A 144,179-nucleotide genomic window follows, 5' to 3' on the forward strand; every position below is an offset into this window, starting at 1 on the left:
TGCACTCATTTACGGAATTTAGCAACCCATCATGCGGCAAGGAATAATACAGGTCTTCGATATCCATACTTAAAGCTGTACAATCACCAGGATTTTCCTCTCTCAAATACTGAACTAGTGCCTGAGAATTACGTAGGCAAAAGGGGTCTCAAAAAAGAAGTCGGTTTCGACAGGGACGGACGTGATTACACAAAGCAGTAATAGCAAAAAAAGAGTAGTGGCTATTCCGTATATTCATTCAGTGTCGCACAGGCTTAAAAAAGTTGCTAGCATATATGATGTTAATATTGCTTTCACTGCTCCCAATAAGCTAGGTAAGATATGCGCTGCCGTACAGAATAGAAAGGAGCGGGTAAAAGGCAAAATACGAACAGATATTTGTCCAGTGAAGCACAATAAGAACAAAAGTTTTACTGACTTTCGTATGGGTGTGGTTTATAAAATTCCTCTTAGTTGTGGCCAGTTCTACGTAGGGCAAACGGGACGGTGTATCAATCAGAGGCTAATGGAACATAAAAGGTCGTTAACCGGTGGATCACCTTCTAATCTTTCGCTACATTGCCGAGATTGTAACTGCACGCCAGAGTTAGATGAATGCGCGATATTGTACAGGCATAAGAATGAAGATACGCATCTTATGGTAGAGGCATGGCATATCTATAATGGTGGAAGTGCGTGCGTGAGTCAGCCTTCGATTATTTTACATAAGGAATTGATTAAGTGTCTTAACAGTTATCTCTCACGTAGACCAGCACGTGTACCCGACTGACACATGGTGTTACCATTCGTGAGCATGCGCAGATGAGTTTTGTGTCTTCTTTCTTTTTTCGCCTCAGTGCTCCCTTCAATTGATAGTCGGCGTTCGTGTTGTCCACTTCTCTACTCTTGTGTCCTGTCTGCACGCCTCACTTCTATTTTGCATAATGAATCCTTACCAACTAGCTCAGCTTTCTGTCGTTCTAAGCTCAATAGAGTGTGCGCCATAGCACAAAAGACAAAACACAAGAGGCTAATAAATAATTTGATTGATTGATTGATTGATTGATTGATTGATTGATTGATTGATTGATTGATTGATTGATTGATTGATTGATTGATTGATTGATTGATTCTTTATTGGTTTATCACATATACATGTGATGGGAGGCGAAGGGAAAAGCCATTCAAGGATGGCTTGAGGGAGTCCTTCGCCCCCACGCTGGCAAAGACAACAGCAGAGGCACACACGTCCTGTTCACATGGTCGTACACTTTTGCAAAACCATCATATTAAGCACAACATTGCCATAAACCTTGACAAAACCATAAAATTAAACACATTAGTTACTGTCCTACGTAGGGCAACATGCGTTAACATACTTTACTTCACCTCAGCATCGAATGACAGCACATTTCATAACAATGTACGGTTAGTAATAGTGACATTGAAACAATATAATTAAATAGCAATCGTAAACAGCTCTAGTGGTCAATGTTAGGCTAGAAAGAATGTGTACAAGTCAGATAATGTTGCTTCGCGAATATCGATTTTTTTTTAATAAACTCATTTACTAGACGTGGAAGTTTGTTTTGCAGCATTTGCCGACCATAGCCAGTGTGACAATATGGAACATTCCATATTTCTGTTGTTCTAGTGGCATATGATGCTTCCTTCAAATGGAGATTCACCAAACCCATGAAGATAGAATTATGACAATCATAGTTAAGGCGATATTCACGCAACAATTTATGCTCATATGTGTCTTGTACTCTAATTATTTTGAATTTTTTAAAGAGCTCCACAGTAGAATGCCGGAGTGACACATTCTCAATTATTCTCAAAATTCTTTTTTGCATGACTGATAGCCGCGAGAAATTCAATTGTGTTGTAGTCCCCCAGACCAAATGACAATAGTTTAGATAGGAAGCGAAGAGGGCGTTATAGATTAAGAATTTTATTGACTTCGGAATTGAGTAGCGGTTTCTGTTCAGAATTCCCGTTATTGCACCTAACTTTTGTAATATCGCATTGGTATGCTCATCCCACTGCAGTGATTCTGAAAAATGTACACCAAGTACTTTAATAGACCTAACTAGCTCTATCTCTGAGCAGCGATAAATTAGGTTACGTACTACTGAAACCTTCCTGCCTACAGAATGAAACATCACAGCCTTTGTTTTCTTTGCATTTATCTTTAATTCGTTATTATCTGCCCACGTGCTTAGTTCCTCTAAAATGGCATTACCTTTATGAAAAAGTTCGGCATCTGATGAAGACGAAACAAATATGCTAGTGTCGTCAGCATAAATTATAAATTTACCTTCTGAAGATATATGGACTATATCGTTTATATATAAATTAAATATCAAAGGCCCGAGAATGCTACCCTGCGGTACTCCTGAGATTATTTGCTTTCTTTCAGATACCATTTCATTCATTGACACAAACTGACGTCTTTCCGAAAGATAACTTTTCAGAAGCATCAGGGGAAGCCCACGAATGCCATAGTGACTTAATTTGTCAAATAAAATTTTTTTTATTTCGAAACACTCCTCGAGAAGTACCTTTTTGTTCATCATCGCATCGTACAGTAAAGTTCGATACATCTTCTGTAGCTTTGTCCGGCACAGTGTTCTAGGCTGGCAAAATAAAACACGCCCGAACGCGCGTGCGCGCGCGGCAGACAGATCCGCGCTTTTGCAAGGTGGGGAAATAGCATTGTTTCTTTTTGTAGGCCCCGTCCTGCAGTCCTCTCAACACCTTTCTTTTTAATTTTTTTTCTTTCGGTAAACACCGCGAGTCAAAAGTGGCTCTCAGCTTCCCTCTCGTTTAGTTCATGGTCAAGCGGTGCCAACACGAGCCGTTCGCCTGATAAGAGAGCAGGTCGCGGAACGCTTCGATAACTCATTCGGGGCACGCCGGTGAGTGTCGCGCCAAAGACCCGCGTTGACATTCGCCCCCTCTCATTGGCGGCTGCTCAGCGCGACACGCGCTCAGGGGCGTCCTCACCTTTTTTTTTTTTTTTTGCGATGAAGGCTTGCCTTTAAGGCATAATTCGTGGAGTGTATATCTGTATTATATGTGTGCTGTGAGGCCTGTGTTGTGTATGAATTGAAGCAGTGTTTTGTGGAATCTGTTGTCATGTATCCAGCGGTCATAGCTGGTTGTCACACTGTAGCGGAGGCCGGCTTGCAGTAGGAGACGCGAGCGTTCCGATTGTAAACCCGTGCATGTCCATATTACGTGGTATGCATCTGATTCCACCACAGGAACGGAGCAGTATGGACACGTAGCACCCAGTGGTAAATGCGACCAGTTCCACCTTGAGACAACAGCCGGTGTAAGGGCCACCCCGGCCCGAAGCCTCCTAAGCACAACTTCCTCCGCCCTAGTAAGGTGAAGGGGGAGGGAGCAGACACACTGCACCGCACCTACGCCGCAGGCGACAGCGCTGGAGAAATTAATCGCGTAAATATTGTTAACGGATTAAACGGACAGTCGCCGAACGCACTTTTCGACAGTGAAATTAGGCCGTGTGCATATTCTTCTCCTACTAATTCTCAAACGAATGGCCAGACAGACGCGTACGTGGACCACTAGCTACCAACTTCGCGTTTGAATGGAAGAGCCCCTTCCCGCCTGCTGGAACTGAGGCCTGTTTTCATCGCTTATGTATAACATACGGGAACCAACTTCATTCAGTTACAGGATACCTGTACTGACTGCAATTACATTACGAGTGGCAAGGAAAAGAGAAATGCATGCCGATAAGAGGCGCGCTCGGATCTCTAATATACGCACGAAACAGATGGGCGTTGCCACGGGAAGGCCAAGTGCGCCTGTCATTGCGTTATTTTGTGCACAATTATTGTGTTAGAGATCGGGAATGGACGGCACCACGCTCTGCCCTTCGACGTCTGCCCTTCTGAGGGCCTGCCGCCAACAGCGTAAAGAATGACCAGCTTTCTTGCGATGGCCTACGACGCCTGCTGCCAAGCAGACCTGAGGCTCCCAAAGAACTTGTGCGCCAAGACAGATTGTCCGTGTCAGAAAACCAGGCTACTGTGCACTCGAGCTAGTGACACACAAAGCAAGTCGCGTATCGAGGGAATTCTTGCTCGGATGCGAAAAAAACACCTCAAGGACTCGCGCCCACGAGGGAACGCAAGATAAGTCTTGCGTAGCTCCGCAGCGTAACACCGCACCGCAACGTTCACCGTCCGTTGTTCGGATCACGATGCCCCGCAATCTATGTTCGCACAAGGCAGAAAGATACGATGGCCAATCCATGTTGGTACAAGCTAGCCGATATGCCCCGATGCATACAAACACAGAAAATGGTGCAAATTCTATCTGCCGTTAAGGAAGCTTAATCGAACCGACACCCTTGATAATAAGCTAGAACGCTCTCCTGTCAGCTCTCCTCACTTTATTTAAGCTGTAGCTGCGGTTTCAAAAAACAGCGAGACGATGACGGTGAACGGTGTCGCAGAGCACATTCAGCACCAACCATCCCACTCGGAATCGTATGTGCTGCCATTCGTGCATGTGATGAACTCGCGAGTGAAATTACATTAGCAGCGTACACGATCCCGCTTACCAAACGCAAATCATTTTTGCAGGCGCTTCAATACAAGTGCACAGTGTTGATTACAAATAGCCTTGCAATAACGTGCAATGAAAGCGTTCCCAACGTAACAAGCTTGTTCAAGTTGTCGGGAGCAAGAGCAAGCGAAGACCAGCCGCGGTGTAGTGCACGAATCGAGCTATTGCGAAGAGGCGCGGTTCTCGCGCTGCTTGAATGGGCGCAGGTTGGTGCGAGAACCCGTGCCCGCTTTGCGCACACGCGAAACGGCAACAGCGACGTCGCGACCTGGATTGGCCTGGACCAGCTCGGCGGAGCGCCGACCCAGGACTATACTTGGGGTAAGTAGTCGTAGGTAGGCTGGCTTAATTGCGCGACTTTTGGATTCCGGGCAGTACACTTCACTTCTGGCGAAAGTAGGAGTATACATAAATTAATAGCAAGAACAACAAAAAGGTGGTGTTATCATGTGCAACGACAAAAACTGCACTACAGCCTGTCAAGCAGCTAGAGCACGGCGCCGTACTGGTGGCATGTGGTAATGCTGACCTTCCGAGGTGGTCGTAGTTATCTATAACGCCAGCACGCGGGTAGAGCGGTGTTGAGAGATATCGAGATGCTCATGGTCATAATGAGGTTATGTATGCATGCACACCCGGCATCAGGGGGCAAACGTGGACAGTTAAGCATCCGTGTAAATACAATTTCGCGTTGTCCATCTCTCCGTCCGCTGTCTGTCTCTGTCTATTCGCACTTTAATTATTCGTAGGTGTCATTAATATGTGAACACTATATAACGTCAACAGTGACACAGAAGGAGCAAAGAAGGCAGGGAATCTGGAGAGGGAATGGAGTGCGCGCTCAAGAAAATGCCTGCGTTCGAAAGCTCCAACACAAGCCAGTAGTGAACACTGCAGTGTCTAGGATGCCTTGTGGCCAGCGGCGAAATCAGAACTCCCGTAATATCTTTTCACACAGCGGATGCTTTTATGAACAAACATCATTGCAAGTTGAATCGTGACCTCCCCCTATGAAAATGGTCATTGCCTTTATGTTTCCTTTATGTTTCCTTCTTGTACCCTATGTGACCTTTATGATTCCTTGTCCTTTGTGTGACCTCCGGGACGCCAACTTTGTGTGTACCACATGTTTACTCATCCTAACGTATACCTCGAGGAAGTGACCTTTATTATGCCTCTAGAATGTGTCCTTTATGCTTACGGCAGGATGTTAACTGGGTGTGTACTATGTGTTACCTGCGTGTACACTTGAGTGCACATGTAGGTGACATAGAGTGCACATAACAACTGTCTGTACATATAATACAGGCAGATATATCTGTACTTTGTGACAGCCTTTGATACACTCTGCAGAGTCATTGTAAGTACTAAATCTTGACTTATCCTTTCCTTTGCCCCAAGAAAACAACCCTTATTATAATTATTGTAGTATGTGCCCTTTGTGTTTACGGCGGGATGTTACCTAGGTGTGCACTTCAGTGCACACGTAGGTAACATAGAGCATTAATGTATATATGGTGCATGCACTCTTTATATGTTACCTACATGTGCACTTGAGTGCACACGTAGGTAACATAGAGCATTAATCTATATATGGTGCATGCACTCTTTATATGTTACCTACATGTGCACTTGAGTGCACATGTAGGTAACAGAATGTGCGCAGTAAGCATCTTTTGCGAATAGTACAGTTAGAGCTATCTGTACTGTATGTTAGTCACTGGCAGATTCAAGGAAAAGGCACTGCTTGCACCCCTCGCACTAGACATGCCGACCGGCACTAATTGTGGCTATATTGTGCGGAAAATCGAGCATGCCATGAAATAGGATGGTGTATATAATGATTTAGCCATGCATTCTCTTAATAGATAAAGTATTTCTTACTTTTTCAACCTGCTATTCTCCAGTAGCAAGCCATATGTAGAAATCTGCAGTATTTAACCTAATATGCAAGAATTTCATGAAAGTTGTGCGCCAGCTAGGCTATAAAATATAGTTGATTGAGTGTTTAAGACGGTTCTCATAGCAGGCGTCTTTCAGATGCTCCGCTTCGCCTCCAGTTTGGGAAATAATCTACTTAATTTATATATATATATGAGCACTATGTTACCTGTGTGGGCACTCTATGTTACCTGGCTGTGTACTCCCTCGAGTGCACATCCAGGTAAGATAGAGTGCGCTTATATATAGTGATTATCTTTTTACACATGCTACAGATAGATCGTCTACCTGAACGATGAATTAACTAACTACTGGCGTATCAAAGTAAAAAAAAAAAAATGGGGGGTGCACCTGCCTCCCCCTCCCTAGCTATCTTGGCCGTATTGATCACCACGCGCCATCAACACTACATGCGTACATCAAAGCCTCATGCAGCGAATAATCCCTCACGACAAATAACAATTGCGCGGCGGCTGGAGACGCGGTGGCACGACGCGCAGTGTTCGATGGCTTGCGCTACATGAACCGCAATAGAGGCGGACGCCTCCGCGGCCAATCTGCCGCTTTGCTAGTGAGCGTATATGATTATACAACCATTTAAGTAGCTGTTCTCGTCGCTTTCGCGCTGACCACAAGTACGAGTAGCTGCTGTGTCGATATGAGCACGCGTAGAAGAAGGGCAGCGCGGATCCCGTAAATGCTTGCTTGGGCGTACAACTGAATAATTTATAATTGTGAGTTGGCTGAGTATGAAGTTGCGTGCGGGGTATGGCCGTATTTGATTACGCGAGCATGCAAGCAGTACGCCTGCTTCACGTTGGCCGAAGTTCCGCTGCCGCTGCAAGCCAGCCATCGCCACATTTTGTTGCCTTTATTCCTTACGCTACGGGAAATATGGTTCCACCTATTCAAGATAAGGCCTGACATTCTCAAAAACACGCCACTGGGCGCCATAAGAAGCGTGTATATGTGTGGCGATTCCGAATTTCTGATCGGTGGGTGTCACAGCTATCGCGGCTGCCCGCACACCTTGCGCCATGGCAAGCAGACGGAGCTGCACATGGTGCGCGCTGATTGGCTCGTGTCCGCCGGCAAAAGTTTGTGCATAGTTCGTCTAAAATCTCTGTATATACTTTAAAAAACAAGGCAGCGCACCAAGACACTTTAAACTCAATAATTTGTGTTTAAATACCAGCCTTCCTTCCAGCTACGATTTTTTCAAATCTCGAAGGCCGTGCTTTTTCAACATGTACGCTCTAAAAGGAAATGCAGATCTCGGAGGCTAAATTTACTTGTTAACCGCAGCGCGGCGCTGCCGCAGTTTAACGGGTGACGGTTAGCTGGGCCACGTTGAGTGTGCTCGTTGCAGTTACACGGTAATTTAATCATATTTTCGAAGTGCCTAAACAAACTGTGATCCGTACCGTGTGCACTAACCATCAAGAAACCTCTGGACTCGTGTAACGCCATTAGTTCGCCTTATGTTTCCTGTGATACGCCAGTGTCTTATGTGTACTTCAGCGCCCGTCCGAGCTGCCTTTGTTCTCGCCTGTCCGCGTTCGCTCGTGGAATACCTGGTACTGTGGCTTCGAATTATGGTGCGTGGAAGAATTTGTTGAAAGCTGTGCTTTCGTGCGCGGGTGTTCATCGGCAATTCCACAGTGTTCGCGCCGGAAAGAGCGTCGTCGCGTGGTGCCTGCGAGACGAAGGAGCCGTTTGCCGACCCCATTGAAGGTAAGCAGGTCTGATGCTTGCGCGCATTCTCGCAGCTTCTGGTTCATGTAGTAAGCTTTGTGGAACGACAACAGAACACGTTCTGAGCGTATGTTGACCATGTTGCTCTGCACATTTAGCAAAGCGTTTCACGAGGGGAGTTTCCGTGAAATGTATTATTTCTTACCGCTTACTTGCTTTATGGAGTGATGTGCTACCACCGCTGATCGTTGGGACTTAATGGGCAAATATTTACGTAAACGCTGAAAGTTACTGTTTTCTCGGTAGTTACCCGGCAAGAAATCCTTCCGTAGATATGAATTTCCGCAAGTTACGTGTGTAATACATGTCGATGTGTCACGGGCATCGCGAGTTGGCACACGACTGCGATGTTTGACACTTGAACAGATATTAGCTTCTGTGAAGATTACTTTATTGATAGTGTTCAGTTTGAAGTCCAGCTTCGCGAGAACTTGTCTGCATTTTTTGTGTTCGACGTGCTCGCGTATTTGTCTTTTATATTGCAGGGCAAATATAGACCGACATAACAACAGCGAAATTTCTTTTTAATCGAGGCATGTCAATCAGACGCTCGTTTTCATTAATATTTTCATCCGAAGAACAGGATGTCAGTGCCTGCGATTGTTAAAGACAGTGGCTTGTAGCACTGCCTAATAAGGGATGCGATTTTCTTGCGATGCTTTCCGCTCGATGTTTGCCACTCTTATAACCCACCTTCCATGGCTGGCTGTTCTAGTTAATAACGATAGCCGAATGTCGGTCAGATCAATGAGCAAAAGGAGTAGCATCGGAAAAGGGATCGCTACAAAATCGCGTCCTAGGTTTTAGACCCTTCGTAATCGATTGTTCGTTTGATTTACTAGATATTTGAGTTTTGGTGATAATTTCCCAGGTAGTCTGATGTTTGCTGCTGGTTTTATTCCCGCCTGAATTTTACCATATAACAGTGTAACCACTTGAGATATAACTACGAGACATCTGTACAAGCAGGCACACAAAGATTTGTTGGCCAGTTGCCTACTCCTAAATGTCCTGTACTACTTAGCAGCTGCTGCAGAAATGTTTAAAAGAATTTGTGAGCAGTTTAATACCTGAGTGGACTGGCAGCTCAGTCTGTTTCAAACAACAATTAGTTAAAAGCTTCTGTGTTGCCCTGATGTTTTTATGAGCTGTTTTTGACTGCTCCACGTTTCTTAGCTGTGTGCATACAGGCCAGGCTGTTCTTGCTTATATGAATATTTTTGAATGAGTGAAAAAGATTGGCTTTTGTTTTGTTTTTCAGGTCCCAAGCACCACATTCCAGAGGTCTGCTGTGAGCAGACGTGGCAAATTACAGTAACATCCAGATAGTCGAATAAACTGTTCGTAGTTTCAGACAAACCTTTGCAAAGTATAGTCAAAACTTTCTTTTAAAAGTGCGAGCACTGATCCAACCTGATCTTTCTATCCAAACATTACATTTTATATTAGTAACAAAGACATAACTAGAACAGCAGCACTGCAGTGAGGAACATACACATGGCACTCCAAGTGTTATACTGAAATAATCTATGAAGTCTAATTACTTTGTAATTTTAGAACAAATTGGCATGAATTTCTGTGCCATAGCAGAGTTTCAATCCGTGCGCTGCATCATGTAGGGAACAGTAACCTTACAATGAAAACCAATGCAAAACTTTCTAACTCAGGAAATGTTTATAAAAATAAAATGTGCACACGGAACTCATCTATGCATGTCTACGTAAAATACAGGATTTCATCACTGCGGCCACATAAAGGATGCATAAAGGTAGGACACACGAAGGAAACATAAAAGCTTCGATGGGGGCGAAATGCGAAAACACCCGTGTACTTAGATTTAGGTGCACGTTAAAGAACCCCAGGTGGTCAAAATTTCCGGAGTCCTCCACTACGGCATGCCTCATAATCAGAAAGTGGTTTTGGCACGTAAAACCCCATAATTCATTAGGAAACATAAAAGCAGTGGCCAAATTTCAACATGGAGGAAACATAAAGTACGGTAACATAAGGGATACATAAAGGGAGGACACATGAAGGAAACGTAAAAGCAGTGGCCAAATTTCAACATGGAGGAAACATAAAGTACGGTAACATAAGGGATACATAAAGGGAGGACACACGAAGGAAACATAAAAGCAGTGGCCAAATTTCAACATGGAGGAAACATAAAGGACATTTCCTCATGTGAACTGCGGGAAACATACAGTAAACATAAAGGGCATAACCATTTTCACAAGGGTCTACGCAGTAAATTAAGTGAAGCTGCACAAAATATAATCAATAACTGCAAACCTCCCATGCGGCACTGTCTGGAACACCAAAGAGGGCGTAATTCTTCTATGATGATATACTTCCCACCGTGGCCTAGAACTCTTTCAGTTTGGCATAGGCTACAATAGACGGCGGCCTAAAGTGGACGCAGGAGTACAGTCCGGTACTCGTCAAATTTGGCGCATTCCCATCAGCAAACTACGGCGCTGTCTCGCATGTATATCCTGAAATCTGAAAACACGCACAATGGTTGAATATAGACGCATTGATCGAGAAGGTTATTCGCGACAAGCAGACACCACAGCAAGCCCACACTCCACGAGTTGGACCATTATGAAGTACTACACCTAGCGGGAACGTCTCTGATCTTCGACAGCCAAACTGCAGCTGTGTCAACACAGTCGGCTCTTCTTTCAGCAAGCCTCGTGGAGCCATCCGGCCCGGCTGGGACCACTGAGAAAGGGGGTCGCACACTTTGGTTCACTATTACGAATACGCGACTCCAGTATAAGCAGCTTGGACAGAACCAACGCACTCTAAAACTTTAAGAGGCAGGCTTTTATCGCGTTTGATTATCTTGCACTCACACCGATTCCAAAATTGTCATAACCTGTTCACTCGAGTCGACAAGCGTCGCAGCGAAATGGAGACATTAGATGGCAGTCATCTCCATCGGCGGCTCCTTGTGGACGATGTACACCCACTTTAGAGCCATTAAAGTCGAAACGCCCTGTCTGAAGACTTTGGTATGTGCAGCTCCTCTTCGCCTCTTTTAGTAAGAATCGCCGCTTTCCGCTCCTTGGTATGACTCTGCGACCACGGCGTACTGATCACGGTCTCGGATTTGATCTTTAACAGGGAGAGGCGGGCTAGTTGGTGGTCGATATCGGAATGCATTATGTAACCGCGCAAACGACAACGGGCTCCGCACTTGTCCTGTGTGTTTACTTTTTCGTCTGTTGTCGTTTGCGCGGTTACATAATGCATTCCAGCTCAGATTTGATCCCCGGTCGCGGCGGCCGCATTCCCGTCCCAATGGAAAAACGTTCGTGTCCCGAGTATGCATGTGGCGAGCGCCACCCGAACGTGATTGCTCTCCGCCTGCACGACCCCTGCATAGACCGGGACAACGCGTTGATCGTCGCAAAGGGGAAGAAATCGCGACAACCTGGCTTTTGCCGTCACCACGTCGAATTCAGGGGACAATTGCAGAGAGTATTCCATAGGATTAAACTCGCGCTCACTACCATGTGTTTTGGAGTATAAATAGCAATGTCGCCGTTTTCTCATGCGGGAGCGTCAACCTTTTATTTTGGCACGATCAGCAACTGCAAGTTGTACTACCCAGAAGCTATAAAGCCAAGGAAGACATGGTCGGTGCGTCGAGATCCAAAGGTTGTAGTTGAGCAAGGGTTCGCTCTGGCTCAAAAACCTGGAGCTTCCACCACACCGGGGAACCCCTCTACCTACTGAACTGACCAGAAGCATTGCGGACAATGGAAAAACGCTTGGCTTCGGGGTGCTGAAAGGGAAGGCGAAGGCTCAGCGGCATGAACGACAGTTGAAATCTTACAATGACGTATTCACCAAACACACGTAAACTGAAGCCTCGGTGTATAAATGAAATACACCGCGCCAACGTCGTTATCTTGCAAACAAGTCGTTCAGGCTGCCCCGCTTCTGATTCCAGGACCGGGTGAATGTTTCCAGCTCTCCGCGGAGTTCCTTTATCAAGGAACCAAGCTCTAGCTCTGAAAAAGAAAAATAAGTTATGAACGCCTTCCATCTTGCGGATTTCCGTGGGGAATGGTCTGCGTCCTAAATTTCATACAAGAAATGTTTTGTCGACAAGACGATTTTGAGAAGCGGCATGATCCGCAGCCGCGCAAAGCGCGTGCAGTCGCCGTGTGTCCGCTACATAGCGCGCATGTGTGAGTGTGCCGGCAGACGCGCTCCACTTTCTTATCCGCGTTGACGCGCAGGCCACTCCGATAGCGAGGTCAACAGAGCGCCCCTTCTCGAGCGCTGTCACCCTGCTTTCATTGGCAGCGCTGTCGCGCAGAAGCAGCCTGCTTTGGCTCGTGTCACCTGTTACAATGCAAAATGCGCAACTGCTGCGAAGACGCTGTGCAATCCCACAACGTGCGGACTGCTCATCATCGCTGTCATGCTTGCCAGCACACGAAATAGAGACGTAGACATGGCTAACGGTGCAACAAAAAAAATCAAACAAAGAAAAGAAGAGAACAGCAAAAAGAAGAAAGCACGCGTTTGATAAATTGAAAGCACAACTACACGAAGCCACAACAATAAGAACGCTGAAATCACTAATATTCTGCCAGGTAATCTCGAATCCGTTTAGACTAGGCTTAACACCCGCCGTGGTTTCTCAGTGGCTATGGTGTTAGGCTGCTGAGCACGAGGTCGCGGGATCGGATCCCGGCCGCGGCGGCCGCATTTCGATGGGGGCGAAAACACCCGCGTACTTAGATTTAGGTGCACGTTAAAAAACCCCAGGTGGTCAAAATTTCCGGAGCCCTCCACTACGGCGTGCCTCATACTCAGAGAATGGTTTTGTCACGTAAAACCCAATAATTTTATTTTTTCACTAGGCTTTACATTTGGCCCGTGCTATATAGCTGTTGAGAATCGCCAGCTGAATGTTCTTAGTGTTCGAATCCACTACATTAACTATTAGTGGCACGCAGCGCTTCTATGTCCATATAGGTTAGTGTAGCCCGACTGAGTGGTGACGTGTCGGTGGAGAGGTTCTCCCCGCGTACCACAAGACGCGTACGGCTGTCGTTAGAAAGACGTCGGAGTCGACGATGCACAGCGACGGGACAGGGAAGACAAGCGCTGACCACTGGGATCCCGCTCATGCACCGACGTCACCGGTTCGCCTCCTCTAGGATGATGATAATAATGATGGCCTTAGAAACTATGAAACATACCGAAATCCGATCAACACGTCCTGCTGATTATATATATATATATATATATATATATATATATATATATATATATATATATATATATATATATATATTCTTTTAATGCGACTGAGCAAAACGAGAACGAGGTGAAAGCAGGAGCCAACATTTCGACAAGTGGACTTGTCTTCTTCAACGCTTTCACCTTGTTCTAGTTTTGCGCATCGTCTTGAATTTCCATCTCCCGCGTTCCCTGTGTTTCCCTTTTAATGCGACTAGCATTCTTCGGGTATATTCACGCACTTTCCTGGGCCTAGCTGTCTGTCTTTCGATGTCTGTAAGCGTTTTCCCGCTAACTTTGGTCACTGCAAGTGGATGGTTTATGCTAGTGACTATTGCCTCAAGATACAGCGCTGGTGGTAGAGGATTCGAAACAAACCGTCGGGCAAACTTGCTTCCCTGGATTGTGGCACTGGGTGTGTGCCGCTGTTTATGATGAACCTCTTTGATGCCAGCTTGGCAACAGCTGGCGAAAGTGCGCGACCGGGTGTGCAGCGAGTCCAGTGAGCCTTTCCGACGCCAACTTAAGTCACTGGGCATGTGCCGTTCTCAAACCTTTAAAATTTATTCAGTGTTGGGCGGTACCGAACCTGCATCATATACGTTCAGACAATCTTCTCTGAATATCCAGTCACACACGCACACTTCGTGGCGGTGCCGCCAGATGGCACAACTTGTCCAGAGCCAGGCTGCATACACGCCTCTTACACGACGCGTTTCTCAGCTGTTGTCACGTTGTGTCACTACACTGATTCAATCCCATTCGCAATAACGTTGACTTCCATCGTGAAATGGTTCTTTCCGGGTCCTTTTTTATTTTTTAGTGATGGTGGCACACGCTGGTTTTAAGCTTCTTCTGTCCTACAGTGCTGACAAAGCTGCTCTTTTTCCTTCAGCTGTTGAACGCGTAAGCATTTCCATGCCTACCCAACGAGAAATTTGTCCGTCCGTCAGGTAAGACGAATGCGATGGCTCATACCGCCCTGAACAACGTCTCATACCCCCTTAAGCAAGCAAAAAATGCAATGGCTTACACCAACTTAAGGCAAAGATTACAAGCGCTCAGCAAAGTGAAGCGAACAGTGCATACATTCATTGAAAGCGCCCATACAACACACAGAACCGCATAGGTTTCAATGAAGAACTAGCTAAAAACATGCATCCGAACCATCAATAAAAGCATTGCATAACCTCCTCAACATATGTAGCGCTGGTTTTGCAACAGCTTCGCTGTACATGCATGCTGATAAGGGCCAATAAGGGTCGAATCAAGTATCAGGTTTATAACGACCGATGAGTGTTGATACGGGTTTATATTGGTCGAATCAATAATAATAATAATATTTGGGGTTTTACGTGCCAAAACCACTTTCTGATTATGAGGCACGCCGTAGTGGAGGACTCCGGAAATTTTGACCACCTGGGGTTCTTTAACGTGCACCTAAATCTAAGCACACGGGTGTTTTCGCATTTCGCCCCCATCGAAATGCGGCCGCCGTGGCCGGGATTCGATCCCGCGACCTCGTGCACAGCAGCCCAACACCATAGCCACTGAGCAACCACGGCGGGTTGGTCGAAACAAGTTTCATAACATTGATAATGACACCGGGCCACGTGGAGATGAGCAAGTGGCATAATGCTTACGCATACTTAGGCAACTCCCGGAAGAGCTTATGCGTGTTTTTTATTGCTGTTATGCCTTAATGACCTGGCGCAAGCGACTCTGGGGGATCGGCCATGAATCGGTCGATGCATGTGTTACATGAAGATAACAATACTAATTTTGAGGAATATGATTTTAATAATCACTGGTCATTTGAACCTTTGGGAATTAAAGTTTATGTGATATAGATACAGGGTGTTTCAGCGAACTTTCAAATTATTTAATGATTGCTTGTAGCAGAGAGCACAATTATAGTCCATGAGCTGATCTACTAGAAGAGGCGGGCATTACTTAAAAAATGAAATTCATAATCGGCTAATTATTATACATCCACTAATTAAGTTTTCAACTAATTACCGTGCGGCACATATTGCAATTTACGAATTCTAGAGGGTGAGACTGCAAGGCATTGAAAAGAATTGTGTGGACGACAGGGAGATATGCGTCGTCAAACATGCGGAAAAAATGGGCTGTCTTTCACTTATTTTCTTATCCAACGTCGCCTTATACATTGAAGCACAAAATTAACTGCAACGGCAATGTAGTTCTCCGCAAAGTTTGGGAATCAATATCTCGAAATAGCTGTCATCCTGAGAATTCGTTCCAAGTGGATCCGCCTTGCGAACTCCCCGGCTAGAATTTGTAAATGGCAATATGTGCCATAAGGTAATTACTAAAAAACGTAGTTAGTGAATTTTCGTTAATTAGTCGATTATGCATCCCACTTTTTTGTGCAAGTAATGTCCGCCTCATCGAGAATACCAGTTCGTGGACTGTAACTATGCTACCTGCCGCAGGCAATCTTCTTTCTTTTATTTTAGAAGTGTTCGCTGAAGTACCTCGTGTAAACTCTATTGTATCTTATTAAAACTTGTTGTCTATTGCATCTACACATTATTCAATACAAAACTACAGTTACAAAAGAAAAATGAAACAGAAAATGTCAGCATTGAATTCTTTTCGTCTCGGCAAATTGCAGAGGGCATCACAAAGGTTGTTGTGGCTAAAACCCAGTTCGGTAACACCAAAGGAAATGAACACCGGCAGAGCCAACGTCAAATGAAGTTTACGCAATGATTCTTCCAACAATCTTTTTGTTAGAACCTTAAAATGGCCCCCGACATGCTTAAAATGTCGTGTCGTAATGAAAGTGAACATGAAGTGTCGTAAGCGACACTCCAGCCTTTCTAGTGGAGAACCATATACTGTCCCAAGAAAATTTCAGACGCGAATATTCAGAAATGGGCAATGAAAATCTGCGGAAGTCATTCTTGGTACTGAATTTCCTAAAATCGCACCGCTGTTACAAGCGATGACAATAGTAAAATAGGGATTACCGGACCACTAAGTAATGCTATTGTGAGTTCATTAGCAGATTCATTTAGGATTATTCCTTTGTGTACCGGCAACGACACCGAACGAATGAGGCGCAAATGTCTTGGGACGAAAGAATTGAACGCTTCGAATGCGTTTGGTAAATTATAAGTGGTTAGGGAAGAAAAAGCGAAGAAGTGGTCTGTTAAAATTACGGCTGCTGACAAAGATAAAGGAAATTTACGTAAATCTAAAACAATTCCCAATAATTCAGCCTGAGAAATAGACGTGCAGTAAAGTAGTCGGATTGAAAAAGAAAAATTAAGAGATGGTGATACCATGCCCATACCTGCCTTCTCTTCATAGATGGAAGCGTCAGTTGCAATCACAGTTCTTACTTTTAGTTGTACAAGGCGATCTTCTAAAATACCCTTTAGGAATTGATAAGGCAGATGCTTAACATTATTCGGAAAATGTAATCGAACTATATCTTACCTATCGGAGCAGAGCTGCTTAATAAGTCTATTTCACGAAGATGAACGTATAATGGGTCTCATAGAGTTTGCACAAAAACAGCTCCGCTTTGAACCCAGTGCATCCTACTCTTCTTCTGTAGTGTTCATTACAATGCCGCCGTGTAAGTGCATTGGGTATATAAACCAAAGCTATTATTATTATTATTATTATTATTATTATTATTATTATTATTATTATTATTATTCGATATATGCGACCTTACAATGTGCTAGTAAGAACATTGGCTTTCTAGTTAAGCCTCCCAAAAGCGTACCTTTAACAGTTCGGGACGATCTTAACTGAAACGTCGAAGCATTTTTAAGCAGGCATTGGCAACGGATATCTCGAAAGTGGTGCTACTCTCAGTTTCTGCTAAGCAGGCATGACGTCACTACGCCTCAGCTTCAATTTCTCAATTACAATATATGCGCCCTAAACTGAGTAATTAGGAAATTCAACTGGAACGGCTTAGATGATTAGAGAAATGATCGTCGAAATTTTTCTTGTTGCTAAAGTCCGCCTAGCCACACCTAGGCCCACCAGTTCTTGCCCATAAGCCACATCTAGGCCCACCAGTTCTTGCCTATGCCTATGGGCAAGAACTGGTGGGCCTAGATGTGACAGCTTCTTTTAAAACGAAGTGCTCCGCATAATAAGAAACGCCGAGTATATGACATTCACATGGCTTCTCTGAGCGTCTTGTGTGCCGGTGTCTCAGAACCGAACCGCAGCATATGGCGAAACTCTTGCACAACCACGGCATGACAGGCTCCAAGGTCTCGCCCCGACGCCCAAAGCCGCGTTTACAGTCACAGATGCGAAGTTTATAACTGTAGCTGTGGCCTAAAATGTTAGTTAAATCATGAAGGACGGGGGGGGGGGGGAGGGAGAGTGAACTGGTGGAACAAGTTCGAGCCGTCAGTCGAGGGAAGAGAAGTCGTCTCTGCACCTGCTGCCATAGGCCGAGCCGTATGTACCGAGTCACAACGAATGCCTAGGAATTGTTTGCAGCTTCTTGAAATATCGTCATCGATCAGTAGGGCAACACTGGGCAAGACCTCGTTCTTTTGTACCAGAGCGACGAGCGCATCGACGGCGCTGCGATCGCACCTGTGTGTGATGCGATGTGGTGTGTGTGACCACTTCTGTGATGCGGTGGTCCGCGCACGTAACATGTATATCAACCTAGGCCGTGGCATGGGTTTCTTACGTGGCCGGAGCGTTGCTCGTGCCCAGAGCAGGACATCGGGTTGCGCACGAGCAATGGCGGTGTTAGCACTTAAACCCTGCGGACGACTCCAACAGCTGCGGCTAGCAACAATGCCCGCAGCGCGCCGTCGCCGGACGAAGGAGAGCCGCGGTTCTCGGTTGGCCGGTGCAGCCGGCAGAGCGGGCAGCCGAGCTGGATCAGCCATGCAGTGAAACAGTGAGGCGGCTATCTAATCTCATTTGGCAGTGCCAACAGGCACCTTGAAACGCGCCTCGGAAACATGCAGACCACTCAAACGACACCGTGCTTTCTCTCGGCGATAAATGCAGAGAGAGCGACGAGGAGGTGAGTGACACGGGGCTCTCGCTTTCCTGCGCTGCCCTCCCCCTCCTCCGCAGTCCGGTTCGGCGCGGCGAGAGGAGCGACCAGAAACGGGCTTCGCCGGCGCTCCTCCGCAGCCGCGTTACCGGCCACAGTGCCAAGCGTCGCCCGCCGGAGCGGTACCCCACCCGATTGACGGGAGACCACCCTTTTGACGTAAGCACTCTGGCCGCTCTGCATCTCGCCAGGACGACGCGCGCGCCTCGGGAACCCCGCGCACAACTGGCGCGCCAGTCGGCGGCGAGACCGGAGGCTGCACTGCGCCCGCTCGCAGCACCGCGCCGTTGAAGTCGGTCGCCCTCCAAGCTTCCCGGAACGCAGGTCAGTCTCGCTTTGCGCGCTCGGGTCGACGCGCACCGCTGGTGTGATTACCGCGCACGGTTAGCGAATCGCCAGGAGGCGCCTCGTGTTCCTTATTCCTCCGAAGGAAAACAGAAGGCCTTTCATTTTCCTGCGAAGGAAAGACGAAAGGTTTCAGCCGCTCCCATTTGGTTTAGCTGAATGGAAATTTATCAAACAGCGCAGTTCCCTCTTCGTTCTCGTTGCGTCGACACTAGCGCTTACGCTCGTGAATGGATGTGGCCAGATTTTCCCGACTCGTCGGCGCGGCGGCAACGACCAGCAGATTTACAAACCGCTCCCTAGCACCGGTGGCACAGAACCAAAAAGAAATCATGGATAATAACACAATATTCAAATGATAACTACTATCAAGCTAATATAAGAAAACTGCTTGCAAGCACGTCGACTCACTTGCTCATTAGCGAATTTTAAGGCGATTTCTACTAGCAAATTGCGTTTCTGTAAAATCAAAACGGCCGCTATTACACTGAAGGAAAGCTTGCTAATTAAGCTAGAAAAGGAGACAAAAGACAAGTTCCCGTACCATCTAATCGTGGCATCATGTATTGTGTCAGCGTCGACTGTTGTATTGCTTATTGTTGAAGGACTACAGTGCACTGCAAAGGATCCAAGTGCCCAACTACAGCAAGTTTCCAAATCTTTACTTGTGCCACCAAAATGAGAAAATAGTTGGAAATCCGTGAGGTCACACTAGCGTACTAGAGGTGAGTTTTCGATGTGAAATTGAAAGAAGGGAAGTTTCTCCCATAAATAATGAACCTTTCTTCCACAAAATAAATAAAGGTAGAAACTTGAAAGGCTATCAGTGCAAACTAAATGGTGTTGCTCAATCAAAACCAGGCTGCAAAAATTTCCATTTGCAACGCAGCTAGCACGCGAACCCTTTAACGTGACTTTTAATGCACGGTAATCTGCTGAATAATATGCGTGGTTGCAAGGGACACCTTCTCTTGGGTTCCGTTCCCTTTGGTAGTGAGTGTGGTACCCGTGTACTTCCGGAATTCTCACGACACCGCAGCAACAACGGCGTATGCGAACGTGGAATGCTATTCGTCAAGAGGCGCAAAGCCGAGCATCGTCGACTATCGTGCTTCCACTGGCGCCCAGCGTCCGATATGTGTACAGATGCTAATGGTGTTGCGGTCTTTGTGTCACAACGAACAGGAAGCCAGCATGACGAAGATAACGCGGGAAAGAAAATGCGCTACGTAGAAAGACTCGACGCTTGTCTTCCTCAGTTGCAACAGGCCGCAAAGAGTGCCGGATAGGGGAAACGGGAACAGGAGAGAACGTGTGGCAGACCGTGCGCGTTTGTGTCAGAGCACAACGCGGCCATTTATGTGTGCGCAAAGCAAAAAAAAAAAAAGAAAAATACGCCCCAAACAGCAGGCGTTTCTCTTTTTTTTTTTTTTTTTTTTGAGCGGGCTAAGGCTATGAAGAAAAGAGAGAGTGAGCGTACGGTTGTGAAAGGAGGAGGAACGGTCCGAAACACTGCGCGATGCTCGGTTGTGAGCGCAGCTGGGCGAATTCAGAAAAAAGAATAGCCTAACATCATCTCGCACCAAAAGTTATAAACAGTTCATTTTTTTTTATATTGGATCGTTTTATTCATCACTAAATGTACTGAAAGTACTCCTGTGCACAGAGTTGTCATACCAAATTGACGGTGGGCCAGGGTTCACTGCATGGTAGCAAATACATGCATGCGACAGCGGGCGTAGCTAAATAAGTAAAGCTAACAAAGCCTACTTACATAAGACACTCGTCAATACAGGTTGCCAGCATGTTCGTCCACAGCCCTTTAACAGCACAGCGCAATTATTTTACTGATTTGCAATGAACGCAAAGGTGCATCAGTGAGGAGACAACTTTACTTCGATGTTTTCATGGGTAATTATAAAATTCATTTTTATTACTTAAAAATTGCCATAAACTGAAAAAAACAATACAGTGATGTAGGCATAACAGTGACAATAGCTGGTCTTGATTCATTTTAAGATCTTACGTGCCTTTAAGGCATTTCCGGTATATTAAGTGCTACTGCAAAGGACTCCAGTTTGCAATCGTTGGCAGAGGGCGATCCCTTCTATTTTCTGGATTTATTTTATTGTCATGTCAAGAAAAAGTGGATTTCCGGACTTCCGATTGTGTGCGTTTAATGTTACTGTGGTGTTCAGAAGCAGCCGGTTAAGCAAAGCGATATTTAAGGTAAGCCAAAGAAAAATAAGGTGATTGAAATGACATATGCGCTCTTACATATATAAAATATTCCTTGTAAGAGTGAACTCGATAGTGCCTATATGGAAGACAGCGTTCTTTTAACAATACAAAAAAATCCTTATGTTAGTTTTTATTTTCTAGCCCTGACAAGGGTTCAGTAGTTTAACTGCGACAGAAATGATGCGCTGTGTAGAACAGCCTCCGTGCGAGGAATCACTCGGCTACGCACTCGGGCCCCTGCTGCGATCTGATGTGCATGGCAGCCAGTGTATGTCGAAAATGTTGTTTCTCGACAACCTTTATGTCCTCATTTAAACAAAACAAAATCCTATTAGGTCCAGAATTAGGCGGTTTTATTGTTTTGTTTGTTTCTTTGTGTGTGTGTGTGTGTGTGTGTGTGTGTGTGTGTGTGTGTGTGTGTGTGTGTGTGTGTGTGTGTGTGTGTGTGTGTGTGTGTGTGTGTGTGTGTGTGTGTGTGTGTGTGTGTGTGTGTGTGTGTGTGTGTGTGTGTGTGTGTGTGTGTGTGTGTGTGTTTGTGTGTGTGTGTGTGTGTGTGCATGTGCGTGTGCGCGCGCGCGCGTTCGTTCTTGTACAAAGAAATATTCTTGTTTTCAAGTGGCAAACTTTAATAATGTGCACTTCAGTCCGTGCTGAGAGCCCCAAGAAAGTTTCATTGCGCTTCTGAGCCAGTATATCTGCTTCGACGTCCTCAACTACGCGACGTGCAGTCATCTGCGTACATTGCAGCACACTGAGCACTGGCGTCGATACCTCTATACCCTCGCATTTCTTTTTTTTTTTTTAGGACAGATCTCTTTTTGTTTTTTTCGATAGCGCGTGATAGATGGCTCGATCAGTTCATCTGGATTACTTGAAGAAGTGGACGCTACTTGTGCGACAAATCGCAATGTCCAGGTGGCCAATTAAATTAATTAACAGTTTAATTCTTCAATTTAGAGCCCGTGTTGCCATCGCGAAATTGGATCCGAGTTGTACCGCAGTAATCCTAAAGCTAGCGCCATTCTCGAGACGTCCGTCCCCAAAATGTGCCAAAACGTTCCCAGACCGTTTCACTTAAAAGCACTCCGAACTGCTTGACTCACGCTTTTGGTAAACTGTCCACTGGAACGCCAATGTACTTCGCAGCACAGTTTGGGAGAACGCTTTAGCGCTCCCATCTAAATACATCGGAAGGGGGAACTCGTTTTTCTCGGCAACCACTGTACCTAATTTGATGAGGTTCGTTGCATTTTAGAGAAGTTGAAATATAGGGACTGTTGGAAGCGTATTTGAATAAATATTGTTAAATATCGCAGATTTTCAGAAAACGAAACTATAAAGTTTACGACTCTGTAACTCAGCAATGAAAAGTGGTATCACAATTCTGTCAATTGTATCAATAGTACATCCAAAGCGGACAAAACTGTTGCATTATATATGGCTCTCAAGTAAACCATTAATATGGGAGTAGGACTTTTGCAAAACCGTTGCAAACAATGTAACAGATTGAGCTAAGATGTAAATTGATAAATAAAATTTGTCCGCTTTGAATTCTCTAACGGGTGCAGTTTACAGAACTGCGATATCTGTTCTTGGTGCAGAGATACGAATTCATAAACTTTGCGCGTCTATTCTTTTTCAAACTTACCAATTTTTGAAAGTTCTTTTCAAAAACTTCCCGACCTAAATGAAAATTACGCTTCCAAAAGGCCCTAGAATTTAATATTCTCTCTCAAATGGAACAAGTTTGATGAAAATCGGCCCAGTGGTTATCTCAGAAAAATGTTTCTGCGTTTTACGTGTATAGGCGTCATCGGAGCTGCGCCCTAGCCTCCTGTTAAGACCGCCTATAAGTCTTACGATTTCGGCTGAGCAGACATGACTTCACTACTGCGTGACTATAATTTCCAAACTGGAACGTGGGCCTTAAAGGGAATAATTAGTAAGTTAAACAGCGAATATTTTTAATTGGCTACCTGCGCATTGCGGTTTGTAGCGCATTTCCGCCTCAACAGTTATTTCGCATGAACAGAACAAATTGCGTGTTTCTTTTTCTTAAATTGCTGGAACTATACAGCATTTGCTTGCTTGCTTGCTTGCTTGCTTGCTTGCTTGCTTGCTTGTTTGTTCATGCTGCAGCCCAAAGGGCTATAGCAGAAGTTATAATCACAAATGGTGACGGGAAAACACCGTGCAGTATCACGCGTGTGCACTAACACAGTAATCTCGGACAGGGCATAATGCGAGAAGAAGTGTAAATATTCGCAAGCGTAAGGAGAAAAGAAAGAAACACTTCATAAGCATTGCCTATGGCGCCTAAAACTGAAGCGGCTTAATTCGCGAATTTCACCAGGCAACGAATTCCAGTGTTCAATCGTTAGGAGAAAAAAAAATCTATTCGAAAGCATTAGTGGAAAGGGTGTGATATTCGAGGCATGGTGTCCTCTAGTTGATGTCAGCTGTTAGAGGGGCGGCATCGCAGAAATGACGGACGGAATTCATGAAATAATCTTCAGGGACCGCCCTTCTGGAAGTACTTAAATGCTCGCGCAGGAGACATCGCCGCTCGAAGCGACACCGACTGAGACGGACAGCTTTTCTTTTATGAATCATCCATTATTCAAAGTGAAGCGAGCGTGCTCCTCTGAGGTACAGCTCACCTGAAGGGCACAATTTATGAGCTCAGGTTATTTATGCGGACGTACGGACTTTTAGCAGACAGGCAGAATTTCATTCATTCTGAATATTTCCCACAATTTATGCGCAAGAACTTAGAGGCAAGAATCTGATGGCCAGCGCTGCCTAAAGCATTGAAATATCAATAAATATCCCTAGTGTAAACCCATGTCTTTAAACTTCCGTAAAGCGAAATTTTTCAGCGTGCGCAAAGCCTACTCCATTGACATACATTTTATTAAAAATTATTAACTTCGTGTTTTACGCCAAAACCACGAACTGATCATGAGGCGCACTCCCGACTAATGTTGGGCGTCCGGGTTTCTCCAACGTGCGTCCAATGCACAGTTCTTGTATTCAGCTCCCATCAAAATGCGGCGGCCGCGATTTAGGTTTTACGAAGCCAAAGTGCGAAACAATAATTATGTTCTTGGCGAAAAAATTGGCGGACGCTTAAGTGGAACGCGATAGAGATCTGTGACTGCTTGTCACGCTTATCGCCAACCGCAGCTTATGTAATCGTAATATCTATATGGAAACGCTTTGCGTTCGCCGCCAAGGCGAGCTCTCTGGTAGAAACGCGGCCTCTTGCGTGGGTCGATCCCAGAGGCAGTGCGCCAAAAATATTTCGTCATTTTCAGGTTTCTGTTATTCGTTCGCACTTTTAACGTTAAGCCTGAGAATATCTAACTTAAAAGGCATGCGCTGTCGGTGTTTGGCTTCATGACATTTGTTTGTGGGCTGTCATTCGCAAAATTCCGAGGAATATGTCAGGAATGTAAGCCAAGGTACGAGCTACCTTAGTGATACATGGAATATTGTGGCAATATAACCCGCATAACCGCATGTCGTATAGCGATGCATGGCATATACTTATCCCTAAATGTATGCGGAAATTTTCGCTCACGGACATCTCCGCTTACGCTGACGACGACACCGACATCGGATTTTTTGCGACACAGAGCCGTTGAAATATCACAAAAGAAAAGTTTTTTGATAACATTACAAAAACATAGAGAAGAGATATCGGAGGAGAATTTGATGCGCCTTACTTCGCCGCCTTTGCAGACAACAGACACCTTAGTAGTTTTCATTGAGTTACCAAAAAATACACCCTCACACAATAGATTAACGGTGTAAAAAAGTATAGAAGCTGCAAATGGAGGTACGTGCATTAGGAGCTTCATCATCATCAGCCTGGTTACGCCCACTGCAGGGCAAATGCCTCTCCCATACTTCTGCCTACCCCGGTCATGTACTAATTGTGGCCAAGTCGTCCCTGCAAACTTCTTAATCTCATCCGCCCACCTCACTTTCTGCCGCCCCCTGCTACGCGTCCCTTCCCTTGGAATCCAGTCCGTAACCCTTAATGACCATCGGTTATCTTCCCTCCTCATTACATGTCCTGCCCATGCCCCCATTTCTTTTTCTTGATTTCAACTAAGATGTCATTAACTCACGTTTGTTCCCTTACCCAATCTGCTCTTTTCTTATCCCTTAACGTTACACCTATCATTCGTTTTCCATAGCTCGCTGCGTCGTCCTCAATTTAAGTAGAACCCTTTTCGTAAGCCTCCAGATTTCTGGCCCGTACGTGAGTACTGGTAAGACACAGCTGTTATACACTTTTCTCTTGAGGGATAATGGCAACCTGCTGTTCATGATCTGAAAATGCCTGCCAAACGCACCCCCAGCCCATTCTTATTCTTCTGATTTATTGAGTCTCATGATCCGGATCCGCGATAACTACCTGCCCTAAGTAGATGTATTGCCTTACCACTTCCAGTGCCTCGCTACCTATTGTAAACTGCTGTTCTCTACCGATACTGTAGACTGTATTAACCTGCAGAAGACTCTACCGAGTTTTCTGCAGGTTAATTTTTAGACCCACCCTTCTGCTTTGCCTCTCCAGATCAGTGAGCATGCATTGCAATTGGTCCCCTGAATTATTAAGCAAGGCAATATCATCAGCGAATCGCAAGTTACTATGGTATTCTCCATTACCTCTTACCCCCAATTCTTCCCAATGCAGGTCTCTGAATACCTCGTGTAAACACGCTGTGAACAGCATTGGAGAGATCGTATCTCCCCGCCTGACTCCTTTCTTTATTGGGAGTTTGTTGCTTTCTTTATGGAGGACTACGGTGGCTGTGGAGCCGCTATATATATCTTTCAGTATTTTTACATACGGCTCGTCTACACCCTGATTCCGTAATGCCTCCATGACTGCTGATGTTTCGACTGAATCAAACGCTTTCTCGTAATCAATGAAAGCTATATATAACGGTTGTTTATATTCCGGAAATTTCTCCGTTACCTGATTGATAGTGTGAATATGGTCTATTGTTGAGTGGCCTTTACGGAATCCTGCTTGGTCCTTTGGTTGACAGAAGTCTAAGGTATTCCTGATTGTATTTGCGATTACCTTAATAAATACTTTGTAGGCAACGGGCAGTAAGCTGATCGGTCTATAATTTTTCAAGTCTTTGGCGTCCCCTTTCTTATGGATTCGGATTATGTTGGCGTTCTTCCAAGACTCCGGTACGCTCTAGGTCATTAGGCATTGCGTATGGTACGCTCGAGGTCATGAGGCATTGAGAGCTTACGGTAAGGAAATTATCGTTGTCCAGAGCCCTTCTTTCACGTGAGCCCAAAAACACATCAAAAACCTCACAAGTTTCCACAATGCAGACTAACCATTCACACTGCCGTTCTTCTACTACTTTCTCTCGCTCTCTCTCCCTCGCACTGACATTGCAACTTTCGGCCTCAATGTCAACCCCCCCCCCCCTCCTATTTTTTTGAAGCGCGCACTTTCGGCTGCACGCTGGTAAAGTCCAGCAAACCTACAATTGAAGCTAAATTGACCTTCTTAATAGAGTAACCATATAGGTAAGGCTTTACTGCGCACGCCCTGCTTGCACAGCAAGGATTGTCTTTTGTGCCTTCTCGGGACGCCCTGTAGCAGGCGACGCGCAGGATTCGCCGTATACGCTCGCGTTGTGGATAACGTCTGGCGCTGTGCAGTTCCCGCTCTAACGAACTGCCAGCTTGAGCAACTTGCATTATGCCTAGTTTGCTGGGACCGCTATATCCGTATTCGACAACACAATCAGCTTGCTACCATTGACCTGCGGGCGAGGGGACGTCCAGATAAAGTATTATAATCAGCGGCGCCCAACGACTGGTGAGCCGTACGGCACGAAATCGGCCGATTATGAAATGCTGGAACTATTTAATCTATGCGCAGACATATCCTACATAGTTTTGCAGTCCCAATATCTTATCACGATCAAAAATCTAATCAAACCTCTTACAGGTATAACTGTGGAATTTCATTGTGTAATCACGACTTATCGAAGATATGCTCGTGACAATGAGCTTGGTTGAACGTGCGAGCCATTTCAATACCCATAAAACTCGAAGTTTGTCTAATTTTTTTTCTAAAGGTATGTGTCACTTCTGACATTGGCGATTTCATATTCACGCTGTTTCTAAATAAGAGATAAACTGGTACTTGTTTGCTGGCAGGAGCAAAAACAACAGATATATCGTATTTTGAAAAAATCACGGGCACTTTTTGGTGTCGTGTGCCGGAAACTTGCGCTGTGTAGATTGTTTATGTGCTGTGAAAACAGTTACTGAATAGTCGCTTTCTCCCACCTTTTATGCGTTATAGACGGCATTTAGTTGTTTTCCCCAGGTATTCTCGGTAAAATATGCGATGCACGGTGTTTATATTTATTCCAAGTACGAAGCAATGTTCTGAGTGACGAACGATATATGTTTATTCCGTGTAAGTTCATTGCAGCCTTTGTAGAACGTTACCCATTGAAGCGTTCAAGAGTGTCATACTGCCGTTAATCGAAATGTTTCCCAGACTCCTAGAACAGCACGAAAGACGGTTGAAGTTCCGTGAAAATAGCGACAATTTTAAACACGATGCGTTGCGGAACTCATTATCCTGCTTTAAAGCAAGTGCTGCAGTTAATTACTAAATCCCCGTTTTTCGAAGTGTTTCCGTGCATCATATGAGATTCATAGTTTCTTTCTCCGTTGTCCTCAGTGAGCTAAACAATGCATCTGTTTCTGTCTGGGGGTAATTCGGGCATTGTATGGCCAATGTGTAGGTAGTGTTCCAAATGGATGAGTTAAATGCGCATTTTCCAGTAGAATACGCATGCAAGTGGTCCACAGCGTTATTATTCTCTTTTATAAGCACTATAAAACTGAGACGGCTGCGTTGGCACAATTACAACTGAGGTGAAATTTTTGTGAACATAATGGGAAGAATACGTCAAGTTTAGGTGCGATTATAAATGTGTGCTGATCAAATAAAGCCTTTAAAAAAATTGTAAGCAAGTGTTCGAAAGTGTCACGCTGCTACTATTAGCTAGGTTTCCCAATGTCCCAAGAGAACTCTGCGTTTCAGATATTTTATACTCTGAAGGAATGGGCAGCATTTTAAGCTCAATGTGTAGCGCAGTTTTAACGTTTTTGACTTATTTAGAGGCGTTACGAATAATTACTGAATCCTCATATTTTTATTTTTATTTTTTCCACACGTGATATTTTAGGTTCGTCTGGTCTCCTCACTGAACTAAAGGGGGCAACTTCGTTATGTTTGCTGACTGTAAGGGCAAAATAATGGGTGATCTGGAGGTAAACCTTGAAATAGATGGGGAATTGGGGCTCTCGCAATAAATTACTCATGCAAGCACTCTAGAGTGTTATGAGCGTGTCTAACGAGAGAGGCAGAATTCAGACCGCTGCCCTGGGAGAACATTAAAATCCACCAGGACTAAATATAGGGAAAATTGGTCGTGCACTATGAAAACGTTGTGTGCGACGTTAAATACGGCTGCATCAAACGCAACCTTTTAAGAAACTTCTTATTAAAGTGTTAGAGCGTGTGATATGGCCGCTATCAGTTATGCTTCCCAGTTTCCCGACATAGCTGTAGATTACAACATGTTTATATTTCGTGGAAAGGGGAGGGAGGTCATTTTAATTGTGCAATGTTCGACAAATTTTTTTGTTCCTGGACCAATTAGAAGCGTTGCAAATAATTACCGAGCCGTAGATTTTCTTTTCCCATTTTCAGGCTTCATAACAAGTTCCGATTTGGTTTCAGCGATGTCCTCGGCGATCTAAACAAAACATTTTGTTTCTATTTGGCGAATATAAAGGACGCGTTATGGGTACTATGTAGATAAGCTTCATAGACAGGGGACTAATTGTGACATTTGCAGTAAATTACGCATCCAAGCGATCCGGAATTTTAGGAATGTGTTTTGCGAACAAAGAATTTATTCCGTTGCCCTGAGATAATTGTGAACTCAACCGATATCAAATATAGCGAAAATCGAGTGGAGCGGGGCGGTGGGGGGGGGGGGGGGGCGAGTCAGCAGAGAGCGAGGACACCATGGTAAATGCAATGGCGAAGTAACATGTATGTTGGTGAATAACTGCCTTTTTAAAAATTCGCCACAAGAAGTGTTCGAAAGCATTACATGCGAGCAAGTTTTCATACGGTACCTTCATATATACACGGACAGCGTACTAAACTATGCGATATAATTACGAGAAACTGAAACTTTTGTTGCAACTGCTCGAAAGAAACAGCTTCGCTGGAAATTAGGTTGTAGATCTCCAAGGTAGCATGCATCTGCTGGCTTCTTTTTTTGTGTGTGAGTATTGCGATATATGTTGATTGTACTTCGTTGCGTATAACCATGACAATAATACTACCTAAACTAGCGATTCGTTTATGCTGTAAATTTAAGCATCAAGCATAATTTTTTTCATTAAGTATTAAAATTGTTTTGTAGCAAATGTGCATTTTTTTATGTGCGCTGTACTGCTGCTACTGGGCGAGATCCGTGACCACTGTGGGGCACTCATTGCCTTTTGTCCCTGCATCATTTCGAGATTTTCTATATAGTTGCAAGAAATAATCGAAAGTTCAAATAATTTTTCAGGCCCGCATGGTTCACCATGTGGGATCGATAAAGAGGTCTATCTCTGTTAAATATGAATATAACTGACAGAAGCATTTTCAGGCTCTTTCACTTACTATATTAGTAAGTGAAACTCAACCGATATCAAATATAGCGAAAATCGAGTGGAGCGGGGGGTGGGGGAGGTCATCAGAGAGCGAGGACACCATGGTAAATGGTGTCCTCGCTATATATATATATGAAATCAGAAGCCAGCTTACAATGCCACCAAGGACAACATATGAGAAATCACTTGTAATTACTAATTGAATTAAAGAAATTATAAATTTATGGCAATGAGAGTGGATGAAGAAACTTTCAGCAAAGGGGGGACGATCCGACGTCCTTGCATTACATGTGCGACGTTCTATCAATGGAGCTACCGCAACGCCGTTTCCTCATCCTTTTTCTTGGGTATTTATGTTTTGCTACTAGAACTAACCCTGGAAGTATTAGCCAGCGCCACCATTCACTAACCATGACGGAGGATGTAAAACATCCTTTCTGCCGCAGGTGCCCCAAGTACGTGATCTTTTTGGATGAAGGCAACTGGTCTAATACCCACAAATGCTACCTGAAGGCACCAATGTTGTCGGATTTGAGACCCTCGTTATGTAATGACCGGGAAGAAAATGGGTTAACGAGGGGCCCGATATTTATTTATAATATCGTAAGAAGGCCGATAAACAATGACACCAAAAACAACATAGGAGAAATTACTTCTACTTACTAAGTGAATTAAAGAAATGATAAATTAATGGACATGAAAGTGTATGAAGAAACAACTTCCCGCATGTGGGGGGAACGATCCCACGTCTTCGCATTACGCGTGCGATGCTCCACCAACTCAGCTACCGCGGCGCCGTTTCCCCATCCCCTTTTTTGGTATTTATGTTTTAGTACTAAACTAACCCTTACAAGTAATTTCCCCTATGTTGTCCTTGGTGTCACTGTCAGCTTCTTATGATATTGTTATTCTAAATCGGGACGCTCAGTTAACCCCCTCTCTTGTTTATTATGACATAACAACGATGTCGAATCCGGCAACATTAATGCCTTCAGGTAGTATATATATATATATATATATATATATATATATATATATATATATATATATATATATATATATATATATATATATATATATATATATATATATATATATATATATATATATATATATATTGGGAGAGGGATACAGAGAGGTCAGATCTATTGCGTTTTGCCCCCTCCCCCCCCCCGTTCGAGAAATAGTTGCGACGCCACTGCCATAAGGCTTGCAAAGAGCTCTTCGAAGTACGATGGCGGGGCTTATTGAAGTTGCGCGTTTTTAACTGTTTATCAACTTTTGAAATGCACTACGTAGCCCTGCTTGAGATCACATGTGAAAAAAAAATAATGATTCAAAGTATCGCCAACCTTTGCAACTTCCATGTCTCCGTGCGTAACGCATGGCTGTCAGGTTTTTTTTAGAATGACCTATAACGATCCCTATCATTAAAAGTGCACTTTATAAGTGCACGCAAAATTCTCGATCAATTCATGATATATCTCGTTTACAATAGTTTTATCTAACATTAACATCACTGGGGAAAACACGGGGAATGCGGGAGAAGGAAATTCAAGACGATGAGCAACACGCGATCAAGGTGAGAGCAGTCGAGAGAGCGTTTCGACAAGTGGACTTGCCGTTTTCAAGGCGACATGTGCTCTCCTCACAGTATATATTAGCAAGGTTCTTGTAACGGGGAGCGAGGGTAAGGCGGTTGGGCGAGGTAACTTCCGAGAGTGTGTTAGCAGCGAGGGTGTGGAATTCAAAAGAAAGCTGTGCTATTCAACATCGGTGGAGGAATGCGAGGCTGCGCCGTGTGTCAGCCGGTTGACGTGTAATTGTAGGTTCCTCTTCCCGTAGAAGCGGCCTGGACGACGGGAAGGAAGGTCGGGCTCCGCTGGAGGTCAGTGAACTATCGTTTTTCTGAGAAACGGCAGAAAATGGTGCTCGTGGAGAAAAAGAGCATAAATATATAAATGAAATGCACTAGAAACAATTTCCCACAACGCTGCTTCGCTTTACGCGAGTAGTATCAAATAAAATTTGGAGGAGGCTTAAGCTTCCCCTTCAAGAGTGGAACGCCAATAGCATTCAAAGATCCCTGACTGCTTTTCAAGCTTCCCGGATACTGCAGCTTGTGTAACGGTAATGTTTACCGGGAAACGCTGGCGGCAGACGCTATGCACGAAGGCGAGCTTTCTGGTAGAAACGCGGCCTCTAGCGCTGGCCGCGATGCGGCGGAGGCGAGTGCCATCTAGAGGCGTTGCGAGGAACCAGGCGCGCCGCTTTATGGCCTTTGAGACTTTCGCGCGCGAATTTGTGAGGCCACGGTCACTCTGTGAATGGTAGAAACGCTGAAAAATGGGCTTGTGTGTACAGCGTCAAGGAGCCCGTGTCGCAGAAAATCCCGCTTCGGCGTCGGGCGACACCCCCCATTATGGCAAAAATACTCTCGAACCACCCATACCCAAGCAATCCATGTGACGCAAGAAATTTACTGAAGTAATTGAATTTCTCAAGCTAACATACGTGGAAAAATCGTGAACTACGACATGCACACAACCTACAGACATGATAGCTCTCGGATTGTAATTTGTCTATACGCGAAAACAATTCTGTAACGCGAGAACTTAAAGAAACCCCTTTTCCAGCACTTCTACAATTCACAGACCGGCCGCGGCGTCCGCCATTTGCGCACGCCGGTTCGTGGGTGTCTCGGGGGCCACGGAACGGCGTGTCCGGTGCAACACCTCCAGCTGGCGCTCGCCCCCGCCACATCGTGGCCCACGCAAGAGGCCGTGTTTCTACCACAAAGCCGTGGATGCCTTATTGCATAGCGTTTCGCGATAAACATTACGGTTACATCAAGGAGCTTTTACAAAAAATTCTGGAGTGGCAACTCCCACAGCTTCTTACCAGCAGAGGTGAAGCCAGCGCTTTCCCGTACTTCATCGTTAAAAGCGTGCTGAACTAGGCGGAGAATAGTGACACTGCAGCTGCTCTTGCTCTGTGATAATAAATTTTGTAGTGATTGAAAAATAAAAGCTTGTTGTTTAGAGCTAAAATATTGCGATTAGCTTAGTCGTCATATCGCAATCTCCCATGACAAGTTGTCAAGACGTTCAATTTTGATCCTAAAAAGAGTGACACAGACAGACACATCATGAATCATCTGCATGGCAAAATTAGCTGTTTCAAAACCGCTGAAAGCGAAAAGAAAACGCTACCCCTACTCCGCCACATCCTAACGTTAATCGATTCCCATGGTGATGGTGGTGGTGAATTGCAGCAACAGGCGGGTTTAGCCTGGCGATCAGGGCCGGCAATTGCTCCACCCGAGCGTTTCTTACAATACCGCTGAAGGGTTTCACCATATGTCCATCAAACCAGTCTCTCTTAAGAATTCGATAAGGAGACGTGAAGTTTCTTTGCGGGCTATAACTGATCCCTCGAATAATAAGGTCGTGCAGGCACGCATGCGGAAGGTCCTTTTTTGCAGATTCTTCAGGAGAGCGTCCCTTTCATCTTGGAATTTTTGGCAGGACCACAAAAAGGGCTCAATGCCTCCTGTCTCGTTGCATGCCGTAATAGTTCGGAGAAATGATTCGCCCCGTCTTAAATAACTCGGCCGGTGTACTAGCAGATCATGTCCTTATTCGATATAGAAGTGAGGCTTTCCCTCGATGAGATCTCTTGGTTACGCAGGGCATATGCGGTGGAAACCAAAGCGACCCAAAGTGGTATGGCGGTGGCCGGCTTCAATCTCGGGGCACCATCTCCACTCCAGAATTATTTCTTTTCAAACCTCCTTGGGTTACATACGCTTCAGTTGCCGTGAAGCGAGACAAGCAGCCAGGGATCTCTGAATGCTGTCCCGTTCCACTCTTAAAGGCAAAGCTTAAGCGTCCTCAAATATTTTTTTTTTTTTAGTTTTCGCGTAACAGAATTACGTTTTCTAGTATATTCACATTACAATCCGTCGCTATCGTGTCTGTAGGTTGTGTGCAAGTTGTACTTTACGATTTTTCTACGTATTTCACCTTAATAAATCCAATTAGTTCCGGAACTTCCTTGCGCCACATGCAAGGCCTGCGTGGTTGGGTATACGTAATGCCCCTAAATAAAATGAAGGTTGCGCCATCTGCTCTCTCCTCCTCCTGCGCCCGCGTTGGCTCCTCCTACACGGTGCTGAACTAGCACGCTCTCCAAAGACGTTCTCCGCGCGCCTCTCTTCAACGTTGAGTAAGCGGCGAGAACACAAAGCGCGAAGCTATATCAGTAGTCGGCACTGTTTGTTGGCATCGCAGATCGCTTTCAAGGTGCGATCGCGTTCGACGCGGATGGATAAGACACTGAAAAGCGATAACGGCTTAAGAGGAAGGTTTAGCTCGGGTGCTCCTATCTAAATACATGTAAAAGGAGAATTCGTTTTTCTCGGCAACCACTGCACCAAATTTACGAGCTTTGTGGTATTTAAAAGAAAAACTTAAAATTTAGTGGCTGTTCGTTTCGAATTTTTGAGTTAGGTCGTCAATTCTTTATTAACAATTGACAAAAATCAAAAATTTTCAAAATACGAAACTATCAAGTTTGCAACTCTAACTCAACAACAAAAATGATAATACAATTCTATGAATTGTAGCTAATAGTGCATCTAAAGCGGACAAAATTGATGTGTTAGACTTAAATATAAAAAAAATTTAATAATAGGGAAATACAACTTTTGCAAAACCCTTATAACCAACGTAACAAACTCACGTCAGTTTTCATGAACCGGTGTTCCCGAATTTTATCAGTGTTGACGTGTCCTCGGGACTCGGAAGTCCTTAAGACAGAAATAGCCCCAATATAGCCATGTAGCTAACTCGGAATTTTCGACGCCAACCCTTATAAAAGGTAGCTCAATTTGGCTATTAATAGCCCAATCTGGCAACCCTGCGAGTACACCGAGGCGCGGAAAAGCAGAAGAAATAGATAAAAGGGCGCGAAAAATACCACGTGACAGCGCTCAACCAATTGGGAGACGCACACGTTCTCTCGTGCCTCGTCGCATGCTCCTCGCAGCAGCGGTGGCGGCGACAAGATAAAAGCATGTCGCTACCTTTTAGTTTTTTCCTAGTTTTACTTCTGGTGCGGCTCTGGCGCGGCGGGTGTTGCGTGAGTAAAGAGGGGCTTTATGCGCGACGACAGGCAACGCCCCCTAGGGGTGTGTTGAGTGGCACGTCAATCCCTCACGCTATGAAGCCTGGGTTATCGCGCGTTCCTTGTGAGCGCGAACTCTCGCCTGCATTCTAATTACGCCTCGGCAATCACCATAAAGAAATGAATGTATTGAAACTGACTGAATAAACTCGAAAGGAAAAACTTTGGCAGTAGACTGCTTCGAAGCTACGACACCGGGCTCGTAAGTCGAGTGTCTTGCCCGCAGGGCTAAACCAGCGCCAGCTAGTTAGCAGGCCTGTGCACTCTGCTTTATGACGTCGTGCTACTTGGACCGAAATTTCTATTGCCAAGCCCGGCGTGACGAAAGCGGTGACGTCAAAATCCCCACAGCTTATTGGGTAGAGTCTCCATTAGATTCTATGGCAATCGGGTAAGGTAGTGCGGCGTCGATGATCGAAATGCACCGGCCTCTCTATAGACGCGTTGTCCGAGCGCTTCAGCGCGCTTGCTTGCCCGCGAGGAGTTCTCGTAACTCGAAGGACCGTTCAGCGACGTTCAATTGGACATTAATGCTTTCGCATTCGCAGCTCATAAGAAGTGCTTAGGTATCCTCGAATTTTATTTATTTATTTACAGCAACTTTGTACAACTGACCAGAACACATCTGAGCCCAAACTGACGGCAATTCAAATAAAAATTTTTTAGAGGATATGACTCCGACGTCAGTTTGCTGTTGTGTGGTCTTCATACGTTTTCTACCTGGCGCCGTGGATGAGCGCAGTGTTCGCCTAGTGCGTTCTCTATAGTGAGCGTCGATTTCAGGGATTGTGTTATACGCGCACCGCGCCTCGTGTGGTTTCTTGCAAAACTGAATCAGAAATATCTGGTCTGCGCCTACGAGTGCACTCCAGTAACCTCGCCCTAAGGACTCGTTGTATGGACTCGTACGTCCAACGCTGGCGCTTGCACATTGTCGAAGGCGCCGAGGCAAACATTCGCGTATACACTATAACAAGATTAACCGAGCCTATATAGCGTGCAATGCCGAGAGTGCTTCCTTTCCTCATACCCTTGCACCACGTACGCGTGAATAGCCGAGTATAGCACTCACAGCGGAATAAATAAATGTCTCCGTCCCATAAGTGCGTAGCCCCTCTCCTCCCTCCTCCTTCTCACAATTGGAAGAAGCAGGCTGACAGAACAAGTACATCTTCGTAGAGATGTAGCGCAACACCACCGAGGCCGACACAGTACTAGTTGATGCGGCCTCCCTTCTGACAAAAAGAACGCAACAAGACCCACGCTCTGATGGCCGCGGCATCACAGTCTCCCGAACGATGGCTCTTCTGAGCTTGGCGAATCCGGCAACGCGGCGCACACAGCCGCCACGGCAGTTCAGAGGTATACGCTGCTGAGAACGAATTCGAGACGGTCTCATAGCGATCGTGGTGTAATGTGAATATTATAAAGAACTTAATGCACCACGAAACACTGCACATGATAAAAACTAATCAGGAGCCCTCCATGGCGGTATCTCTCCCCTCGCATTACGCAGTTCAGCGATGGGACCGCCGTCAATTATTACTTCCCCGGTGTTATAAGCGGGACAAGCTTTCACCATTATGACCTAAACAGGCGGATCACTCAGCATTTAATTACGTTCATTGGGATTTCACTCTCCAATTATTGCGCATGCGTGGAAGAGAACAACGCGCTTCACAGTGGCAGCAGCTCTGTTCTCAGTGGTCGTCCGCCCTTTCAGTTACGCAGTCGCCATGCCCCCCGGATTCTCGCGTTTATCTTTGCTAAAATGCCAAGGCTGCTAATTCCTTACGTTGCTTCCCGTTCTTTCTGTTTTTATGGAGTAACTTGCAATGACCGATTGGATAGCACACAGGCTTTTAAATAACTGTCGTATGCATGAACATAAACACAATTCCACCACCAAAATACTTTTCAGACACAAGAAGAAAAATATCAGTGCCCTTCCACTCTGCGAAGAAGGATGACCAGCGAAGCTTTGTATGTGGGCTGTTAGATACGGGACCGTTTCCTGAGCCTACTTCGAGTTCACCAGACCACATCGAATCGCACCACAGCTAATTAAGGAGCGCAGAAGCACGGATACCACATTCCTGAGGCGCGGCACGTGCAAACAAGTTGGCGGCCCCCACTTCGTGTGCCGCAGGTGGAGCTATTCACTGCTTGACTCTTCCCGAAAGGGAAGCGAGAGCCTGGCGCTCTTCCAGGTAACGTGAGTCCCGAAGCAAGACGGCTGTAATGCACCGCGAAGGCCTGGCAGCGTCGCCCCCACCCGCCTATTGTGAAGGCGCATTGCAAGTCAGCAAGGCAAGACCGCAGGGAGAAGTAAGCCCTCGGACAAATGGGGACCCAGCGGCGACTCTCTTCGCTGGGTATGACACCATCACACGGGCGCCTACCATTGGCCGAAAATGACGACACTTGAGCGGGCTCGCCGATTGGCCGAAAATGGCGTCATCTGAGCGGGCTCGCCCATTGGCCGAACGTGACGTGTCTTCGAGACACCGAAGGGTTTAAAAGACGCAGACCGGGAGCAGCAGGAGAGCATCCTAGAGCATTCCTTGATTCATCTCTTTCGAGCTTCTTGCCACGGGCCGCAGCGTCCGAGTTGCTGCCGGCCCGTAATGACTTTTAAGACTGTTAATATACGCTCACTGTAAATAATGTAAATAAACCTCCCAAGTTTTTCATCTCGACGTCCTCCTCAACTCATACAGGGCCCCTAGTGGCGAACTGCACCTCCGTCGCGGGTCGGCTCGGCATTGCACTATCCTCGGGATCGGCCGACGTATGGGGAGTTTTGTCTCTACACACGAACAAAATCCTGGGGCAACTAGCCCTTAACAACTTCGCTGTAAAAGAAGGCTATGCAGTTTCTCCAATCATTTATTCACGCTCCTTACCAGTACAGTCCTTGACCAGACACCGCCACCAGGCAGCCCTCAGTCTGCGTCAAATAAATTAGTGCAGTAACCAAAAACATTCACTGCGGAGCTGACGGACAAGAAACCGGACAAGAAATGGTTCACTCAGTTTGTGCTAGAAGAACTTGGTTCCACGCCAATCTAAGTCACTCGACTACTCAACAGCGGTGGAGTATAAATTTAACTTTGTCCAAGGTGTTGTCTAAGGCTGTAACCGAACCAATTAGTGTATATTGCAGTAATAACAACGCTATCGTCACTACCATTAGGAAATGATGAAAATAAATACATGTACCGTTGTCTCACCCGTTGTCTATGTGATGTGCTGCAGCTTCGCTGGTCATCCGCGTTCACAGAGTGGAATGGCTCCTCAATTTCTTTCTTTGTTTTTCGGGCAAGTTTTCAAAAACATTCTACCGATGAATCTCATTCAAGATGAAAAATACCGGTGAAGAAATGTGGAGTCAGTAGTTACTGTGTAAAATTAAGCGAGTAGGATCGCCACTATACACCCTGCGTGCAATGCACGAGAGGTTACTGCACACTTCATCTGTAATTGCAACCTCGTTGCACTCCAAAGTAACGTCATAATGACCGCACTAGACGCACTCAGCGATTCAAACGCTATACTCAAAGCGCATGGCAACCAGCACTTCTTGCGCCACCGGTGGGTGCTTGGAACACCGGTGTTCCCAGCGGCCAAGAATTGCAGTACAGGATGAGGGCGATAGCGTTCGCGATGCATGGAGAGCGCATTTGAACCTCCAGCGATCAGCCAGCGCTCACCAGTGGTACAAAAAAAAAAATTGGCTGGGGCTTAGCTAAGGTTAAGCCTGGATATCTCGAAGCGAAAAGGTTTGGTGATGCTTATGGTTTAGCTTATGGTTATGGACAACATGGCCAAAATTAGTACATGACCGGGGTAGTTGGAGAAGTATGGGAGAGGCCTTTGCCCTGCAGTGGGCGTAACCAGGATGATGATGATGATGATTTAGCCTATGGTTATGCTTACAGTTTAGCTTATAATTATGCTTTATGATTTAGCCTGTGGATATGCTTACGGTTTAACTTACGGATATGCTTATTGTTTAAGTTATGGATATGCTTACGGTTTAGCTTATGGTTATGCTTTATGATTTAGGCTATGGTCATGCTTACGGTCTCACTTATGGATATGCTTTGGTTAGCTTATGGTTATGCTATACGTGTGCTTTGTGTAGTTATGGAAATTGCTTATCAATGATATATACCATAAGTTATGCAGGATTATTAAACTTCCTTATTCATCATTGTGGGGCACATTGTCTTGCGATTTCTGTACAGCCATTAACACTGCTCTCTGTATCGGTAGTATCACTCTCCTATCCTTCCATGTTGAATGCGCACGCCTATTCTCTGGCAAGCGGTTATATAGTTGGCCTTCGCGATAAACACGCGCTTGCGGCGAACGTCAAACGATGACGCATAGCGCGCGGCAGTGGCCACCTGCGCCGACTACGAACACGCCTACGGAGCCAATTCCGACATACGCCGGCTCGCGCGAAGCGCGGGGTTGACTAGCGTAGTGAAGCTTTTCGCTTCAAAACTTGGGAGACGCTTCGCCCTTTAAGCGCATGACGTAATAGCATTGCAGGACCCCTGACTGCTTCTCACACTTCCGGCAACTGCAGCTTACGCCGCTAATGTTTACCGAGAAAAGCTTGCGGCGAACGCTATGCACGAAGGCGAGCTTTCTCGCTCTTTTTTTCTTTCCCCCGCACAGCCGGCGCTGCCGCGGGTCTCCGTTTCAGACATCAGGTGCAAGGCTGTGGAGGCTAGAAATATTTTTTTTGCAGTGGCTACGTGCCCACTGAGAAATAGTTTGATGTTATTGATCGCAATTGTGCGAAACTGTTCTATAAAGACTCTCAGTATTGAATGAAAAACATTTTAATACTTCGAAACAAACAAACGGTGGTATACGGTTATCTAATGCGTTGTTCTAGATCAATTTGTTTTTAATTGCGTTTCTTTTCGGGTTTTTTATTGGCAGCCCGCCCTGGCAGCCTCACATGCACGCTCGCGCGAGCATACGCCTTTGGCGTGCAGCGAGGCATGGACGGAACGCGCAGAGTGATACATTTTCGTCACCGAACTTCCTGCGTAGCTTCCACAGCGTTGCACCTAATGTCTGAAACGGAGTATAGACGCGCTGCGCGCGCTGTGTTCGGCGGAGACGTTTCGCTCACGGTCAACTCACGCTCATCGCCGCCGACGCCGTGTTCACTGCGCAACGGGAGCCTTAAAGCTACCGCTTTGAAAGTGCCAGGCGTCGTGCGGTCCCATTATCGTGTGTCGAACGCTGAGTACTGTACCTGGGACTTCGCACCTCGAGTTTCGAGGTACAACACGTACTTGCATTAAAGTCTGCATGTACCGTTTAAGGCTACATGCACACAATTAGGTACGTACGGTTTGAGAAACGGTTCGTGCCGTGGGTACGAGTTCTGTTCAGTGTGCAGCCCGTGTAGTAGATTGCGGCGCTTCTGTCGGACGCGTCTGCAGTGCTCGAATGCCGCAAGTTCGCATTGCGCGAGGCCTTTTCCAGTGAAAACGTGTCCAGATTCGTTCAGTGCTCTTTACTTGCAAATGGTCGCCTAGCAAGGACAGCGTACCTCGGCAACACCATGGAACGCTTTACTTAAACCGATTCCCACAGTGCGTGGGACCCGTATGTATTTCCTTTAAAACGCGATGCGGTTGAAAGTTCGATGCTTTCTTGCTGCTGCCAGATTATCCCTTCAAGTTTCTCCGCGAGCGATCGGCGCCGCCGAGTATTGGCCCCGCGAGTCCCTGACCTCTTGTCGGGAGAAACGCGAGGAATACTGCGGCCAAGCCATGCAGCGTCGTACTTTGCGGGGATATCGCCCGGTGCAGGCATGCATCTCCAAAAGCGACAACAGGCGATGCTAATCACCCTGTGCTGCTTTCAGCTGCCGAAGTTGGGTATTCACGCCCGTCTCGAATGCCTTCAGCCTAGAAGCACGTCTTTTCTTGCCGTTATTGTTTGGCCTGGTGGGGAAGATAAGTTTCGTTCAAGGCAGATTTACCCTGCAAGCGAGGCGCTAAAAACCGGTACCAGGGGACGTTTTCTGCGACGATCACTTCGGCGATACTATCGCCTCCTCGCGACGTAGGGCTCAACAAGCCAATCAGCTCATACGATTTTGCTCAACCGGCCAATCAGCGTGCCTGACGTCGATACTATCGCCGAAAGTGATCGTCGCACAATACATCCCCAGGTTTCTTAACGAACCCTTAAGGCTTTAATAATGTTTCATAATATTCGTCGTGCATTACAGCAGGCAACTCAGCACGATGAATATGAGCACCATACCACAGCATACCTAATGAACGCATAAACGAGAAGAAAATGGATTAACCGAGGGGCCAGATATTTATCAGTCATATCATAAGCCAACACTGACACCAAGGACAACATAGGAGAAATTACTTGTGCTTAATAAATGAAATAAAGAAACGATAAATTAATGGAAATGAAAGTGGATGAAAAAAAAAAACAACTTGCCGCAGGTGGGGAACGATCCCACAACCTTCGCATTTCGCCTGCGGCAGAAAGGATATTCCACATCCGCCGCCAAGGTCTGTGAGTGGTGGCGCTGGCTAACACTCCCAGGGTTCTACTAGGAAAACATAAATACCCGAGAAAGTAGGAGGGGAAAGGGCGCCGCAGTAGCTCAATTGGTAGAGCATCGCACTCGAAGTGCGAAAGTTGTGCGATCGTTCCCCACCTGCGGCAAGTTGTATTTTCATCCACTTTCATTTCCATTAATTTATCGTTTCTTTATTTCATTTATTAAGCACAAGTAATTTCCCCTATGTTGTCCTTGGTGTCAGTGTTCTTATGAGACTAATGAACGCACAGCCACTCCGTGGCATGCTTATCCAACTTTTGGGGCAGTGCGCTTTCTACGGAAGTCATTACGTGCATGCAATACGTTGGTTGTCGTATGGCAGCATGCGAGACGAAGTGGAAACTGCGATTTCTAGGATTTAGCCTGGCAGCGTCCGCTCTGCGATGCGTTGACGCATTCGGTAACACAGCGGCTACAGCGGCGGCGTCCTTGGCGCGGGGCGATGGAGCGGAGCTCCCGCTCGATTCGTTTCTACCGGCCAATCATTGGGCGGCGAACTGCTGCAGATAAGCTAAAGTTTGCTCCCGAGCCTCGGATAAGGTTTCCGCGGCAGAGTAGCCTTTTTTCGGCTTTCGACGCACGCGAAGGACGCCGACGGCGCGTCATTTCGCGCCTGTCGCTTTCTTTTTTATCTCTTCTGGCCAGATGCCCACCAGGAAAAGGCCAATGGACACGCGAAGACCGCCCTCGACGCTTTTCTCGTTTGCCTGCTTTACTGCACGCGCCTCTGCCGCCAACGTTGCGCGAGCTGTTATCGCGCTCGCTGCCGCGAGACGAGAAGGAATAAAGCTGAGAGAAAAAGGAATGAGGACGACTGCTCGCAAGGACGCGGCGTTTTCCCCCTCTCCCTTTTACCGTTACTTGTAGAGACGCGACCCTGGAGAAGCGCGCACCGTTGCGTCCGTTAGTCGGAATGGGCATTGGATGAGGCTCCTCTGACTGCCCGACAAGTGCGTAATGGCCGCGCGAGATGCACACCCGAGTCATTACGCCGATCGGGGTGCCAAATATTGCGGCGGGCACACAGCGCTCGCAGGGCGTGCTTCTCGTGAGCGGTGCTTCACGTGCGCGCAGTGCGAGGGCGTGAGCTGGCTTCGTTCAGGACTTCGCGCACATTAATTCAAGGCAGAGAAAGAAACTGCAAGAACTCGAGCGTTTAGTAAAACATCCGGTGGAACCCATCGCATATGTCAGCGCTAATGCGATTAGCACTGCCACCACAAAGTCGTTTACGATGAAGAGTGGGCGCAGTTGGGTGCCCTATTGATAATGATGATGATTTGTTGGCACGCCCTTTGAAAGCGAGCAGTGACAAATAAGGTTTTAATTTAATCAGGTGTGCTATACATGTTTCTTTCAATCTATCATCTTTGTATAGATCTCCATAATCTTTCTTCTTTTTTTATCACAACTTCTCTACCTACCTTGTATCGCTACCTATGCCTGGAACGGATCCGGTCATATCAATTTCTTCCCTGCTGTTTCTCCACCAACACTCTAAGCTTCTCTTGCTTATCTCGACTGCCGACCGGTTGATGCTTTCGTCCCCTTTAAATCCAAGCGCTTCTGGAAGTGTCTGTCACCTTCGGGTCTTCCTTGGGGAAAACCCTTGGCATTCCACTATGATGTGCTGAGTGGGCTCCGCATTTTTGCTGAAGCATACACATCCCTTATCCTGTTGCGAATATTTACTCCGGTTTGTTTTCGTCCTTAGGCAACAAGCTCGAGCCTCAAATAGCAAGACACTGCCCTTTATGTTGTCACACAGACTTTCTCTTCTAATTTCTTTCTTCTCAATCTCCATGGTCTTGTTTGTTTCCATTCTCTGCATCCAATTCGCTGTCTATGTTTCTCCCACGTTCTTTCTTGTTACAAAACCGTCAAACTTTTAAAGTTGACAGTGGCGGGAGATAAACAAGATGACAAAAGTGCCTGCGATTGATCGTGAGATAGTCTAAATTGCTGTCTACTTATGCAAGGCTGGAGGTTATCGCTTCACCTCAGCAATAGTCACACACCTGCCGAAGAACGTACAGTGAGACCAGGGACATTTATGAGGTGATAGCAATCCCTTCCATGTAAAGGAGAGCGCGGCAAGCATGTGATAGTACTCAGTGGCCCTGTGTAAATATAATTTGCAATCTGTCAACTTCCCTGAGGAATATCATCACTGTACCTGTTTTAAAAAGTGAATCTCTTCCAAGGAACAGCGCAGGATGTAGCGGAGCACGCTCGTTATAAATTCGGGGAAAATATTTCTCTCTGTGAGTTTCTAAGCGAGCGAGCGAGTGACCTCGTCCGTGTAAGAATTGGTTCCCAACTTTCACTGCGTGCTTGACGTCCTGTGCGCGGCCGTTTTGATTCCATTTGTCTAAAATTTGTCAGGCTTTCTTGTCGTTGGTGAACGACGCAGAAGACCCCAAGCTTTATTTTGATTTTTCCGCGCATGTTAAACGCGTCATTCCACCAAGGGATTCGTTTCGTGGTTGCGGAACCGTGCGTTTGCTGCATACAGTTTATCGCTACATCAATTATTCATCATCATCATCATCAGCCTAGTTACGCCCACTGCAGGGCAAAGGCCTCTCCCATACTTCTCCAACTACCCCGGTCATGTACTAATTGTGGCCATGTTGTCCCTGCAAACATCTTAATTTCATCCGCCCACCCAACTTTCTGCCGCCCCCTGCTACGCTTCCCTTCCCTTGGAATCCAGTCCGTAACCCTTAATGACCATCGGTTATCTTCCCTCCTCATTACATGTCCTGCCCATGCCCATTTCTTTTTCTTGATTTCAACTAAGATGTCGTTTACCCGCGTTTGTTGCCTCACCCAATCTGCTCTTTTCTTATCCCTTAACGTTACACCCATCATTCTTCTTTCCATAGCTCGTTGCGTCGTCCTCAATTTCAGCAGAACCCTTTTCGTAAGCCTCCAGGTTTCTGCCCCATATGTGAGTACTGGTAACACACACCTGTTATACACTTTCCTTTTGAGGGATAGTGGCAACCTGCTGTTCATGATTTGAGAATGCCTGCCAAACGCACCCCAGCCCATTCTTATTCTTCTGGTTATTTCAGTCTCATGATCCGGATTCGTGGTCACTACCTGCCCTAAGTAGATGTATTCCCTTACCACTTCCAGTGCTTCGCTACCTATCGTAAACTGCTGTTCTCTTCCGGGACTGTTAAACAATACTTTAGTTTTCTGCAAATTAATTTTCAGACCCACGCTTCTGCTTTGCCTCTCCAGGTCAGTGAGCATGCATTGCAATTGGTCTCCTGAGTTACTAAGCAAGGCAATATCATCAGCGAATCGCAAGTTGCTAAGGTATTCTCCATCAACTTTTATCCCCAATTCTTCCCACTCCAGGCCTCTGAATACCTCCTGTAAACATGCTGTGAATAGCATTGGAGATATCGTATCTCCCTGTCTGACGCCTTTCTTTATAGGGATTTTGTTACTTTCTTTGTGGAGGACTACGGTGGCTGTGGAGCCGCTATAGATATCTTCCAGTATTTTTACATATGGCTCATCTACACCCCGATTCCGTAATGCCTCCATGACTGCTGAGGTTTCGACTGAATCAAACGCTTTCTCGTAATCAATGAAAGCTATATATAAGGGTTGGTTATATTCTGCACATTTCTCTATCACTTGATTGACAGTGTGAATATGGTCTATTGTTGAGTAGCCTTTACGGAATCCTGCCTGGTCCTTTGGTTGACAGAAGTCTAAGGTGTTCCTGATTCTATTTGCGATTACCTTAGTAAATACTTTGTAGGCAACGGACAGTAAGCTGATCGGTCTATAATTTTTCAAGTCTTTGGCGTCCCCTTTCTTATGGATTAGGATTATGTTAGCGTTCTTCCAAGATTCCGGTACGCTCGAGGTTATGAGGCATTGCGTATACAGGGTGGCCAGTTTCTCTAGAACAACCTGACCACCATCCTTCAACAAATCTGCTGTTACCTGATCCTCCCCAGCTGCCTTCCCCCTTTGCATAGCTCCTAAGGCTTTCTTTACTTCTTCTGGCGTTACCTGTGGGATTTCGAATTCCTCTAGGCTATTCTCTCTTCCACTATCGTCGTGGGTACCACTGGTACTGTATAAATCTCTATAGAACTCCTCAGCCACTTGAACTATCTCATCCATATTGGTAACGATATTGCCGGCTTTGTTTCTTAACGCACACGTCTGATTCTTGCCTATTCCTAGTTTCTTCTTCACTGTTTTTAGGCTTCCTCCGTTCCTGAGAGCCTGTTCAATTCTATCCATATTATAGTTTCTGATGTCCGCTGTCTTACGCTTGTTGATTAACTTAGAAAGTTCTGCCAGTTCTATTCTAGCTGTAGGGTTAGAGGCTTTCATACATCGGCGTTTCTTGATCAGATCTTTCGTCTCCTGCGATAGCTTACTGGTTTCCTGTATAACGGCGTTACCACCGACTTCTATTGCGCACTCCTTAATGATGCCCATGAGATTGTCGTGCATTGCTGCAACACTAAGGTCCTCTTCCTGAGTTAAAGCCGAGTACCTGTTCTGTAGCTTGATCCGGAATTCCTCTAGTTTCCCTCTTACCGCTAACTCATTGATTGGCTTCTTGTTCGCGCAAGCAGCTATGCTACGACTATGGTGAATATCATCGCGGCAGTGCACGCGGCTGGGTACCGCCTGGCGGGCAACATGGCGCACGACGCAGTGCAAGCTGCTCAACGCAGCGATGAGCGTTCCTTAGACGTTTACCACGAGGCAACCTCCCATTTCATCAGCGCCTATCCAGAAGCCGACGCAGCGTTGAGTCCGACTGTCGATGGGTCAACAAAAAACCCCTGTACCTGAACCTGACAATCTGAACTAATTGATGAAAAGGGTCAACGTCGAATGCTGCCATGGGAACGGCTGCGACCTCGGATTCCTAGATTGCTGAGCGCTTAGGCCATATGCGGGGCTAAGGCACAACATCGGAGGCGGAGTTGGGCGGAACGGTGCGATATCATGGGCGGGATATTGCGACCGATTCGACGATTGTGATTAGCCGCGATACAGTCATCCGATACGCTGTTCCAGTCATCTAGGGAAGACGACGGGATTAAAAGTGAAGACTTGAGGTGCAGAGTGTTGGCTGACGTGTCCTGATGCGAACTCAGACGTTTAATATGCTCCTACATGGAGTGGGCTTCCGTATCTGGAGCCAGTGTAAATAACGTAAAATAAAACCTTGTTCCTTCATTCCTACTGCCGAGCGTACTCGTTAATGGGTTTGGTGGATTGCTGGACCAAGCGCCACCCCGAGCCGCGACATAGCGTGTGGCAAATCGGGCAGCATGCCTCGTCGCATGCCTCAACTTGCCTTCTCTATCGCAACACATGAACGACGTGCCGCGCGATGTGAACATCAACAGAGGCGACATAATTTGCCTGACGGAGACATGGATGAGATCGGATGACAGGAGAGAGCACGGGATACTCGTTCGCGTGCGCCGCTCAGCGACCCGACAATGTTGCTGCCGGCGTCACCATGTATGCGAAACCAGGACCCGTCCAGCTCGGGGGACTGCTTCGGTGCAGACGCGCGCTGCGCAGTTCGTTGAAACGGGACTCGTGGCGCCGCATCTGTCTCAAGCGGCAGCGTTCGTGTGCAGGAATCTGCCTTCGGATCTACGCTGCCGCACCTGCTAGTCGTGGGAGACTTCGTCCAGGAGGCCACGTTCAGCGCAGCAGCACTAAACTCAGCGACGTAACTCAGGGAGATAGCGACAAGGAATGCTCTCGCATTTACAGGCTATAAGAATTGCTTTGGTGCGCCCATAGTTTTTGTGTGTGTGTGCTGCCGTGACAGCTCCATAGCAGAAGTGGGGAACAGTTGTTCCTGCCATGCGAATACTGTTCGGCCAAAAAGGTTTCAGAGCTCCCCTAACATTCTTACCATGTCTGTCGCATGCTGCTGCGCAGTACTGCCACCGCATCGCCAACCACGGAAGCCAAATACTGAGTGCAGTAACACGGCAACCTTCGGCTTTCGTCTTCGACTTGCTGCCCCTTAGCTGCGACTGTTGTCGAAGGCTCCGTGAGGTAGGTACGGGTGGGCAGGGTAGATTTACAAGCAAAAGACGCCGCTGCAGCCAAAGTGCCGGCTCGTATTCCCCGTGCCGTCGTTTATTTACGTGGTTCCACAAGTTGCAAATATGCGCTATTGCTTTGGGACGCGTTGCGAAGAACTCTGAAGAAAGGCTTTAAATTGAATCAGCATACTGTTAGATACACAGTTTATGGAAAACGAGCTTGCTGGACCGCAATTCTGAGCCTGTTGTTCATTCTGAATTTCAGCTTAGTCAAATGATTGTACACTTGAAGGGCATGTACAACCTAAGAATTTTCAACCAGACTGACACCGTGCCCATGTTGATCAGAACTGTCGTTGCTGCTCTTTTAGATGAAAAAACGCTTGCATTTTTCTGTGCTGCAAGATATGCACATCAATCTTTCTGGGTCCTTTTGTAATCGTCGGAGTGTGATGTGTTGGTCATTACTTTCAAGTTCTAGCATACAGCGTTGCACTTGATACAATTAATACCAAACATAAAAAGGAAGGAGCCAAATATGACCCAGTGGCTAAGGTGTACGGTTATTGCGCCTGGGGGCCGTCGTTCGGACAAGGCAAATATACCTGGTAGCGAAGCTTCCATAGGAACCCATACGTTCAAAACATGGCGGTCCTTGGGCAGTTCATGGGGCTTAGCGCCATCTGTATGTGGTGGGAACATTTCCGGCGGAAGAAAAAATAATGTGACGCCATGTCCGTTAAAAGCAGAAGTTACGTCATTTTGTTTTCGAAGGCGCGAAATTTGTTTTGTTGTCCTTCCTTTGGAGCTATATATTCAAATGCCCCGCCATTCGACTTGACGGGTGTTTCGAGCTTTCAGCGTGGAAAGCGATGCAGGAAGAGGCCAGCCGTAGGGTTGTCGAAATCGCATCCCTGCACAGAACATACTTTCTTTGGAGGCCGAAGAAAGCTTTAGGTGTAGAGTGCTGACCCTATTGTCGGATGCCAAGCCTGTCGGCCAGCGCAGTCTCACGAAAACAACTACAGAATTATCTGGCGGTCGTAACCCACTCCTTTTAACTGAACAGATTAAGAAGCGATGAAGCTACCCGCGTCACCAAATGCAGACAAACTTCGACAAGCAAGAAAGCACAAACTGTGAGGGGGGCGTATTTCAGCAGGTGAACTTTACGAGTGCACCTTTCTGCCCATTTCAATACCTGCCTTGCATTGCGAGTGATAGTGGCGTCAACGCCCCCTGTAGCGATGGGCGCTAAAAAGAAATGCATTTCTTAATAATAATAAAATTAAACTTGTATTTTCTTAACTCGTCACGAATATATAAGAATGACTAGGAATTTTATTTTCGTTGAATGAATCTAACTCTGTCTCGTTTTAATTAAAAAACGCGTTTTTCTTTCCCAATGTTTGTTCCCTCCAAACATAGTCGCGCTTCAATCGCTGCTCCCATAACCCCCCATGCTGATGTCGGTGACAATCTGTACTGAACCGCTTTTCGCCCGAAGCTTCGCGACCTATTTGAATAGACCTTGGTTCGGATCTTACCGTTGGACAATTTCTTTTTTTTTTTGCAGTTACAATGTGCGTCACGATGACGTCACGTGATGTAATCGTGACGTCCTCCCTATACGCCCATATTCTCTCTGGATGTCTATAAGGCGAGAAAATTAACGAGCAATCTGGTGGAATGGTTACGTTTGTGGACCGCAGACGTCTCGACTTCTGCACCCCTTTTGTTACGTTGGCCATACATGTAAATTCAATGCTTCTGCCACCTTTTTTGTCACCGTGGCGCGTACCCTTTCTGGAAGGTTAGCAAAGAGCGGGCACACACCTTGTGACGTATATCAAATGGCTAAATCATTGAAAATCTAGTAAATAAACGGGACGGAAAAAACTTTAATGGAAAAAGGACCTGCGAGGTTGCCAGCCCGGGCTCAGGCCACCCGGGCATTGTGTGCGGTGAGGCATAGCCTTTCCACCGCTGCCCGGGCCCGCTGGATAGCCCATAATTGGTCGTATAGTTCTGAGCTAGTCAGAGCGCTTAGCCATCGCTCCTCGAGAAGGTCCGGTTCTATCTTGTCCTCTACGTATACTGAACTGATCTGTGTGCACTTCCACAAGATGTGTGCCATGTCTGCGCGTTCATGTTTGCAGAGCTTGCAGCTTGCGTCTGGATATTGTGTTGAATTTATTCTGTTTAAGTGTACTGGGTTTTGGAACGTTCTGGTTTGCAATCTTCTAAAAAACTCCTCAATATAATGCGTTATTCCATTAACAGGTCGGTGTGCTTTAGAGACGCCTATGAGCTGACATTATGCGTTCAGGCTTTATGTGAGATTTTTTTATTATTACTTACGTAGACCAGAGGTGCACACGATCACAGGGTATATATTAGCTCGTGTGCTTGTACTTGAGCAGTATCTTGAATTGAGCTAGTTGATCATAACACATATCGTAACCACTTGACCATGCCAGAGACGCGTGCTTGCATTCGTATCAAATATAAGCTTCGTATATATATCCATAAATATTTGCGACGGGACACCGATTACCCGCGCCAAAACAGGGGGGGGGGAGGGGGGGTCATGGGCAATGCAAGCTTCCATATATCCTAGATCACTGTTGTCTGGCATTTGCCCTTGCGAACAATTTGAGCACAAGAACTCTCACGTGAATAAGCGCCTTCATTCCGTGCACGTTGCGCCTCTAGACACATGTGTTCGCGCGTTCAGCACTCTCGAAAGGCCACTGATACACACATGAAATTCGGCACATACTTAGCAATAACAAGTACTAATGATGTAGGCCTCAAAGAAATTCGAAGCAACGCGGCCGTTCGTCGTTGCAGCGTAGTTCCTAGCCGCGAACCTGGAAGGAATATTCCGGCGGCCGTTAATTATGCGACACCTGTTTTGCAGATTGGCACGCCCAGGGTGCCCCCTCCCCCCGACAGCCATGACGACCGGGCTCCTGGAGAAGAAAGGTCCCAGCTCGGCGCCCGGCCAGCAGCAGCAGCCGCCCTCGAATCCTTACCAGGACACCTTCCGCAGCTGGGTAGTGGGCGTGGCGTGTGCCTGGAACTTTTTCTGGCTCACGCTGGTGAACCGCTCTAGTGGTATCCTGTTCGTCGCCATCTTGGATGTGTTCAACGTGAGCCGTCAGGAGGCCGCGTGGTCCTTCAGCCTCATGGACACGATGGCCAGCTTTACTAGTGAGCATCCAGACGTCACACTCAAGATCAAATACTGAAATCACCGCTGTTTCTGCGAACAATAATACAAATTTATGGAAAGGATACCTGAGCAAAAAGTTGATTTAAGGGAGCTTCACTAAGCCCAGGCAACTGTGCTTTATTTATTTATTTATTTATTTATTTATTTATTTATTTATTTATTCATTTAAACTGTCCTTACAGGCATCGTATGAGGCATTGGGTAAGGGGGCCGTTACAGAAGGATTGAAAGAGTATATAGGTCATATAACAAAACATAATAGACATACATTATTAATAGACAGTGGAAAAATGTATACACATCTTATAAAAGGCTTTCTTCTTATGTACGCATTAGAAGAAAGACAAACGTTACAGTTCCTTCGATAAACAATCTAAGAAAAATGCAACCACTCCATTTCAAATACTAAACAATACTAAAAAAATACACGAATAATAGGCCAAAACACGAGCTCATGAACAAGAAAGCACATAACTGGAAACAGGAAGAAAATCATGCACTTTATTGAAGTTAGGCGCTGGAATATGAACTGATGAGCTGGTCGAATTTATCGGGATTAGATTCGGAGACGATGAAATCAGGAAGACCGTTCCACAATCGAATGGCGCGAGGAAGCGCCGACCAATTGAATGCATGGGTGTTCCCGTAGATGTGCGTGAAGCTGAGACGATTATATAATCTGCGAGATGTGCAAGGTGCGACTTGAAGCCGTAAAGAATATTTCGTTACCGTATGAACGTACTTGTGAAATAATGATATGAGCGCAAAATCACGTCGAGTACTTAGTGGCTGAAGTGAAATGTCAAGTTTTATTTGTGAGATGCTGGAATAGTAGGTGTAGTTACGTGAGATAAACCTGGCGGCCCTATTCTGAACTGATTCTAATAAGCTGATTAGGTTGTTATGATGCGGTGACCAGATTGGAGAGGCAAATCTGAGCTGGGGGCGAACAAACTTCTTATAAGCTAGCTTGCGGATGTTGGAGGGCGAATTACGTAGGTTTCGGCGTACGTATCCCAGTGATATTGAAGCATTATTAGCACATATAGTAGTAACGTAAAAATTATAAAATATAAAAATTCGTCCTGGTTCGAATTTTTCTTCAACTGCGAAGCCTTTCTTTCGAGAACACGTATGGGTTTCATTTGTAGCACTTAGCCACGTTTGGGTGGATGTCTCATTTTCCCTTTATTAATTAGTGCTCTCCACCTTGCGGGTTTCCGCAGAACTATTACGTTAAGATGGTAACGAATTCTAAAGTGGTATTGGCGAAAAAGAAATTGCTGTGAAAGTCACGTCATGGTACCTATTATATTGCGGCGTCACGGTACTTGTGACACGAATAATAAGTTTGCATATGCATATACGGGGCAGAAACCTGGAGGCTTACGAAAAGGGTTCTACTCAAATTAAGGACGACACAACGAGCTATGGAAAGAAGAATGATAGGTGTAACGTTAAGGGATAAGAAAAGAGCAGATTGGGTGAGGGAACAAACGCGAGTTAATGACATCTTAGTTGAAATCAAGAAAAAGAAATGGGCATGGGCAGGACATGTAATGAGGAGGGAAGATAACCGATGGTCATTAAGGGTTACGGACTGGATCCCAAGGGAAGGGAAGCGTAGCAGGGGGCGGCAGAAAGTTAGGTGGGCGGATGAGATTAAGAAGTTTGCAGGGACGGCATGGTCACAATTAGTACATGACCGGGGTTGTTGGAGAAGTATGGAGAGGCCTTTGCCCTGCAGTGGGCGTAACCAGGCTTATGATGATGATGATGATGATGATGATGATGATGATGATGATGATATGTTTATTGCGACTATATATGTGACGTTTAGACCTATTTTGATGCACTGTAAACGACGGCGAGAGGGAGATGGTGTACGTTCCCTATTTGAAGATTTGTACTCGTCATGCGAATATGTGATTAAAATTAAATTGTGGAATTTAACATGCCGAAACTGCGCAAGGGGTTACAACAGACGCCGTCGTGGATCGCTCAATTTCGATTAACGCGAATCCAAATCTAAGTACACAAAGTTTTGTTTGTTTTTGTTTGTTTGTTTGTTTGTTTGTTTGTTTGTTTGTTTGTTTGTTTGTTTGTTTGTTTGTTTGTTTGTTTGTTTGTTTGTTTGTTTGTTCTGCCTCATCATGCAACTGTCGTCACATATCGCAAGAATCTTCTCAGCTTTCCTCGAAAAAACATGGACTTTATATCTGGACATTTCCTACCGAGTTGTTTCGTGTTTGCTTCCTAAAGCTGACATCACCAAACGCGACATAATACACGCGTCCTGCGTTGACGGTACGATGGCTTAGAGAGCCCCTCATCAGGCCTCATAGGAAATGTTGGTTACACGCTGGAAGTTCTTTCGTGCCCTCTATGAGGAGCGCTCTACCGCAATAATTTTTTTTTCAAATTTGTTCATAAATAGCCGAGATTGAAATATTTCAAGTGCTGCGAACCCATGATTTCAAAAGGCAAGCGTCACCGCCAACATCCCGGCGTAAGAAGCACATATGTATTCTTGCACCGTGGGCAACGTAGACACTATCTGCACTTGCCCCCGTCTAGCCTCCGCAAACGAAATGCCTTCCCTGCGTTCACTCTCTGCGCTGCTCTTGGTGTCACCACTGTGAGCGTGTGTTCACGCCACACTTGCAGCATAGATGCCGTTGTGACGTACTTGTAATATAGAGAGAGTACTAGAAATATTGCTTGCGCCGCTGCTGTAGATGGCACATGGTTCTGTAGCTTAGAACAACGTTGCAAGAGATGTCGCGTGGTTCGCACGCGTTTGTTGTTTCCGCGTGATGTCAAGCTAAGAAAGCGCAGTGAAAGCGTTGACGCACTGTTAATGTCTGGTTGACACCAACACATTCGGTGTAGGCCAAGTTCTGCCATACGGCTCCCAGTGACATGCTGCCGTTCTGCTCTTCGCAGTCATCGTGTGCAGCGTGGTGTACAAGGTGGTGGACACGCGAGAGCTGTCCATCATCGGATCACTCACGGTGTCCGGCGCCTGCATGCTCTGCTTCCTGGTCTTTCGGGTCCAGGTAATTACAGTCGTTCTGGGAACCATCATAGGTTTGTCACACTTCTTCTTCTTCTTCGTACATGTGTTCGCTTCCGCGTAAGCACGTGCCTGCCTCTCTCGCTCCAGTTTTGCGCGTGACGTGCACATTCGAAGGTCGCTCGGGAAGATCCGGAGCAGATTTGAAAGCTCTTGCAGACCGGAGGCAAGTCACCTCTGTACGCCAGTCCACTAGTGCAGCTTTAAAAATTACTTGGAATATGACGAAAGCTTTCTCCTCAGCTTTCTCTTGTCTATGGCATTGTTCAGCTGCTCTCGTAAGAATGTCGTTTTTCAGAAACCCGCGCCCGCATAGAAGCCCCTTGGAAATGGCAGGACGAGGAAAAGGTTGATGCGGAGGAGAACCACGAACTCAGAGCCGCAGTGACTCGCCGTATTCCGTGTCAGATCGGTCGTGTGGTGGAGCGAAATGGAAAATGCTGCGGGCGAACAATTATTTCGGTTTAACAGGATTCGCCTTCTACCTAGGTTGACTTCCCGTCTTTGATAATAGCATCTTTTGGAAAACCAAGAGTTCTCTTCTGAACTTCAGTTAAATGGGAAGCGAAGGAATGATACCCGAGTGTGCCTGTTCACACAATAGTTTCGAAGATGTGATGAGAACCTTGTGCTATAATTCTCGTAAAAGGAAAGAAACATACATATGTCATTATAAAAATTACGAGTTATCGCATCGCTAAATGGTAGCTTAGCTTCCGATTATTCGCCTGTCACTCAAATGACACACACCCAGCGTGCAAGTACAACACCTCACGATATTATTAATACAGTTCGGTCATTTGGCCAGTATTTAGCGAGAAAACAGAGAACACAGTTGTGCGATTTGTATTCTTGGCATAGTATGTCAGCGCAGAACACCAGCTTCAATATACTCGACGCTTATTGTGGCTACTAAACGGTGCATAAATGAGCACGCTGTAGGTCCTGTCCCTAATAACCGGATCTGCGCAAGAGCGCTATTTCTGCGATAACCGGTTGAGTGATTTGTCGCATTTCTTATTTTGCTACTAATTACATAGTTGCAGAGGTGGCACTTAAGAAAATAACAGCTTCGTGCAGTATAAAAGACAAAACATAAGATAACATTCTCGTGCGCAGTATTACGCGAGGATTAGATTTTTCTTTTTGTACATGGTTTTCTTCTAGTTATTTTTTTCTACACAGACAAAACGTTTACTTTTTAAGCTCCAACGTTCAAAATCTTAACTTCCTTGTTTCCGTATACATGTAATTTAACCACCCGATTCATGGCCAATCCCCCACTAGGGGTATGTGCCACAGCCACTCAGGACAACAACAACAACAAGAACAACGACGACGACGACGACGACGACAACAACAACAACAACAGTGAAGTTTTATGTAGAACGCCATCAGTTTTGCTCGCTTGAAACGCTCTGCAATCACATGTAGATCCAAAAATCCAAAACTTCGGTATTGTATAACAATAGCAATGGCGTAAGCCTGCCGTTGTAAGGACATGAAATGCTACGTTTCTTGGTAAATACTAAATAAAGAAAGTAAATGGTGAAAATCGAGCAAGTAACACTTTCCACCTTTGACCTTTGACGGTCCATGTACCTTTCTAAATGTAGCAAAAACTTAATTCCTGCCAATATATTGCTGAATAACAGGTGCTTCCAAACATATCTAGATGTGAAGGGTAGTCTCCCCCTGCAATGATTGTGTTGGAAAGCTGCAATAGGATTCGTTCTGCAGCACTGCCGTATGCTCTTCCTTTTTTCTGTCTTTCCCATTTGCTAGTGCTGCAACTGAGCAATGCTGAAGACATGTCCACATGAGGAGTTTTTCATCCGTCAGCAGGCGCCACAGCGAAGTTGAGAGGCGGCTCTCCGGTGCTCACTCTACCAATTTTATCATCCCTTTTGTTTAACTACTACGCGTGGTTATTGGGCAATCTGACACCGGCCTGACGCGTGAAAAACTATGCACGGGGCTTTACAGCGAATATGTAAAGCAGTTTAGTGGTGTGGTTTGCTGGACCAGATGGTTAACGTATAGGAGGCTCCAGCAAGTACGGACGCGAGCACAAGTAAAAGGAACGGACAGGAAAACGTGTGTTTGTAAAACGGTGGCGTCACTCGGCGGGGGGAGGGGAAGGGGCCATGCGCGGACCACTGCGGGTGCAGCGCGAGCTATCGGCAGCTGTCACCGTTCGAGGCTTTGTTTTCGTCGTAGCCGAATGTGCTAAACGTTCGCGCCGGGAGCTGCTGAATGGGCCGACGAAGACGGGGACTGAAGCCAAGCAGCAGCTCACGTAACCGCGTGCGTGGTGGCAGCTTTGCAGATTTGGCGCGAGAGGTAATGGCGCCAGCAAGTTTCCTTATGTGTTAAAAGCACTCCTCTGGACTATAAGCATTGTTTGCATGTGCAGGATATTGCTTACTTTACGTCACTTTAATGTATAGCATTTTACCTGCTAAGTGTGGCCTCGCTTTGCGGTGTCTAGAGGCACACTTTAGAGAAATCTTACAAAAAAAATGTGACATATCCAATTGCCACTACATTGTCCTTTCCTTTCCTTTCCTTCCCTCTTCTCCGCCCTTAAACTGGCTCTCTTAACTACTACACGCAGAGGCAAGAAACAGTGCGCGCTTTAGATCCTATAGATGAGATGAATATTTACAATTATTATTAGGGTTATAATTATATTCGAGTGCTGATTGCCGTGTTATAGTTTGTTAATGAAGCTTCCCCTCAAGTCTAAACATTGTAAGGCAGTTTGTCGTGTGCGTATCATGGACACGCATGCTTATATCGCCTTTCCGTTTCTCTACCACGGTTGTGCTTTAAAACCACGGCGCTGCAAGTTTGCTTTCCTTTCCTTCCCTCTTCTCCGCCCTTAAACTGGCTCTCTTAACTACTACACGCAGAGACAAAGAAACAGCGCGCGCATGCGATCGCATAGATGAGATGAATACATATATATAGAAAAGCATCAGTCATAGCTCTCGAAGTATAATATAATATACTATAGAATAGCTCTCGAAGATAGCTATTCCGGCGGCTAGCTTCCCACGCTATGCGTGCCGCCCTCGCACCTGTTAAAGCTTTTCCTAGACGCTAGAGCTATACTATTCCTGCGCAACCTTGAGCGATCGGAAAGCGCGTTTTCCACGCCTGGCCGGCGGAGAGGGGAGGCTTCGTTCCGGCCGCGAAGCTCTCCACATCCCCGTAAGGTGCCTGGTGGTGGTCTCGTGCTGACGATGCCCTCTCGGTGAGCGCATATTTCCCCCCTCATCTTTTAAGAGATTCAATACATAGAAGCATTTGTCTCGCAAACCAGATTTATTTCAAGGGAATTTTCCACGTCTCGAAAAATTTCTCTCGTCGTATTCGAGTGCTGATTGCCGTGTTATAGTTTGTTAACGAAGCTTCCCCTCAAGTCTAAATATTGTTACGGGAGCTGCGAGAAAGCAGACGCTTGTTCAGAGCCCCAATAGAAAGGAACGTCTTTCCTCAGGAGGTCAGTCAGGGGACGGGCAACATGGGCGAAATTTTCCACAAACCTGCGGAAGTAAGAGCAAAGGCCCATAAAGCTGCGAACATCTTTTGGCACAAGTTGGTACAGGGAAATTCTGCACAGCACGAACTTTAGCGGGGTCGGGGCGAATGCCTGACGAATCGACAAGGTGTCCGAGCATAGTTATTTGGCGGTGACCGAAGTGGCACGTGGACGAGTAGAGCTGTAAGCCAGCGGTGCGAAAAACAGAAAGAACAGATGAAAGTCTTTCAAGATGTGTCGCAAAAGTTGAAGAGAAGACGATGACGTCATCCAAGTAGCACAAACAGATGGACCATTTCAAACCACGCAAGAGCATGTCCATCATCCGTTCAAAGGTCGCCGGGGCATTGCACAAGCCAAATGGCATTACTCGGAACTGATATAGGCCGTCTGGTGTGACGAATGCGGTCTTTTCACGGTCCATGTCATCCACGGCAATTTGCCAATATCCAGAGCGAAGGTCTATAGATGAAAAATAAGTGGCACCGTGGAGACAATCCAGAGCATCGTCAATACCGGGAAGTGGATACACATCTTTCTTGGTGATCGTGTTTAGATGACGATAGTCAACGCAGAATCGCCAGCTGTTATCCTTCTTTTTGACGAGAACAACAGGGGACGCCCACGGACTGGAAGAGTGTTCAATAATCCCTTTGGCAAGCATCTTGTCAACCTCGCTCTGGATAACTTGTCGTTCAGAGGGCGACACCCGGTATGGGCGTCTGCGAACAGGTGCTGCATCGCCGGTATTTATCCGATGCGTCACGACCGTAGTTTGACGCAAAGGGCGATCGTTCAGATCGAAAATGTCGGAGTAGGACTGGAGGAGGCCACGGAGCTGTGCGGCTTGTTGGGTGGAGAGGTCCGGTGCAATCATCTTTGTAAAGTCATCGGTCGGGGCTGATGCAGAAGGCGCAGAATGAGCAGTGGTCGAAGACGGCGCAACAGATAGAGCAGAAATGTGGCACTCGTGCGTTGGTGACAACGTGGCAAGAGACATGCCTCGAGGAACTACTTGCGGGCACTGTCCGAAATTTAGGATCGGAAGACATGTCTGATTGTCCGCAACAGAAACGATGGTGTGTGGGAAGGAGACATTGTGAGAAAGCAGGACTGACGTCGCGGGAGTGAGGACATAGTCTCCATCAGGTACAGGTGGGCTGGCTAAAACAGGGATGAAGGTTGCTGCAAGGGATGGCAGGCGTATAAAATCCGCGGAATAAAGCTGAGCTGGAGCTTGAGCAGGAAGGTCAATGGGAACAGGTAGGGGTAAGTCAAGTTGTACGACACCGGCGGAACAGTAAATCAGAGCAGAATGGGCGGACAAAAAGTCGAGTCCGAGGATCACATTGTGAGGGCAACGTTCAAGCACACTAAACAAAACGGACGTGTGGCGACCGGCGACACTGACACGAGCAGTACACATTCCAAGCACAGCCGGAGTTCCACCATCGGCGACCTGGAGCAGTCGAGTCGGAGCAGGGGTAAGTACCTTTTTCAAGCGCGTTCGAAGCTCCGCACTCATGATGGAAATTTGGGCTCCAGTGTCGATGAGTGCTGTAACGGGCAAACCATCCACGTCCACGTCCAGAAGGTTCCGATTAGTAGGCAGGGTCAGCAGAGGAATTTCAGGCCGGTGTTCTAGAGCAGCGTCACCTCCAGGAGCTGCCCCAGTTAGTTTCCCGTCGGAGAGCGGCGACGGTAAGCTGGGGATGGAGAGCGACGCAGCTGGGGCGAACGGGAGCGGCGACTATGTGGTGATGGCGATCGGCTGGTCGCGGTGGCTCGAGCGTTGTCAGGTGCGTCTTCAACCTCGGTGGAGAGTAATGGCGGGCGAGGATTCAGTGGGGAGCGGCGGTAGGCGGGAAAGCTTGGTCGTGAGTGGGCTGGCCAGGAACTTCGACAGTGGCGAGAGATGTGGCCCACACGTCCACAGTAAAAACAGATGGGTCTATCGTCATGGGTGCGCCATTCGGCCGGGTTGCGATAGCTCGGATACGGACCGTATTGGCTCCGGTGAACAGGGGCAGAGGCAGCAGACGAAGCAAAGTCAGGACGGCTGGCGGAGCAGATGGATGGAAGACCTACATTCGCAAGTTCTTGGCGAATGACCGACTGAATGAGTGACACAAGCGGCCGGGAATCGTCAAAGCACTGCGTCACAGGCGTGGCAGGAGACGCTGCTTCGATTTCTCGCCGAACGATACGGACGACGTTCTCGGAGGAGGTGGGCTCACGCGGTGGACAAATGTCTTCGCACGTCGACGAAGCTGCGGTATTAGGTAGGCGCGTAAACTGTTGAACTATGCGGCGACTCTTCGCGTCTTCAAAGCGGCGACATTCGTTAATGATCTCATTGACCGTTGTGATGTTCTTATAAACAAGCAGGTTAAACGCGTCGTCCGCGATGCCCTTTAAGACGTGGCTGACCTTGTCTGCCTCTGCCATATTGTTATCTACTTTGCGGCAAAGAGCGAGGACGTCCTGGATATAGGCCACGTACGATTCAGTGGACGTCTGTACACGGGTCCCAAGGTCCTTCTTTGCAGCACGTTGGCGGCCGACGGGTTTGCCGAACAAATCCCTAAGCTTCTGTTTGCACTGGTCCCAACTCGTAATCTCTTCTTCATGTGTTTCGAACCAGACCCGTGCTGTTTTCTTGAGGTAGAATATTACATTAGCCAGCATAAGCGTGTTATCCCACCTGTTGTATGCGCTGACCCGTTCATAATTCTGTAACCAGTCATCGACGTCAACGTTGTCAATCCCGGAAAACATGCCAGGGTCGCGAGGCTGGGCCAGGATGACTGTCGGGGGCGACGACGGGGCCGCGGTTGAACTGTCTCCTTCGGAAGACATGGCGGCCAGGTTACGTCCGCTGCGGAGCTCCGTCTTGCTCGATTACCCCGCACCTCCACCAATGATGTTACGGGAAGGAAGAAGCGTTCGTCTATTTACAGGTAGCTTTTAATGGCTGAGCCAACAAGCGTAGAGCATCGATCTTGCTAAAACACTTCTTCGTCGTCTCCAAGACCACCATCAGCGTCGTCTTCTTTCCACATTACCGACTGTGACAATATTGTAAGGCAGTTTTCCTAGTCTCTAAAGCCGCTCAAGTTCACGCTGCTCCTCTGGCGGCCATTTTTCAAAGAAATTATGCCTTCCAAAATCCAAAAAAATCGACTGTCGCGGACAACACCAGCCCCTTTCCACATAAGTATGAGGCTCGGAGCAGGAGCTATGGCACTTGAAAGGAACCGCTGGCTTGACGAACCAACCGACTGAGCTACCTTTCCGGGCAACATTGAAGGATCAGGAGTTCAAATCACAAGTTATGTTCCTTTTTCTTCCCCCTTCTTTTTTCTTTCTTTTTAATGTCTTTTCCTTCATTTTATCACTGTACGGAAACCCTCCAAAAAAAAATTATATATCCTCAATTATGTGTGGCCACACATGTGCAGGTCATAAATACCAGGTTCTCTAGCCGAGTGCCATCCATGCGGTATAACCGAGCTCAGATTGGCTCACCTTCACTGATCAAATTGGGCACCACTGTAGGTTAAATGAGGCGCACAACTCCTGCGGGACCCGCCGTGGTTGCTCAGTGGTCATGGTGTTAGACTGCTGAGCACGAGGTCGCGGAATCGGACCCCGGCCACGGCGGCCGCATTTCGATAGGGGCGAAATGCGAAAACACCCGTGTACTTAGAATTTGGTGCACGTTAAAGAACCCCAGGTGGTCGAAATTTTCGGAGTCCTCCACTAAGGCGTGCATAATCAGAAAGTGGTTTTGTCACGCAAAACCCCATAATCCAATTTTTAATTTAACTCCTGCGGGGACGGTAGAGTATCCGTCTCCAGTGCAAAAGGACCGTGATTCAAATCCCGGTGCAGCGCAATTCTCCACCGGAAAATACAAAAAAAAACGTGTGTTGAGAAAATTGCACAAACAGGCCTGGAGTGCGGCCTGATCCCGGTGACCAGAACCGGTAACGCACTCTCTCACCAGAGCAGGATTGGCCACCCTGGTGCAGTACTTGGCCACAACCTCCTATATGAATACAACAATCACACCCCGGCCCTCAGTCCCCAGCAGCCGCGAAGCAACTGACCACGGCGGCGGTCAGATCTGTGACGCTGCAGAGGGTGCTAAGAATACCTGGCTCCGGACAGGCCGCCATTGGAATCTGAACCTGGCAACGTTTAACGTTAGAACGCTATCTAGCGAGGCGAGTCTAGCAGTGTTATTGGAGGAATTAGAGGGTAGTAAATGGGATATAATAGGGCTCAGTGAGGTTAGGAGGACAAAAGAAGCATATACTGTGCTAAAAAGCGGGCATGTACTGTGTTACCGGGGCTTAGCAGAGAGACGAGAACTAGGAGTCGGATTCCTGATTAATAAGGAAATAGCTGGTAACATACAGGAATTCTATAGCATTAACGAGAGGGTGGCAGGTCTTGTTGTGAAGCTTAATAAGAGGTACAAATTGAAGGTGGTACAAGTCTATGCCCCTACATGCAGTCATGATGACCAGGAAGTCGAAAGCTTCTATGAAGACGTGGAATCGGCGATGGGTAAAGTCAAAACAAAATAAACTATACTGATGGGCGACTTCAATGCCAGGGTAGGCAAGAAGCAGGCTGGAGACAAGTCAGTGGGGGAATATGGCATAGGCTCTAGGAATAGCAGAGGAGAATTATTAGTAGAGTTTGCAGAATAGAATAATATGCGGATAATGAACACCCTTTTCCGCAAGCGGGTTAGTCGAAAGTGGACGTGGAGGAGCCCGAATGGTGAGACTAGAAATGAAATCGACTTCATACTCTGCGCGAACCCTGGCATCATACAAGATGTAGACGTGCTCGGCAAGGTACGCTGCAGTGACCATAGAATGGTAAGAACTCGAATTAGCCTAGACTTGAGGAGGGAACGGAAGAAACTGGTACACAAGAAGCCAATCAATGAGTTAGTGGTAAGAGGGAAACTAGAGGAATTCCGGATCAAGCTACAGAACAGGTACTCGGCTTTAACTCAGGAAGAGGACCTTAGTGTTGCAGCAATGAACGACAATCTCATGGGCATCATTAAGGAGTGCGCAATAGAAGTCGGTGGTAACGCCGTTATAGAGGAAACCAGTAAGCTATCGCAGGAGACGAAAGATCTGATCAAGAAACGCCAATGTATGAAAGCCTCTAACCCTACAGCTACAATACAACTGGCAGAACTTTCTAAGTTAATCAACAAGCGTAAGACAGCGGACATCAGAAACTATAATATGGATAGAATTGAACAGGCTCTCAGGAACGGAGGAAGCCTAAAAACAGTGAAGAAACTAGGAATAGGCAAGAATCAGACGTGTGCGTTAAGAGACAAAGCCGGCAATATCGTTACTAATATGGATGAGATAGTTCAAGTGGCTGAGGAGTTCTATAGAGATTTATACAGTACCAGTGGTACCCACGACGATAGTGGAAGAGAGAATAGCCTAGAGGAATTCGAAATCCCACAGGTAACGCCAGAAGAAGTAAAGAAAGCCTTAGGAGCTATGCAAAGGGGGAAGGCAGCTGGGGAGGATCAGGTAACAGCAGATTTGTTGAAGGATGGTGGTGAGGTTGTTCTAGAGAAACTGGCCACCCTGTATACGCAATGCCTCATAACCTCGAGCGTACCGGAATCTTGGAAGAACGCTAACATAATCCTAATCCATAAGAAAGGGGACGCCAAAGACTTGAAAAATTATAGACCGATCAGCTTACTGTCCGTTGCCTACAAAGTATTTACTAAGGTAACCGCAAATAGAATCAGGAACACCTTAGACTTCTGTCAACCAAAGGACCAGGCAGGATTCCGTAAAGGCTACTCAACAATAGACCATATTCACACTGTCAATCAAGTGATAGAGAAATGTGCAGAATATAACCAACCCTTATATATAGCTTTCATTGATTACGAGAAAGCGTTTGATTCAGTCGAAACCTCAGCAGTCATGGAGGCATTACGGAATCAGGGTGTAGATGAGCCATATGTAAAAATACTGGAAGATATCTATAGCGGCTCCACAGCCACCGTAGTCCTCCACAAAGAAAGTAACAAAATCTCTATAAATACAGGCGTCAGACAGGGAGATACGATATCTCCAATGCTATTCACAGCATGTTTACAGGAGGTATTCAGAGGCCTGGAGTGGGAAGAATTGGGGATAAAAGTTGATGGAGAATACCTTAGCAACTTGCGATTCGCTGATGATATTGCCTTGCTTAGTAACTCAGGAGACCAATTGCAATGCATGCTCACTGACCTGGAGAGGCAAAGCAGAAGGGTGGGTCTGAAAATTAATTTGCAGAAAACTAAAGTATTGTTTAACAGTCTCGGAAGAGAACAGCAGTTTACAATAGGTAGCGAAGCACTGGAAGTGGTAAGGGAATACATCTACTTGGGGCAGGTAGCGACCACGGATCCGGATCATGAGACTGAAATAACCAGAAGAATAAGAATGGGCTGGGGGTGCGTTTGGCAGGCATTCTCAAATCATGAACAGCAGGTTGCCACTATCCCTCAAAAGGAAAGTGTATAACAGCTGTGTGTTACCAGTACTCACATACGGGGCAGAAACCTGGAGGCTTACGAAAAGGGTTCTGCTGAAATTGAGGACGACGCAACGAGCTATGGAAAGAAGAATGATAGGTGTAACGTTAAGGGATAAGAAAAGAGCAGATTGGGTGAGGCAACAAACGCGGGTAAACGACATCGTAGTTGAAATCAAGAAAAAGAAATGGGCATGGGCAGGACATGTAATGAGGAGGGAAGATAACCGATGGTCATTAAGGGTTACGGACTGGATTCCAAGGGAAGGGAAGCGTAGCAGGGGGCAGCAGAAAGTTAGGTGGGCGGATGAAATTAAGACGTTTGCAGGGACAACATGGCCACAATTAGTACATGACCGGGGTAGTTGGAGAAGTATGGGAGAGGCCTTTGCCCTGCAGTGGGCGTAACTAGGCTGATGATGATGATGATGATGTCCTTTCTTTTACAGAATGCCGAATTACAGGCAGAAATAGGAGCGTGCCCTTTTAAATTATTTCACATTCACTGTACAAAACGTGCGTTACGAAATTGGAGGGCAGTGGGGCGTAACGCGCACAGCAGCCGCACCCGGTACGCCGAGTGATGCCCGCTGGCTGTGGATGCCCAGCAAAGGGCCATGGAAACGCGCTGCTTCAGAGTGTAACTAAACGAACGGCGGCAGTGACGCTGCCATCGCAAGGAGAGCTTAGCCGCGCATAGGACTTTGGCGTTACAAACAATTGCCCTTTCAAGCGCTTGCACGGTACACCACAAGCACATGTAGTGAATTCATAGAGCACCCGTTCATGCCGAATGGCTGAGGAATACAGCTGCGCGTCTTCTAGGGTGCGAAACATATCAGAGCCTAAATAATTCGTTTTTCATCGCTCGATTCGCGCACATACACGCCGCAGCTGTGACGCCTCTACAGTGCTTGCTGTCTTTACGAGAACGCCTCACTAGGCGCCTATCATTTCCAGCGGCTGTTAATGCAGTGCACACCGAGTGCTGCGAGCTGCAGAAGCGTCGACCCGAGTGACCGCCGCATCGTGCGGAACGCTAAAACGGCGCGAAATTAAAGACGACTAAAATTGTGAGCCTTCCTGCGTATTCCTTTCGTTTGACGCCATTTTTGTGAAGTACGATTAGCATCTGAGCGAGTTGTCTTTAGCCGGCTGAACTTAGTCCAACTGTGGCTCTCACGGAACAATAACCTCATCGCATCACGCCTTGAGCAAATCCTATAACGGTCGTAGTTAGATTTATAACAGCAGGTGCTTGTGGATATACGATACAAGTTCAAACGCTCTTCGTAAGTCCTATCATATAGGAGTAGCTTTTCGCGACTTGGTCGCTCGTTCGGTTACGGCTACATATCGCTGCATGTAAAATCACTGCTCCCTAAGCACGGGGTCGCGGGATCCAATCTCGGCCATGGCGGCCGCATCTCGATGGGAGTGAAATGCGAAGACACCAGTGTACTTAATTTAGCTCAACGTTAAAGAACCCAGATTGTCCAAATAATTTCGACACCCCCCTACGGCGTGCCTCATAATCAACGCGTGGTTTTGGCACGTAAAACCCCATAATTAATTTTTTTATTGCGATAGCAATTTTATTTATCTATTTATTTATTTATTTATTTATTTATTTATTTATTTATTTATTTATTCCTCAGATGCCCCTGGTGCGGGGTTTTACATGAGGGGTGGGTATTACATTTGTGCCAGGTCTTCGATGAATGAAGTGGCTAGCATTGGAGTAGCGCGCAGCGTCGGTGGGCAGATGATTCCAGTCGTTCGCTGTTTGAATGAAAAATGAGTTGAGATGCGCAGTAGTGCGCGCAGGTGGTGGATATACAGCTTTAGAATTACTGTTGCGGAGCGAAAGGCGGTGATCAGGTACGATAATCGAGCGAACAAGAGACGAGTGGCAAAAGTTATGGTAGAAGGACAGGCACGCTATTTGTCTGCATGACTCAAGACTGGGAAGACTAACTCAATGTTTTAGTTCAGTAACGCTAGAATAGTAAGAATAATCTGAGAAAACAAATCTAATAGCGCGGTTTTGGATGGACTAAGGAGCTTTTGTAGGCTGATCTGATGCGGGTCCTCAACTGCGCATGCGTATTCCAGCTTGGGACGAACAAATGTTTGGTACGTTAGCAGTTTTACGTGAGAAGGGGTGAGCTTAAGGTTACGCCAGACACAGCCAAGGACGCGGTTAGCTTCGTTTGTTATACTTGCTATATGATGCGACCAGCTGAGATCATCAGATACTGTGATGCCCAGGTACTTATACGCTGAGGCTGAAGATAATTCGGAGCCAAAAACGACGTACTTATATGCTTCGTAGGGAAGCTCGGTGGTGGAAGGAGATCTGCGAAGTTTTCTTGGGTTTTCTTGGGCTTGTGCGACCATCTGTGACTATTAATGCAATCTTTGTAGGACCACATACGTCAGCGAATTCACCGCAATTTCCTTCTTTCCTTCCCTCCTCTCTCTCTCTCTCCCTGTTATCTTTGTTTCCCCTTTCCCATTGCCCCGGTGTAGGGTAGCCAACCGGACGTTATTCTGGTTAACCTCCCTGCCTAAAGACATTAACCAAGTTTTACATCGGTTTTCAACCATTTGTAAATCATTTTGAAGGGAAATGTTATCATGGGAACTATGGATAGGACGGTCGATGACACAATCGTCTGAGAAAAGGCGAATACAGGAGGAGATGTTAGTCGGTAGGTCATTGATGAAAATAAGAAAAAGTAATGGTCCGAGAACGGCGTCTTGAGGAACTCCGGATATAACAGGTGCTAACGAGGAAGTGATACGCACACGACAAACTGCCTTACAATATTTAGACTTGAGGGGAAGTTTCGTTAACAAACTATAACACGGCAATCAGCACTCGAATATAATTATAACCCTAATAATAATTGTAAATATTCATCTCATCTATAGGATCTAAAGCGCGCGCTGTTGCTTTGTCTCTGCGTGTAGTAGTTAAGAGAGACAGTTTAAGGGCGGAGAAGAGGGAAGGAAAGGAAAGTCTCTGAAGCAAACTTGCAGCGCCGTGGTTTTAAAGCGCAACCGTGGTAGAGAAACGGAAGGCGATATAAGCGTGCGTGGCCATGATACGTACACGACAAACTGCCTTAAAATATTTAGACTTGAGGGGAAGCTTCGTTAACAAACTATAACACGGCAATCAGCACTCGAATACGACGAGAGAAATTATTGAGACGTGGAAAATTCCCTTGAAATAAATCTGGTTTGCGAGACAAATGCTTGTATGTATTGAATCTCTTAAAAGCTATAAAATAGTAGTAGTACCCAATAGTACAGACAAACTGTTTTCTGTTTGTGAGGAAGTCACACAACCAGTCGAAAACAGAGGGGGTAATATTTAGGTGAGAGAGCTTAAGGAATAGCCGCTTGTGTGGCACCTTGTCCAGGGCTTTCTCGAAGTCCACGAACAGGGCATCTATGGGAATATTGTGATCGATGATTGAAATGATGTCGTGAATAAATTATACAAGCTCACAGGATAAACCTTCCTGAAATCTATGCTGTTGCGGGTGAAACAAGCCAACCGAGGTTGGAAGCTTGGTTATATGGGAATAAATGACGTGTTCCATTAATTTTGAGGGCACACTCGTTAATGAAATGGGTCGATAGCTGTTACGTGATGAAGTAGTATGTTTCTTTGGAACTGAGTTAATCTTTCCCACCTTTCGAACCACTTCTAATGACAAGCACTGTTGAAAAATATGAGACAGGATAACGCTTGTATGATGTTTGGTATTCTTTAATACCTTAGAGTTAATACCATCGATGCCTGCAAAAGAGGACAACTTAAGATTGTCAGTTAGATTGCTGATACTATGAGGGCTAAATAGTGTGCCGGGCATAGTAGGGTAAATAAATTCTGGAAACTCCGGAATTCCGGAAAATCGGACAGTTCATCACTGAGTTCGACGGTAAATACAGAAGATAAAGTGTCATTGAATACATCAGAGACCTCTGTTTCAGGAAGAGGGTTATTGTGATGGTCGCATAATGAAACAGATTTATGCTGGCCTGGTTTTATTGTTTTCCAGAATTGCTTTGTATTATTCCGCAACATGGTAGGTAATGTCGTAGAGAGGAATAGTTGCTTAGCTTCCGATGCAAAGCGCTGAAATGTTTTCTCTGCCGCGTTGTATTTTAAGTTGAACTCTAAGTTAATATCTTTAAGTTAGAATCGCCGTTAAAACGATGGAAGCGTCACGATGTGTGGACGTTACAAAACAGAGCAATTCGAGTAGCGAAACAACGAAGGAAGGTTGAGCGTCAGGAGGGCGAGAGCCCACACCGAATATGATAGTGGATATGAAGTTTTGCAAATACGAAATAAGGCTTTGATTGGCGTAGCTATGTTGATTAATGAGCAGCTAAGACTCCGGTGGGTCACCAGCATGACACCACCGCCACGCCTACCGTCTCAGTCTCGCCGAAAAATATCAAAATCCGGAAAAAAATGCAGAATACTTCAGAATCATCAATCGACTAGTTTTGCCATGTTTGAGTTAGCGCAATTATTTTAGATTCAGTTGTTTCGACAATGTATTAAAGTGAATCACTTTTCGGAAGAATGCTTCTAATGTTGGTGTAAAGAAGTGGTAAATGCTTCCGGACCCACACGTGTTTCCGGAAGCATTGTGAGGTAGCTGTGTTTTAGATGGGATGACCCTATTGGAGGGATCATATACGTAGCTCCTGTTATCTATAATCAGCTTGTCGCAGCGACACCCCAGGCGCATTTCTGCCGTCGCCGTTAGGTTCCGTATAAAGTTCAAGGACGATGAAATCGTCATCGCGCGCCGTATGCTGTGGCACAATCTCGAGCACGCAAGGGAGGAAAGTGGAGAGAAAGCGCGCCGTCTTCCGTCGCGCGCTAGGCTCCGGGAGTTGGTGGGCAGGCGTCTTCTACACCGGGCGATCCGGGCGGCCGCTGTGTCTTGAAAGTCATCTCTGACGGCGACAGAGTCCGCCGCGCACTATGTTTCCGCGGCTTAGTTCGCGTTGATGCGAGACGCAGCACGAAGGTCAATTCGCTCGCTGCTGCTGCCGCGCTTATTCACTCCAGCGTTTTGACGGCGAGTTTCCGCGGTCATCGAGTAAGATCTGCTCATGTTTGCCTGTTAATTTGGTTAGTATGCCTATTACCAATTTATACGGCCGGTAAAACTACTATCTTTATTGCGTATATCTGTCCACTAATTTGCTAGCGCAATCGGTGATTCGCCTTTCTTTTTTGTACCTGTGCAGGTATTCTATCGAGCGCTTGCCGTTTCATGTTTCTGGTACGTGTAACATTAGTAGTACTGCAGCCGTGTGGTGCAACTGTTTTGCGCAGGCATTGGGCAAGGCATGATGTACTTCTGCAACACGATCGTGATCAACCAGTACTTCAAGCGACACCGGGCGTCGGGCAACGGCATCTACTTCGCCGGCGGCACGCTCAGCTCCTTCTTCTTCCCCCCGATGCTGTTCAGCATCATCAACACGTATGGGCTGCGCACCACGCTACTCTTTCTGGGCGCTATCTCGCTGAACGCCGTCCCGGCTTCGATGCTGCTCGAGTCGCCGTTCAGCCGCATGCGCCGTATCGACCGCCACAAGAAGTTGCGGCTCGTCGCCGTCGACAATGAGTGCACGCCCGAGAAGATAAAGCTGCCCGTGGAGCGCACTGCGGGTAGCAGCAACGTCGAGGAGAAGCTCGAGCGCTGGTTCCGCAGTCAGCTGGCCGTGTTCTCGTTCCTGCGGCGGCCCATCTTCTACGTCATAGTGTTCACGGGCATCACCTTCTCCTTCTCGTTCGTGGTGTTTCCGGTGACCATCGTGGACTTCGCCATCAGCCGCGGCGTGACCAGGAACCGCGCCGCGCTGCTGCTGACTAGCTTCTCGACGGGCGACCTGGTTGGCCGCCTGTTCAGCGGCGTGCTCACCGACCGCAAGCTGCTGCGCAAGGACCACATGATGGTGCTCACGTACGCCGTGTGGAGCGCCGCCTTCTTCGCGCTGCCCGTGTGCCGCGCCTACGAGCTCACTTTCGCCGTCACCGTGGCGCTGGGCGTGGCCGTCGGCAGCGGAGGGATCTTCAACACGGTGCTGCTGGCAGACTACCTGGGCGTGCGGGTCATGCCGACCACGTTCGCCATGTACCGCATGGTTCTGGGCATCATTTCCCTTATCCGGCCTTTCTTCATCGGTGAGTCGATCGCTGTGTGTCGCTCCCGGGCATTGTTAAGGCACGCTTCACTGTTACCAGGTGCTGTCTTGCCAGATAGAGAGAAAAAAAATGTCAGTCGGGGCACGAGTAACTACTGCGGTACATCATCCCATGTGAACAGGCACACACTATACGCAACGCCAAACCGTATTTACCGGCGTCGAAAATACAATAGAACAGGAGCCATCCGAGCTGCCAGGTGGTGTCCCTCCAATGGAGTGACCCAGACCAATACTGCTTAGTTTCGGTGATGTGACAAAAGCCGGGATGTTCAGCATGACATGGACCGTGTAGGAAAATAACGGGAGTCCTTCCCTACAGTTTCCCGACGGTCTATACAGGCGCTGCTTTCTGTAGACTTGTTCTCATACGACGTCCATTTTAGCTGTGTGCGACACGTGCCCTTATATACACACACAGGTCGGTTTGGCGCTCGGGCATTCACGTTAGCCAAACATCTTGCTTGTATCCATAACAGATAGTCATGACCTATACCTCAACCTGATACTCTTACCCGATAACACATGCGTCTGTAAGAAGAACAAAAATTAGGATGCCGCTTTTTGAAATTGTAGCACTAGCAGTGGCAGCCGTCCTCCGCTCCAAACCTATGTGTTCGCAAGGTTCGGCGGGGGATTGAAGACGAACAGTCCTTCCAGAAAATGTTCAATCCCGAATTAGGAAGTCGACGCCGAGCTAGCCGCGTAGAAACTTGCGCCCAATTTGCCGGTCGAAAACAGCTGGCAGCTGCACGATGTAGAAATTAAGGCCCGCGCAGCTGAAGCAAGCGGTCTACCACGAGACCATGACATCGCTGCAAAATCCTGTATCTCTGCCAGGACGCGGTCCCTCCCCGTGCGTTTGCCTCCTCCTTTATCGGGTGGACCGAGTCTTCCTCCGAAAACAGAGCCTTTGGCCAAACAACTGAACACCCTTGGAACTGTCCTCCGTGGCCCGCACCTCCAGCGCACTCTCTCTGCACAAAGTGCACAGAGGCGCCAAGTTACGGAGAGGCGAACGTGAAAACGATGTTCGCTTGCTTCTTTTTATGTGTGCTGCACATTTTTACTTTGTCCGAAAAGCGTTGTCTATGCGATCGCAGACGCCCATTAAGATTAGAAGACTAAGGAGAGATAGATTAAGAGGGAAAAGTGGAGTTGAGCAGATAACTGGCGCTATTGGTCTGTCCAAGTAAAGGAACAGGCGCAAACAGTCAAAAGGTGGCGGAGGTTTAGACGGTGCGATGAGATTAATCAGATTAGGAAATTTGAAGGCGCATATACGTAGTCGGATCGCACAAGACAGTGGTATTTAGAGATCGCTGGGAGAAGCCTTCGTCCTGCAGTGCATATGAAACAGGCTGATGACGCCTTAACCGTCCCACGCTCCCGTGACACACTGACTGCCGCGGGCTGACGATAGTTCGGGATACTGGCATTGTTCATTGAAGCTGGGCTTCACACCTTTGCGTTACTCGCTCATCAAAGACAACAATCGTCTGAAGGTCCTTACTGGCGTCAAGTGGACATCGGCTATGTCAGGGCGGCGGGTGGTGGGGAGGGCCACGCTCGTCCGTGGCGTCGGCTGCCGTGGTCAGTGCGCAGTACCCGCCTGTGTGACGTCTATCGCTGCTCTTGCAAGGGCGATGGCGAGCGTCTACGAGTAAGGCTCGACGCGACGCTCCCTTGGGTGTTGTCGCCGCTGACACTGGTCGCACAATTTCTCCCCGACGAAAGGCCGCTCTCGTCGATGCTGACTAGTTTGTAATTAGATCAAAAGTGTTAATGAGAAAATTGTAGAGGAACATGAAAAACTTCCGATACAGCTTTCTGTTGCTCAATACGTGCTACATAAAAGTGTTTTTGCCAGAGTGAAAGAAGCTCGCAAATACGCGCAGCGTGCCTCGAGCGGCCAGTCGCGCGGCAATCTTGCGTGTATTCGCAGGCTTCTTTTACGCTCGCTAATTTTTTTTGTCACAGCCGAACTCGGATGTTTCTACACCATGCTCTGCTGCTTCGATTCCGGCGTGATATGCAGCATCCACGTTTTAATTCTCCTCGGCATACCGTCGCAGATGATTCAGTGAAGCACTCATTCGCTTGCCTTTCTCATCATGTCATCCAACTGCTTAGGCACCCACCAACAGGAAACCTTCCTGTACCCTAAAGACCTTGAAAGATGTCGTAAACACCCATACGAAATGCCAAGCTCCCGGGAAATGTCCTTTAGGTGCACACGCCGATCCGCTTTTACTATTGCATCCACGCGCAAAATGTCAGTCAGTGACACACGCAGACTCCCTGAACACTCGTTGTCATGCAAGGCTCCACGGCCTTTTGCGAACACACACCACCGCCCCTCACACTTCTCAAAGTGAGACACCTCTCCTCATACGTGGGCTGCATTCCCCTGTGGATTTCGATGGGCGTTCGTACCTTACTCCATAGAAAACGAATCACACTGGACGTGTGAAGCACAACCGCCATCTTCGACAATTGACAGCAGCGCCGTGCCGCGGAGCTGCCGGCAGATAAGGCCGGGCCGCTCCACGAAAGGTCCCCCGCTGGGAACAGATATGTTGACTTGGCATTTACAGCCCTAATTTGGCTAAAAAAAGTAGAGGCGAAGACTTTCTGATTCGCCCTCGTAATATATTTGAAAAGCTGAATAATTAATTAAGACTGATTATGTAATTAGACGGAATGAAAAATATAATCTGAGTATCTCTAAGAAACGGCAAGCAACACTACCTTTGTTCTGTCCAGTAACGTGGCATTTGCATATTTTTAAGGTTGGCTAAAGCTACGTTGGACCATTTGAATATAGAAAAGCCGAAAGGAATCGTCATAAACGTCTTGTTCCGTGTTTCTACGTCTGAAAATGTCAATGTAGGTCGAAACAATTTTCCAATTATTCGTTCGATTCACCTCATTACGCACGCAGGACCACGAGCCGTGGCTTATGGTTCAATCTCTTTGTGACGCAGATGGCTGACGTGTAGTAAAACTGCCTTCACGCTTCCCTCTTTTCACGATGGGAAGACGTGTGCTCTAGTTGGCTGTAAAAATTGTGACTGGTACATTAAGAAATGAAATGAATCTGCGTGACCAAGTTCGCGGACCGCTGCTGCATAAGCACTGCCTGTGTTGCCTGCATGCACGGCTTTCCCCTCACCCGCCAGCGTTGTGTCACTAGCCTCCAAACAAGTTGCATTAATCTCGGCACGTCGGCAAGAGGGAGCACCGCTCGTTACACAGTGACAAAGGGAGTAGCGCCGCTTCCTGGCATAGCAAGTTTCTCGTGTACCTTATCTGAACGCACCGACCCACGCCCAAGTTTAAGCCCACTGCATCGCCAACGTACCAAGAATAACTGAATGGGCACACACTTGTATCAACGCGCCGAAGCATGGGTGGCATCGACTACACTGACAGCACACGAATGTTCGAAGCTGAACATTTCGTGACGGTCCACATAGTAAGTGAGTGACTAGCGATAATACGTCCTTCCTACAAGTTCCTACAAAGTACACAACATCTGCGTTCCAAGTCTTGTGCGCAGTAAGAACAAATATATCGCGACTAAGCGCACCTACGAGCGGTTAGGCAGAATATAAACAATTAGATAATGACCGCACCGAGAAACTTTATTGAATCAGAAACATGACAGTCCGCTGCTTGACAGAGTTTGGAAATAAAGAACGAATAGCAAAACACGCTGATCCTGATTTAATTCATAAGCGGAAAGTCTGGACATCTTGGGCTACATTTGTAGCACCGCTTTTAGTACAAGAACGTAAGCGCTGCACGAACCGTTTGGACAAGCCGTAATGAGATCAGAAAGTGCTTACATATCCTCCAAAGCTATGTCACCCAGCCACCGTCCACAATATCCACCGAAACATAAGTTTGCTTAGCCGCACCGGGGCGTCATGCACGTCCAGTGTAAACACAGAGGCAACGGAAGCAGTTAGGACAAGCAATGGGCGCGTCACCACGTGATCAAACATAGCGGTGCCCACGGGATCGCCACGAAAAGGGTTTATATCCAGTCATGCGGAGCATGCGCACTTGGACATTTCTTATGACGTAAACTCTTGTGATAAGCGAACGAAGGTGTGACGGACGTGTCATTTTGCTTCATGCCCCCCTCTTCCCCTCGTTAGGCTGCGTGTTCTGGCGCTGCGGTCAACTCTGGAACGCTTCAGCTCAAAGGGCCAATTGCGCATTTTCCCAGCTGCCGATAACGAGCTGAGCACTTCTGTGATCAAGCGATTGCATTGCTATCGCTACCTGGTTTGTCAGCACAATCCGACGGGCACCGTTTGTTTAGAGCAGCGTTGACAGCGACAGCAGAGAAAGAAATCGGGGTGAGCAAGTATCCAGAAAAATAGAGGCGAGCAGCGGTTCTGTGAAAATGCTGGGCGCTGCTCATCGCTGGAACAGTAGTTGGCAGCGTCAAATGCATTGCAAAATAGCCAAGTCACGTCTGTCTGACTCCGTGCGGTAGATGCAGAGCTTCTAAACTGCACTGATATATTGAGTGGGTGGCCATTGTCTTAGAGACAATCGATTTCCGCGTTAGGCTGGCTCCAGCCCGCTTTGCGATGTTCACAAGAGAACAAGTCTAAGTGCTAGGCGAGGTGGTACATGGTCCACTAACATGAAAACCAGCTGAAGAAACCCATATGCAAGGACCAAGGAGTACACAGGGCGATTGCTGGACTGACAACTGAACTGTATTGTTGACATAAACCCGCAAGGTCTCACCAAGTGCATACGCCAGTACAAAGCAACACTACAGCCATGACGTGATGACTCTGTCGTGTCGAAGTTCCTGATTTATGGTTTTGGTCACTGAGCGAGAATAGCGAAGCCTTTTGCGAGGAGAATACACGTGTTGTAAAAATAAAACAAATGAAGCGAAGAACGGCACAAAGGGCGACATAAAAAAAAAGCTCGATAAGGAGAAAGTAAACATTAAAGTAATTAACCCTCCACAAAGTTCTGCGCAAGTCCTAGGAGTTATGACATTTCTCTTAGCTCAGTGTTGTGCCGACAATGGCAGGCGGCCGCACCTCCGCAGCTATATGGTGCCGGGCCTCGGCCCTCGGCGGATGCACCACGCGCACTGTTCTTGTGTGGAGCCCCAAGTCGCTGTCCGTGGACGCTCGGTCGGCTCTGGTCTCGGCAGCTTGAACGGCTTCAGCAACGTGACTGCAGGATTCCTGGATCGACGTATCCGAAATACGGTTGCTGTTTGTCCCCAGGCAAATTCGAGGAAACCGGAGCCGCAACTACCGCCGGCCAATCAAGAGCGGCGAAGAGATTCCTGGATCTCTCTTTAGGGTGGGAAGAGGTCCGTTTGCTTGGATCCGAAACCCAACAGCCTCGTCCTCGAGCACTGAGACCAGCACGTCTTCTCTCCGGCGTTCTAGATCCAATCTCCTATTCCTTCCTCGTGCCCCGAGTTCTTTCAATGCCACCCTTGTTCTTGTTCTTGTTCCCTAATGAAATGACGCAACCCACGCTGGGGGATCGGCCATGAACCAGGCGGTGAAAAAACTGTTATCATTTTTTTGTCAAATCAGTTAGGGTGAAATGAAATAGGTATCTTGCAAATGGGATTTGAAGTGTCTACTGTTACAGATATGAATAATCAATTATCTAAGTATTACATAAAATATTATGAGAGCATAATAAGCATTAAGAAGAACTATATCATGTCATTCTTTTTGTCTCACGCAGAAAGTTTCAGAGGGCTTCACAAACGTTCCTGTGGCTGTAACCTCGTATGGTAGCCCCAGAACTGTATGGCCCCAAAGGAAAGAATTACAGGAAGAGTCAAATTTAAGCCAAGCTTTTGGAAGGGTTCTTGTGAATATCTTTTCCGTTGAATAATGAAACGGCGGCATGTGAGAAAGAGCTGCTGCAGAGATTCATTTCGTTGCGCAAAGGCGATATACCAGACCTGTGGAGGCACAATCTCAGAGGGGGGACTCGGCGCACCAGCCTCGTAATCGTTGCTTCAATTCAAGCACCGAGTGACACGCCTGTTCCTTGCGCAGCGGTTCCGGTTCGCCTCCTGAGACGGCGGGGGATGAAATTCAAAATAAATCAGAAAAAAATAGAAGAAAAACGGTACAGTGCAAAATTCATGGGTTTCATTATATATATGACATCAGAGAATAAATTCAGTTACAAGTTGAGTTACTAAAGTGTCTGGAATAATCAAAGTTGCTTAGAAATCACTGATTACCGCGCACCAAAGCATAGAATCGCATACTTTAGAGACCCGCCACGTGAGCACGACTTCGGCGAAATTCCTGGAAATCCGAAAGTAGCAAGCGGAAGTAATGACGTTACTGATGACGTCACGCACAACAAGATGGCACGATATTTAACCGGGAGATACAATATCTCCGATACTATTCACAGCGTGTTTACAAGAGGTATTCAGAGACCTGGATCGGGAAGAATTGGGGATAAAAGTTAATGGAGAATACCTTAGTAACTTGTGATTCGCTAATGATATTGCCTTGCTTAGTAACTCAGCGGACCAATTGCAATGCATGCTCACTGACCTGCATAGGCAAAGCAGAAGAGTGGGTCTAAAAATTAATCTGCAGAAAACTAAAGTAATGCTTAACAGTCTCGGAAGAGAACAGCAATTTACAATAGGCAGCGAGGCACTGGAACTCGTAAGGGAATAGATCTACTTAGGGCAGGTAGTGACAGCGGATCCGGATCATGAGACGGAAATAATCAGAAGAATAAGAATGGGCTGGGGTGCGTTTGGCAGGCATTCTCAGATCATGAACAGCAGGTTGCCATTATCCCTCAAGAGAAAAGTATATAATAGCTGTGTCTTACCAGTACTCACCTACGGGGCAGAAACCTGCATGCTTACGAAAAGGGTTCTACTCAAATTGAGGACGACGCAACGAGCTATCGAAAGAATAATGATAGGTGTAACGTTAAGGGATAAGAAAAGAGCAGATACGGTGAGGGAGCAAACGCGAGTTAATGACATCTTAGTTGAAATCAAGAAAAAAAATGGGCATGGGCAGGACATGTAATGAGGAGGGAAGATAACCGATGGTCATTAAGGGTTACGGACTGGATCCCAAGGGAAGGGAAGCGTAGCAGGGGGCGGCAGAAAGTTAGGTGGGCGGATGAGATTAAGAAGTTTGCAGGCACGGCACGGCCACAATTAGTACACGACCGGGGTTGTTGGAGAAGTATGGGAGAGGCCTTTGCCCTGCAGTGGGCGTAACCAGGCTGATGATGATGATGATGATGATGATGATGATGATGATGATGATGATGATGATGATGATGATGACTGAACACCTACCTAGCAGAACGCATGTGACGTCGCTCCTCCTCTCTCTGACATCGAGCTAGATGAATACGACTTTCTAGGTCGACATGGGCACACCAAATTGAGCACCCACGTCTGAAGCCAATTTGGCATGGGCTCAAAGTCTTCTCTATCAGCCAATTATATATGTGGCCGTGTAAGATTCTTTCGATGAGTTTTGCTAGGTTAGATGTAGGAGATAGTGGCCTACTGTTATCTAATACATAACCGCCACCTTGCTTTTTTAATAATGGGATTATTATTGCCCGTCTCCATTTCGGAGGAATCCGCGAATTTTTAATAGAACGGTTTACCATGGTAAGTAATGCGTGTGATATCTTAAATGAAGTTTTTATTATTGCCGTAGTAATGTCATCTGGGCCTGGCGCTGAATTAGGCAGCTGGCTTAGTACATTTCTCAGCTCCAAAACTGTAACTTCTTCGAGGTCTTCACCATGCGTAGCGTGATAGGGAAAAATCGACTTAAAGCGACATTCTAGACCTTTAGCAACACCTTCCAGTAATTTGGCCAATTCGCAGGGCGTTGGAACCACAGGGTCGACGTTTATTTCTGCCGGAAAAGCCTTTTTATTTCTCAGAAATCGAAAGAGTGCTTTTCTGTTGGTGGCCCTTGAAAGAAAACTAAAGTGCTTACAATCAAAATTGTACTTCGCATTTGCAGCTGTTCTTTTAAATGTTGCTGCCGCGAACTTATAGTCTCTTCAATTGTTAGGACACTGGTTATGAAGCAGTTTTTGCTACGCTGCTTTTCTTATCTTGTAATCGCTTGAGCACTCTGCGTTCCACCAAGGGTTAGAAGACCCGCTTTTCTGGAGTGCACGGTTAATTGATATATTTTTCCGGAATCTTTTAAAACAGAAAATAAGTTTATGGCTTTTTCTTTTTCATTATCTCATTGCTGATTCAATAAAGCCATGTGTAAGACATTTTTGAGTGTGCCGAAATGAACAAACGTATTGGAATGCATAGTAACTTGAGTCAATGGGCATACAAGCTCCAGAAGCACAGGAAGATGGTCACTGCTTGTGCCCGAGTTTATAACAGACCACGTGGAGATAGACAAATTAGAACTAGCGAAAGTGAGATCTATAGCGGAAAGTGACTGGCTACAAATAAATGTAGGTGTTCTTGCGTTAATGCATGATAAATTGTTGTTAGCAGCCCAATCCCTCAGACGTTTAGAACTCGAATCGGTCTTGAAGACCCACGAAGTATGACTGGAGCTAATGTCTCCGGCAAAGATGATTTCTTTTCTGCTGGACTTAATTACTGTATCTAGAACATTAGTATTCAGAATGCCTCCGGGGAAATAAACATTAACTAATGTGAGTGGGATGCGGCCTGGAAAAGAAATGTCTATAACTAGAATTTCACTTTCTGAAGTCGTAAGCTGGTAAGCCATTTTAGCCCGGTGCGCGATTTTTGAAGATATAAAGAAAACTAAGCCGCCACCACGAGAGGGACGGTCTAAACGAAACTTACGGCAATTTTTTAGATGAGATGCGTTTCCTGCTGATAACCAGATTTCCTGCAGTGCAATGATATCAGGTGAGTGTTGGCCACAAAGGTAATATAAGTCAATAGCAGTGGAATAAATGGCACGGCAATTCCACAGTAATATTCTTAGCGTGCCTATGTTGCGGTAAGACCGGCAGCAGAAACTGCCTTGTCTAGAAGGCTATCCTTCAAAAAATATTTTTTTTTAGGAATAGTCTCTTTCTAGCAATATTTAGGCTTCATGTTATGTGTCATTGTAAATTCCTGCGCTGCAGGAGATTCGCGGCGTTTAAAGGGACTGACTACTGGCCTGAATGCGTTGTCACACGTTGATGGAAATGAAATTACCATTATTCATAGTGGCAGAATCCAGCACGCTGTTCGCGGTTTCAGTGGGGAATTATAATTTTAAATTGACAAAGAAAGTCTCAAAAACCAGTAAGTGGCGAGACTTGGTGGTGAAATCTTGGTACTTCGGATGCATTCTATGCGATTACTGTACGTAAACCGACTGTTATTAAGTACATCATAATTATACCTTAAAATTGCAGTTTCTATATTATTAGGCACTCGTGCATTATTCTATGCTTCGGAAATCAAAAATGCACGCATGGCTGCGGCAATACGCTTAACTCCGTATTACGTGTAAAGGCGTCGTTTCGTTTTCGATCCGATTGGTTTCGTTTTGACTGGTTAAATACCAAAGCAGTTGGGACAGAAAGCCACGAAAAGACGTAGGTATTATAGCACAAATCATTTAACAACTTGGAAAACATGAATCGCAGCACATCGACTTGATAAACAAGATTACTCTTTGCTACAGCACGGCTACACTTGTCGTCTGCCTCCCACTAATGCCGGCGTATAATCGCGCTCACCTATCACCGTTTTCAGCATGCTTTTAGTGAACGACTACATCCTCACTGCAGATAGAAACACTTGATAAAAAATGTTCCACGGCGTTTTCGGCGTTGGCACTTCATGACTAAACACTCTGACCGACAAGCTTTTCATTGCACTAAAAAGAATGGGCACCATGAAAATTGGTTGTCAGTCCCTTTAAGAGCAACGCTGTCAACCTCCATGTGTGCTTCTTGCGAGCCACAGTCTGAGCTCCAATCCGATTCCTGTTCCGCATGATACACAGGGGAGGTCTGGTTAGACCGGATGTTAGAAGGGCCTGGATTGGATGTTTCTGCATCATTCGCATTTGAAGGCATTGGAAGTTTAGAGGCTATGCTTGGGCCCGCAACCACCTGGAGTTTAGTCATTTGTGTGGTAATCATTTGTGCCAATGACTCTAATAGGCTCACAACTGGATTCTCCATAGCCTTCTTCATTGTCATCTATACTGTCGAAGCTATGTCGCTACTGTCGAAGACATCAGAAAGCGATGCGTCAACCACATGAGCTAGCCGACTTGCCCACCGGCATACCCGCAAGATCGCAATGCAATGACAGAACCGGCTTCCCGTCTTGAGCATCTCTCTTGCTCAGTTATTTCTAAAATTTGTAATCCCTGCACTTTCGCAGAGCACTTAGTATGGTCAGCTGAGTGAGAACCATGGCAGTGACAACACCACATTTCCTGTGATGAACAATCATTTAATTCGTGGTTTTCTCCACATTTACGAGAGCAAGCAATAGATCGGCATCCCTTAATGCTATGCCCGTAGCGCCAACATCTAATACACTGAAGTGGGCGAGGATATAGCCATTCCACCCGGTAAATGAGTGGCCGCGCTTTGATCTCTGCCGAACGAGTTGTTCCGGCGAAAGTAACAATTACTGATTCTGTGGGGATCTTCTTGTTCTCAGGTAAGCGAGAGCAAAGAAATACGGATACGACTCCGGCCACAGAAAACATTTCTAAAATCTCTGAAAGGGAAAGGCTCGAGTAGACTCTACGAACTAGTGCTTTCTTTAACACTGGCTAAGTAAGTGAGCAGGAATGAAGGAGCTCGCCGGTTGCGAGGCAAACGCTGTACATTCGGGAAAGTCAGTGATACAGGCCTGGTCTGAGGAACAGCTGATAATGCAATCGCGCCCAAAATGTCGCACTTTGGTGATCACTTGGTAGTGAGGTATCGCCCTGTGAAGTTATTACTTAATAAATGAGGAGTTTTTCATTAAAATTGACTCTCCATTGGACGGTACCAAGGCCACAGGAACGTTGGTCAGTCCGCTGCGCAAGAGAAATTCAATTGGGTAATCATTAGGTGCAAGAGAAGTCGACCAGGCAGTGTTTGCCTGGCCGGGATCACCGCCCGATATCCACCCGTCGCCCGAGAGGGTAACCAGGAAGGGGCCTCTCCAGTGAAACAGTTCGCAGGGCCGCACGGCGGTTATCCGTCGAAGAACCTCGTAGAGCCAGCGACCGAGCAGCACTTCTATGATTCCGAACGGTGCGTGCCTGCGTGAAGTGCTACGTAGGATTCTGTTGTTGTTGTTCATCTGCACAAATGGCACATACCCACCGCGGGCGATCGGCCAAGCATAGGGTGATTTGGAGAAAGTGGATGAAAAAATTCACCGACGATTACGATACTCCCTAATGCGAAATTTGAGCGCTGCTCTGTACGTGTTTTCATTTCACGTGTCAATATTTTGTATTATAATTATATAGCTACATGGTTATACAGGAAGAGAACGCTGTGAGTAGCGCGCTACTCTGGCGCCATATAGTAGTCATCGTCGCCGCACAGCCCGTCTTGCGTGGCACTAGGCTTTTCTTCTCGCGCTTTCATTCCACCAACGACGAGAGCGGCCCTTTGTCGTGGGGAAATCGCGCGACCGATGTGTCAGCAGCGACAACACCCAAGGGAGCGTCACATCGAGCCTTACTTACACTACGTTACTCGTAGCCGCTCGCCATCGCCCTTGCAGAAGCAGTGACACACGTCAGACAAGCTGGTACCGCGGACTGGCCTCAGCAGCTGACGCTACGGACGAGCGTGGCCCTTCCCACCACCCGCCACCCTGCCGATCGGCCACGCGGCGGCGGATGCCGTTGCCGTCGGCAGATCAGCGCATGCACAGGCCGCTTCCCCTCCGCGTCTGCTCCACTTCCCGCCTCATGCTTTCCCTGTAGCCTCCTCCTCCACTTTCCTGTTCGCGCGCTTTTCTTTCATCTACAGCTGCGCACAGCGTTCGCTTTCATCTTTCGCCTGCGCTCGTTCGCTTGATCACGAGGTATAACGCCGCCGACGCACGCTAACGCTGAACACAGGAACAGCTGTTCCCGTGTTAAGAGCTACGCTCTAAAAGCTTAGAAAAAATACTAGGGAAAGACGTGTTTGGCCATCACTTCTTCGTCCAGCCACTATGTTCGCGCAGTCTTTTCGCCCTGTACAGATAGCACGGTGCGTTATAATAATTAACAGTCACTCAGTCCAAACCACTTCTATAGGATCAACTGTTCATGCAACTCTAACCACAGAAAAAGAGTTGCAAAATAGTCACCGAATCCTAGTTGATGACGGCAGTTGTGTGTGAGGTCCGAAAGTGGTTCGGTGACTTGGTCGCCAGACTAGTAAAACTCGAGCTGCCGCGTTGTGTCACCAGCAGGCCGAAGACGCTCAGAAACTACTTGGCCATTGCGCTGCCATCGACAATGGATGCTACAGGGAGTCGCCAGGCCATCGCGGCCGAGCGAAGGCCTTGCGCACCAGAGTTTCGTTGCGCCCTTCCAGCACGCTCCTCCGCGCCTCAGCTGCCTTGTCCTTGACGTCAAGGGACGTCGTTGTAGGGAAGGTCGTCGGGGAAGCCTCCACGCGGCTGGTCCTGCACACTTGGGCCCATCTGGTCCTGCGAACGTGCACCTTCGGGCCGTCTTCCACCGATTCCAAGCACCGACGTGTTTTGTTTGTTTGCTTGTTTGCCTTCTATCACTGGCTCATTCCCATTGTGAGGGATTGCCCAAGATGCTGGTGAAATTATAAGGTGATCAGTAATTCCGAGATTGGATTGGATTGGAGACAACTTTATTTATGCCTGCAGTTGCGCGCGCGCGCGCCCCGACGAGGGCCTACGTCATCCTCGAAGTAGCCGTTACTCGGCGCGGGTCTCCGCTCGCCGTTGCCGGCTCGCTGGGTCCGTGCCTTTCGAGCGCCTCGAGGACCTGCTGGACGGCCCAGAGCTGATCGTCTCGGTCGTAGCTCTTCGCGGCTGCCTCGAGCCGCGGTGGGAGTGTTCTTGATTTTGAATCTTCTGGATATTTGACGCAGTCCCACAAGATGTGCGTGTAGTCTGCAGTCTCCCTCCGGCAGACTCTGCACATATCTGTCGGATATGTCTCGGGGTACATACGATTCATCAGTCTCGGGCTCGGTAGCGATCCGGTCTGGAGCTGTCTCAGTACTACCGCCTCCGCTCGACTCAGTCTCGGGTGCGGGGGTGGGAGAGTTCTGCGAGCCAGGCGATAGGCCTTCGTGATTTCACTGTAATCTGTCATGCGGTCCTTGGTTCCGAACCACGTCGGACGGTCTGTCGCCGGGGCGCGGTTGGTTAGCGCTCGCGCCGCTGCGTGTGCCGTCTCATTGTGGTTCTCATTGCGTCCCGACGCGTCGCCCGCGTGCGCCGGGAACCACTTGAGTCGTACTTTTCTTTCTTTTAGTTTGACCGCTCGCAGTACGCGCTCCGCCTCCCTGCAGATTTGGCCTTGGCGAAGTTTCGCACCGCCTGTCTTGAGTCGCTCAGCACCGTGTGGCAGTCTGCGTCGGCGATGGCCAGGGCGATGGCTGCCTGCTTCGCTTGTTCCGCTCCGGCGCTTCTCACGCTCGCTGCCGTCCTCGTGGCACCGGTTGGCGCCTCTATGACGACCGCTGCGAAGGCGTTCCGTTGGTATTCGGCCGCGTCCACGTACCGCGCGTGTTCGTCGTTGGCATGCTGGTCAATGAGAGCCTTGGCCCTCGCCGCTCTTCTTCCCTTGTTGAACTCGGGATTCATCTTCCTCGGTATGGGGTCGATTCTGGTCTGGCGTCGGACCTCTTCGGGGACGGGGAGCTTCATCTCCACCTCGTTCGAGCGTTTAATTCCCAGATCGTCCAGTATCTTCCTCCCGGCTTTGGTCATGGACAGCCGCTCCAGTTGAGAAGTCCGTTGCGCTTCGGCTATTTCTTCGAGCGTATTGTGTAATCCGAGCTGTAACAAGCGGTTCCTGCTCGTGGACTCGAACAGGCCCAGAGCCGTCTTGTACACTCTTCTGATGAGCACGTTGATTTTGTTTCGTTCGCGTTGCAGCCATCTGTGGTAGGCTGCAACGTACGCGACGTGGCTGATGACGAAGGATTGGACGAGCCTAAGTAGGCTCTCCTCTCATGCCAGCCTTTCGGGAAGGGACTCGTTTTAGGAGTCGAATCGCGTTGGCTGCTTTTGCCCTGAGACGGGTGATAGTTTCGCCGTTTCTTCCGTGCTTTTCGATGACCATGTCTAGGATCCTAATTTTGCCGACCTCGGGGATCACGTTGCCGGATTTGGTGACGATTGTGATTTTTTCGTTTTCGCGTTGTCTGGTCTTGGTTCTGCTGTTTTTGGTAGGTGGGAGTATGAGAAGCTCCGATTTGCTCGGCGAACATCTCAGTCCGGTGCCTTCCAGCTGGTCTTCTATTGCGTCGACAGCGGCTTGCAGCGCACCCTCGATGTGGGCGTCGCTGCCACCGGTCACCCACAGCGTGATATCGTCCGCGTAGATGGTGTGCCTGATGTCTTCGATATGCCCGAACTTCTCGGCCACTCCGATCATTACCAGGTTGAACAGCATCGGCGAAATGACCGATCCCTGCGGTGTTCCGGTGCTCCCGAGCTTCTTCTCTTGAGTCTGTAGGTCGCCTGCTCGTAGCTCGACGGTCCTGTCCGTGAGGAAGTCCTTGATATAGTTGTAGGATCTTTCGCCCAAGTTGAGCTTGGAGACTTGGGACAGAATCGCCGAGTGTTTCACCTTATGGAAGGCGCTCTGCAGGTCCAGCCCTAGGATTGCTTTGTTGTCGCGGGTGCTGCCGCCATCATCAACGATTTTGTATTTGAGCTGCAGCATCGCGTCCTGCGTGCTGAGGTGCTGTCTGAAGCCGATCAAAGTGGCCGGGTACAGCCCTTCTCGTTCCAGGTAGTCTTGCCACCTGTTGAGCAGGACGTGCTCCAGCACCTTGCCCACGCAGGACGTGAGCGAGATGGGCCGGAGGTTATCCGTGTCCGGCGGCTTCCCCGGCTTGGGGATCAGGATGGTCTTGGCTGTCTTCCACAGCTTTGGCAGCGCGCCCGCTCTCCAGCACTTGTTGTAGTATTTTGCGAGCTTTTCAATCGAGCCGTCATCGAGGTTCTTGAGAGCCTCGTTCGTGACGAGGTCCGGGCCGGCTACCGACCGACTGTTGAGGTCGTGCAGGGCCGCGCGTACCTCCTCGACGTCGATGTCACGATCGAGCTTCGCGTTAGGCAGGCCGCTGTACGGCGCGTGCTGTTCGGTAGGCGTAGTCGGCAGGTATTTGTCGTTAATGCGCCTGGTGACTTCGTCGACGCCGTGTGCTGAGACCGCCTGATGTATGAGCCTGGCGAGTCTGTCCCTTTGGTGTGACTTGGTCTTGGTTTCGTCGAGCAGGCGCCGCAGCAGGTTCCACGTCTTCCCGCTGTGCATCTGCCCGCCTGCCGCGTTGCAGATCTCGTTCCACTGTTGCGTGCAGAGAGCGCGGCAGTGATCCTCGATCGCTAGGTTCAGCTCCGCCACCTTCTTTCTCAGTCTGCGGTTAAGACGTTGTTTCTTCCAGCGATTGAGTATCGACTGTTTGGCTTCGATGAGATGCGCAAGCCGGCTGTCTACTTTGTCGATCTCCGCGCCCGTTTCAATCTCTTTAGTCGCGTCGCGTACGCTCTTGGTGGTTTCGGCCGTCCACGAGTCGATGTCTTTGATCTCGTCGTCACCGTCGCTCTTCTGGCTTCTGGCGTCTCGAAATGCATCCCAGTCTATCCCTCTGTGTGTTTTGATGCTGGTGTCGTTGTGTTCCGGTATGCCTATTTCAACGATGGTGTGGTCGCTACCTAGGTCGGTCCCCGTGTTTCTCCAGGTGATCGCGCTCCGGATGTCATTCTTGACGAACGTGAGGTCCGGAGTGGTGTCCCGGGACACGGAGTTACCAATTCTCGTCGGATGTATCGGGTCCGTGATGAGGGTGAAGTCGAGTTCCCTGGCATCTTGGTACAGGTCGCGGCCCTTTGCTGTGTACTTGTTGTAGCCCCAGGCAGGGTTCATCGCGTTGAAGTCTCCGCACGCGATCAACGTGTTCCGGCCCGCTGCGGTGCTGGCTCTGTGCAGTAATGTCTTGAATCTCTGTTTTCTCTGCGATGGGTTGCTGTAGACGTTGAGCAGAAATATGCTTCCTTTTCTCTTCTTGCCCGGGATGATTTCGGTGAGTGTGTGCTCGATCTTGAGATTGCTTTGCAGCTCGCGTTCGACGAACGTGAGTCCCTTCCTGACCAGGGTGCACAGGCCTCTGCCGTCGGGCGGTCCCTTGTGCACTCTGTATCCGGGGAGGGACGGTGCGTCGGTTAGTGTTTCTTGTAGTAGTATAACGTCTGGTTTGCGCGCGGCATGTACGATGTGCTGTTGGATGACTGCCTTCTTCCTTTCGAAGCCGCGACAGTTCCACTGCCACGCGGTTACACTTGCTGCTGCTGGTGTTGCGTTTGCGGCCATGATTGCGTTGGCGTGTACGGGGCTCCCTGGTTGGGTGGATGTTGCGCGAAGAGGGGCGCAAACGTCGGGTGGCTTACCATCGGCTGTAGGGTCCTTTCGATGTAGGCGAATCTGTTCGTGTTCTCGGCTTGGTAGGTCTCCACTGTTTGTTTTAGTGCTGTCACTGCTGCGATGTTTGTCGTGATTAGCTGTTCGAGTTTGCTGAATGTCGCTTCGAATTTCGCTTCGGGGCTGTCGATGCGATCGTTTTCTGTTTGCGTGCGCGTGGCCTCGATGGCTCGCTTCTTCGGAGCCGGTTCCTCTATGGCTTTCTCCTGGATGTTCGTTGTCGTTTCCTCGGTCTTGCTTGTGCTTGGCGTGGGTCTCTGTAGAGGCTCGTTGTTGCATAGCAGCAACTGACGGAGCTCGGCGATCTCTTTCGTGAGGTTGTTGATGGTCGCTCGCAACGCCGCGTTTTCTTGTCTTAGGATCTCATTTGCCTCCCGGACCTTATTCATATCTTCTTTCTTCGTGGTTTCGGTGATTTTCTGCACGTTTCTTATGTAGTTTCCTTTCGCTGCGTCGACCCAGCTCACTCGCTCACGTGATGGTGACGTTTTCCTGCTGAGACTTCTCTTGCAGCAACTGCTGTCTCTGGATTTGGGCGCGTGGTTTTCCGATGGGGTCCTTGACTTTCGCGCAGCTGGCGGCTTGTCGAGTGGCGGGAAATCGCTCTGCGACATCAGCGGGCGTTCGGCCTGTTGGCGCTCCCATTATCGCTTGCGCACTACGTAGGGGATATTGTATTTCGCCTTGCACGTTCGGTCTCCGGTCGGGTGTTCGTCTCCGCACAACTTACATTTTGGGGTACAGCGATGGTCTTCTGTAGGGTTCTCGAGTCCGCAGGCCAGGCACGTCTTGATTGTGGGGGTCGGGCACACGTCCTTGCGGTGTCCACTCGGCCGCACTGCTGGCAGAGGTCGATCTGTTTCTTGTAGAGGCGGCACGGTATCAGGGTGACTCCGTATCGGACGAAGTTCGGTACCTTGGGTCCCTGGAACACCACAATCGAAGTGGTCGTGCTTCCAATCCTTTTTGCGGCCACTGCTAGCGGGTTCCTCTCGTTGACGATGTTTCTATCTAGCTCTTCGGCGCTCGCGTCGATGGGGATGCCTCTGATGACGCCCTTCACGGTGTCGTGAGGTGCCGTGCGATATGCGCTGACCTCGTAGGGTTTGCCTTGAATAGATATTTCCTGGATTTTAGCGTACCTTGCCGCGTTGTCTTCGTTCGGTGTACTTACGGCCATGATGTTCTGTTGTGTGTTGGGGCAGATGGTGTCCGCGGCGCTTTCCTCGCTCGTGATCTTGGCCGCAGCGAGTATGGCCGGAGCGACGGTGATGGTGCCGGTCTTGACGATGTCCAGTCCCCCTCTGGGTCTGACAACTATCTTGGTTTCTTCTAGTGGCATGGCTGGCATGCGTGCTGCCTTGATGGCCGAGGCTCTGACGTTCTTGTAGAATTTTGACCTCGTGCTTGTTTGAATCCCGCCGGGTCCGTCGGGCTTGCCGCTGGCGGGGGTCCGCTGGCGCAGCCTCGACATACGTTCCCCCGCGAGCGTCCATCCGGCGTCGCTGTGATATTCCTCGGGTGATATCTCTGTTCCCGGAACTTGAACGCACATGTGATTGTCCACGATCATTGTTGTTTCAGAGGGCGCCTCCATCTCGGAGCTGACGAGCGGCAGCCGCCGGGATGTACGGCAGGCCGCTGTCGGTGCGACGGTGTTGTTGGGCCTAGTGTCCGCGGAACACACCTAAGCCTAGCAATCCTCCGCACGGCGGCAGTAAAAGCAGTCACGAAATGTGGCAAAGAAAAACGCACCTCTGGGGTCAGCTGGTATCGGTCGATGCCACTCCCCTTCACGGACACATTGGTGCAAGCAAAACTTTGGTTCGAGGTAATTAGCACTGCGTAATTGGCTAGCAATCACGGAGCCGATCTCTGACTAGGGACGAGCGCTTCTTCTTCGTCGTCCTAATTCCGAGAAAACAACTGAGATCGCTGGGAAAGGATTGAACGAATAAAAATTAACTAACAATTACAAATTTTATTAGGAAAGAAATCTTTTTGAAAGAAGTGTAATCTCTTCAAGACTGAGCAAGCATCCTTGTGACATTGCCCAAGACAGGAGGCTTCCACAGAAAATTTCAGGAATCGCAAAATTCACTCCAGTTTTGCTAAATGTTCTTTCTACAATGCTTTCCCTTGCATGCGTAAATTGTCTAGAACATTAGAAACAAATTGTCAAGTGTCCCATCATCACCACAGGATGGACACAGCGGGGAAAGAGCCAGACCAGCCCCATGTTGATAAAACTTTAAGGAAAATTTTTCCACACCGTAATCGAGCGAACCTCAGTTTTTGAGTTTGAAAGAAATGTCTGCGTCAAGGGAATAGTGATGCAAATACTCCACAGAATTGGTTGGATCGCTTTACAAGCATGATAGCATATGACCTGAATCTAGCAGTAGAGTAATGTATTATATGACACAGGAAGCATCGAGAGAATGGTGCCACTGAGGCCCGCTAGTGCCAGGCAATTTGCCATTTCATTCATCCCTTATGTCCAGGTATACAAACAAGTCTTGGGAACTTTAATTAAGCGTGGCACAAGAGAATGGGATGTATGCAAGATGTGATTCAATATTGGCAATGAGTGATGAACATAAGGATAACAAATCCATTATTATGGCTACTGATGAAGGTGGTGGACTTAGTTTTCTAAGAGATAACATTAGCGCCAGGAATTCAAATAAAGATACTCATATGAAATGAAATTCTAAGGCATAAAGACCAATCCAGAGCAGGGAAGAAAATGTCAATGCCCGACTTTTGTTCACATTCTGATGCATCTCTGTAGCAATGGTAGTATCTATCGCTAGACCCGGTAAGTGATCCCGTAACAACCCATTTAAAGTACTGCACGAAAGATATTTAGCACTACGTGGATAGATATTATTAAAAATTACTTCTAGTGATTTTCGCGCACCGCCAATAATTGGTATCTCACTCATACGTACATTCAAAGGTTCAACCAGGTTCTGTACCAAGACTACGTGTGGTATATGGAAACTCGGACAATGAACTCCAAAAGATAACGCCGGCTGGGAAATAAAACGCTTTCTAATCTTCTGATTGGTGCTTCGTGCATTTTTAAGAATGTGTGAACAGTTGGCAAACGAAATCTTCACAAGCGAGATGGTAACCGCTCTTCTCGTGCAGCGCGCTTTTAGCAACACATTTCGGTAATCCACAGCAGAGGCCTCCCGTTCTAACAGGACAAGAGGCCCAAATTTATAAGCTGTGCACCATGTTGTATGCTCGAAGGCACATGCACGTGTCGTTAGCGCTTACTGTATGCGCATGCGCACTCTTCGGCTATCGCTGATCTGATAGCCCGCGTTGGCTTTGAATGAACGCTTGCACGGGCCCACCGTGCTCAGTATGTAACCTGCCTACCAAGTAGCAGGAATAAAGGCAAATAAACGTTCTTTCGATGTTACGTCTATGCCGCCCAGTCCCTGGATGCCAGACATGACACACCAAAATATAGCACACATCCAAATTCAAAGATGGGGCGTATATACGTTTTGTAAATCATCAAAAGCAAGTCTCTTCGCATTCCTGATCGACGGTTGCATAGTTTTCGTAATATTCCAATCACCCTCACTTCCTTAGCTATACCGGGTGTTCAAAATTAAGCTTTATAGTTTTCTTAAAATTAGGCACTGGGAGGCACGCAAAGACCACCTGTGTGAATAAGTTATGTGACCAGGGGGACACATAGTGAGATTATAATTATCGCTGTCAGTAGCCCAATTAACTAAAATTGAATATTTAACTTTTTATTGAATGCAGTAAGTGTGTATGTTTGTATTCAAAAGTTAGAGGCAGCTGTGTTCCTACGCATTTCACTTGGGAGAATTCTTCTAGCATGTCTGTGCTCCAAGATATACGATTCCAAATTTTAACTGTCGTTCGCAAGATTACGCATGCAAGAGAGCGATGATCGGCGCAAAGATCCTCCCGGATGTGACGTGGCTGTTGCGTGCGGCGTTTAGCGTGACAACAGGGCAGAGGCATAGGCAAAGATGATAACAATTCCCTTTCCCCTCTCGTACGACAGACAAGTGCTGTTAGCGTCTGTCCACCGTACATGCTCGTTTAGTGCGCGTCTTTGTAGCGCTCGTTTATTTTCTTAAAGTATGCTAAACCAACTCGCCCACGTCAAGCTTCTCCTTCCCTGTCCTGCGCCAACCAAATCCAACTAGCGCCCGCGAATTTCCTAATTTCATCGCTCCACCTAGTCTTCTGCCGGCCTCGCCTGCGTTTCGCTTCTCTTGGTACCCATTGTGTAACACTAATGGTCCAACGGTTACCTAACCGGCGCATTACATGACCTGCCCAGCTCCATTTTTTCTCTTAATGTCAATTAGAATATCGTCTATAGCCGTTTGCTCTCTGATCCAACCTGCTCTCTTTCTGTCTGAATGTTATGCCTAGCCATCTTACACTCTCTCTGTTAAGGTCCTCAGTCATTTGCTGTAACTCGTCTCTGCATTGTTGCTGAATTGAACGATGTCATCGGCATACCGAAGGTTGCTGAGATTTTCGCCGTCGATCCTTATTCCTAAGCGTTCCCAGTTTAATAGCTTGAATACTTCTTCCAAGCATGCAGTGAACAGCAGTGGAGAGATTGTGTCTCCCTGTCTGACCTTTTTCTTTATAGATATCTTCCTACTTTTCTTGTGTACAAATAAGGTAGCTGTAAAACCTCTGTAGATATTTTCCAATGTATTTATGTAAGCGTTCTGTACTCCTTGATTACATAACGCCTCTGTGACTGCTGGTATCTCTACTGAATCAAATGCCTTTTCGTAATCTATGAAAGCCATATAGAGAGGCTTATTGTACTCTGCGGATTTTTGATAACCTGATTAATGACATGGATGTGATCCATTGTAGAGTATCCCTTCCTGAAGCCAGCCTGTTCCCTTGGTTTACTAAAGTCCAGTGTTGCCCGTATTCTATTGGAGAGTATCTTGTTAAATATTTTATATAGTATTGCGAGTAAGCTAATGGGCCTATAATTTTTATATTCATTAACGTCTCCCTTTTTTGTGGATTAGTATAATGTTTGCATTCTTCAGATTTTCTGGGACCCTTGCAATCGATAGACATTTCGTATAAAGAGCCGACAGTTTTACAAACATTATGTGTCCTCCATCTTTGATTCAATGGACTGTTATTCCATTTTCTCCTGCCGTTCTTCCTCATTTCATGTCTTTCAAAGCCTTTCTGACCTCATCGCTAGTTGTAGGAGGAATTTCTGTATCCTGTCCATAACTGTTCCTAATGGAGGTACCCTTACAAAATTGTTTATAGAAAGTATATAGACAGTCTATAGACATTTGTCTACGAAGTCTATAGACTATCTATAGACTATATTTATAGACCAGTCTATAGGCAGTCTATAGACTTATGGTCATGCACTTTTTATAGACTAGCCGATAAAATGTTTGAGTCTATAAACTTTCTATAGACTGTCTATGGAATAATGAAAATTCACGTTTATCGACAAAAGTGTATAGGGTTATACAGTTCTATTTTTGTAGACTGAAGTCTATAGAATGTCTATACACTATCTATAGACATTTATCTACAGACATTTTATACACTTCAGTCTACAAAAGTGAACTATATGTACAGTTCTACTTTTGTAGACTGAAGTCTATAGATAGTCTATAGACGTTCTATAGACTTCAGGCTATAAAAACAGAACTTTATAATCCGATACACCTTTTTCTATGACATTCTGCAGGCATTTCTCAACAAAAATGAATTTTCATTAATCTATAGACAGTCTATAGACACAGACATTTTATAGACAAGTCTACAAAGAGTGTATAAGGCCATAACTCCATAGCTATCGGCTATCTACAAGTTAGTTTACATTTTTGTTTACATGTGGTAGCAAAACATTTTGAATGTATTTATGCTCGTGCGCCTGTTGCTTTTCATCTGCACTTATGCATTAACGTTAGTAGATTAATAATGCTCCTGAACCAGCTGTACTTTCATATATAATGCAGAAACAGAAAAAATTTAGTGCTGAATCATGCAGTGCAAAAAATAAAACAAATGCACCGGCAATGAATTAACTGTTATTGCACGATATAATAGATGAATTCCTTAAAATGCAAGTCTTATGCTATTATGGAAACAGACTAAATATTTACACTACTTCCCTTTGGCAAGCATGGTCGCCAGGCTGGCCTTGACCTTGGTGTCATTAGTCCCAAAGGTGCTGCAGGTGTATGCTGCAAATAAGTAGATGCAGCAATATGAGGCAAAAAATAACAAGTGTGTATTCTCTGTATGTTCATTAAGCAGCTTAATATATTTGCTCACACTATCTAAGTCAATACTTAATGCGGTATAACTATGACTAAGGGCTGCTTGTCAATGCAAATCAGTACCTTTATACAATGTTTTATTTTATGATATGGTAAACAAACAGTCACAACTGCTGCTCGTGCCATCAACAGTATGTTCCCTTTAATGACAAGTTCATATATGATGCATTAATGTACTTATCCCAAATGATCTCTATATTTATTGCTGAAACGTTACCCAGTTGGACGGTCTGTACATTTTTTTGGCTGGTAGTTAAGTATGCCCGTACAGAGGTATATGCTCAGAAGACGTGACTGGAGTATTCATAGTATCATGCCAAAGATTGTAATTTGTATTGCTTAATACACATTTAAATGTCTTTCTCATATTAATGGGTCATAATAAATGGGTCATTAGCCATAACTTCAACAGAAGGCAGATGGATTGATTGTATCGGTATGGTCATTTAGTTTCTTACAGGTAATGAGGCCTCTTGGGCATGCTAACAGGTTTCCAAGTTAGGTATACCACATGAGCACTCGAAATACCACACGAGCACTTTGTGTCATGGCACGACAGATATGCACCTCCTCGGAAACAGAACTGATAGTATAGTTCGAATGAATTGTATCACAGTATATTATTTAAGGTGCTTTCAAAAATGAAAATGTTTTTCAGGGTTTTGAGGTTCATGAATTTTAGTTAACGCAACAGAAAACTAATTGAGTAAGAAATGCCTTGTCAGTATGCTTTACTTTCTTTTTTCAATAAATGGAACCAATTTCCCTCAACTTTTTATGAAGTAAAATGTTTTAAAATTATATTTAACACAGAGATACTCTGGAAACTTCGTATGACATATAACAAGACAGCATACCTATGTGGCCATTTTAAGATTTCCCGATCTTCTTCCAAGCCTTCCCTGGCTGTTTTCTTGAAAATTTTCTGGCAATCTATGACGCCGGCAGCTTAAGTGCAATAAAAAAATATTGTGGTTTAAAGTATGCCAAGTACTGCCAGTCCATAATATTTAGATAAAACGAATAACATGTCAGTCACTTGACATGCAGTATTACATTCAACTGACTTGAATCCCTTGTTTAATAAAGCTGAGAAGGGCTTGGGGAAAGTTCGTAATTGATGGTCACACGAGTACAGCACGGAAGACAAGGACACAGAGACAAAAACGTAAAGCAAATGCAACAATGTGAGGGAAACTATTCAATGAGTTATCTTTACGGTTCAATAGTAGTTTTCTATATCGTTTGCTCTCATCACTTATGCCTCTAGTTAACTTTGTTTACCTCTGACTAATTACTACATGGCAATATGAATCAGAACCAGTATGATGGTTCGTTATATTACAGTATGATAAGCAATGAGCAAAACTTGAACAAGGTGAAAGCAGGAGACAACGTTTTGACAAGTGTACTTGTCTTCTTCAAGGCCTTGAAGGCCTTGAAGGCTGTTCTTGAAGGCCTTCAAGGACTTGTCTTCTTCAAGGCCTTGAAGAGGCCTTGAAGAAAACAAGTCCACTTGTCGAAACGTTGGCTCCAGCTTTCACCTTGTTCACGTTTTGCTCATCGTCTTGAATTTCCATCTCCCGCATTCCCCGTGTTTTCCCAGTATGATAAGCAGTTAGACAACCGTAATGGTCGTCCGTGCCAGCAACGGTACGTTTCGTTTCAAGACACGTTCATGTGACACACAGTGTACTGATAAACATAAAAGAGATGCAAGAATCCCAAGCTATTCTTATAATAGTAATTGTTGAAACAAAGATACGGCTGCACTGTGCACATTTTTCAGGTGTTTATGCAATATGCCCATGCCGAACGAACATGCTCAGCATAGCGACTGCTGTTTTGAACAATCACATTAAGAATTGCAATTTATTTCCGCTTCTAACAGTCTGCAATGTCTCTTTTCTCATACTTCGAGATGAATACATTTGCCACATTTTCAGTAGAATGCACATGAATGGGGGCGTATTGATAAGGTTACTTATCAACTAAGACATGTTACGATCTCTTAGGTGTGTTTATAAGGGTAGAACAAATGCAATGTCGACTAAATTATTTCAGTAATCTGTGCGTTATCTACTATGAAAAGACTACCAAAAGAATAATTTGGCCCTTTTTTTTCTTTTGCACCGCGCATATAGTAAACAGTCTGTCCAAGACGGCGGCACTACATGCAACAGTAATGAAAACCGGAACACTTATTACGCACGACAAGGGCTTCATACCATGACGACTGGCACAATGCGAATCTGCGCCAGCAGATGCCTAGTGATTAACAGCACGTAAACTGCATAACGCCGAAGCATCGAAAGGCGCTTAACGCTTTTCATATAGCCCGAAAGATAACTTCTGCTGCTAAACTGTTTATAAAAGAGACAAAAAACAAATCTTCCAACTACCGTCAAACGCAACGCCTTCAGTTCGAAACGTGTAAAGGTGCTTTCCGAAGAGACTAATTTATTGTTCTCTAATTTTTTTGGCTAAGTTGCGAAGCTGCGAGTGACTGAGCTTATCGCAGGTTTCATGCTCCAAACGCGTTTGTCATCATCATCATCATCATCAGCCTGGTTACGCCCACTGCAGGGCAAAGGCCTCTCCCATACTTCTCCAACTACCCCGGTCATGTGCTAATTGTGGCCATGTCGTCCCTGCAAACTTCTTAATCTCATCCGCCCACCAAGTAGAAGCCTTTTCGTAAGCCTCCAGGTTTCTGCCCCGTACGTAAGTACTGGTAATACACAGCTGTTATACACTTTTCTCTTGAGGGATAATGGCAACCTGCTGTTCATGATCAGAGAATGCCTGCCAAACGTACCCCAGCCCATTCTTATTCTTCTGATTATTTCAGTCTCATGATCCGGATCCGCGGTCACTACCTGCCCTAAGTAGATGTATTCCCTTATGCCACTTCTAGTGCTTCGCTACCTATCGTAAACTGCTGTTCTCTTCCGAGACTGTTAAACATTACTTTAGTTTTCTGCAGGTTAATGTTTAGGCACACCCTTCTGCTTTGCCTCTCCAGGTCAGTGAGCATGCCTTGCAGGTGGTCCCCTGAGTTACTAAGCAAGGCAATATCATCAGCGAATCGCAAGTTACTAAGGTATTCTCCGCAATACTTGTGGGGGGGGCTAGTTGGTGCATATTTCCAGAAGAGGGTTATAGCGCCGAAAAAACACAACACACAGCAAGCGAGACGGGACAGGCGCGTCCCGTCTCGCTTGCTTGGCAGTGGAGCCGCTATAGATATCTTTCAGTATTTTTACGTACGGCTCGTCTACACCCTGATTGCGTAATCCGTCCATGACTGCTGAGGTTTCGACTGAATCAAACGCTTTCTCGTAAGCAATGAAAGCTATATATAACGGTTGGTTATATTCCGCACATTTCTCTATCACCTGATTGATAGCGTGGATACGGTCTATTGTTGAGCAGCCTTTACGGAATCCTGCCTGGTCCTTTGGTTGACAGAAGTCTAAGGTGGTCCTGATCCTATTTGCGATTACCTTAGTAAATACTTTGTACGCAACGGACAGTAAGCTGATCGGTCTATGATTTTTGAAGTCTTTGGCTTCCCCTTTCTTATGGATTAGGGTTATGTTAGCGTTCCTCCAAGATTCCGGTACGCTCGAGGCCATGAGGCATTGCGAATACAGGATGGCCAGTTTATCTAGAACAATCTGCCCGCCATCATTCAACAAATCTGCTGTTACATGATGCCTTCCTCATTTGCGTAGCTCCCAAGGCTTTCTTTACTTCTTCCGGCGTTACTTGTGGGATTTCAAATTCTTCTAGACTATTCTCTCTTCCATTATCGTCGTGGGTGCCACTGGTACTGTATAAATCTCTATAGAACTTCTCAGCCACTTGAACTATCTCATCCATATTAGTAATGATATTGCCGGCTTTGTCTCAACGCATACATCTGATGCTTGCCTATTCCTAGTTTCTTCTTCACTGCTTTTAGGCTTCCTCCGTTCCTGAGAGCATGTGCAATTCTATCCATATTATACTTCCTTTTGTCAGCTGTCTTACGCTTGTTGATTAACTTGTAAAGTTCTGCCAGTTCTATCCTAGCTGTAGGGCTAGATGCTTTCATACATTGGCGTTTCTTGATGAGATCTTTTATCTCCTGCGATAGCTTACTGGTATCCTGTCTAACGGAGTTACCACCGAATTCTATTGCACACTCCTTAATGATGCCATGGTGCCCGTAAGATTGGCGTTCATTGTTTTAACACTAAGGTCCTCTTCCTGAGTTAAGCCGAATAGATGTTCTGTAGCTTGATCCGGAATTCCTCTATTTTCCCTCTTACCGCTAATTCATTGATCGGCTTCGTTTGTACCAGTTTCTTCCGTACCCTCCTCAAGTCTAGGCTAATTCGTGTTCTTACCATCCTATGGTCACTGCAGCGCACCTTGCCGAGCACGTCCACATCTTGTATGATGACAGGGTTAGCGCAGAGTATAAAGTCTATTTCATTTCCAGTCTCGTCATTCGGGCTCCTCCACGTCCACTTTCGGCTATCCCGCTTGCGGAAGAAGATATTCATTATCCGCATATTATTCTGTTCTGCAAACTCTACTAATAACTCTTCCCTGCTGTTCCTAAAGCCTATGCCATATTCCCCCACTGACTTGTCTCCACCCTGCTTGTTCCCTACCCTGGCATTGAAGTCGCCAGGGTATATTTTGTTTTGACTTAACCCATCGCCGATTCTACTTCCTGGTCATCGTGACTGGATGTAGCGGCGTAGAACTGTACGACCTTCAATTTGTACCTCTTATTAAGTTTCACAACAAGACCTGCCACCATCTCTTTAATGCTATAGAATTCTTGTATGTTACCAGCTATATTCTTATTAATCAGGAATCCGACTCCTAGTTCTCGTCTCTCCGCTAAGCCACGGTAGCACAGGACGTGCCCGCTTTTGAGCACTGTATATGCTTCATTTGTCCTCCAAGCTTCACTGAGCCCTATTGTCTCGTGTTTTGCTTGCGGTAACTTCCCAAAAATATTTAGATTGGTTGCCAGGAACCTTAAAAATATTGCTACTTTTAAACTATACGAATACGGCGCCGCACACACTGCTGATCCATGCCCCGCAAACACGGCCTTTCATCCGAGTACGATAGCAGTTATTCAACTATACGTGTCTGTTGGAAAATTCTTCATGCTAACACAACTTCGAGATATATATGTAAAGCGTGTCACAAGAATTTCACTACACATGCGGCGCAGCATTAATCGCGGCCGGATCGAGCGCCACGAAATGAGATCTACCACACTGGCTGCCCAACACACACAATCCGCTTAGTGGCAGCTCAGTAACAAGTTAAAACATAGTGTACTTCGTTTATTACGCACCTAGAACTATAACGCTAAAATCAACAAGCCCGTGTTGGGCTGCTGAGCACGAGGTCGCGGGATCGAATCCCGGCCACGGCGGCCGCATTTCGATGGGGCGAAATGCGAAAACACCCGTGTGCTTAGATTTAGGTGCACGTTAAAGAACCCCAGGTGGTCAAAATTTCCGGAGTCCTCCACTACGGCGTGCCTCATAATCAGAAAGTGGTTTTGGCACGTAAAACCTCAAATATTATTATTAAAATCGACAAGCCCGAGCGATCGCTCGCCGTAAAACTTTCCGTATAGTAGAAGCGAGAACAAGAGCGCGTTATCAAATCATGTCAACGACAAACCGACACTATACCCGAGTCGCCTGCGCTACATGCATCCGGTTCGCGCTACGAAATGCGCTCACATAATCATGAGCTCTTGACGCAAAACATCTTTGCTAAAGCTTACCGTTTAGTGTAGTTGACGTGTGATGCCAGAAAGAAGACACGCATATACAGACACCAACGTTCAGGCAGACACGGCACACCGCTACAAGCGTTTACGTGCCACTCGTTGAGAATTCAAATTGACGCGGACAGACAGACAGCGCACCGCCGCGCATGCGCAGGAGCTCCACGCGCCGGGCGTGCGCGCTCCGAGGAGTGTGAGCGCCTTTTTGTCTCTTTCTCTCTGCGCGCCATGCGCCGCACCTGAACGGGTTGCTTTTCTTGTCCATTTTAACGCGACAGCGTTAAGAAGCTCGTGTCGCTGAAAAGACGGTGTCGGCCGTGCGCGATAAATCCCGGGAGGCACTTCATGAATAAAGAACAACTTGCAAGATGGGCTGGGTGGGAATCGAAACAGGGTCTCCGAAGTGTGAGACGGAGACGCTACCACTCAGCCACGACTTTTTTTTTATTGCCGGCTTTGACATACACAAACAATACACAAAAAGGAAAAACATGTCAACAAGAATTTTGCTGGCACGACATATCAAAATTTTTTCAATGCTGCAAGTTTATCTAGCATGTCAATCCATGTTGGTTGTTCAGGGAGTGCCCGATGGACATCCCTGAACCGTACTACAGATTCAATGAAATGATCACGTGTAGGTCGCGAATTGACATCAGCATTGTTGAACTGCATTCTAGCTTTCCACAAACTGTGGAGGCCCAGGAGCATTATAGCGTCATACGGAAAAGCCTCCGTTTCTACCGGTAAGAATCTTATTCCATGTGGATATAAAGGTAGCTCTTTCTTTAAAGTCCTTTGTAGCACATCCCAGAAAAAGATGGGATCCCAGCAATCTAGAAACGCATGTTCTATCGTTTCAGGTTTCCTGGATAAGGACCAGTTAATGGACCACGGGACAAAAATACCCCTGTTATGCATCCATGTTTTAACTGATAATGCGTTAGTGTGTAGGTTAAAGAAAAAAAGTTTTTACCGAAGGGGGTACTGGCATTCTTTTAACCCTTTTGAGGACATCTCCTGGGCCTCCAAGGTTTGACATACGGTAAATCGGTACAGGGAGCATAGTGTCAATTAGGTCCTTATACAATTTTTTCCTAGTAATATTGGCGAGATACTGCGCAGTGAACCGCACATGCAAAATTCTGTACGCAAGCACGACTTCTCGCAGGTAACCTTTAACAGAAACATGCATTGCTTCACACGAGCATACAACAAATCCTGGAAGGTGACGACATAAAAGCACTTGCATGACTGTGCGAAGGAACACATCATTCTGATCGTGAAGGTACACAAAGCGCGACACAACTTGTCGCACAAATAAATGTGCCAACACAAGGCCCCCTTTCTGTACTGGCAAGAACAAGTTTGTGCGGCTGGTCCTTTCCCAAGTCGATGCCCATATGAAAACGGCGAAGATACGGTGGATTTTTTGGATGTTGATCCGCGAAGCACACAGCACATTCATGAAATACCATATCTTGGACGTAAGAAATAGGTTACAGACCGTGGCACGCGAGAACATTGACAGCTGTCGCCCCTGCCAAGCGTTAGTCTTTTCCTTTGCTCTCGCCACTTGTTCATTCCAGTACGGCTCAGGGTCGCGATAAGAGTCGAGAGGCACGCCTAGGTAGGTTGTCGCAGTGGTTGACCACCGAAGTCGAGCGAAGCAGTCTGGCGTTTCTTCCCATTCACCATTCCAATTCCCATAACTCTTCTCCCAGTTTATTTGCACCCTGGTGCACTTGCAGAAGGATTCAACTACCGCCACGGCCTCACAAATACTATTTCGATTTGAACAGAATATGGCGATGTCATCGGCATACGCCAATATTTTCACCTGTGTGGACTGTAACCTGAAGCCAGTTATCCGTTCATTGTTTTGGATGGCCTTGCACAAAGGCTCAAGGTAAGCCGCGAATAGCAGGGGCGACAGCGGACATCCCTACGTCACAGAAGACAGCACTTGCACGCTGTCTGTCAGGTCCCCGTTTACAATGACCCGAGTTGAGCAGTTAGCATACGCCATCCTGACACCGTCTGTTATTACGCTTCCTACGTTGGAATGCTCTAATATGGCGAAGAGAACATCGTGGGAAACACGGTCGAAGGCTTTAGCGAGATCTAGTTGCATCATAGCCACTCAATTACCACGACTTCGATGCTTCAAAGTCGTACAAAAGCGCCTCTAGTGAATGCGGTGTTGCCTTAGAAACGTGCCGTAGAAACTTATACTGCGGTGTATATCGGCATTTATGAGCATGTAACTTACAGAAGTCGCAATTACACGAGTATCGAAGTACGTTTCCGCTACATTTCTGCTGCGCTCTGCACACACGCAGAGCCATCTTGCGGCAAACACAGAAGACCCCCTCCTCGTAATGTGCGGCGCTGCCCTACATGTGGCGCGCCACTCGCCCTCTTCTCCCCTTCGGGCCGTGCGGGGACCTGTGCGAGGATGCCCCACTACCCTTGCGTTTAATAAATTTTCTCGCTCTCTCCCCTGCCAACTTCACTCGTCACTCGCCCCCTCGCGTTTTGGAGACGTGGCTCCTCTTTCCACTCACAGCGCGATTCCTAGGTGCAGCGTCCGATGCGGGACGCCTCTGACCTGATCGCTGAGCCGTAGCGCGTCCGGTGGGAAAGCGTCCCCTGCGATGTGTGCCGAGCGGCTTCCGAGGAGTCATGCGTCTGCGTGGTGCTCCCAAGCGAGATAGAGGACGATACCATCGAGGCGTCAGCCTCATGATCGCGTCGGCCTTCATGGCGCGTCGCGGCCCGGCTTTCTGTGCTGATCACGACGTTTGGCTCGCGTAGATAATTTCTCCTGGACTGAGGGCCCCAGTCATCGAGTAAATTTTCTACTTGCTTTGCGAAATAAATGTTTATTCTCCCTCTCTCCCTCCGAGACACCGAGTTCTTTGGTTCGTTCCGCTTGCTCAGGCGCACGTTTCGTTGCCGCGCCGAACGCTGCGTTGCTCGGCGCTCACCGCGGGACTGATGGGTGCAAAGTCCGATGCAGGGCGCCTCATAAGTGATCGCTGCGCCGTAGCGCAATGTCTGACACCCCTTGGTGGGTCGACGGAAACGCTATCGCGTGCCACTCTTGAAGGCGAAGCTTAAGCGTCCTCCAATTTTTTCATCTTTTTTCATGGACGAAGGAAATGCGCTGGCAGGAAGTATTACAAACGCTGTGGGCTATCGTGTGGATGGATGAATGCGCTGTTTGTAAAAGCCGTTACAGGGCCCTTCAGACGCTTCAGATGCATTACCGCCAGCAACTATGAGTAATACAGCGTATTTGTAGCATATCTTCCAGCGTACCATCAAATGTGACGCCCGCACGTATGTTAGTGCTAATTTTCTGTTGAGATAATAGGTCAAAGGAATCAGTACAGCATTGAGGTACTCATACACGTGGCTGTGCAGGAATACCGCCGGCAAAATACTGGGTGGACTCAGAGAATTTGGCACTTATTTTAAGTGAATGAAAAACTTGGATGAGTTTATAGTGCAGGATATCAGTCAACAAAAAACCGTCCGATGTTAGTGATGCAGCCGAGATATGAAGACAACGTGAAAAGTATCTGAGAATTGGACGACACACAAAGGGCGCACCACATGCGCAACATCGGTTCATCGCACACTCACAAAGTCCGCGTTGTCAGCTACATGCATTACGACTCTCTGCGTTGTTAGCTTGATACCTGTTTGGAATCCACTCGTAGCTGAAGTTGGCGTTCATAACATCTATTATCATAACTGGATCGGCGTTTTGTTTTCTTTATTCTACTGCCGCAAAAGTGATGCTATGACAACTGTGAAGACTGTCTTGGGATTGCCGAGAGCGACTACGTAGATCATGTCATGTGGTCAGCAAATGCGGAGGTATACACTATGTGTATACTAAAGTCTACAAATAGGCTCTACAGCAATCTCAGCAGTATACAACTTCAGTGGCTTATATCAAACGCAGCTCCGTATTATCCACCGGTACCTGCGTTTGGTTACAGCGTACACGGGTTGGGCCCAGATTAACGATTTTTGTCTATTGTTAATCTATAAACGGCATGTAAACCTAAAGCAATAAGAATTTTACAGTATCGGCTGTTTTCTACTTCATCTCACGCCTTACCACAATCCGTATACGGGCTGTTCGCACAAGTTAACATGACCTTCGGTGACGTCCCACCCTATGGCCTTCATTAGCGGTGATGTAGGAAACCGTGGAGAATAATTCCAATTGCAAAGTATACGGGATGTTTCACTTAATTTGAGCCAGACTTTAACATATGCAAGTGGTGCGTAGCTGGAGAGAACCAAGGTAATATTGTTTGCCATCGCTTGTAGATGCTAAGATTATTTTTGCATTACCCTGATTAGATAATTAGTGTTAATGAAGTTCTCAATTATGTTTATTAGATGTATATATTCGCAATGATAAAACTGTAGAGCAACATTAGAAACTCGCGATGCAGTTTTCTGTTCAACACGTGCTCCATAGAAGTGTTTTTCCGAGCGTGAAGAAGCCCGCGATTACACGCAATGTGACTCGAGCGGCCGGTCGCGCAGCAATATATACATATATATGCGTGTGTGTTTGTGTGTGTGTGTGTGTGTGTGTGTGTGTGTGTGTGTGTGTGTGTGTGTGTGTGTGTGTGTGTGTGTGTGTGTGTGTGTGTGTGTGTGTGTGTGTGTGTGTGTGTGTGTGTGTGTGTGTGTGTGTGTGTGTGTGTGTGTGTGTGTGTGTGTGTGTGAATGTATGCATGTGCGTGTTTGAAGAACTACGTAGAGCGGGAATAGACAAGAAGAAATATACACCTTATCGGCTCTCGTCTATAGACAGTCTAAAGACGAAGAATGAACAATAAATAGAGACTGCATCGGCTTTTGTCTATAGGTAGTCTATAGAGGGGCAGTAGACAAAAACGAAACAAACACTTTATCGACCTTTTTCTATAGACCGTCTGTGGACTGCGAATAGACAAAAATAAATAGAAATCTTATCAGCTTTAGTCTATAGAAAGTCTATAGACAAATAATAGAGAAAAATAGAGGCTGTATAGACTTTCGTTTATATATAATGTATAGAGAGGAAGTACACAAAAAAGAAACAAACACCGTATCAACTTTTTTCTATAGACGGTCTATAGACTGCGCATAGACAAAAAGAAATAAAAATATTATCGACTTTTGTCTATAGAAAGTCTATAGACAAATAATAGAGAAAAATAAATAGAGGCGGTATCGACGTTTGTCTATAGGTAGTCTATAGAGGGAAGTAGACAAAAAGAAACAAACACCTTATCGACTTTTTTCTATAGACCGTCTATAGAATGCAAATAGACAAAAAGAAATAGAAATCTTATCGACTTTCGTCTATAGAAAGTCTACAAACAAACAACAGACAAAAATAGAGACTGTATCGACTGTCGTCTATAGGTGTCTCTTGTGGGAAAGTAGACAAAAAAGAAACGAACACAATATCGACTTTTTTCTATAGACTGTCTATAGACTGCGAATAGACAAAAAAGAAATAGAAACTTTATCGACTTTCGTCTATGGGCAGTCTATAGACTTTGCATCAACAAAAGTCCGAATCTATAGAAAGACAAGGTCGTCTATAAAAGTCTATAGACTTTCTATAGACAGTCTAAAGTCATTTTTGTAAGGGATATATCCTGACACTTCTGGGTATTTTACAGGTCAGTATAGAATTCTTCCGCTTCCTTTACCATATCTTCGAGATTGCTGATGATGATACCCTGCTTATCTTTCAGTGCATACATCCTGGTTTGACCCGCCGTGGTTGCTCAGTGGCTATGGTGTTAGGCTGCTGAGCACGAGGCCGCGGGATCGAATCCCAGCCACGGCGGCCGCATTTCGATGGGGACGAAATGCGAAAACACCCGTGTACTTAGATTTAGGTGCACGTTAAAGAACCCCAGGTGGTCGAAATTTCCGGAGTCCTCCACTACGGCGTGCCTCATAATCAGAAAGTGGTTTTGGCACGTAAAACCCCATAATTAATTTTTTTTAAATCTTGGTTTGTCCTATGCCAAGTTTCTTTCTCACTGATTTCAGGCTGCGTCCATTTATTACGGCTTCTTCAGTCTTTCTCACGTTATAGTGTCGAATACAATTTATTTTCACCTTGTTGATCAGCTTTGATAGTTCCGCGAATTCTATCTTATCTCTTGAGTTGGACACTTTCATTCTTTGTCGTTTCTTTATTAGGTCCTTTGTTACTTGGGAGAGCTTGCCTACTGGTTGCATTGGTGCCTTGCCTCCCACTTCAATTGCTGCTCTGAAGCCAGCCTAGTTACGGTTTCATTCATTAGGTCTGTGTCATCATGTCTCTGTTCTAAGGCTGCATATTTGCTTGCAAGTACAAGCCTGAATTTGTCTGCTGCAATGAGTGACTAAATGACCGTCCTGTCCTGATCATCTACTACTCGGTTCTACAAAATGAAGTTATGGCAGCAGTCATAGGACTTATTCAGGAATCCATTGTGGTGTCCTTCCAGGCTCTATGTGGCGTAATTTTTGGATTCTTTATAGAGCTGCTAGAAAACTACGTATCCATACGCTCCTTGAGGTTTTGACCAGAAAAGTAGTAGTCTGCATCTGTTCAAGCTTACCGCACAAGTACTCTATAACATCCTTTAAGCAAAGACAACAAGCTTTTAGCAACATTAACCGATGGGCGTGTGCTTATGCTTAGATATGCTGATGACTTTTCAAGCATATTATATATTTTACTCAGTAACCTGCAGTGAATAACATTCTGTACGTTTTTAAAGCGTTTTCGAGTGATCTGTTTTACATTTGAATTATTTATCTGTAACACTATCCAATTCCTTGATGTTCTGCTAACCTTTACTATAAGGTCACGTATGTTGGTGAAATGTTACTATAGTGAAGGTCATGTTTGCTCGTCGCTCTTGTAAGTGGTGCTGTTGCAGTATGGAGCCTGCAAAAGCTATACGCGTCACAACAGCACAATGACTATTTAGTCTGGGAAACTACTGCATGTGGAAATAAAGAGACCCAAGAAATAAATTGTTAGGAACATCAACTTTCGACGGGTATTTTAACTATGAATTTAATGACATGAACTGCAGATGTAAATAAGAAAGCGATGTTGGGGAATTTTACAACTGCTTGCAGCAAGCGCACACTAGTGTGAAAACTGATATGAAACGTAAAAATGATCTGTGCAAGAGAAAGGAGTGGATTTGGCTACTTTCTGTGCAGGCTACTTCCGGGACCGGATAGGCACCTACGATGGTCTGTATTTCCTGTTGGGAGCCTACAGTTTTCTCATCACCCTCATCTGGATCGTCATATCCATTGTGCAGTACAGCAGAGGCACCAAAAAGTACAACCTCAAGTGAAGCTGCCCAAGCCGTACCCACATCGTTCCGAAGCGCCCACCACCACCAACTGTCATCATCATCATCATAACCATCATCATGTCACTGCATAACTACCCACCATTTTGTGCATACTTCTCATTGCATACAAAGAAACATTACAACTTGTGAAAGCCATTGACGTTGTCCTCGTCTCTGATAAGTATGACAAGCGCTTATGTCATCAGGCTCAAACAGATGACATCGATCTGCTAGCTCAGTCTGCAAGCAAACAATTTGAGATACGCCAAACAAAATCACTAAATTAGCAAAGACTGAAATTTGTTTACACGTCTGACTGAAGAAATGTTGACTGTTAAGGAAGAAAATTAACGCCAAATTCTCACGTCTTGAATTTTGCGCAAAACACGTAGCCAATGACGGTAGTATTTCTATTTATTTATTTTTTCTGCTATTTCTGGCTCATTAAACTTCCCCACAAGGTAAGACTACTACTAGCAAATAAAATATCGCGATCCATCAATGTAGTTTTTGACTGACATCAAGACCCGTCGTGGTGTTTTAACGGCTATGGCGTTTCGCTGCTGAGCACAAGGGCACGGGATCAAATCCCAGCCGCGGCGGCTGCATTTCAATGAGGGCGAAAAAGAAACAACCGACGATTACGACACTCCCTGATGGGAAATTTAAGCGCAGCTTTATACTTGTTTTCATTCCAACATATACTGAGGCAAAGAATTTGAGACCGAAATCACCGCACCCACTGGCAGTAAGCCAGTGCCGCCAGCGCCTTCGCAGAGGGAGGGGCAGTTTGGCAACGCTAGCATGATTAGTGGCATCGGAGGACGAGCACATCATAATTGGACTTCTCCGCTCTTTCTGCGCATGTGCGAGGAGCAGCGGTCGCGAGAGAGAAATGTCGGGACTTTCGGTCCTTGAGATTTCTCTTCGCCTAGGTACTACGGAGAAGAAAGTTGTTAGCTGCGTTCGTCCGTAGCCGAGCTGGCAACGCAATCGACAGAATACGTGGCGTGTCCAAGGTGAGTTTGTTGCTATTTTGTTGGGACGGTAGCATAATAAATTTTTATAGTCGCAGGGTGATACATTTGGAAGGGAGGCGTCTTCTGGGATGACTTTAGTGGCAATGCATTACATCGTGCCGATGCATTGTTCATTAGTGTCGTTGAGCAAGGTCAGCATAACGCACACTTCAGAAGATTCGCGGGAACGGAAACGGTTTGTGAATTCGACTGCCGTGCCGATGCGAGTTTGTTGCTTTTTTTGTTCTTTTTTTTTGTTTTTTTGCGGCGGTTTCATATTAAATTCTGATAGCCGCAGGGGGATACGTTGGGACGTGAGGCGTTTTCTCGGATGACTTTAATGGCAAAGCATTAGGTCGCGCCGATACATTGTTCATTAGAGTCGTTGAGCATATACCACACACTTCAGGGGAATCGCGGGAACGGAAACAGTTTATGAATTCAACTGCCGTGCCGATGCATTAGTTCTTAATGTAACTGAGCATACAACACACTAGGAGATTCGTGGGAATGCAACATTTTGTACTCTGTATGTGAAAGTACTAAAACTTGAGTCACCATGCAATCTGAGCTGTAGATCGTTGGGAGAGCTGTACAGCCACACTGGCAAAACACTGTGCCTTGCGGATGAATACGGAACAAATGTATGCTAAAGAAAAATGGTCGTCATGCAATTTCATAGCAGTAGCTCCTTGTTAAAGCTGTACATGTAGCAACACTGATATTGGCTACGTGGTACGTTTGTGCAATCAGCCAGCTCTTCCAGATTCAGAAAAGACTTAAGACCGGAGGAAAATTTCTAAAGCTACAATACGGCAACCTGATTTGATAAATCATAGTTTGGATGTTTCCAGTAGAAGCATCTGTACCAACGGAAACTAAGTTGCAGTAAAAGTTGGACTTCAGAAAGTAAGTGCGTCAACATTACACCAACGATAATCGCAGTTCCACTACATGGATGACTTGCCTTGTATGAAAACATTGTTTTCACCTTTTGCTCTCCTGTTCGCCACATAAGCATTGCGGATTAAGGCGAAGTCTCCCTGTTTAGTGCAATGCGTTTGTCACTGGCTGACCACAAATGAATCGCTATCAATGTCGTATAATGAGCATTAAAAAGTTCTTTTCAGCTCCTACTTTGCGACTGATGAGCCGGCTGTGCTTACATAGGTGCGGATCCACCTCCAGAGGGTCATCACTGAATTATTATTTTTTTACAAGAGCGTGGACACCTGCATAAATAGTGTTTTTTGACTGACTGCACATAGGTTACCAGGCTTTTTATCAATCTTTTAAATCACCCACACAGGCGTACGTTATCCTCTTCATTTAATAAAGAGGGGTAAACATCGACAAAATGATGCAGCTCAAATAGCTTGCACGTGTATGCGTTTTCTATCCGCAGTGACGGACAAGATGGCTCAAGCGTTGCACAATGCCGTTTGCCTAAAGTCAGCTTCGCCGTAAAGCACCAATGTCACGCAATCAAGCATGCGAAGTGTATTGCGGCGAAGTATACCAGGAGTGGAAAGCGGCCACTGTCAGAGGATATAGTGTGATGTACGTGCGTACCTGCCGTCACGTCTCCTGTCGCAGTACAAGCACGGAGACGCCGACCAAGTGTACTGGCAGGCCTTCAGAGCTCTTTCGCACGCAGTTGTAGCGATCTGAGCCCTTGTTTCGCCCACATAGAGCTCCCCGTATATGAGCTAGACATCGTAACAGCCCGGATTAGTAATACGCGCTCCTTCATTAATTACCCTTGCGCACAAGCACCTCAGAATCACTACGAATCTGCACCACGTAGCCAATATCAGTGTTACTGTACAGCTTTAACAAGGGTCTACTGCTATGAAATTGCATGACGACCATTTTTCTTTAGCATACATTTGCTCCGTATTCATCCGCAGGACGTCGTGTTTTGCCAGTGTGGCTGTACAGCTTTCACAACGATTTACGACTCACATTGCATGGCGACGCAAGTTTTAGTACTTTCACATACAGAGTACAAAATGTTCCATTTCCACGAATCTACAAGTGTGTTGTATGCTCAGTTACATAAAGAACTAATTCATCGGCATGGCAGTTGAATGCACAAACTGTTTCCGTTACCACGATTCCCCTGAAGTGTGTGGTATGCTCAACGACACTAATGAACATTGCATCAGCACGACGTAATGTTTTGCCATTAAAGTCATCCGAGAAAACGCCTCACGTCCAAATGTATCCCCCTGCGACTATCAGAATTTAATATGAAACCGCCGCCAAAAAACAAAAAAGGCAACGAACTCACATCGGCACAGCAGTCGAATTCATAAACTCCGTTCCCGCGAATCTCCTGAAGTGTGCGGTATGCCGACCTTGCTGAACGACACTAATCAACAATGCATAGGCACGATGTAATGCTTTGCCACTAAAGTCATCCGAGAAGACACCTCACTTCCAGACGTACACCCCTGCGACTATCGAAACTAATATGCTACCGTCGCAACAAAATAGCAACAAACTCACCTTGGACACGGCTTCTTCGCCTTGCCGGCCACGCATTCTGTCGGTTGTGTTGCCAGCTCGGCTAGGGATGAACGGAGCGAACAACTTTCTTCCCCGTAGTACCTAGGCGAAGAGAAATCTCAAGGACCAAAAGTCCCCACATTTCTCTCTCGCAACCACTGCTACTCGCGCACGCGCAGAAAGAGCGGAGAAATCCATTTATGATGTGCTCGTCATCGGAGGCAGCTGTGGAAGAAGACGACGAAGAAGCGAGCAGTGCAAAAACTTGAGGGGCAGTATGGGAACGCTGGCATGGTGAGCGGCAGTGAGCGGCATCGGAGCCAGCTGTGGATGTGGCGTGCGTCTAAATGTCGTACAAAAATCCCTCACGTGACCTGATCCTAGCTGTCTAGGGGCAGGATCATTTAGGGACTTTTGAGAAGGCGGGATGGTGGCGCCAAGTGATGCCGTGGCGCGTTGAATCTCCGGCCCACGCAGACCGCTCTCCGCAGTGGGTTCAGCGGTTCAGAATTTGTTGGCAAAAAGTCGTGCAGTAGTAGTGGTGTGGCATATCGGCTTTTGGTCTCGGTGCACTACTGCGGCCGGGAAGTCCAGTCTTAGTTTAGGTTAGGATAAGACGAGATTCGCATTTAAGTCTAGACTTAGAGGCTCGCGTTTGTGCAATTCGGTGGTGCTGACGATCGAAATATTCAAGTGGCGCAGCGCCTCGGCAATGCAATTTGCGAAACGGTGTTTTTCAGCAGCGTCGCCGTGTTCGCCCTTTTAAGCAGCGTGATCACATCGCACATGCACCTTTACTTGACGGGCGTCGTAGGCGGACTTTTTGTACGTGTTCCTCGCAACGACTTACGTTACGTTACTAATATAACGCTTAAGGTCGTGTTTGCTCACAACTGTTCACGCGTCCTTGAAATGGGGCAGCGCATGTTTCCAATCGTGTTCAGCGCTAGTGCGCTATCCGTGACTTCATGTGATTTACATTTACCGGTGGGCTTTACGACAATTAACGCGTAATGCTGTGAAGATAACGGAGCTTTAGTGGCATCACGTGGTCTACCAGAATTCCACGAACTAAAATGCGGAGTACATATTTAATGTTATTGGTACTAAGGGCGCGACAAACACTGTGAAGTGGAGCTTGATACTGTGCCCTGTGATATTCAGCTGCATCTTTGCCCGTTTTTCACGCGCTTAGTTTTAGCAGTGGGACGCAGGGTTCTCTGCAAATTTAGGACGAATGAATGTGTATATACGTCTGCAATAACTTCACCGCAACACATTTGTGTAATGCGATGAAGCAAACAGTGTATTGCAGAGACGGGATGTATGGCAGGCCTAGTTCCAGCTTTGATGTCCCCGTTACCCTGAAGATACTGCCCCTCCCGCTTTACTATACTCTCAGGTGCTCTTGAACTCTCTATTTGCCGGTATATTTATTTTCACACGTTGAATGGTCCCACCGTAATACATATATGTAGTGAGGTGAAGCTTATTAAAGTTACCAAATGCTTTGACAGTGTCAGACCTAACAATTTTAGAATGACATGGCCAATACGACAGCCCAGACTTTCACTTCGACAATTTTATTAGGACTGTCAAACTAACCTTACAGCACAGAAAAACAATTTACACACCTCAAGAGTTTATTAGCAAGTAATACTGGAAAGCCCAAGCCTAATAGTGGCCAAGGGGGTGGTGAAGTGCTTTAAACACTCAACCGACACACCCTAAGGGCTTAAAAATTCCTAGCATATTGATGCAGGTTGATCATACTTACTGCGATATTGGTTGCTTTCCAATGAAAATAATACTATTGGATAAGATGATGCAAGCGACTCGTGTGCTGCTTGGTTATGCAAACCACATGGGCCCCAGAAATACCCAAACAGGGTTCTTGTTTACGCATGCTGCTTGCGTCGACTAATCTAAAGCTCCCTAATGTTGCAGTATAAAGAGAGGCTGTAAAAATAGGGCTTTGAACTTCACAACTCCAATTTTGTTTCTTCCATACTCATACAACCTAAACACTACGCTGTCGTGACAGCATCTGCCTAGCTCATTGCCACATTTTGCGACAAAAACAGTGATCAATCAGTTAGAGTTGCCTGTCCTAATATTCTTCCAAGAATTCTTTAAACAGTCATTTTTTAAAGCGCGAAGCATGTCATGCCCAACTCGAAAATTAAGCAAGCAATAAGCTACTAGAAGTAGCTAAACAATCGGCAGTCTTCTGAAATCAGCTTGATTTGCAGCTCCTTGCTTTATGGAGGACTACGGTGGCTCCACAGCCACCGTAGTCCTCCATAAAGCAAGCAACAAAATCCCAATAAAGAAAGGCGTCAGGCAGGGAGATACGATACCTCCAATGCTATTCTCAGCGTGTTTACAGGAGGTATTCAGAGACCTGGATTGGGAAGAATTGGGGATAAAAGTTAATGGAGAATACCTTAGTAACTTGTGATTCGCTGATGATATTGCCTTGCTTAGTAACTCAGGGGGCCAATTGCAATACATGCTCACTGACCTGGAGAGGCAAAGCAGAAGAGTGGGTCTAAAAATTAATCTGCAGAAAACTAAAGTAATGCTTAACAGTATCGGAAGAGAACAGCAATTTACAATAGGAAGCGAGGCACTGGAAGTCGTAAGGGAATACATCTACTTAGGGCAGGTAGTGACGGCGGATCCGGATCATGAGACGGAAATCGGACGAGAACCGGCGTATTCAGCATGGTATGGCCGATGGCATGAGACGGAAATAATCAGAAGAATAACAATGGGCTGGGGTGCGTTTGGCAGGCATTCTCAGATCATGAACAGCAGGTTGCCATTATCCCTCAAGAGAAAAGTATATAATAGCTGTGTCTTACCAGTACTCACCTACGGGGCAGAAACCTGGATGCTTACGAAAAGGGTTCTACTCAAATTGAGGACGACGCAACGAGCTATGGAAAGAAGAATGATAGGTGTAACGTTAAGGGATAAGAAAAGAGCAGATTGGGTGAGGGAACAAACGCGAGTTAATGACATCTTAGTTGAAATCAAGAAAAAGAAATGGGTATGGGCAGGACATGTAATGAAGAGGGAAGATAACCGATGGTCATTATGGGTTACGGACTGGATCCCAAGGGAAGGGAAGCGTAGCAGGGGGCGGCAGAAAGTTAGGTGGGCGGATGAGATTAAGAAGTTTGCAGGCATGGCATGGCCACAATTAGTACATGACCGGGGTTGTTGGAGAAGTATGGGAGAGGCCTTTGCCCTGCAGTGGGCGTAACCAGGCTGATGATGATGATGATGATGATGATGATGATGAAAATTGGCTATTATTGAATTAGGGCAAGGAAAGAACAGCTTGAATAAACATGTGTCTCATCAGAAAGTTGTGGTGGTGTGCTGCAGGCTAAGTCAGTGAAAGGAAGCCGTTTTGGCATTGGTCTACCTCTGTCCCAAAACCAGGCACCGCAGACGAGGCGACTTCACTTGGCTTTGAAATCTTCAAATTCGCGTTTCTGAGCACAGAATACTCCGTCGAGGTGAGCTGAATGCACATCACCCACATTGGGAATGCAAAGACGTACGGCCAAGAGGATGCCACTTTGACGAAGCAGACACCACAGACCTCAAATTAACAAATGACAGAAATTATCCCAACTGCCACACCCTCCATTAAAACCAGAGTGGCAGTACATTTACCTAACACGAGCAACTGGGGCCTTCATCCAGAGTGTCAGTGCGACTATGTCCCAAGTGGCAGCGACCATTATCCAGTATAATACTTGATGTAGGGGTGAAAATGTGCCACATTAACAAAATCAGGGTTTCAGGCTGGGACCATTTCCGTTATGCACTTGAGTCTGCAGAACGTGAAGGTGTTGAAGAATCGCTAGCAACACGCATCCTTTACACACTGCAAAGAGCGACATGCGAACTAGAACTTACTGGGGCAACGTCCAGCCCTGACAAGCATCTCTTGCAACATTGGGGTGAGCAAGCCAAGCTGCATACTGCATACTTAAATTGTGGCTGCACGCAACAAACCCTGATCATTGTTCTGCACAAGACTAAGCAGGCAAGACGTCATGCTAAGAAACTTGCCAGAGACCAGTGGATGGACCACTGCGCGTTATTTGAACGTATAGGTCTCAGTAAGTTGTGACACATTCTCGGCTATAACAGGATGAACCGAATACTGTAATATTATTGAAAACACGCTGCTCGATCTTCAGTGCACATCTGAGAAATTTGAGGAATAAGTTGCAGATGCATTCCCCGACCACCTCACAGTGACTGACCGTCACCTGAGTTGTATGCACCTCAATGACCACTTGGCAAGGAAGGAATGGAAAGCCTCTTTACGATGGCAGAACCTGTTGTTGCTCTCGAGCATGTCGACACTTAAAGCGCATGTGGCAAAGATGGAGTCATATTGCAGATGTTTAGGAATCTTGCCGAAACGAGGAAGCAAGCACTATTGCTTGTAATCAATGAAATCTGGAATATTGGAATTCCCCACAGAGTGGAAACACTTGTTCATGATGCCACTACCGAAACAAGGCGAGAAACCTGACACCATAGCGAACCTTTGATCACTCTCACTCACATTGACAGTGTGCAAATCGACTGAAGGAATGTGCCTCGTGAGGCTGAACCACCATCTGGGAAACGCAAGACTATTTCCACCTGTACCAGATTGGTTTCTGGCCTAAGGTTGACATGTGTGACAATAGCCTCTTTCTCCATCAAAGCATCGCCAATACCAGCCACTTCGGAGGACAGATATATGGGTTCTTAGTCACAGTCGAACCAAGAAGGATGCTGAGCACAGTCTGCAACGAGGAGATACTGGTGACCTTTCGTGAAGCCTGCCCAGGCCTTAGGGTTACCAAAAATAAAATTAAATTATGGGGTTTTACGTGCCAAAACCACTTTCTGATTATGAGGCACGCCGTAGTGGAGGACTCCGGAAATTTCGACCCCCTGGGGTTCTTTAACGTGCACCTAAGTCTAAGCACACGGGTGTTTTCGCATTTCGCCCCCATCGAAATGCGGCCGCCGTGGCCGGGATTCGATCCCGCGACCTCGTGCTCAGCAGCCTAACACCATAGCCACTGAGCAACCACGGCGGGTGTTAGGGTGACCAGTATTGCCAAAGCCTCTTATGCAGCCAAATGTTTGAAATATGAAGTTACAGTGAACAGCCAAAGACTTTTACAAACTGCACAGGTGGAAATGCAGGTAAAACCCGGACCAGCACATTTGGTTGCAATAGTGATTCGCTGATGAGGTAAGAAGGTGACTTAACAGGTGGCGATAAGGTATACCGAATGCAGGTATGTGCAGTATGTATATATACTGTTAGGCCGAAACAGATGAATTTTCTCTAAAGCAATATCAAAAGCTCTGTTTTTTTTTCAGGGTGCCACTCGTGCTATAGGTAAGTGTGCACAGGGTTATCTAAAGCTGCATAGGCAAAATGACAACTAGATAGAGCTGTTAAGCGTAATATTTTTTCTCTGCTAAATTATTGCTCCTTGAACTCATTCGAGATCATTAACTGTAGCATCAAAGTAGTGGACCACTACCAGAACAAAGGCACGTAGTGTGCTCACCTCAATTCTTGTGCTTATGCCCGTCTTCTTTTTTACAGCAATAGCTGCTATGGGCTAACTCCCCTGGTTGTTCTGATGTCTACTAGTTTTGTCGCTGGAATTCCCAAATTTCTTGCTGGAATATAGCAAATAAAGTTGTCATTGTGCTACAAGAATTCAAACGTACAATAAAAAGATTGGCAGTCCACAATTCTACTTTTCAGCCACTCTGCTGAAGGTACAGTCTTCGTGAATACTGATCCTGGAGAGCACGATCTAGCCAACAGGTGCCATCATTATCTAACACCTGCTCAATGTCTGCATACTGTATACAGAGCTGGCGTCCACACCTTCAAGTTCTTACACATCACCTTCCCACTTGTGAAGGCAGTCCCATGTTAAATTTTCTTCTTACATGTAATGACAGTGATTGGGTGCATCAGCTTCATTAATCTTCTTCTAGTGCTTGGCTTCTCAGATTTACTGGATGGGGCTGTTGGTGTCGTGTTTTCCTCAAGCACAGTGCGAGACCTAGCAATGGGTAGGCCAAATATAGATTTGAGAAAACCGAAACGAATTCAGCAGTAAGAAGCTAAAGGGTTGTTTTGGTGGAATCCAGTGGCCAAGTCCGGATATGAAAGAAGAGGAAGAAAAGTGGAGTCTTTCCACTTCAACACTGGGAGGCACAACTCCCACAAATAAATATGACTCGCACTTATTTTACTTCTTTAAAGGAGATCACTGACTTGCATTGGCAAGTGTTCACTTCAACAAACACTGCATGAAGCAAGCTTCCTGTGCATATTTCATCAGCTACTGCATCATTGTTTCGCATTATGAGTGAAACTGCAATTTTCTTTTGCCACAACTTGCCTAATTTTGTGTTTTGCAGAAGGATGTTAGCAGTGCTATTAAGGCACTTAAATACTCGAGGATAGTAGTAGATAAAAAAAGTAAGAAAGCAGTGGCTTATCGTGCGTAGACCATGCATACATCTGATGCTCTTATGGTCACTTTTCCCTATCTGTAAACCATTCTAAACAAGAAAAGCTTATACACAATTACTGTGCAAGGTCAGACCAAAACTAAACCAGAGGTATCCTTGGTAAGCAAGGTATATTTATTCGGTGACACTTTCTGCGGCCCTGCTATTGGGCTTTCTTTCCTGTTATGTTGTGCAGGTTCATAAAGAAGTGACGAGACAGATTGACCATTTTAATCATTGAAAGACTTAGCGAAACCTTTCTTGGGTTGTTTTTTCTTGGTTTCAGACTGCACATTGCATTTTCAGGAATGTTTTCCTTGTTTCTGCTTTTGTTTCAATTAGTTTATGGGGAGGGCATATAAACATCTTTTACACCGTGTCAAGTATGTGGTGCCATAGTGTTCTTGGATGGAGTCTTGCCCTTTCATTCTGTACACTATAATGTCTTTTTTCTGTGTCCAAGGCCATATTACATTTCAGTACGAGTGTAGCATTTTGCTAAGTTTTACCTCTGTCACCCAAGCTTGAAAGTTTGCTGCCCACTGCTGGTGGCATACTCGCAAATGACATTTTTTTTTCAATAAAAGGAACTTCGTCACTTATCCTGTGCACTGGTTGTCTTTGTCTTTTTGAACTACAATTTGTTGCCTATTTTTGCTCTTTTGTTGCGTTTCAGATTAAGTATGGCTATCATAGTTGACATCATTTAACCATATTGCACACAATGTGGATATGTACTTGCATTATATCGCCGCCATAAAGATAATAAATAGAAGTTAATAATTCACGAATAGTGCCTTTTCGTGGTGGCGCAGCCATGAATTGTGGCTATTAGGCACCAGCGCTGCCGGTAGCGCTGCTTGTGCAGAATATTGTTCAACTCTGAAAACACTGCTTTCAAACATCATTGTTCATATCTGCATTTGTATAGCTCCAGTTCTTGTGAACAACACACATCTGGTGGAAGGGTAGCTTGCACCTGCAGTTGGGGCCAATAGCCCAATTTCTGCCCGTTTTCATGTTATTAGCATGCTAGTAAAGGCAGTCATTTTTATAGCGACCTGTTTGCCCAGTGTAGAAGCTGCTGCGGGGTGTCAGGATCTTGTACACGTCTTCAGCTTTGCAGGGGACACAGCAGCTATCATATAGTTTGTCACAGGCCGTGTCTTCGGGGCAAGTTGAGCTGACCCACTTGCAAAGGGAGAACCAAGCTTGTTGGATATGGAGTAAACCGCCTGCACACTCAGTGGCCTTCTTCATATTGTGTGACATATGTGGTTATAGCGACCCTTGTTTTATGCACTTCTTGTCCAGCAGCGGTCTTTTGCCTTTGAAACACTCAGGATAGCTTTCAGCAAGCTGGACACAAATAACACTGAAAAACCAGCAGATGTTAATCATTGCACTTATCATGCAAATGTTCGTACAGTACGGTGAGGACATAAATAAATGAGGGTGTTCCTCAAGGCCTTGTAGCACATGTCATGATTTTGGAGCAACATAATGTACAGCAATTTTTCGATCGCATACTATAGGTTCAGCAGGTGTGGCCGTGGTTGAAGTGTAGCGCAAGGTCAAGAAAACAGATATCTATGAGCAGCATCCTGGTAAAAGAGAGGCTGGGAAAACTAGTGGGAAGTTTGTTGAACATTTCGCTGACCCTGTTGCTGGTTTCATCGGGCAAAGTGTGAAACAAGAGAAGGGAGTCATCAACACATCAGAAAGTTTTTACATATATTTACATATATTTACATATATTACATATATTTTACATTACCTGGCTGATCCTGCCAGTAATCATATGCTTCTCTTAAAGATTAAGCCATGCATGTCTAAGTACATGCCGAAATAAGGCGAAACCGCGAATGGCTCATTAAATCGGTTATGGTTCCATAGATCGTTTCTTCCTACTTGGATAACTGTGGCAATTCTAGAGCTCATACATGCAGTGAGCCTGAAGCCATTTGGGCGACGGGTGGTTTTATTAGACCAAAATCGATCGGGTTTCGGCCCGTATTGTGTGGTGACTCTGGATAACTTTGTGCTGATCGCATGGCCACGAGCCAGCGACGTTTCTTTCAAGTGTCTGCCTTATCAACTTTCGATGATGGGTTATTTGCTTACCATGGTTGTTACGGGTAACGGAGAATCACTGTTCGATTCCGGAGAGGGAGCCTGAGAAACGGCTACCACATCCAAGGAAGGCAGCAGGCGCACAAATTACCCACTCCCGGCATGGGGAGTGGGTAACATATTAGTGGGTAAATAACATTACGGGACTCTTTTGAGGCCCCATAATTGAAATGAGTACACTCTAAATCCTTTAACGAGGATCAATTGGAGGGCAAGTCTGGTGCCAGCAGCCGCGGTAAGTCCAGCTCCAATAGCGTATACTAAAGCTGCTGCGGTTAAAAAGCTCGTAGTTGGATCTCAGTTCCAGACGAGTAATGCATCTACCCGATGCGACGGCTCGGACTGAACATCATGCCGGTCCTTTCTTGGTGGACTTCATTGTGTGCCTCGAGAAGGCCGGTGCTTTTACTTTGAAAAAATTATAGTGCTAAACGCAGGCGAGTCACCTGAATAAACTTGCATGGAATAATAGAACAAGACCTCGTTTCTGTTCTGTTGGTTTTTGGAATACGAGGTAATGATTAAGAGGGACAGACGGGGGAATTAGGGGGGGGGGGCTATTGCGGCGCTATAGAACATAGAGAACACATTTAACACAAGCAATTGCAAACTAGAGCGCCAAATTATATCACAAGACACTTCGAAGACTGGGCAGTACCGACACCACAGTCAAACTATGGGAAACAGTGCCTGAGGTATACATTACCCACACTCCTAAACTATTACAATTCGGTTCGTTTCAATCTTTTCTCTTCGTATCTCAATAAGCTCCGGCTGATGTATGTGATTGCTTTGTAATACTTGTATGACCATTCTCTGTGTATTTTTTCATTAATGCTCTTCGTGACTTTTTGAGTCATGTATATGATGTGCAATGTTATGTATTTACGGTATACATGTGTATATTTTGAATGAATGAGAGAATGTGGTGCGGCCTCTGCCCAAATGAGGGATGGTGGACTTGTCAAGCTGTCCAATGGACAGCTTTTTTTTCGGCCACCCGCCCCCATTTGTACCTTACAAGATCTGTACCTTACAAGATGGAAAATAAACTTTCATTTCAAACTTTCATTTCATTTCATACACTGTGTTAAGGTTCTCAGGCAGGTCTCTGTCATAACACGTCAAGTCAGTCCGCAGGCTTCGGACAAAGAACTGCTCATTGTAACTGACGAGGAGTGGCAAAAAACAAAAACAGCATGTCCATTAATCTGGTTTCACTGGTATCAGCAGTGTTTTGTAAGTGTGCATCGCCATACTGCCTTCTTGGGTGACATCAGCAAGGACCAGCCTGAGGCAAGGGGTAATACACGTATTTACAAGCTAAAAATGTATGCCTGCATGGAGAGCACATTGTGTCCAAAAAGTAGGCACTTCACAGGGGCAATGGAGAAGGAACAGATTATTGACAGTGGGCAAAGGCAGGCTTCTCTGCGACTAAACACCCAACACTGGTGCCATGTAACACCTCTGAAACAATCCCTCTCAGAGAGGAAATCATCCTTGTGCATCCATAAAGCGGGCAGACAGGCAAAGCCCCTTCAGCAATGCTGCCAGCTTCAAAAGGCCCACATGGCACATCCTGAATGCTTCCTTCTAAGACTTTGCTGGGTGCAAGCATTCTACTGTCCAAAAGTTGTCATTGAGAGCACAGTTGGTATGGTGGTAATATAGTTCAGAAGCGATTGCAACAAACCTCTTCCTAGATGGTCTGGAGGCTCACGGTCCTCATGGAGCGACACCATGAGACAAGCAAGGTGACTGGATGCCTCAGAGCCCTTGTTCGTTTATTGCATTGTTCTGTTAGTAACAACCATGAGACCTCAAAACCAACACGCTCAAGTTCAGCACTCGCGTGGTTACTGTGGAGGATCCATAACGAAAAGTACAAAAACAGAAAACTCAACGGAAAGGATAAAGCACCATTTAACACTTAGTATTGCTGCAGCCAAACCCTTTTTTATTTTGTGTGGTCGTGCTATATGTTTTTTTACTATAGATAGGCATGGACTTCTCCTGTGCACAGCTTAGTGCAGAGAGCATAGGTGATGTTCCGAAGCTCAATCAGTGTCTGATTTTTATACACAACGTGTGCTGGCTCAAAGAGGCTAGAAACACTTTAATGGAAGCTTCTAGTAGAAAAAGTGCCCGGAATAAAAAAAGTTGCTGTGCTGCAACTCTCTTGGCAACATCTTGTCCCCTTAATAAAAATTGTGCTTTCATATAAACTTCAACCCTCCAGTTTAGAGTAAAGTACCAGTGCACTTATGAACAACGAATCAATTCTCAAAGAGTATGTGAGGTTGAGCCAAAAGCATGGGCATGAATTCGCATTGTGCTCCTGCATTGAAGGTGAATAATGTGTTCCATAATGGTGAATGTGCTTTGGTAAGCTTTCTTGCAATATGAATTTATAGTGTACGAAGAATTGTCAATGAAACTTACCACGAGAACAGATGCACTTGCAAATTATATCACAATTGAAAAAAATGAGCACAGTGTAAACATATGTGCCCTTTCCACTCTTAGTATGCTTTACTGCATGATGCTTATGTCCACCTCTGTATTGCGGTGTAAAAAGCCACAAAAGAAACGTTGCATTGATTGGGCTTTTTAAGATTATCTTTCTCGCAATACGACGATCTTTCGCGGTGAAGCCTACGCAATGTACTGCGGTGAAGCATACTAAAAGTGGGAAGGGGCCGCTGTCACTGGACACACTGGACATAATAAGAGTCCTTTAATTATACACTCGCGCAGCCACCGCCTCTCATGTTGCCTAAGTGGACATACTATGCTGGGCGATAGCGGCCCCTCCCACTTTTAGTATGCTTAACCGCGTAACTAAAATGTACTGCGGCGAAGAAGCAGTACATTTGTATCGAGTGAATGAACAAATGGCTTTTACAACACTACAGAAATAAACGCGCACCATGCATTAGTCTACCACACGGAAGCACGTCGCAACAAAAGGTAGCTGACTCACACAGGCTCTGTAGCCCACTTATCAGTCGTAGAAGGTACTACGGGTAATTCAAAATTTCAAACACACAGAAATGTGTTTATATGTTTACGTTCGTACTCCTCGCTTAATAAGACTGCCAGAACTTCCACAATAGAAAGTAATTTACTACAGACAAACGCAAAGAACACAGACATATGCCTTGTTTTAAACTCGGTCGTCATGCAAATGACATATAGCATGAAAAAACGTGAACATGCTGTGTATTAGCATCGTAAACTTCATACTAGGCAAGAGGCCCACCACAATCCCGCGACAGCCGTTAATGAGACCAAAACGGGAGCACATGTCTGTGAACGCACTAATGGAGCACCTAAGCCACTCTGCTCCTCCACCACCCCGCTGCACGACTGCACCACCCGTTTCAAACACAGCACCCAAAGCACACATTCCGCACTGAACAGTGGGCGGTCGACACAGTCGCATTTACGTGACTTGTAGCGAGCAGCACATCCCTCGATGTCCGTTAAGCGAAGTCGGACACGGCGACGCCACATCGCGGTTCGCGGAACTTCGCTGCCGAGGCGATTTGACATTTCAATTGTCACCATCGCCGGGTCATCAAGGAAGCACGGGTCACACAACGCACATTCTCTACTGCCAGAGCTCAACAAGGCCAAAGCGGCACTGCCGCATCACCACTACTCACGGCTTTCGGCCAAGTAACAGAGAACCTACCACCAACACAGAAGCAACGCAAGCACAATCACATGAGTTGAATAACGCGCTGTCCAGAAAACGATCACGCGACGACGAACACGCCATGGCGCCGCTCGGCGCCACTATCGCACCTTCTCAAAAATCGCTAAACGAACCTTTCCCTAGCACTTGGGATCAGGTCACGCGAGTGCTTTTTGTAAGACATTTAGACAAACGCGTGGAAGCGGACGACGACGACGGCGCGAGCAGTGCACGAATTCAAGGGGCAGTATGCTAACGCTGGCATGCTGCGCGGCATCGGAGTCAGTTATGGAAGTGGACGACGACGAAGACGCGAGCAGTGCACGAACGCGAGGGGCAATAGGCTAACGCTGGCATGCTGAGCGGCATCGGAGCCAGCTATGGAAGTGGACGACGACGAAGACGCCAGAGGTGCACGAACGCGAGGGGCAGCATGGGAACGCTGGCATGGTGAGCAGCATCGGAACAAGCTGTGAAAGTGGACGATCCACGATGAAGGCGCGAGTAGTGCACGAGCGCGAGGGGCAGTATGGAAACGCTGGCATGCTGAGCGGCATCGGAGCCAGCTGTGGAAGTGGACGACGAGGAAGGGGCGAGCAGTGCACGAACGCGAGGGGCAGCATGGGAACGCTGGCATGGTGAGCCGCATCGGAGCCAGCTGTGGAATTGGACAATCGAGGACGAAGGCGCGAGCAATGCACGAAGGCGAGGGGCAGTATGGGAACGCTGGAATGGTGAGCGACATCGGAGCCAGCAGTGGAATTGGGCGACGACTAAGGCGCGAGCAGTGAACGAACACGAGGGACAGTATGAGAAGCCTGGCATGCTGAGCGGCATCCGAGCCAGCTGCGGAATTTGGCGACGACGAAGGCGCGAGTAGTGCGCGAGCGCGAGGGGCAGTATGGGAACGCTGTCATGGTGAGCGGCATCGGAGCCAGCTGTTGAATTTGACGATGACGAAGGTGCGAGCACTGCACGACCCGAGGGGCGGTATGGGAACGCTGGCTTGGTGAGTGTCATCAGAGCCACCTGTGTAAGTGGGCGATGTCGAAGGCGCGAGCAGTGCACGAACGCGACGGGCAGTATGGGAACGCTGTCATGGTCAGCAGCATCGGAGCCAGCTGTGGAATTGGGCGATGACGAAGGCGCGAGCAGTGCACGAACGCGAGAGGCAGTATGGGAACGCTGTCATGGTGAGTGGCATCGGAGCCAACTGTTGAATTTGACGATGACGAAGGCGCGAGTAGTGCGTGAACGCGATGGGCGCGCAGTATGGGAACGCTGGCATGGTGAGCCGCATCGGAACCAGCTTTGGAATTGGGCGACGACGAAGGCGCGAGCAATGCACAAAGGCGAGGAGCAGTATTGGAACGCTGGCATGGGGAGCGACATCGGAGCAAGCTCTGGAAATTGATGATGACGAAGGCGCGAGCACTGACGAGCCGAGGGGCGGTATGGGAACGCTAGCTTGGTGAGCAGCATCGCAGCCAGCTGTCGAATTGGGCGACGACGAAGGCGCGAGCAGTGCACGAACGCGAGGGACAGTATGAGAACGCTGGCATGCTGAGCGGCGTCGGAGCCAGATCTGGAAGAGCACAACGAAGACGCGAGCAGTGCACGAACACGAGGGGCAGTATGGGAGCGCTGGCATGGTGAGTGGCATCCGAGCCACCTGTGTAAGCGGACAACGACGAAGGCGCAAGCAGTGCACGAACGCGAGGGGCAGTATGGGAACGCTGTCATGGTGAGCGGCATCAGAGCCAGCTGTGGAATTGGACGACGACGAAAGCGCGAGTTGTGCACGAGAGCGAGGGGCAGTATGGGACCGCTGGCATTATGGGCCGCATCGGAGCCAGCTATTGAATTGGTCGACGACGAAGGCGCGAGGGGCAGTATGGGAACGCTGGCATGGTGAGCGGCATCGGAGCCAGCCGTGGAAGTGGACGACGACGAAGGCGCGAGCAGTGCACCATCGCTAGGGGAGTGTGGGAACGCTGGCATGGTGAGCGGCATCGGAGCCAGCCGTGGAAGTCGACGATAACGAAGGCGCGAGCAGTGGACGAACGCAAGGGGCCGTATGGGAACGCTGGCATTATGAGCGGCATCGGAGCTCTGGAAGTAGACGACGACGAAAGCGCGAGCAATGCACGAAGGCGAGGGGCAGTATGAAAACGCTGGCATGGTGAGCCGCATCGGAGCCAGCTGTGGAAGTGGACGATCGACGACGAAGGCGCGAGCAATGCACGAAGGCGAGGGGCAGTACGGGAACGCTGGCTTGGTGAGCGGCATCGGAGCCAGCGGTGGAAGTGAACGAAGACGAAGGCGCGAGTAGTGCACGAGCGCGAGGGGCAGTATGGGAACGCTGGCATGCTGAGCGGCATCGGAGCTAGCTGTGGAAGTGGACGACGAGGAAGGTGCGAGCAGTGCACGAACGCGAGGGGCAGCATGAGAAGGCTGGCATGATGAGCCGCATTGGGCCAGCTGTGGAATTGGGCGACAACGAAGGCGCGAGCAATGCACGAACGCGAGGGGCATAATGGGAACGCTGGCATGTTGAGTGGCATCGGAGCCAGCTGTGTAAGCGGACGACGGCGAAGGCGCGAGCAGTGCACGAACGCGAGGGGCAGAATGGGAACGCTGTCATGGTGAACGGCATCGGAGCAAGTTCTGGAAGTCGACGACGACGAAGGCGCAAGTAGTAGTATAAACTTTTATTTAAAAAATTACCGACGATTACGTTACTTCCTAATGCGAAATTTGAGCGCAGCAAATAAGCTGTTTCACCTTTTCGATAGATTGAGGCAAAGAAATCGAGCAACACATGTGTGCGCTATCACAGAATTTTTTTTTATATTTCCCGTACTCCTGGATCATCTCGACGTCGGTGACGGTAAGCTTCTGCTTCGGCGGCACGCACCTCTGGATTCTGACGGCGACGGCGCTGGGCCTCTGCTCTGGCAGCTCGTTTAGCAGCAGCAGCAGCAGCAGCAGACGGAGGACTTCCATCGGTCGTCTCGCTCATGGCTCAGAAAGAACTGGCAGATAATTTCGCAGTGGCGAACGGCAGCGGCAATTTCGGCTCGGGCGGTGCACATATACAGATCCACCGCCACCGATCTGGCTCTCTGATTGCCACCGCACAGGGCGAACGGCAGCGGCAATTTCGGCTCGGGCGGTGCACATATACAGATCCGCCGCCACCGATCTGGCTCTCTGATTGCCACCGCACAGGGGTTGCATTGGAGGAGGAGCGAAGAAAGGAATTAAGTTCGAGCCGGCGCTTTGACAACCGGAGACTCGCAGGAAGAGGGGGGAGGGGGGCGGCGTGTACACCCAGCGGCAAACGACGGGGGCAGAAGCGCGCGCAGCAAGCGGACAACACGATAAAGGGAGGAGGGAAGAGATAGCAGCGACTGACTGATGCCGCTGACGCCGATAGTGAGTCAACCCCAGCTGCGGAGTTGGTTTCAGGGACAACGCCGCCGATGCCGACACAATATGACACCCTCGCTTCCGCAGCGCTAAGAACCAGGTCTAGCCGTGGGAAGGTGGTCACGTATTCGTCGACGTGCCGGGGCCTACGTGAAATAACCGGCGCGTCGGCAACTGAAGAGCACCCTATCCTCCACACAAGAACAGGGGGGGGGGGACCCTTTCCTCCTCTTTCTGCATGGCGGCGACGGTGTTCTATGCAGTCACGTTATCTTGACTCTCTAGCGGCGTCAGCGGCATCCAGCGGTATCAGTCGGTCGCTGCTAGCGCTGGGGGGATGAAAGGCGGCGGAGCTGGTTACGAGGCCGACGACAACGCCGACGACGACGCGAAACCCAGGAACGGACGCCAAAGAGCTGCGCTCTAAAATATCACACTCAGGTCCAGTGGGTGGGTCCCTCAGTCCAGGGCCCCACTGGCGATCGCGGCATGCCGGGCTTGGTCAAGAAGGGACAGTTGGTCCTCCCGCACCGTGCTGGCTAGCCACACCTCCCACTGCCTACTGTTGGAGTTTTGCCCCATAAGGGGTGATTGGATTTCTTGTGGCCGACTCTGGCACGACCATGTGATATGGTCAAGAGATGGCCGCCCTCCGCACCAAGGGCAAGTGTTGGGATACCGGGTGGGGTGTATGTGGTGTAGTAGGAGTAGGTGTGGGTATGTACGGGTTTGAATGCAATGCACAAAGGCGAGGAGCAGTATTGGAACGCTGGCATGGGGAGCGACATCGGAGCAAGCTCTGGAAATGGATGATGACGAAGGCGCGAGCACTGCACCAGCCGAGGGGCGGTATGGGAACACTGGCTTGGTGAGCGGCATCGGAGCCAACGGTGGAAGTGGACGACGACGAAGGCCCGAGTAGTGCAAGAGCGCCAAGGGCAGTATGTGAACGCTGGCATGATGAGCGGCATCGGAGCCCGCTGTGGAAATGGACGACGAGGAAGGTGCGAGCAGTGTAAGAACGCCAGGGGCAGCATGGGAACGCTGGCATGGTGAGCGACATCGGAGCCAGCTGTGGAATTGGGCGACGACGAAGGCGCGAGCAGTGCACGAATGCGAGGGACGGTATGCGAACGCTGGCATGGTGAGTGGCATCGGAGCCAGCTGTGGAAGTGGACGATCGACGACGAAGGCGCGAGCAATGCAAGGCGCGGGGCAGTATGGTAACGCTGGCATGGTGAGCGACATCGGAGTCAACTGTGGAATTGGACGACGACAAAGGCGCGAGCAGTGCATGAACGCGACGGGCAGTATGGAACCGCTAGCTTGGTGACCCGCATCGGAGCCAGCTGTGGAATTGGGCGCCGATGAAGGCACCAGCAGTGCACGAACGCGCGGGACAGTATGAGAACGCTGGCATGCTGAGTGCCATCGGAGCCAGCTCTGGAAGAGCACAACGAAGACGCGAGCAGTGCATGAACGCGAGCGGCAGTATGGGAACGCTGGCATGGTGAACCGCATCGGCGCCAGCGGTGGAATTGGGCGACGACGAAGGCGCGAGCAGTGCACGCACGCGACGGGCAGTATGTGACCGCTGGCATGATGCGCCGCATCGGAGCCAGCTGTGGAATTACGACGAAGGCGCGAGCAGTGCACGAACGCGAGAGGCAGTATGGGAACGCTGTCATGGTGAGCGGCATCGGAGCCAGCTGTTGAATTGGACGATGACGAAGGCGCGAGCACTGCACGAGCCGAGGGGCGGTATGGGAACGCTGGCATGGTGAGCCGCGTCGGAGCCAGCTGTGTAATTGGGCGACGACGAAGGTGCGAGTAGTGCACAAGAGCGAGGGGCAGAATGGGAACGCTGACATGGTGCGTGGCATCGGAGCCAGCTGTGTAAGCGGACGACGACGAAGGCACGAGTAGTGCACGAACGCGAGAGGCAGTATGGGAACCCTGTCGTGGTGAGCGGCGTCGGAGCCAGCTGTGGAATTGGACGACGACGAAAGCGCGAGTAGTGCACGAGAGCGAGGGGCAGTATGGGACCGCTGGCATTATGGGCCGCATCGGAGCCAGCTATGGAATTGGGCGACGACGAAGGCGCGAGGGGCAGTATGGGAACGCTGGCATGGTGAGCGGCATCGGTGCCAGCCGTGGAAGTGGACGACGACGAAGGCGCGAGCAGTGCACCAACGCTAGGGGAGTATGGGAACGCTGGCATGGTGACCGGCATCCGAGACAGACGTGGACGTGGACGACGACGAAGGCGCGAGCAGTGCGCGAACGCGAGGGGCAGTATGGGAACGCTGGCATGGTGAGCGGCATCAGAGCAAACTCTGGAAGTGGACGACGAAGAAGGCGCTAGAAATGCACGAAGGCGAGGGGCAGTATGGGAACGCTGGCATGGTGAGCAGCATCGTAACAAGCTATGAAAGTGGACGATCCACCACGAAGGCGCGAGTAGTGCACGAGCGCGAGGGGCAGTATGGAAACGCTGGCATGCTGAGCGGCATCGGATCCAGCTGTGGAAGTGGACGACGAGGAAGGGGCGAGCAGTGCACGAACGCGAGGGGCAGCATGGGAACGCTGACATGGTGAGCCGCATTGGAGCCAGCTGTGGAATTGGACGATCGAGGACGAAGGCGCGAGCAATGCACGAAGGCGAGGTATGGGAACGCTGGAATGGTGAGCGACATCGGAGCCAGCAGTGGAATTGGGCGACGACTAAGGAGCGAGCAGTCCACGAACGCGAGGGACAGTATGAGAAGCCTGGCATGCTGAGCGGCATCGGAGCCAGCTGTGGAATTTGGCGACGACGAAGGCGCGAGTAGTGCGCGAGCGCGAGGGGCAGTATGGAAACGCTGGCATGGTGAGCGGCATCGGAGCAACCTCTGGAAGTGGACGACGACGAAGGCGCGAGCAATGCAAGGCGCGGGGCAGTATGGTAACGCTGGCATGGTGAGCGACATCGGAGCCCGCTGTGGAAATGGACGACGAGGAAGGGGCGAGCAGTGCACGAACGCGAGGGGCAGCATGGGAACGCTGACATGGTGATCCGCATCGGAGCCAGCTGTTAGAATTGGACGATCGAGGACGAAGACGCGAGCAATGCACGAAGGCGAGGGGCAGTATGGAAACGCTGGAATGGTGAGCGACATCGGAGCCAGCAGTGGAATTGGGCGACGACTAAGGCGCGAGCAGTGCACGAACGTGACGGACAGTATGACAAGCCTGGCATGCTGAGCGGCATCCGAGCCAGCTGTGGAATTTGGCGACGACGAAGGCGCGAGTAGTGCGCGAGCGCGAGGGGCAGTATGGAAACGCTGGCATGGTGAGCGGAATCGGAGCAAGCTCTGGAAGTGGACGACGACGAAGGCGCGAGCAATGCACGAAGGCGAGGGGCAGTATGGGAACGCTGGCATGGTGAGCAGCATCGGAACCAGCTGTGGAAGTGGACGAGCGACGACGAAGGCGCGAGCAATGCAAGGCGCGGGGCACTATGGTAACGCTGGCATGGTGAGCGACATCGGAGCCAGCCGTGGAAGTGGACGACGACGAAGGCGCGAGTAGTGCACGAACGCGAGCGGCAGTATAAGAACGCTGGCATGGTGACCGGCATCCGAGACATACGTGGACGTGGACGACGACGAAGGCGCGAGCAGTGCGCGAACGCGAGGGCAGTATGGGAACGCTGGCATGGTGAGCGGCATCAGAGCAAACTCTGGAAGTGGACGACGAAGAAGGCGCTAGAAATGCACGAAGGCGAGGGGCAGTATGGGAACGCTGGCATGGTGAGCAGCATCGTAACAAGCTGTTAAAGTGGACGATCCACCACGAAGGCGCGAGTAGTGCACGAGCGCGAGGGGCAGTATGGAAACGCTGGCATGCTGAGCGTCATCGGAGCCAGCTGTGGAAGTGGACGACGAGGAAGGGGCGAGCAGTGCACGAACGCGAGGGGTAGCATGGGAACGCTGACATGGTGAGACGCATCGGAACCAGCTGTGGATTTGGACGATCGAGGACGAAGGCGCGAGCAATGCACGAAGGCGAGGGGCAGTACGGGAACGCTGGAATGGTGAGCGACATCGGAGCCAGCAGTGGAATCGGGCGACGACTAAGGCGCGAGCAGTGCACGAATGCGAGGGACGGTATGCGAACGCTGGCATGGTGAGTGGCATCGGAGCCAGCTGTGGAAGTGGACGACGACGAAGGCGCGAGCAATGCACGAACGCGAGGGGTAGCATGGGAACGCTGACATGGTGAGACGCATCGGAACCAGCTGTGGATTTGGACGATCGAGGACGAAGGCGCGAGCAATGCACGAAGGCGAGGGGCAGTATGGGAACGCTGGCTTGGTGAGCGGCATCGGAGCCAGCGGTGGAAGTGAACGAAGACGAAGGCGCGAGTAGTGCACGAGCGCGAGGGGCAGTATGGGAACGCTGGCATGCTGAGCGGCATCGGAGCTAGCTGTGGAAGTGGACGACGAGGAAGGTGCGAGCAGTGCACGAACGCGAGGGGCAGCATGAGAAGGCTGGCATGATGAGCCGCATTGGGCCAGCTGTGGAATTGGGCGACAACGAAGGCGCGAGCAATGCACGAACGCGAGGGGCATAATGGGAACGCTGGCATGTTGAGTGGCATCGGAGCCAGCTGTGTAAGCGGACGACGGCGAAGGCGCGAGCAGTGCACGAACGCGAGGGGCAGAATGGGAACGCTGTCATGGTGAACGGCATCGGAGCAAGTTCTGGAAGTCGACGACGACGAAGGCGCAAGTAGTAGTATAAACTTTTATTTAAAAAATTACCGACGATTACGTTACTTCCTAATGCGAAATTTGAGCGCAGCAAATAAGCTGTTTCACCTTTTCGATAGATTGAGGCAAAGAAATCGAGCAACACATGTATGCGCTATCACAGAATTTTTTTTTATATTTCCCGTACTCCTGGATCATCTCGACGTCGGTGACGGTAAGCTTCTGCTTCGGCGGCACGCACCTCTGGATTCTGACGGCGACGGCGCTGGGCCTCTGCTCTGGCAGCTCGTTTAGCAGCAGCAGCAGCAGCAGCAGACGGAGGACTTCCATCGGTCGTCTCGCTCATGGCTCAGAAAGAACTGGCAGATAATTTCGCAGTGGCGAACGGCAGCGGCAATTTCGGCTCGGGCGGTGCACATATACAGATCCACCGCCACCGATCTGGCTCTCTGATTGCCACCGCACAGGGCGAACGGCAGCGGCAATTTCGGCTCGGGCGGTGCACATATACAGATCCGCCGCCACCGATCTGGCTCTCTGATTGCCACCGCACAGGGGTTGCATTGGAGGAGGAGCGAAGAAAGGAATTAAGTTCGAGCCGGCGCTTTGACAACGGGAGACTCGCAGGAAGAGGGGGGAGGGGGGCGGCGTGTACACCCAGCGGCAAACGATGGGGGCAGAAGCGCGCGCAGCAAGCGGACAACACGATAAAGGGAGGAGGGAAGAGATAGCAGCGACTGACTGATGCCGCTGACGCCGATTGTGAGTCAACCCCAGCTGCGGAGTTGGTTTCAGGGACAACGCCGCCGATGCCGACACAATATGATACCCTCGCTTCCGCAGCGCTAAGAACCAGGTCTAGCCGTGGGAAGGTGGTCACGTATTCGTCGACGTGCCGGGGCCTACGTGAAATAACCGGCGCGTCGGCAACTGAAGAGCACCCTATCCTCCACACATGAACAGGGGGGGGGACCCTTTCCTCCTCTTTCTGCATGGCGGCGACGGTGTTCTATGCAGTCACGTTATCTTGACTCTCTAGCGGCGTCAGCGGCATCCAGCGGTATCAGTCGGTCGCTGCTAGCGCTGGGGGGATGAAAGGGGGCGGAGCTGGTTACGAGGCCGACGACAACGCCGACGACGACGCGAAACCCAGGAACGGACGCCAAAGAGCTGCGCTCTAAAAAATCACACTCAGGTCCAGTGGGTGGGTCCCTCAGTCCAGGGCCCCACTGGCGATCGCGGCATGCCGGGCTTGGTCAAGAAGGGACAGTTGGTCCTCCCGCACCGTGCTGGCTAGCCACACCTCCCACTGCCTACTGTTGGAGTTTTGCCCCATAAGGGGTGATTGGATTTCTTGTGGCCGACTCTGGCACGACCATGTGATATGGTCAAGAGATGGCCGCCCTCCGCACCAAGGGCAAGTGTTGGGATACCGGGTGGGGTGTATGTGGTGTAGTAGGAGTAGGTGTGGGTATGTACGGGTTTGAATGCAATGCACAAAGGCGAGGAGCAGTATTGGAACGCTGGCATGGGGAGCGACATCGGAGCAAGCTCTGGAAATGGATGATGACGAAGGCGCGAGCACTGCACCAGCCGAGGGGCGGTATGGGAACACTGGCTTGGTGAGCGGCATCGGAGCCAACGGTGGAAGTGGACGACGACGAAGGCCCGAGTAGTGCAAGAGCGCCAAGGGCAGTATGTGAACGCTGGCATGATGAGCGGCATCGGAGCCCGCTGTGGAAATGGACGACGAGGAAGGTGCGAGCAGTGTAAGAACGCCAGGGGCAGCATGGGAACGCTGGCATGGTGAGCGACATCGGAGCCATCTGTGGAATTGGGCGACGACGAAGGCGCGAGCAGTGCACGAATGCGAGGGACGGTATGCGAACGCTGGCATGGTGAGTGGCATCGGAGCCAGCTGTGGAAGTGGACGATCGACGACGAAGGCGCGAGCAATGCAAGGCGCGGGGCAGTATGGTAACGCTGGCATGGTGAGCGACATCGGAGTCAACTGTGGAATTGGACGACGACAAAGGCGCGAGCAGTGCATGAACGCGACGGGCAGTATGGAACCGCTAGCTTGGTGACCCGCATCGGAGCCAGCTGTGGAATTGGGCGCCGATGAAGGCACCAGCAGTGCACGAACACGCGGGACAGTATGAGAACGCTGGCATGCTGAGTGCCATCGGAGCCAGCTCTGGAAGAGCACAACGAAGACGCGAGCAGTGCATGAACGCGAGCGGCAGTATGGGAACGCTGGCATGGTGAACCGCATCGGCGCCAGCGGTGGAATTGGGCGACGACGAAGGCGCGAGCAGTGCACGCACGCGACGGGCAGTATGTGACCGCTGGCATGATGCGCCGCATCGGAGCCAGCTGTGGAATTACGACGAAGGCGCGAGCAGTGCACGAACGCGAGAGGCAGTATGGGAACGCTGTCATGGTGAGCGGCATCGGAGCCAGCTGTTGAATTGGACGATGACGAAGGCGCGAGCACTGCACGAGCCGAGGGGCGGTATGGGAACGCTGGCATGGTGAGCCGCGTCGGAGCCAGCTGTGTAATTGGGCGACGACGAAGGTGCGAGTAGTGCACAAGAGCGAGGGGCAGAATGGGAACGCTGACATGGTGCGTGGCATCGGAGCCAGCTGTGTAAGCGGACGACGACGAAGGCACGAGTAGTGCACGAACGCGAGAGGCAGTATGGGAACCCTGTCGTGGTGAGCGGCGTCGGAGCCAGCTGTGGAATTGGATGACGACGAAGGCCTGAGTAGTTCACGAGCCCGAGGAGCAGTATGGGAACGTTGGCTTGGTGAGCGGCATCGGAGCCAGCTGTGTAATTGGGCGACGACGAAGGTGCGAGTAGTGCACGAGAGCGAGGGGCAGAATGGGAACGCTGACAAGGTGCGTGGCATTGGAGCCACCTGTGTAAGCGGACGACGACGAAGGCGCAAGCAGTGCACGAACGCGAGGGGCAGTATGGGAACGCAGTCATGGTGAGCGGCGTCGGAGCCAGCTGTGGAATTGGACGACGACGAAGGCGCGAGTAGTGCACGAGCGCGAGGGGAGTATGGGAACGCTGGCATGGTGAGCCGCATCGGAGCCAGCTGTGGAATTGTGCGACGACGAAGGCGCAAGCAGTGCACGAACGCGAGGGGCAGTATGGGAACGCTGGCTTGGTGAGCGGCATCGGAGCCAGCTGTGGAATTGGATGACGACGAAGGCCTGAGTAGTTCACGAGCCCGAGGGGCAGTATGGGAACGCTGGCTTGGTGAGCGGCATCGGAGCCAGCTGTGTAATTGGGCGACGACGAAGGTGCGAGTAGTGAACGAGCGTGAGGGGCAGTATGTTAACGCCGGCATTGTGAGCGGCATCGGAGCCAGCTGTGTAAGCAGCCACGACGAAGGCGCGAGCAGTGCACGATAGCGAAGAGCAGTATGGGACCGCTGGCATTATGAGCCGCATCGGAGCCGGCTATGGAATTGGGCGACGACGAACGCGCGAGGGGCAGTATGGGAACGCTGGCATGGTGAGCGGCATCGGAGCCAGCCGTGGAAGGCGACGATGACGAAGGCGCGGGCAGTGGACGAACGAAAGGGGCCGTATGGGAACACTGGCATGATGAGCGGCATCGGAGCTCTGGAAGTGGACGACGACGAAAGCGCGAGCAATGCACGAAGGCGAGGGGCAGTATGAAAACGCTGGCATGGTGAGCCGCATCGGAGCCAGCTGTGGAAGTGGGCGATCGACGACGAAGGCGCGAGAAATGCACGAGGGCGAGGGGCAGTACGGGAACGCTGGCTTGGTGAGCGGCATCGGAGCCAGCGGTGGAAGTGAACGAAGACGAGGGCGCGAGTAGTGCACGAGCGCGAGGGGCAGTATGGGAACGCTGGCATGCTGAGCGGCATCGGAGCTAGCTGTGGAAGTGGACGACGACGAAGGTACGAACAGTGCACGAACGCGAGAGGCAGTATGGGAACGCTGTCATGGTGAGCGGTATCGGAGCCACCTGTTGAATTTGACGATGACGAAGGCGCCAGTAGTGCGTGACCGCGAGGGGCGCGCAGTACGGGAACGCTGGCATGGTGAGCCGCATCTCAGCCAGCTTTGGAATTGGGCGACCACGAATGCGCGAGCAGTGCACGAAGGCGAGGGGCAGGATGGGAACGCTGTCATGGTGAACGGCATCGGAGCAAGCTCTGGAAGGGGACGACGACGAAGGCGCAAGCAATGCACAAAGGCGAGGAGCAGTATTGGAACGCTGGCATGGGGAGCGACATCGGAGCTAGCTGTGGAAGTGGACGACGAGGAAGGTGCGAGCAGTGCACGAACGCGAGAGGCAGTATGGGAACGCTGTCATGGTGATCGGAGCCAGCTGTTGAATTTGACGATGACGAAGGCGCGAGTAGTGCGTGACCGCGAGGGGCGCGCAGTATGGGAACGCTGGCATGGTGAGCCGCATCGGAGCCAGCTTTGGAATTGGGCGACGACGAAGGCGCGAGTAGTGCACGAGCGCAAAGGGCAGTATGTGAACGCTGGCATGATGAGCGGCATCGGAGCCCGCTGTGGAAATGGACGACGAGGAAAGTGCGAGCAGTGTAAGAACGCCAGGAGCAGCATGGGAACGCTGGCATGGTGAGCCGCATCGGAACCAGCTGTGGAAGTGGACGATCGACGACGAAGGCGCGAGCAATGCACGAAGGCGAGGGGCAATATGGGAACGCTGGCATGGTGAGCGACATCGGAGCCAGCTGTGGAATTGGGCGACGACGAAGGCACGAGCAGTGCACGAACGCGATTGGCAGTGTGGGAACGCTGTCATGGTTAGCGGCATCGGACCCAGCTGTGGAATTGGACGACGACAAAGGCGCGAGCAGTGCATGAACGCGACGGGCAGTATGGAACCGCTAGCTTGGTGAGCCGCATCGGAGCCAGCTGTGGAATTGGGCGCCGATGAAGGCGCCAGCAGTGCACGAACGCGCGGGACAGTATGAGAACGCTGGCATGCTGAGTGCCATCGGAGCCAGCTCTGGAAGAGCACAACGAAGACGCGAGCAGTGCATGAACGCGAGCGGCAGTATGGGAACGCTGGCATGGTGAACCGCATCGGCGCCAGCGGTGGAATTGGGCGACGACGAAGGCGCCAGCAGTGCACGCACGCGACGGGCAGTATGGGACCGCTGGCATGATGCGCCGCATCGGAGCCAGCTGTGGAATTGGGAGACGACGAAGGCGCGAGCAGTGCACGAACGCGAGAGGCAGTATGGGAACGCTGTCATGGTGAGCGGCATCGGAGCCAGCTGTTGAATTTGACGATGACGAAGGCGCGAGCACTGCACGAGCCGATGGGCGGTATGGGAACGCTGGCATCGTGAGCCGCATCGGAGCCATCTTTGGAATTGGGCGACGACGAAGGCGCGAGCAGTGCACGAACGCGAGGGGCAGAATGGCAACGCTGTCATGGTGAGTGGCATCCGAGCCACCTGTGTAAGCGGACGACGACGAAGGCGCAAGCAGTGCACGAACGCGAGGGGCAGTATGGGAACGCTGTCATGGTGAGCGGCATCCGAGCCAGCTGTGGAATTGGACGACGACCAAGGCGCGAGTAGTGCACGAGCGCGAGGGGCAGTATGGGAACGCTGGCTTGGTGAGCGGCATCGGAGCCAGCTGTGTAATTGGTCGACGACGAAGGTGCGAGTAGTGAACGAGCGTGAGGGGCAGTATGTTAACGCCGGCATGGTGAGCGGCATCGGAGCCAGCTGTGTAAGCAGACCACGACCAAGGCGCGAGCAGTGCACGATAGCGAAGGGCAATATGGGAACGCTGTCATGGTGAGCGGCATCGGAGCCAGCTGTGGAATTGGACGACGACGAAAGCGCGAGTAGTGCACGAGAGCGAGGGGCAGTATGGGACCGCTGGCATTATGGGCCGCATCGGAGCCAGCTATGGAATTGGGCGACGACGAAGGCGCGAGGGGCAGCATGGGAACGCTGGCATGGTGAGCGGCATCGGTGCCAGCCGTGGAAGTGGACGACGACGAAGGCGCGAGCAGTGCACCAACGCTAGGGGAGTGTGGGAACGCTGGCATGGTGAGCGGCATCGGAGCCAACCGTGGAAGTCGACGATGACGAAGGCGCGAGCAGTGGACGAACGCAAGGGGCGTATGGGAACGCTGGCATGGTGACCGGCATCCGAGACAGACGTGGACGTGGACGACGACGAAGGCGCGAGCAGTGCGCGAACGCGAGGGGCAGTATGGGAACGCTGGCATGGTGAGCGGCATCAGAGCAAACTCTGGAAGTGGACGACGAAGAAGGCGCTAGAAATGCACGAAGGCGAGGGGCAGTATGGGAACGCTGGCATGGTGAGCAGCATCGTAACAAGCTATGAAAGTGGACGATCCACCACGAAGGCGCGAGTAGTGCACGAGCGCGAGGGGCAGTATGGAAACGCTGGCATGCTGAGCGGCATCGGAGCCAGCTGTGGAAGTGGACGACGAGGAAGGGGCGAGCAGTGCACGAACGCGAGGGGCAGCATGGGAACGCTGACATGGTGAGCCGCATTGGAGCCAGCTGTGGAATTGGACGATCGAGGACGAAGGCGCGAGCAATGCACGAAGGCGAGGTATGGGAACGCTGGAATGGTGAGCGACATCGGAGCCAGCAGTGGAATTGGGCGACGACTAAGGAGCGAGCAGTCCACGAACGCGAGGGACAGTATGAGAAGCCTGGCATGCTGAGCGGCATCGGAGCCAGCTGTGGAATTTGGCGACGACGAAAGCGCGAGTACTGCGCCAGCGCGAGGGGCAGTATGGAAACGCTGGCATGGTGAGCGGCATCGGAGCAACCTCTGGAAGTGGACGACGACGAAGGCGCGAGCAATGCAAGGCGCGGGGCAGTATGGTAACGCTGGCATGGTGAGCGACATCGGAGCCCGCTGTGGAAATGGACGACGAGGAAGGGGCGAGCAGTGCACGAACGCGAGGGGCAGCATGGGAACGCTGACATGGTGATCCGCATCGGAGCCAGCTGTTAGAATTGGACGATCGAGGACGAAGACGCGAGCAATGCACGAAGGCGAGGGGCAGTATGGAAACGCTGGAATGGTGAGCGACATCGGAGCCAGCAGTGGAATTGGGCGACGACTAAGGCGCGAGCAGTGCACGAACGTGAGGGACAGTATGACAAGCCTGGCATGCTGAGCGGCATCCGAGCCAGCTGTGGAATTTGGCGACGACGAAGGCGCGAGTAGTGCGCGAGCGCGAGGGGCAGTATGGAAACGCTGGCATGGTGAGCGGAATCGGAGCAAGCTCTGGAAGTGGACGACGACGAAGGCGCGAGCAATGCACGAAGGCGAGGGGCAGTATGGGAACGCTGGCATGGTGAGCAGCATCGGAACCAGCTGTGGAAGTGGACGAGCGACGACGAAGGCGCGAGCAATGCAAGGCGCGGGGCAGTATGGAAACGCTGGAATGGTGAGCGACATCGGAGCCAGCAGTGGAATTGGGCGACGACTAAGGCGCGAGCAGTGCACGAACGTGAGGGACAGTATGACAAGCCTGGCATGCTGAGCGGCATCCGAGCCAGCTGTGGAATTTGGCGACGACGAAGGCGCGAGTAGTGCGCGAGCGCGAGGGGCAGTATGGGAACGCTGGCATGGTGAGCGGCATCAGAGCAAACTCGGGAAGTGGACGACGAAGAAGGCGCTAGAAATGCACGAAGGCGAGGGGCAGTATGGGAACGCTGGCATGGTGAGCAGCATCGTAACAAGCTGTTAAAGTGGACGATCCACCACGAAGGCGCGAGTAGTGCACGAGCGCGAGGGGCAGTATGGAAACGCTGGCATGCTGAGCGTCATCGGAGCCAGCTGTGGAAGTGGACGACGAGGAAGGGGCGAGCAGTGCACGAACGCGAGGGGTAGCATGGGAACGCTGACATGGTGAGACGCATCGGAACCAGCTGTGGATTTGGACGATCGAGGACGAAGGCGCGAGCAATGCACGAAGGCGAGGGGCAGTACGGGAACGCTGGAATGGTGAGCGACATCGGAGCCAGCAGTGGAATCGGGCGACGACTAAGGCGCGAGCAGTGCACGAATGCGAGGGACGGTATGCGAACGCTGGCATGGTGAGTGGCATCGGAGCCAGCTGTGGAAGTGGACGACGACGAAGGCGCGAGCAATGCACGAACGCGAGGGGTAGCATGGGAACGCTGACATGGTGAGACGCATCGGAACCAGCTGTGGATTTGGACGATCGAGGACGAAGGCGCGAACAATGCACGAAGGCGAGGGGCAGTATGGGAACGCTGGAATGGTGAGCGACATCGGAGCCAGCAGTGGAATTGGGCGACGACTAAGGCGCGAGCAGTCCACGAACGCGAGGGACAGTATGAGAAGCCTGGCATGCTGAGCGGCATCGGAGCCAGCTGTGGAATTTGGCAACGACGGAGGCGCGAGTAGTGCGCGAGCGTGAGGGGCAGTATGGAAACGCTGGCATGGTGAGCGGCATCGGAGCAAGCTCTGGAAGTGGACGACGACAAAGGCGCGAGCAATGCAAGGCGCGGGGCAGTATGGTAACGCTGGCATGGTGAGCGACATCGGAGCCAGCTGTGGAATTGGGCGACGACGAAGGCGCGAGCAGTGCACGAATGCGAGGGACGGTATGCGAACGCTGGCATGGTGAGTGGCATCGGAGCCAGCTGTGGAAGTGGACGATCGACGACGAAGGCGCGAGCAATGCAAGGCGCGGGGCAGTATGGTAACGCTGGCATGGTGAGCGACATCGGAGTCAAGTGTGGAATTGGGCGACGACGAAGGCGCGAGCAGTGCACGAACGCGATTGGCAGTATGAGAACGCTGTCATGGTTAGCGGCATCGGACCCAGCTGTGGAATTGGACGACGACAAAGGCGCGAGCAGTGCATGAACGCGACGGGCAGTATGGAACCGCTAGCTTGGTGACCCGCATCGGAGCCAGCTGTGGAATTGGGCGCCGATGAAGGCACCAGCAGTGCACGAACGCGAGGACAGTATGAGAACGCTGGCATGCTGAGTGCCATCGGAGCCAGCTGTGGAAGAACACAACGAAGACGCGAGCAGTGCATGAACGCGAGCGGCAGTATGGGAACGCTGGCATGGTGAACCGCATCGGCGCCAGCGGTGGAATTGGGCGACGACGAAGGCGCGAGCAGTGCACGCACGCGACGGGCAGTATGGGACCGCTGGCATAATGCGCCGCATCGGAGCCAGCTGTGGAATTACGAGACGACGAAGGCGCGAGCAGTGCACGAACGCGAGAGGCAGTATGGGAACGCTGTCATGGTGAGCGGCATCGGAGCCAGCTGTTGAATTTGACGATGACGAAGGCGCGAGCACTGCACGAGCCGAGGGGCGGTATGGGAACGCTGGCATGGTGAGCCGCGTCGGAGCCAGCTTTGGAATTGGGCGACGACGAAGACGCGAGCAGTGCACGAACGCGAGGGGCAGAATGGTAACGCTGTCATGGTGAACGGCATCGGAGCAAGCTCTGGAAGTGCACGACGACGAAGGCACGAGTAGCGCACGAACGCGAGAGGCAGTATGGGAACCCTGTCGTGGTGAGCAGCATCGGAGCCAGCTGTGGAATTGGATGACGACGAAGGCCTGAGTAGTTCACGAGCCCGAGGGGCAGTATGGGAACGTTGGCTTGGTGAGCGGCATCGGAGCCAGCTGTGTAATTGGGCGACGACGAAGGTGCGAGTAGTGCACGAGAGCGAGGGGCAGAATGGGAACGCTGACATGGTGCGTGGCATCGGAGCCAGCTGTGTAAGCGGACGACGACGAAGGCACGAGCAGTGCACGAACGCGAGAGGCAGTATGGGAACCCTGTCGTGGTGAGCGGCATCGGAGCCAGCTGCGGAATTGGATGACAACGAAGGCCTGAGTAGTTCACGAGCCCGAGGGGCAGTATGGGAACGCTGGCTTGGTGAGCGGCATCGGAGCCCGCTGTGGAAATGGACGACGAGGAAGGTGCGAGCAGTGTAAGAACGCCAGGGACAGCATGGGAACGCTGGCATGGTGAGCCGCATCGGAACCAGCTGTCGAATTGGGCGACGACGAAGACGCGAGCAGTGCACGAACACGAGGGGCAGTATGGGAGCGCTGGCATGGTGAGTCGCATTGGAGGGAGCTGTGTAAGCAGGAGACGACGAACGCGCGAGCACTGCACGAACGCGAAGGGCAGTATGGGAACGCTGGCATGGTGAGTGGCATCCGAGCCACCTGTGTAAGCGGACGACGACGAAGGCGCAAGCAGTGCACGAACGCGAGGGGCAGTATGGGAACGCAGTCATGGTGAGCGGCGTCGGAGCCAGCTGTGGAATTGGACGACGACGAAGGCGCGAGTAGTGCACGAGCGCGAGGGGAGTATGGGAACGCTGGCATGGTGAGCCGCATCGGAACCAGCTGTGGAATTGTGCGACGACGAAGGCGCAAGGAGTGCACGAACGCGAGGGGCAGTATGGGAACGCTGACATGGTGCGTGGCATCGGAGCCAGCTGTGTAAGCGGACGACGACGAAGGCACGAGCAGTGCACGAACGCGAGAGGCAGTATGGGAACCCTGTCGTGGTGAGCGGCATCGGAGCCAGCTGTGGAATTGGATGACGACGAAGGCCGAGTAGTTCACGAGCCCGAGGGGCAGTATGGGAACGCTGGCTTGGTGAGCGGCATCGGAGCCAGCTGTGTAATTGGGCGACGACGAAGGTGCGAGTAGTGAACGAGCGTGAGGGGCAGTATGTTAACGCCGGCATGGTGAGCGGCATCGGAGCCAGCTGTGTAAGCAGCCACGACGAAGGCGCTAGCAGTGCACGATAGCGAAGGGCAGTATGGGAACGCTGTCATGGTGAGCGGCATCGGAGCCAGCGGTGGAATTGGACGACGACGAAAGCGCGAGTAGTGCACGAGAGCGAGGGGCAGTATGGGACCGCTGGCATTATGGGCCGCATCGGAGCCGGCTATGGAATTGGGCGACGACGAAGGCGCGAGGGGCAGTATGGGAACGCTGGCATGGTGAGCGGCATCGGAGCCAGCCGTGGAAGTGGACGACGACGAAGGCGCGAACAGTGCACCAACGCTAGGGGAGTGTGGGAACGCTGGCATGGTGAGCGGCATCGGAGCCAGCCGTGGAACTCGACGATGACGAAGGCGCGAGCAGTGGACGAACGCAAGGGGCCGTATGGGAACACTGGCATGATGAGCGGCATCGGAGCTCTGGAAGTGGACGACGACGATAGCGCGAGCAATGCACGAAGGCGAGGGGCAGTATGAAAACGCTGGCATGGTGAGCCGCATCGGAGCCAGCTGTGGAAGTGGACGATCGACGACGAAGGCGCGAGCAATGCACGAAGGCGAGGGGCAGTACGGGAACGCTGGCTTGGTGAGCGGCATCGGAGCCAGCGGTGGAAATGAACGAAGATGAAGGCGCGAGTAGTGCACGAGCGCGAGGGGCAGTATGGGAACGCTGGCATACTGAGCGGCATCGGAGCTAGCTGTGGAAGTGGACGACGAGGAAGGTGCGAACAGTGCACGAACGCGAGAGGCAGTATGGGAACGCTGTCATGGTGAGCGGTATCGGAGCCAGCTGTTGAATTTGACGATGACGAAGGCGCGAGTAGTGCGTGACCGCGAGGGGCGCGCAGTATGGGAACGCTGGCATGGTGAGCCGCATCTTAGCCAGCTTTGGAATTGGGCGACGACGAATGCGCGAGCAGTGCACGAACGCGAGGGGCAGAATGGGAACGCTGTCATGGTGAACAGCATCGGAGCAAGCTCTGGAAGGGGACGACGACGAAGGCGCAAGCAATGCGCAAAGGCGAGGAGCAGTATTGGAACTCTGGCATGGGGAGCGACATCGGAGCTAGCTGTGGAAGTGGACGACGAGGAAGGTGCGAGCAGTGCACGAACGCGAGAGGCAGTATGGGAACGCTGTCATGGTGATCGGAGCCAGCTGTTGAATTTGACGATGACGAAGGCGCGAGTAGTGCGTGACCGCGAGGGGCGCGCAGTATGGGAACGCTGGCATCGTGAGCCGCATCGGAGCCAGCTTTGGAATTGGGCGACGACGAAGGCGCGAGCACTGCACGAGCCGAGGGGCGGTATGGGAACACTGGCTTGGTGAGCGGCATCGGAGCCAGCGGTGGAAGTGGACGACGACGAAGGCCCGAGTAGTGCACGAGCGCAAAGGGCAGTATGTGAATGCTCGCATGATGAGTGGCATCGGAGCCCGCTGTGGAAATGGACGACGAGGAAGGTGCGAGCAGTGTAAGAACGCCAGGGGCAGCATGGGAACGCTGGCATGGTGAGCCGCATCGCAACCAGCTGCGGAAGTGGACGATCGACGACGAAGGCGGCAACAATGCACGAAGGCGAGGGGCAATATGGGAACGCTGTCATGGTTAGCGGCATCGGACCCAGCTGTGGAACTGGACGACGACAAAGGCGCGAGCAGTGCATGAACGCGACGGGCAGTATGGAACCGCTAGCTTGGTGAGCCGCATCGGAGCCAGCTGTGGAATTGGGCGCCGATGAAGGCGCGAGCAGTGCACGAACGCGAGGGGCAGAATGGCAACGCTGTCATGGTGAACGGCATCGGAGCAAGCTCTGGAAGTGCACGACGACGAAGGCGCAAGCAATGCACAAAGGCGAGGAGCAGTATTGGAACGCTGGCATGGGGAGCGACATCGGAGCCAGCGGTGGAAGTGGACGACGAGGAAGGTGCGAGCAGTGTAAGAACGCCAGGGACAGCATGGGAACGCTGGCATGGTGAGCCGCATCGGAACCAGCTGTCGAATTGGGCGACGACGAAGCCGCGAGCAGTGCACGAACGCGAGGGACAGTATGAGAACGCTGGCATGGTGAGTCGCATCGGAGCCAGCTGTGTAAGCAGGAGACGACGAACGCGCGAGCACTGCACGAACGCGAAGGGCAGTATGGGAACGCTGGCATGGTGAGTGGCATCCGAGCCACCTGTGTAAGCGGACGACGACGAAGGCGCAAGCAGTGCACGAACGCGAGGGGCATTATGGGAACGCTGTCATGGTGAGCGGCATCGGAGCCAGCTGTGGAATTGGACGACGACGAAGGCGCGAGTAGTGCACGAGCGCGAAGGGCAGTATGGGAACGCTGGCTTGGTGAGCGGCATCGGAGCCAGCTGTGTAATTGGGCGACGACGAAGGTGCGAGTAGTGAACGAGCGTGAGGGGCAGTATGTTAACGCCGGCATGGTGAGCGGCATCGGAGCCAGCTGTGTAAGCAGACCACGATGAAGGCG

General features: G+C 48.6%; 1 protein-coding gene across 5 annotated transcripts; it reads left to right on the top strand.

Moving 5' to 3' along the window:
- Window positions 1–18,661: 18,661 nt before the first annotated feature.
- LOC142575148 (monocarboxylate transporter 7-like) lies at window positions 18,662–107,587 on the top strand. 5 transcript variants are annotated; one of them, XM_075684213.1, is made up of 6 exons: window positions 18,784–18,949; window positions 31,799–31,841; window positions 50,751–51,043; window positions 54,012–54,155; window positions 69,648–70,502; window positions 106,615–107,587. In XM_075684213.1, exons 3-6 carry the CDS (start codon window positions 50,788–50,790, stop codon window positions 106,752–106,754), a joined length of 1,395 nt encoding a protein of 464 aa, XP_075540328.1. In that variant the 5' UTR covers window positions 18,784–18,949; window positions 31,799–31,841; window positions 50,751–50,787; the 3' UTR covers window positions 106,755–107,587. The 5 variants fall into 5 exon arrangements, with proteins under 5 accessions (XP_075540324.1, XP_075540327.1, XP_075540326.1 ...); XM_075684209.1 differs by lacking the exon at window positions 31,799–31,841 and having other exon boundaries at window positions 18,662–18,949; window positions 106,615–107,584; XM_075684211.1 differs by lacking the exon at window positions 31,799–31,841 and having other exon boundaries at window positions 18,665–18,784; window positions 106,615–107,585.
- The last annotated feature ends 36,592 nt before the right edge of the window (window positions 107,588–144,179 follow it).

The sequence above is a fragment of the Dermacentor variabilis genome, chromosome 3, assembly GCF_050947875.1.
Source record: "Dermacentor variabilis isolate Ectoservices chromosome 3, ASM5094787v1, whole genome shotgun sequence".
Classification (NCBI taxonomy): domain Eukaryota; kingdom Metazoa; phylum Arthropoda; class Arachnida; order Ixodida; family Ixodidae; genus Dermacentor; species Dermacentor variabilis.

Excerpts from the sequence above, each read along its gene's own strand:
- LOC142575148 (XM_075684209.1), top strand. The coding sequence starts at position 50,788 with ATGACGACCGGGCTCCTGGAGAAGAAAGGTCCCAGCTCGGCGCCCGGC. Across the intron at positions 54,156-69,647 it reads CGTTCTGGGAACCATCATAG|GCATTGGGCAAGGCATGATG; the intron begins GTTTGTCACACT and ends TGTTTTGCGCAG. Across the intron at positions 70,503-106,614 it reads TATCCGGCCTTTCTTCATCG|GCTACTTCCGGGACCGGATA; the intron begins GTGAGTCGATCG and ends CTTTCTGTGCAG.